Source organism: Diadema antillarum, unplaced genomic scaffold (assembly GCF_040938485.1).
Source record: "Diadema antillarum isolate AM-2024a unplaced genomic scaffold, OU_Dant_1.0 seq00000100_RagTag, whole genome shotgun sequence".
Taxonomy (NCBI): Eukaryota; Metazoa; Echinodermata; class Echinoidea; order Diadematoida; family Diadematidae; genus Diadema; species Diadema antillarum.
Genome location: NW_027271188.1, coordinates 168,241 through 312,419, shown reverse-complemented (window position 1 = coordinate 312,419; position 144,179 = coordinate 168,241). Strand labels below are relative to the sequence as shown.

At 37.4% G+C, this 144,179-nt stretch overlaps 4 protein-coding genes and 2 long non-coding RNA genes across 7 annotated transcripts in view; 2 read left to right on the top strand and 4 right to left on the bottom strand.

The window, feature by feature from the left end:
* Nucleotides 1–54,827: 54,827 nt before the first annotated feature.
* LOC139726837 (uncharacterized) lies at nucleotides 54,828–58,134 on the bottom strand. The gene is made up of 4 exons (XR_011710720.1): nucleotides 57,928–58,134; nucleotides 57,222–57,328; nucleotides 56,656–56,804; nucleotides 54,828–55,702 (listed from the first exon to the last, which is right to left on the bottom strand). It is a non-coding gene; the product is annotated as an uncharacterized lncRNA (long non-coding RNA).
* A 2,654-nt stretch (nucleotides 58,135–60,788) lies between these two features.
* LOC139726798 (neurotrypsin-like) lies at nucleotides 60,789–68,552 on the bottom strand. The gene is made up of 3 exons (XM_071637789.1): nucleotides 68,126–68,552; nucleotides 62,629–62,964; nucleotides 60,789–61,156 (listed from the first exon to the last, which is right to left on the bottom strand). Exons 1-3 carry the CDS (start codon nucleotides 68,550–68,552, stop codon nucleotides 60,789–60,791), a joined length of 1,131 nt encoding a protein of 376 aa, XP_071493890.1.
* Nucleotides 68,553–82,487: 13,935 nt separating this feature from the next.
* Nucleotides 82,488–111,955, top strand: LOC139726797 (epididymis-specific alpha-mannosidase-like). Its single transcript, XM_071637788.1, has 19 exons — nucleotides 82,488–82,670; nucleotides 83,982–84,122; nucleotides 93,567–93,678; nucleotides 94,837–95,009; nucleotides 95,679–95,797; nucleotides 96,967–97,144; nucleotides 98,096–98,294; nucleotides 98,748–98,941; nucleotides 99,860–100,046; nucleotides 100,846–100,988; nucleotides 101,741–102,024; nucleotides 102,450–102,644; nucleotides 103,369–103,512; nucleotides 104,455–104,554; nucleotides 106,035–106,151; nucleotides 107,357–107,567; nucleotides 109,779–109,925; nucleotides 110,491–110,594; nucleotides 111,833–111,955. The coding sequence occupies exons 1-19, from the start codon at nucleotides 82,488–82,490 to the stop codon at nucleotides 111,953–111,955; spliced, it is 3,054 nt and encodes a 1,017-aa protein (XP_071493889.1).
* Nucleotides 87,567–93,290, bottom strand: LOC139726836 (uncharacterized). The gene is made up of 5 exons (XR_011710719.1): nucleotides 92,632–93,290; nucleotides 90,707–90,850; nucleotides 89,997–90,103; nucleotides 89,431–89,579; nucleotides 87,567–88,485 (listed from the first exon to the last, which is right to left on the bottom strand). It is a non-coding gene; the product is annotated as an uncharacterized lncRNA (long non-coding RNA).
* Nucleotides 111,956–115,737: 3,782 nt separating the features above from the next.
* LOC139726815 (protein YIF1B-B-like) lies at nucleotides 115,738–128,809 on the bottom strand. 2 transcript variants are annotated; one of them, XM_071637808.1, is made up of 7 exons: nucleotides 128,693–128,809; nucleotides 124,088–124,344; nucleotides 123,033–123,137; nucleotides 120,213–120,349; nucleotides 118,021–118,176; nucleotides 116,677–116,770; nucleotides 115,738–116,017 (listed from the first exon to the last, which is right to left on the bottom strand). In XM_071637808.1, exons 1-7 carry the CDS (start codon nucleotides 128,718–128,720, stop codon nucleotides 115,850–115,852), a joined length of 945 nt encoding a protein of 314 aa, XP_071493909.1. In that variant the 5' UTR covers nucleotides 128,721–128,809; the 3' UTR covers nucleotides 115,738–115,849. The 2 variants fall into 2 exon arrangements, with proteins under 2 accessions (XP_071493909.1, XP_071493908.1); XM_071637807.1 differs by having other exon boundaries at nucleotides 128,687–128,801.
* Nucleotides 128,810–134,343: 5,534 nt separating this feature from the next.
* LOC139726813 (uncharacterized) overlaps nucleotides 134,344–144,179 on the top strand; it is a 15,706-nt gene continuing 5,870 nt past the window's right edge. Inside the window, exons 1-2 of the mRNA XM_071637806.1 lie at nucleotides 134,344–134,559; nucleotides 142,141–142,645. Coding sequence (XP_071493907.1) covers nucleotides 134,347–134,559; nucleotides 142,141–142,645 — 718 coding nt within the window. The 5' untranslated portion in view covers nucleotides 134,344–134,346. The remainder of the gene's footprint in view (nucleotides 134,560–142,140; nucleotides 142,646–144,179) is intronic.

Below are 144,179 nucleotides of genomic sequence, written 5' to 3'. Positions count from 1 at the left end.
CGGTGGTCATCTACGCCCCTCTCCAGGCTTTGCACATCTTTGTGCACACATCTTATTACTTCGGAATCGTACGCTTTTATTCGGAGCCTGTCGACCTTGCATGACTGCAACACACATAAACTTTGATCTTTTTGTGTCATTGTAGGTGGATGTTTTCTGAAGATTTGCTCCCTAAACGTCACCTTGAAGAACGACAACAAAGCATTTTATGAGTGAGCATTCAGTTTTCTTTTCTTTGTTTTCTTATTCTTCTTCTTTTTCCTCTGGTTCAGTCAGCCTCCTTCAATCTTGAAGATTCTAGCAAACTTAACTTTTTTTTTAAAACTTCAACTCTTATTTTTAGACGTTTACATGTAAACTTGTGAATAAAGATACGTAAACGTGTAAATCAATAATAAATTTCATCTTGATTTCAACACCTTGATTTACTTTTGATTTCAGGTTTTAATTTAGACACGATTTTACTACTTCTTGTTAATCAAGTATTCTATTTAAAAGAGGAAACTACTTATGTCTTCTCAGTAAAAATCTATTCAAAACTTATATTCGTATCTTTTAAATCTATTTCTTAAGTAAGTTTGTGTTCAATGTAGCAAAACAGTATAATTTTGTCAAGTCTTACTAAAACTTGGCCTACGATGTCATTAAGATAATTCCCGAGAAGAAGTGATCAGATTTCTTTTTCGCCTTAGTCATTGGTGCTGGATAAAGATTGGACCATGAAAAAAAAAAATAACTGTAATTATTTTGAAGATCTTACATACCTGAATAGGCAGGTATTTCATCAATGCAGGCTTCGAATGCATTTACTAGTTTAAAGCAAATGATTATTATCTGTGTTTTAAGAAAAAAGAAATGAAGTGATGACGGTTATTTCTGAAAATTTGATTCTTAATGCCATTATATAATGTGAAGTATCCGATCATTTATTTGAAGAGAATTACTGGTTTTATGTGATTTATGACACGGCCTATGTTACCTAGTTGCCATTGTACAAGGTTCTCGTATCAATAACAGCGTAATCCATACATATTTCCCCTAGGCCCTAATGTTACTATGACTACAACACGCCGTAAATATTATATTCATTTTTTTCCAAGAACATCACACGAATTATGCACCAGTCACCGGCACAGCCCACGTCATCACAATAGCGCCTGTTTGATAAGATTACACAATTTCTTAAAGAGTCAGTACCAGACTCAGTTGAAGAACTAGGACGCTTTGGAAATGTGGTCAACAACAATCAATTTGTTGACCAAAGTATAGGGCTTGCTGTCGTTCTTCTGCAAATACATGCATACATCTATACTATACATGTTACATGTACGCTCTTTTAAAGATTTCTTGGTATATTAGATTACATTACCGAAGCGTAAGTGCTTCAAGCCCGTAACCTTGCAGATTGTCGGTTACATTTTGTTTGACTTCTTACATTTACATTTACTTGGTTTGCTTTGAGAACAAAGACAGGATATAGAGCTTCGAGAGATATGGCATGTGTATTTGCATTTACTCTGATCAAAGAGGTTTCAAGCGAGAGACGGAAAGTTGACGTTAGTGATAGAATCTGTTCTTTTCAGGACACAGTGTTTGTCCCTACGATCTGAAACTTCAGGAAGCTCAGGGGTATAACAGCTTTTTTTTATATAAGGCTAAAAAACACAACAGGAGCTCTTACATTAATAAAAAAAAGTCGCTTCCTATCGGATTCACTTTGGGCATTTTTTTTTAAATGAATGCGTAACTTTTAAAACATTTCCTAGCAAATTGCGATGTGCAACTCAATCTCCATACCTGAAATGTTTCTTTGTGTTTGTTTGTGACGTACTTGTGCCAATAACGAACTGTTTGTAGCATGGACGAGACGAACAAAACAGGGAAACGGATAACTTGCCTTTAGAATATTATGTCATTTTGTTAACTGTCTACATTTTATAAAATTAATGTGGGTTTCTTGACGTATTGCCATTATGAAGTATTCCTAGAACATTCGAAAACTGCCTTATGAAATGGCGGGATGCTTTCCAAGATAATGGAACAGGCTTGGTTAAAAAACTAAATCCATTTCGATCATATGGCTAATCCGAAGGAATGCTAGAGGAAAGACAACCAAATACGTTATAGAAAAGGAAGTTGAACGCTCTGAAATAGGCCTCCATTGCTTGAAACGGATAGATTGCAATAGATCAATAGTGATGCATATAGAGCACTGTGTGTGTGTGTGTGTATGTGTGTGTGTATGTGTGTGTATGTGTGTGTGTGTGTGTGTGTGTGTATGTGTGTGTGTGGGTATGGGTGTATGTGTGTGCATGTGTTAACTGTGCCACACCTAATTAAGTTTGTTTATTCTTTAGGATAGCTGCCCGATGCAAACGTAAGAGCACAAGGCCGTTTTATCTTTAGCGGATTATATGTATTATGGAGCTGCACATAAACAAGAGTAGTTTGCATTCAATCACTCTTCGCAATATTATGAAATACTTTGTTTATGTTATTTCTCATTCACTTGACCTGATGCGCTGAATGTGCAAAGGAGCTTCATTTACTTTGCATTGTCAGGCTGGTGTTTTGAGTCACTTACGGCTTTCTCATGCCTGCAAAGGCATATCCACACTTGATGCAATGTTCTTCAGTAGACTGAGACACGCACCTTTACAGAGAAAGGCCAGAGAGTGTCATCAAAAACGCATTTATGGTAGTGTGTATGAGATCTTGGGCCGAATGCATAAAACAAGCAATTGCTTGTAAGCAATTGCTTCAAGCAAAAGCACAAGCTCGTCTAGCAAAAGGTCTAGCTCAAGCAATTGCTTAAATCCATATGCATAACCTTTTGTTTGTGCCCATACCTTTTGCTTGTCCCGCACAAGCAATTGCTTGCGTTTTCAACAAAAGGAACGTCACGCCTGTGCGAACACAAGAATAAAGGCGAGTGTGACAGCATGTATTTGAAAGGGCGTGTGTGTGCGAAACATTTCCTGACATACTAGGTGTTTCAAAAAACATTTCCCACTTTTGATTCTTAATAATTCATAAACTATATATCAGATAACACTGTCATTGATATGAGTAATAGCTGAATAGTGTACAATTTGGTTGAAGCTGGTTTGAATATGAAAACATAAATCAGTTTCATGAAATCTATGATTAATTTTACAGTTAGGTTCCAGATTTTGCTCTATTTTCAACCCTCTGTACAAAATTTCACTTTGCACTGGGGTCAATGGGTGTGTATGGGAGTGTGTGGTTAACACCCTGACAATGGTCCTGAACAATGGTTAGGGTTTGAATGCTTCATAATTTATTCATGAGAAATTCCACAATCACAACTAGTCTTTATTCAGCCTCTGGCAGTATCTGTGCAAAGTCAAACGCCTGCCGATACTGTCGTTGGGTCTCGACAGTGCTCTCCCTACTTCTGAAAAACGAAATTACAATGAATACCTTCTGTTCTATCGTAAACATGGTGACAGGAAGCAAAGAAAATCAATTAGAGTATACACTTGTGTAAATGGAGCCTTGAATAAATCTACTGTGAAACATATCGCCCCAATGATAAATGCTGCTGAACTCTTTACCAAAAATGATTTCTTTTTATCAAAAAGCAAAAAATTGTCAGACTATTTAATTAGTAGACAGTTGTATTAAAATGAGGAACTTTAGATCATTTATGCTTATTTATATCCCAAATTTAGTGATATGTGAAGCAAAAATTGAAAATGATTGCCAGCTGGAATGGAATGTGGTGTTTGCAAGCACATCGAAACGTGTGCTTCCTTTTTCCATGTGCATGCAGTTTACCCTTTACCGTGCATGAATCCAGACTACTGCCCAGGGCAATCCACATGAATTATTGATTAAGCATTCATGTGCCTGGGAGCACGAGACTGACGCCTAGTCAACAGGTGGTTCAGGCATGTCCATTGTTCAGGGCCATTGTCAGCACACACTCACATACACATCATTGGTTCCTGTGCAAGGTTCAATTTTTGTACAGAGGGTTAAAATTTGACCAAAATCTGAAACCTTACTCCAAAATCAATCTTAGATTTAATGAAACCGATCTACGCTTTCACATTTAAATTACCTTCAAACAAATTGTACACTATTCAGCTATTATTTATATCAATGACAGTTTTATCAGATGAATAGTTTTTGAGCTATTAATGATCAAAAGTGGGAAATGTTTTTTGAAACACCTAGTAGCAATAGAGCTATCAAATGGCACTCATAAATGCGCACACAGACGCACACACACATCAGACTATACACACACACGTACTGGCTGATTCCCATCACTGCTTATAGAGATAGCCCGGATCTGCCAGATCTCACGTGGAGAGAGGTCTCCTTGCTCTCCACCGAAGTCAGACATCTACCTGTTTTTCATCACATTTTGCGTGCTGACCACTGGACTTTCCCGTTGTTGAAATGAAAAAGTTTCTAACACTGCTAAAGAGTAATTTCTTGTAGATTTATACCACTCCTGCACAAATGTGATCTTTCTTGTATGAATGTGAAAATGATACTTAAAAGGGAACGTCCAAGTTAAGCAAAAGCTCAAGTTCATTTTCCATCCAAAGAGCTTGGAAAATCGTAAGCAATTGCTAGCAAGAACAAGCAAAATGTATGTTTTATGCATACGTTTTTAAGCAAACACTTGGTCTCTTAGCAATTGCTTGCGGGCAGCAAGCAATTGCTTGTGCTTGCTAGCAAAAGCTTCTGCTTGCAAGCAACTGCTTGTTTTTATGCACACGGATTCGAGTAAAAGGCTAGCACAAGCAATTGCTAGCGTTTATGCATCCGGCCCCTTATGTCATATTCCTCAATGTACCATAATTGTCTTAACATTGTGCATACAGAGAATATACAGGAGCTATCACTGTATCAGGAAAGGTTTTGGTCATATTCAAATTGCGGATTTGTTGTTCAATGCACACTCCATAAGGCAACGCCCCTCTTCAGTGTGAGGAGAATGTCAGTTGCTTTGGCGATATCTTTCTTTCTTTTTTTACATACATTTGATTATAGCTAGTCTCCAAGTCTCCAAGCATACAAAAACACGTTCCGTGTTTGCCCGTAGAGGAGAGTTTTGTTTTTATGACAAATATCAATGATGAAACGTTATACTGTATCTCTTTTCTGGTTTATTAATATTCTCTCACATCCATGGCAATCAAATATACCAGGCGTGGATGGCAAATATTATACACCTCGCGATGTAGATTACAAGGCAAGGTTCCTCCGCCATCGCCAATCACTGCGGTGAAGTATCGTGCTCTTCACAAAATGGAGATCCTTGCCACGGATGGACTTGAAAGAATATGACATCGACTATACGTTTACACCGAACAGCAAACAGACAGAAAATTGATTCATAACAATAAATTTTACTGGGTTTTTTTTTTTCTACGTCGAGAATAAGACTTCAACGAGTCACATATGATGGGCATCGAATACGCAAGAAAGAATCCTTAGCAAGCGAGGTACATTGAAGACTCTTCAAGTGCTTTTAATGATAGCTCTTCAAATACTACTTGCATTATACAATAAACTGCCAGGGACGCGTGCGTCACCGCATTATATTAAGTGCTGATGAAATACATGTAATATGAACATTTTTTTAACAATGATTTTGTACTTATATACAATGTTTCCAGGCACACTCATTGTTTGATTGTTTTTGTATTTTTTTTTCTTTTGAAAATATTCTTGTGTCTTGACACATCAGATTCAATTGTTTCCTTTGTAATATCGAAAGCGATCTTGCAGGTTCTCAAAATAATCAACATTTTGTTATTTTCTGTGATAAAGAGAATTGAGAGACTGGGGAAATCATTCAGATCCTCATCTTCACGCATCAAGTTTTGTTTTCAGGGTCTTAATGGTTGCTGTTTTCTATTTCAAGGACATTATTCCAAGGGATAATGATGCAACACAATATTCTCAACCCCCTTCTCCACAACATGAGGGATAAAGAGACTATACGAACTTCTGGTTTTCCGTTTCCAACTTGCAAAGATGTTAATCTGTACAATGATGATGATGATGATCCACAGCATTTGTATGACGCCAATGAGAATACTTAAGAGTTGTTACGTAATGCTTATCAAGAAAACGGCGATGAAATATCTCATCTATCATACAACGTTAAGAACTTATCCTCAGTGAAAGACTTACGAAACCTTACCCAAGATCCCATGCCCATTTGCGAATAACTTTCAGGAATACGGGTATAATGTCTGGGTCTTCATCATAATACCAAGATAGGGAACAGTTATTTAGACTGGTCGATACAGGAAAATTTCGTCTTTGAGCTCTCGAAAGTGATCTTTTGTAGATCAAAGACTACAGCAATCATTGTTTTGTTTCTGTTCTTATAGTTCTTAGAAGCGTGGAGGTATAATACTTAGAACATATTTCACACCCAGTTAGCTTTCATGACATCCTGACATCCCGATGTGTATATCGTATACCCAGACGTCATCATCTTGATAGGACTGGATAGTACTGCTCATCAACTTTCCTTATTTTTTAAGTTACACATAGTGATGATGAATCAAATGCAAAAACTTATGGAATCATACGCTGATTGTTACATGCAACATGCACTTTATTCTCGAAATGGCATAGATTATTTTTTTAACCACAGTAAACAGCACCATATTACGGGACATTTTAATGCGTTTAGAGTGCGTTGCCGGGCTGGGAACGGCCTTTGTATATTGTTTGGCAACAAGGGTTCCATGCCGAAGACAAGAATAAAGTTAAGTGTAACTTGAAAGATTCTGCGTATATAGTTAAGAGGCAACCTTTCTCTGACGGGAAAGAAATGGCCAAGCAGATCTTGACTGAGGATAAAATTACTTGACGACCATGACGATGTTATCTTATACAAACGATTAATTCCACATGTGTATATGTACATTATTATGTATAAAATTTACATGTTTTGATGTGTAGCTATAGAGACATATAGGAAAAACTATATACTAGTATACACGTTTATCTCCCTTTACATTGTTTTACTGACATAAAACCATAAGTCTGACACAATACATACGAGTCTACGGATGATTCCCAAATTCGATTTCTGCAGGCACTGTGTTATTTGACTCATCAAGATTGTTTCAAACTACATCGCTCTGAGTTAAGCCAGTAAGAGAGTACATAATAATGGGGAGACCCGAAATAGAGTATCGAACAATATAAATGACTAGATTCTTGACTTACTGTCAACTTGTACTTCGAATATTGTGATCTCCCATGATAATTGTTTTGATAACTATTTCGTACATCAAACTCTGATATCAAATACAGTACAGGCAAGGCAAAGGCATCTTCCTTTGTAGGGGGTAAATGAAGTTAATCACGCATTTAGGATTAAAATTCGAGACGTTTGCCCTCATCATAGAAGAGAATAGATTATCTAACTGATTACTTTGATAGGTTGACAAAAGCACAATACTGACTTTCCAAACTATGAGAGACCATTTATTACATAGTCATAGAGTTTATACTTTATATGTGCGAGAAAAAAAATGACATGAATATACATGTACTCAAATCAGAACTGAAACGTCATTGGATTCTACGCAGTCGCCTCGTGGATGTTAGTTTTTAAAGTAATGCTTGATGAGATGTCAATTTGCGCCAGAAGTGCGTCCAGTTGACCTCCTCCATGGTCACAGCAAGTACTTCCGGTAAGTTTCTGGATGTCATTCCGGTTAGATATGACGAAGAGAGCCTTGGACATTTCTCCGCATTTGTCCTAAAATATGCCACAACAAAAATGAAAGGTATGATGATTTTGATGAATGATCTCGAATGCATTGTATACCAGATTATTTGCACGATACATTGCACAAAGGTAAATTTGGAATATCGATAAACAAGGCGATAATACTTAGGAGTGCATACAGAAAATTGTAAATGGAAGATGACGTAATTAATTACATTAAAACGTGTATTGTAACATGTAAGAATTCAAAGCCATACTGCATTAGTCAAAACTAGTAACTAAGCTGTAAAAAGACTAAACACAATAAAAACACAATCACTATTTTTTTTATTATAGCTATGACTCAAAAACACTGAATGATATGTGTGCACGCCATAACATAGAGGAAGGGCACTTTGTCAATGAGTTGTAATAAGAACTTTAACAACGCAAGAATCAAACTGGAATTTTGGAAAAAATACGGTCACATGTTGCCAACTCAATTAAAGAAAGACTCATTCAATGAAGACACTATTTACTGTATAATGAGAAGTGAAACTAAACTCTGGAAAAAAAAAGTTTGGATACTACCACAGAAGTGAGGATATGAGTAGTTACAAATCTAAGTAAGATCAACAAAGTGCCCGTTTTTGTGTGTGAAATTATTGAAAATTCACAATAAAAAGAAATAATACTTCATAGTAACCACTGTAACGGCTCTTTTCTTCTACTTTGTCTGAGCATGAGTAACGAGCATGAAGTATAACATTATAAGAGAAGACTAATTCTTTAAAGGTTAATGGTTGTTTCATCGTCAATTAGAGCAGTGAAAGTTAACAGTGTACGTACTAAACATGTACTTAAGTACTATTCGGACTTTATCTTTTCAGTATATAAGGATGAGGATCGCTTTCGTTCCCCTTTTTCGTAAGGAGTGATCGACTCCTCGCTATATTACGATGAAATATGCCCATATCTTACGCAGTGGACAGTATCCCTAGTCTTTTCATTAATAGTGTCTGCTATGATCGGTGTCATACCTTCTCCACTACAATGTTTGCACTCGAAAGAGATAGTTCCTCTACGCCAAGACTCTTGAGGTAATACTGAGCCTTCCGCAGGTCACGTGTTATCAATGCTTCCTGGTGATCGTTCAGGCATCCACTATGGCGCTTGATGAATCTCCCAATGGGCTCGACATCGTGGCGGGAAAAGACCGTCTCCTGGAGAATGATGCGGTGTTCGCCCAGGCGTTCGTATTGTGGACTCAACTCCATGCTGGTAGATGTCTCGGTGATATTTGTCGGCTCTGAGAACACACATCATATTCATTCTTTTCGTAAGAAATTGGCAGCATGGATCAGATTAAGCAGATCAATCAAATTTATCATAACTTATGAACACAAGGAGAGCACTTCTAGCATCGGTATTTAATATCGGGTATAACTTGGTATTTACAATACATGTATTCTTCAAAGTGTCAGGGTCCACATGCAAGGGAACAAGGCATGCGATACGCGAATTTTCATGCAAGTGTTTATATCGGGGGAAACCGAAAATGCTGGCTCATTTGTACAATGTTCCGAATTGTCGTGCCGTCGGCGCCTGTTTACACACTCAATCGTCAAGAGAAAGCTTCGATGTGCTCAATGATTCGAACCCTGCGGCTGAATTAGGTTCAAAATTTCATTGGTCTGTCATTTAATTCACCCTGAATTCATTTCCGTTTAAATTAACTTTAAAAATCTTTTTAAAAAAACGCTGTGTAGGCGTAGTATAAAAGTATTACAGCAGTTGAATAATCCTGTTCAGCTTGTTCTGATACAACAGTTACCATGTCAGGATGGATATGTACCAAAGTCTTTTTAGCAGCAAAAGAGTTACGCACAAGAAAAGGACAGATGAAACAAGAAAGTACTAAACAACACTAAAAAAATAGCCTATTAGCCTATAGATTAGGGATGGTCTCCAGCAGCTTTAAAAAATTCGATAATAAACATCGTTTAGTGTTCAACGTTTTCCTATCTGTGGACCATGAAGGATTAGCCATGTTTGAGTATCATTTTTGTCTCACAAAATAAAGTCCTAGACAGATACGTTAGATATAGACAGCTAGCCTACCTTTGTTCTCGCTTTGTTTTCTGCGTTGCATGATGGTCGAGAGCGTGTAGAGGTACGGGTTCAGGGCCGAGTTAAGAGGCAGGATGAACACCGCTGTCCAGGCGTAGATATCAGCAGGGATCTCAACCACTTTGGAGCTGGCTAGGATACCCATGATGATGATAGGCATCCAACAGGCGAAGTCCGTGCCGACCACCAGGGCCATCTTTGTCGTCATCTGTACTTGCTCTTTAAGCATAGCTGTGCTGGCTGCCCTGTGATCGAACGCCAGAAAAGAAACCGAAGACATAATAGTATGACAATTCACCTCTGAAAAATGTTTTGCAGTCATTGTTTTTTACAGCAAGTAATTTATACTTTGTTTGGGGTTGAGGTTTGTTGCTGATATTCTTTTTGTATTTACTGCTTGGCCTGTTGTTGCCTTTGTTTGTAATTTTCTTACCGCCTAAGACGATTGCACATAATGAAATTGATGAGGAACATCGTAGGTTTACATGAGTTTGGTTATTCATCGGCCAAGATTGGCATCACACATTCCAAAATAAACATGTGCAATAGCTGGCGCTCGACTGCTAAATAACACCTACATCAACTACCTGTTCACTCATTATTGACCGCGGAACAAGGAATGGATGGCTGTACCCCCTTACAAGCACACACACCACACACTTTCGCCTTTAAACACAAACAAACAAACAAACAAACCCACTTGCACCAAGCACTGATTCCCCTCCATGGAAGGACACTTAGAGAACGTTCCGCAGCCCCTGCCTTTTAAGTACTATTATTTCAGGGATTTGATAACTTTTTTTCTTTGGAGGATTGTGAGGTTTCTTTCTCATGATTGAAAACAACGAGATTGGCAACAACTAAATCATCAAACACTCGCTCTCTCTCTAAAAAAAATTGGGGGGGGGGGGATTGCTCTTACCCTAGACTTACGATCCTTCTATGCGATTTCCTCACGTTGACAAAAATGGAAAAGTAGCAGACGAAAGTGATCATAAAGCACACGAAGTTTGTCGCAATAAAGACGATAAGGGAATATTCCCATCCTGGTCCTCGTTCATTGGTTAGGGGTAAGGCGAGACACACGCTGGACTTCCCGTAAAAGCCCTCAAAGTAAGGCACCGGTAGTGCTGGAATCAGACTTAAGAAGAGCGACATCAACCACACGGCACACACCAGAAGGCGTGCCGGCGTCGCTTTCAAGTGGAGTTCTGTCTTAAAGGGAAACACGACAGATAGGAACCTGTCAATGCTAATAAGCATGAGGAGAAAGACCGATGCTTCGCTGGAGAGTACCGAGGTAAATCCAGAAATCTTGCAAATGGCGCTGTTCGTCCAATCCTCGGCGTGCTGCGCGTATCTTCCTCGATAATGGACGTCGGCGATTGCTATGATTATCATGTAGAGTCCCATCAGGAGGTCGGCCAGGGCGAGGTTCGATATCATGAAGATCTGGATCGAATTCTGCCCCGCCTTCCTCCGCCGGTAGATGCGGGCGGAGAGAGCCAGAAAGTTCCCCACCAGAGCGCTGAGTCCCAGCAGCCACATGAAGGCACGGAGGGACACATCTTTCAGGAGGTCGTCACAGGACGAGAAAAAGTTGACGTAGCCGACACAAGCGGCCCCATCTGGTATCAGGCAGCAGAAACCCAAACTATCCGTGTAACTACATTATGCGAGGAAGAGTAATAAACATTTGGATTTCAATATGATAAAGAGACCTTTGTACCTACTGGTCATGACCTTTTAACTTTTTTTTCGCATCAGAGATTTCTTTCATTAAGATGTTATAACCAGGGAGAAACGATTAAAAAAAAACATAAATGTAGAAAGTCAGAATGTGTTCACACTTCAAGCTGATTTCGTTTAAACAATCTTAAGTTATTTGTGACAACGTTAGTCATGTTGCTCTATATGCTACGCATATGTGTTCTACTCCACAAAAATAACGATTCACATTGAATAACCTTTTGATCTTCCGTCACCTTGTGTCCGATTGTGTTTCCTGTGCTCTTTCTGTATACACGTGGATGTGCCTTCCTTTACATCTCAATAACAACGATAATCATTATCTCGATTTCAACTTTAAAAGAAGATATACGGTAGAAGCAGAAAATAAGAAAGAAGACAAACAAGGGAGATAATACCTTCGCAAATAGAAAGACAGCGAAATTATTCCAATTGTCTCTCTTGACGCAGAGACAATTGGATTTATACTTTTTCCGTGTCACTGATATAATTACCAAAAGATTAGATAGATTCACTAAGCACTTGTGCCTTTGTAAAATTGCTGAGCACTTACAGTGTCTGCAGATTTTGAAGTCCTCTTGAAAATGCGTGAGTGGTTTCAGCATCACTTGATTTTACTCCAGTCCTCGTTAGGTCTCTTGAAAAGAAGCAATGACAAAGAAACAATAATTGTCAGTAATTAGTTTTTACCTTCTTCTAGGCTTGAAGTGTCTGTTTGTCATACTCTACCATTACCCATGTCTGGTTCAACATCTTCACTTTTACTGCGTGTGTGGTTCTTTTTTATGTGGGTGGGGTGAACAGTGATGACTCCTTCATACATGAATACAAGACATATATTGCAAATGCATAATCATTATGTACAAAATGAATGAGAACAATTGAACAAATCACATGACATGACGTGGATACACAAAATTGAAAATCAAGAGCAAAACCCAACGTGCAGACTGATTATGTTCATCAGTGGAAAAATTCAGTGGCGCTAATATGAGATTGTGTCTCTCAGATTTATTTCTATTTTTTTTTATCAAACTCTCTTCTAAACCTATTCGTTTGACATTTGTTAGCGCCAATAGAAGTAGGCTAATCAATTCATAGGGTGATACTGACATCATACCCTTTTGACCCTGACATCATGCCAAGTTTCGTGGATTAAATTCCTCTTGTCTTGTTTTAACCTTATATCCTATGAGACAGAAATTACCATTGTGGCGGCCATGTATAGAAAGATAGACGAAGTATTGACTTTTACCCTGGATTCAACTTCATGAATCATTTAAAAACACATATTTTGTACCATTTATAAGGACATTGATCATCCAGGTTCAGATGCAGCATCCTCAAAATATGGTGAAAACAGTTAATTATCTTTTTTGTTGGGCGTAGGGGTCGTGGCGTGGGGTTACTGTACGGGAGTGTGGATGGTGGTGAGTTTTATCATTGAGTTGGAGGTTGTTGTTGTTGTTGTTGTTGTTGTTGTTGTTGTTCAGTTTATTGGCGTTTTTTCAGTCAGACTTGACTATTTACGCCACTCTGTACGGTGCGTTTGCAGCTGTGCTTGTACAGTGGCTAACTGACTGGGCCGAGGCTGGGGGTGTATGGGTTGGCTTGTCTGGTTTGTGTGTGTCACGTCGTCACTGCTGGTTGAAGTCGTTTGATGGCGCTCTTTATTCTATGTCCTTGCTGCGCAACAGCTCCCGGCAAATATTTTGTTTCTTGTATTAGCATAAATAACTTTATTTTTGTGGTTAATTAAAACAAATTGCTGTCAACCTGAAACAGATTTTGGTTTTGAGGTATACACACCGGGCACTTTTATCATTATGCATGCTATTCCATAAACAACTAATGTTAACATATCAATACAAACTATAATATCCAATATTTACCAGTGCATCTAACAAAACATATGATATATTTTTGTTGGGGATGATTCAATATATTACCTATGGTAAGATTACTTACTCCAAGATAACTTTGCAACTGATTTCTGTATTCTTTATAACCCGGACATTCTAGGAGGAAATGTTGCACCGTTTCTAATGTACCGCACTGAGAACATTTACCATCAATATGTTTTCCTAATTTAAACAATGTTTCATTCAGTAAACAGCTTCCTACTCTTAATCTGTGAAGAATGTTCTCATCACGTCTGCCATACAGATTGCTTTTACATGTTTGCGTTATGTTTGGTTGTATGTGAAATAAAAATCGACCTCTTTCCGAGTTTTCCCATTGTAATTGCCACTGTTTCATATAATGATTGAATATAATAATATTCGTCTCACTTATGCTGCTACAGACTTCCGTTTCCTGAGTGTTTTTCAGCGCGTTTTTTGCTAACGTGTCGACTTTGTCATTCCCTCTGATGTCACAGTGGGAGGGGATCCATTCAAAATTGACTTTGATTTGTTGTTTTGTTAATGCGTATAATTTCTGTGTAATCTCAATGGTAAAAGGGGATGTATTTGAATCTTTCAAGTCACACAAAACGCTCAAAGAATCACAAAAAATAACTGAGTCGGTTATTTTGTTCTCTTCAATCCAATCTAATGCTAATATTATAGCTAATTGTTCGGCTCGGAATATTGAAATTGGTGAAAGTTTATGAGCGATTTTTATTTCGTGCTTTGGTATGTATACTGCTGCGCTGGTGTTCTGGTGTTGGTCTTTTGATCCATCTGTATAGATGTGGGTGTATTTGTTCCATTTTTTCGTGAATAATGTTGAGCGTTAGGTTCGTTATGGCTGCGGTGGGGTGTGTTTCTTTTCTATTTCGTCGTGGAGTTCGGTGGATACGTTATGGGGGAGGCATGAGCCAGGGTGGTACATTTGCATGGGTTGACATGCGGCTTTCAGTTTCCCGAGTGAGATGATAAAAGAGTTGGAAGAGAGCGTCCAGTCGGTTTTGTTCGGAATTGTGGTATAGCGATGTGTGCTTGATGGGCGTGGCGTGAGTCGTGGTGGTGCATGCTGGGATTTCGCTAAGGTCTTACTGGTTATGTCGGGATCATGGTGATGGTTGTGGTGGCGGTGATGGTATGTGTGTGTGGTGTTCTTATGGGGGCGGTGGTGGTAGTGGTGTATGTGTGTGTGGTGTTCGTGTGATTGGTGTGTGTCTGCGGGGGCGAGTGGGGCTAGTGTTGCACGTCCACTCGCGGCGACCACGAGGGAGAATTCCGCCCAACATCCGGGGTGTGCCTCTGTTTTATTGACTCCTGGGTGTTCTGCATGAATGACTCACAAATGGCCCAGTCTCTTCGTGCCAGCCGCTTGATCTAAAAGCTAGATATGACAGTGTCCTTGAGCCTGATTATCCTAGTTTCTTTTGCCAGCCGCTTTCTTTAAAATCTAGAAATGACTGTCCAACAGAACAATGTATGTTGAAAAGGGAGAAAGACCTGCATGTGAAGACTAAACCCCTTATTGTTCTCGATGTCGCTACAATATCAAGAATTAACTCCCTCAAAGTCACAATCCCGGTGATTCTGTATACAACAGGAAATGAATGTAATTATAGGGATGACAGTTTCAATACACCTATTGGTAGACCGTACCCGTCTTTGAAAAGGAACTTTGAACCCTAAGTATTACTTAAGTATGGTCAAAGATTGAAGTTCAAAAGAACGGAGTGGACAATAGATAATGCAAGCCGGGTTTTTTATACGGATTGCGTAAGAATACCATGACTTAATAGTGTCGAGGCTTTCTGCCTGTACTTAATCGCGCTAAATTCAAGAATACAAGAGTCACGCCTTATCCATACACTAAACACAAACAAAGCAAGGCTTAAATCGCGCCTCTCTTAAGTTTCGTACCAAAAGTGTACTTCGAAGATTGAGATCTAAAAGCAGACCTCAAACTAACATCCTTGTTGACAAGATGAGCTCACATTTGCTCATTTACGAATACTGTTCATGCCTGAATATCCGATTTTAGACATGATTTCCCTTTCCTATAGCACTGACCATTCTACCATGACGTCGTTGACACATCGTTTTCAAAAGACACCTTAGCATTGATAAAGGATAGGCGAATACCATACACAAATAAACATGTACTACAATGACATTTTTTGTGGTTAATACTCGCTTTAAATAACAGTAGTTATGACAACTTACAGAATGTGCACATCTCCGAGATCTTCGAAGACTTGTGGATGAATCCAGAGAAAAGGGTTGCGGGAAATGTTTCTGAGGTTGAAATATGAAAAAGCAAAATCAACAACTTTTGGATGTCAGGTAACCTATTATACTCATTCCTTATTTTTGATGCTTCTATCCTCACTCAAACAAAGGAAAAAGAATAGTCCTACGCCCAAATTGAAATTTTCGTTTTATATTCTTTTTATCATATCATTTTCTCGCTGAGCTGAACGTGCTCCGTTTCTGTATTCAATCAACTCACAATAAATCCACTCACTTTGCAGGTTAGCTACCCCTCCCCCCCCCCCCCCCCCCGTTTTAGACATCAGGTATAGGCCTACTGTTTGCTTGAACCCTGTAAATATCTTACGCTTTTGTTTCTCATTTGCCATTTAAAGATGTCAGATTACTAACTGCATGATTATCATAGCATTTTGTGTACAGTAACTCTGGAGCCAGGATGTCAATCCTACAAGCTGACACAAGTAAACAGGCCCACTGACATTTGCTACATTTGCTTAATTTTGAATACAGCTCTCATACTCATAGGTATACAAGGCGTGTAACAACGAATGTATACGCCATGACGAGATCAGCTGAAACCGAGTTGGTCAAACATTGTAATGCCACCAATGCAATACTGCCCCCTTTGGTTATCTCGGGGGACAAGAAAATACTCGGCGAATGGTACCAACCAAGTTCAAAGTTTGTCAAATTTCTAGACTCTTATGATTTTAATCAAGTATTATCTTTATCTCTCCCTTTCATAGAACTTCTGCATACATATTTCAAACGTACTGTACATGGTCAAGGCGAAACCATTATTATAATGTATGTTATTGGGCAGGCTACAGGAAACGATAATTATGAGTCCACTTATAACTCATGGATCATTAAGAATAAAAGTAGTTTTTAACACGAAGTGAAAATTTAATGAATGCTACAGATCCTAAGTAGTCTAAGAAGGCTGGAATATGCATACTTGGAGAGAGAAATGATACGAAACTGCACTCACAGCTCTCGCAAATTTGCCATGTGTGAGAAAGCGCCCTCTGGGATGTACTGCACGTTTGTTCCAGACACGTCTCTGTAATGAGGAAATGTGACAATATGAAACAATTCCTCTGACCGTTAAATTTTACAGATGTTGAAATCAAATTCAAAGCGCCTTTACTTTTGTATAATATGTATACGGTATTTACGGTTCTGCTGCCTATTTCGTATTTATGACTTTTCCGTACGTTTTACTGCCTCTAACTGTTGTCTTTGTAAATTTATAATCTATTTAAATTTCTGGTAACTGTCCATTGTTACAGATGCTATAGTATCATCATAATGCTATGGTCATAAGTTACACGTAATACTCTTGTCCGTAATGTGCGCCTGGCGACTTCATATTTTGATGTATCATAAATGATACAGCGTTGTTATGCAGGTAACTTGTTAATATTGTTATATGGAATTATAAAAGAAACTTGTGATGTTAGTGCATAGATCTTAAACTATCTGCTGTAACCACTGATACCAAACCGCTTGATGCCGCAAAGGAAAGTGGCTATCTCCCATCAAACAAAGTGACATCTGGGGGCATTTCATGAAGCACTTTGTCCGACAAAGTTGTCGGACAAATTTGCTCTCAGCCAATCAGATGCAAGGATTTCAGTAGCTTGTAACAATTTGTCAGAAAAATATCCGACCAAAACGCTTCATGAAATGCCCCCCCCCCCCCCCCCGGTCCATTTAGAGCAGTGCTTCTCAACCATGCAGTGGGCCGTGATGTCTTCTCAAAATAAAAATGAAAACATTTGTATTCGATCTACACGTCTACACAGGCCTCAAAAAGCTCTGAAGGAGCCAAAGTGAGCTTCGGGTAGAAAAAAGTGTTGAGAAATGCAGATTTAGAGTACTTACAGACGCACCAATCGCTGGTATCCCGATGGCCAGAAGATGATCTCCTGGAAACCGTCCTCGGTCGTCGGATTCCCAGTCGCTGGCTCCAAGGCGGGGTCGCTGATTACGAGTTGTGCCCTGCTTGTGTCAAGCTTAATGATTCTGGATAGACACACATGAAATAAAGATTCAAGAATGAAGACTGAATGCATGAGGAATACTAGTATCTGATGCTGACGTGCCCTTCCAGAAATACCCTTTTTTTCGTAACATGACCATTTGTTTGTCACACAAGGAACTTCATAGATTTAGTGCACCATACTCACATTTGCTTTGTGTCGAAGGGAAAGTGGACAGGCCCATATGTCGTCTCGAAGTAACAGCTAACATAATGTCCCACACATGAACATTCGTGTGGGCATTCAACATCTGTTTGAAGAAGGAAATAAATCAAGTAGTTGATTTGATTCTATGTGAGTCATTATCAGATTTCAATGCCATCAATTCTATTATTTCCTCAAAGACGTAAGGTGCGACTGCTATCATAGGTTTTTTACACAAAATTATCTCCGTTGAAAATTTGAATATTTTTCAATTCTGCTCTTTCCAATAATCATGTGAAATGGCAGAAAAGAATACAACTAAGATTACCGCAGTTGAGAATCCGATGAAAAAGTGCGTGGGAAAAAGAAATGATAATTGGCATGTTATTGGCATGAAATACAAAGAGATAGCTATTACTGAAACAGTTTCTTGTGTATTGTATAAAACAGTTGAACATTTACCAGAGTTTCTTGAAACCACGTGACATCAGCGAAATCCAAGCATAGAGACACTTACCACAAAACAACTCGTCGTCGCCATTGGGACACTGTCGATACCCATCACAAACTTCGTGTGGGGCCAAGCACTGCGCACGCGCATCCTGACACTTGTAGGAGCTGAACGGACAGGACTCCGTGGGTTGAATATCTGCTGCGCAATAAGGAAAAAAAAAGGGGGAAACACATCCTTTCAGATGCAGTAGGTCTAAATTCTCTTTCTTCTTCATGTCATTTTAGTTTCTACAAATTGCATTCTTAACATGATTGCATTGCAGACCAGACAATAGTAACAAGTTTTGAAAATTTCATGTATACCGAATGAACTTCATACAAAATAACTATCTTTACAGGACTCACTTAATTCACTCTAGGGAGTAGATGTCATATCTGTACTTGGAATGAAACTATTGAATACGTGAGGGAACTTACGGAAAAGTTTGCAGGGTCGGTTGACGGCGAATATCAATATGTCATATCATATCAAAGGAAAACGAAAGCCTTCGTGCATTATGAAAAATTGTGTTAACAGAAATGAGCGGTGTTTATTTCATGTTCGATTGGCTTTTAAGAGATATTTATATTTACATAGTGTATTATAAAGGACCTAATTTGCTTTGCTCTATAATACTTAGCAACAAGAAAAACTATACACAAACGTAGACATTCACGTTAACGAGAACACTTAAAAACTATGTCCGCATTATGTTATTTCAGGAAAACATGTTCTGTCATTGAGACACCAAAGCAATAGTCTTTATAGTATATTTCTGCAGTTCTCCTCATGTTTAACTTACCAGTCCTAATTCCTGTTTTGTATGCTCGTAAATTGAAGAGGCATAGATATGAAAAAGTCGGAACATATATCAATATATCTTTAAAAAAAACTATTTGGATAATAAGTCGGACTATGTTGCCACTAAACATGGCAGGGGGATCATGGAGGTCAAACCTTCACAGAAGATCTCATCTTCCCCGTCCGGACAGTGCCAGCTACCGTCACACCTGAACCTCATCGGTATGCAGAATGAGCCAGGGCACTTGTAGTGGTACGCTGGGCAAGTCACATTGGCTGCGGCAGATAGTACCAACAACAACGACCACAACCGTCTTTGAATAGTCATAAAACGATTGCCATGTACAAAAGATGAAGTTTACACATACGCAGAGTTTACTTCTTTTTGATTTTGATTAAGAGGGATGTCGCATATCATTGACAAAGTGAAACAGTTTCTACGGATTTGATGCAGATTTTCAAAGAATCATGTCCTCTTCACTGCGTTCAATACAGCAGAACAAGGATTATCTGTTATATAGATCAGCCGTTGCGATCTTAAAATTTCATTTGTGGAGGGAGACAAATCGAAGAAAACTCACATCTCGTGTTCTTGTTTGTTTCATCGTTCTACTTTCATATATGACTCTTTTTTTTAATTGGGACTCTTATACATTCACGATTTCATTTACACGACTACGAAATCTACAAAAAGTATAATCTACATTTATGATAAAAGCCCTCCATCCTGGACATTGCATGGAGCGCGACAAACGTCTATAGCGTTGCATCGCCAAAAGCCAGTTTTAATTTGATTTGATTTGACTTGATTTATTCTTTGCAACAAGTAGGACCTACTAGTACATCAATTCTCTGCAACTTCATTAACATTGTACAAAAATGGCATTAAACAGTATATACGCGTTACATCTTCATTTCCAAACAGAACGATTGCCAAGAATAAGCACAAAGCTTGACTGTTTTGACAACCGGTATTAGAGATTATTAATAAAACAAACAAACAAACAAACAAAGGGGATCTAACATGATGTTTATGTAATGCCTTTATTATCTTCTTTGGAATTTGCATGTGACCTCGCCGGAAGTGATGTCTTACCACATGAGCTCTCCCTGAGATGGGACACGTCACGGCATCCCCGGATGTAACCAAGCCCATCCTCGTCGTAGATACACTGGAGTTGACGGTCGATGCAGTGCCCATTCAGACATCGAATCTGATCGACGTCGCAACTCATGAACTCTGAAAGATAGAATGTAAGAAAACGCTGATTTCAATTTGATCCTAAGTCTCTCCGTTTCATTTTTTTTTCTTTATTAAAAAAAATATATATCACTTTCATACCCAGGATGCCGATACTTCAGCATCACATGACAGCTTTAAGAAAATAAACACTGGCTCTGTTGTGTTAAAAACTTCTCATAATGATTTCTTCTTTTTTTCAATGGTGGCTGGTTTGTAGCCCCTCTTGATTGGAGTTGAAGTGCTGATGATCATGTTTTCTCGATGTTCTTTTGGATTTGTTGGTGCAGAGACACCATAACCAATGGACCTTGTCACTAGGTAATATCCATCCCTGAAAAATACAAATTAATCTGCTTTCCCATAATTATTACGGAGAATCAGGTTTAGATTTTCGCTACACAGCTGACAATTTCCAATGTTTTTCAGTGATACCTTTTATCAAAAATGAATTATTATCAAAACTTTCTACATAATTGTGTTAAACAATGAGTCTTTCTTTCCACATCTATTTCTCTTTTACCCGGAAGGACGATGTTCGAGCATAATTAGCCTTCAATATCTACCGCCGCTGCAATAACAAACACCTCAAAACACTGCTTATTTCAAATACTGCGTATAACAGCAACGTTGGGATGACGAATTGGTATATATGCATTACCACAGTCGTTTTCGTCTTCCATGCCGTTCCCGATGCAGTCGACCATACCATCGCACACGGCCGATGCCGGCAGCCATGTCCCACTGTAGCACTGGAAGTAGTAACCAGCGGCCAATTCTGACGGGGGGAATGAGGTAGACACCAATGCTATAAATCATTATCTTCCGCATCATCTGACATTACGTGTATTTTATTCATAACAAGTTTCCTTTGAGATTGGTCACATATTTAAGTTTGTTTGAGAATGATAGCATTAATAAAAACAAACTAAAACAAATCTAGTTGTCTAAAAAGTAACAAACAATAATTAAAAAGAGTTTTACTGTTGGTGTCAACATTTTCAAAGACAACGAATCTGCTGCGATATGATTTCGAATGGAGAAAATATACCGTCACTATCATCGAAAAGGTCGGAAAGGTAAGAAAAGTACTTCGACATGTCACTTTGCTTTATACATGCAATAAAACACAGGCACATAGCATTAAAAAAAAAAATTGGGCGGTTGGTATTACATCCGAAATTAATTTCAAACATGGGACGTTGGAATGCATAATGCACGTGATTCCAATGCCATACACTTCATATCACGTGATTTCAGGACAGCACATGCCTTCAAATCACGTGATTTCAGGCCAACACATACCTTCAAAGCAATCCTCCTCATCCTCACCGTCAGGTAGACAGTCTTTGATCAGATCGCATCGCTGATTCCGATGGATGCATTTGCGAGACTTGATGCAGAAGAAATGTGTCTCCGGACAGTCATCTAGAAACTCTTTAGATTAAACAAATGAACAAACAACCCTAATCAAGACTTAGTATAGAACTCAGCTCAGATGAACTTCAAAAAAAAAGTATCAGAATGCATGCAGACCTATACCACTAATCACAAACAATAGTAATTGACTGTTCTTTAGAATAATGCGTTTCTTTGAAAACAAACAAACAAAGGAAGAAATTAATGGGAGTAAACGACACTGTTCATCGGAGGTGTGTCATTTTAAAAACACGTTGAATATTCTGTGAAAACAACTGTTAATTCCTAACACTATAAAGCTGTAGTGTGCGATATACAACCACAGTCAAACCAGAACACGGACGGACATATTACTTTGTCGTTAAAGTGGAAAGGATCCGAAGAGTCCAGAATAGGGATGTGTATGGCGGTTCGAGGCAAGGCGCAAGGAGAAATACATTACAGATGTATTGTATAATTGATGAAAATTATGATAATTGTTGAAAGTATACTACGTGTACCTTTATTTTGTACTATGTTAATGAAGTTGCAGAAAGTTGATGTATTGGAAAAATTGCAAGCAGAGAATAACTCAAATGAAGGGAGGATGTTAACAGAAATGCGTGCACGGTCGTTGACACAATACTCAAATGAAATAGAGCAAAATGGAAGCATACAGATGGCGGGAAAGAAGAAAATAGATGGGGGAAAAAGCGATGGAGTGAAAAGAGAAAGACATATAGGAAAAGTGGAAAAAATAGAAAAGACTTTAGAAGAGGTATGAATACATCACAGATAAAGTCAGGAAGAAGAAAAGGGTGAGAGACGATGAAAAAGATGATGATGATGATGACAGAAATGGAGGAGAAGAAGAGGACGAATAGAAGGGAAAAGAAGAAGAAAGGACAAACCGCAGAAGAGTTCATCTGAGCCATCCTTGCAGTCTTGCGTCCAATCACAGTACAAGGATATCGACACGCACTGCGGCACTGTCAGGCACTTAAACTGGTTCTCTCTGCAGCCCGATTCTGCGCAAAAATAATTGTCTCGGTTTGTGAATGCTTACTTTGAAAGGAATCACGACTGTATTTTGATACAATTCAATTTTACTTTGTACTCTTCTCAAGGGATGGAACACTCTGACCAGTCAAATTAACACTTGTTTTCAGAGGGGTGTCACACTAACGAATTTGAGCAACTGCTAAAAGTCTGCTATGTGGAAGATATTGAACGCAACATTTGATGCCACCATTCTAAAAGAATTAACAAATCTGTGACATAATTTTGGTCCTCCTTATATCATTCTTATATTTTGATGGAATTAAATCATTACTGTAATTACTTTCATTGTTTATCATCATTAGCATAATTGTGATTACTGTTACTTTTATCACGATAATGGTTATTTTCGTTAGTTACATTCACTAATTAAATCAGAATGGTAACTGATCCAAGAAGGGTTCTCGTAAGTTTGACAATAAGTATGGGAAAATCCATGACCAATGCATTCCTCAAGCTAGCGTGGAAACACAAAACTATGCACCTCAATGTCATTTTTTTTTTAGCCAAAAAAAAAAACAATTAAACTAATCCCCTTCGTTTTCTATCTAATCATTACATACATGAACTTGATAAAGCTCTCCAAGGGGACAAAATAATGCACGGGTATATCATAATTCTTATGAGGAACGGCCAGTTTAAAGGAAAATATCAAAACATTGATTGGAGGTCTCAAAGAACAACAAGACTACTCCATACCAGGATAGAAACAGTTCGATTCGTCACTTCCATCAAAGCAATGCGTTTTCCCATCGCAAAAGTGGATGGCCTGAATGCATTCCCCAGAGCCACATCTCGCCGTATTGAAAAGACACTTCTCTTCGTACGACGGTTGGAAGAATATCAACTCCACACCCTCGACACTTCGTCGCTCTAGCCAAGCAAAGAAAACGTGAACGAATTCTTCACGATAGTTTTTCGCATCCGTGAGGAACATCCCATATAAAAGTCTAACTCAAAGTGCTTTTTAAGTATTTTCATGATTCAACGGAATCGAATAATATTGCAAAAGCTCAATTAAAATGTATTCTACATAAGTCACGCGATGTCATCAAAGACTGATCTACTTTTTCGGTTTATTTATGTCATCAGGTTCCATGACAATAAGCCAATTCGTAATTAACTAATTAATAGATCAAACGTAACTTACAATCAATCGCATCTTTCATGCAATAGAATCAATTGTAATTTCAAATTGATTGCAAATCAACTACAAAACATGCAATCGATTTAATGTATCATACTTTTTTTTGGCAATTCTCCTTCATTTTCTCTTCTTCTTTTTTGAAAATGACGTCATAGAGCATAGCTAAAATTACATCTCTCGACAAATGGCTTATGCTATTTAATTTAATGACAAAAATACTTCGTAATGACTTTCAAAGTTATGTGGTTTCACTAAATCTTTATATCGATGAGTATCTTCATTATCTGGCAGAATTTCGTATCCTTGCAAAAACGGCGGAAATACCTTTGACAGATGCAGTATAAACTTTCGTTTTCACTGCAACTGATTAATAGTTGCCTTTCATCGACGTAGATTATCTTCGTTTATTCAGCGTATTAGTATAGTAGTACACGTATCCATGAAAAACATTAATCGGTGCTTATTAACGTTAATGAAGGGCAATTTCTTAGTCAGTTGCAGCTACTCGACGCAAGAATTTATTAATATAGAGAAGCTATTTTCGAGACATGGACAAACGCTCTGTGTTAAAATATGACGCGATTTCATGTCATGTAAATGGCAATATGAAAAACGGCGAGTTTTTGAACTTTGAATGTAAAAAGCTCGAAACACCGGTGCATTACTCTTAATCAGTTATGAAAACAAAAATGAATGGAATTTGGAAATTGGAGATTGGAAACCAATCGACCTTGGCCTTACTTCTGGCAGAGGGCAGGGGATGAGGATAGTACAGCTCCATCTTGCATATGACGGCGTTGCCAATCAGCGACGCACAGGGAATGTCATGCCACAGGGCGCTTGTTCGCACTCTAGTGAGGTGTATCATGGCGCAATGCTCGATTGAACTCCCGTCTGGCTGTTTGTTATCTGTTTCGAAACTGCGTCCCAAAGAGGAAAAATATTTCATCAGCAATCTGACAAGCTAACTCTTTACCAATGTAGACGGGATCTTTGAGTTCGAAAAAAAAAAATATTTGAGGTGAAATGTTACAGCCAAAGGCTATCTAAAGGTATCATCATCAGAGCTAAAAAATCAGAGAATAACGTTTCTATTGAAATAAATTTACTTTTGTATTTTATGCATTTATCTTGCGATGTTAATACACAGTTATTGAACGAAATTCATCTCTCTGGCCTCTATAGCTGCATTCTAAAGTATCAGTGCCACTGTGCTCTAATCCTATGACCTGACGAATTAAAATTGTCCAAGATTTCTTCAAACTTTAATGGTCTAGACATATCTTCAATTTCATCTCCGTAGTTACATTCTTGGTATGAACCAGTCGGTATACGTCATGGGGGAGGCGTCTGTCCAGCGGAAGACACTCGCCGCATTCCGAAAGCCAAGCCCTGCAGACAAAGTTGGAGAAACACAAAGTGTGTGAATTACAAGTTATTCTATACACCACGTCAAACTTAACAACGATACCATAAAGATACTGCGCTGGTACAAATTACCCACAGTATAGTAACCCTGGAATAATTCGAAGCATGCGAGGCGAAGTCAAGTGTGATTTGAATCATTCAAAAATAACAGAGTGTGGATAACTTTAAAAAGTAACGTGCATTATTTGTTTTATAACATGGTTACAGCCATTTTCGCAAGATTCAAGAGCCGGCGTCATTGAATTTATAAACTTGATTGGAAATTTATGTTTCCAAATAGATACAAACCGATATAGATCTTTTGTCCCAGGCGAGCCCACTCCGAGACGAGCATGTAGTGCACAAATCGCGCCTCATCCTGGTTTTTTATGCTAACCATGAATGTTTCGTTAGCCATACTGCGACAATAATGTTCAGCTTCTATCCACGATTTGTCTTCTATCCCACTGAAGAAGTAACAATTGCCGGCAAACGGATACCAATCATCCGGGCACGTGCTCACTCTGGACATGCTGGACCTGGAGTTTGATTTATCGCTGTCTTCTGCATGAATGAAAATGGCTTTGAACGTGAAGCACAGTATCCATTAATTTGGAGTAAAACAGACAACGAATAATTATTAAATGAAATATGCTTGTATTATCAATTCATTTCCAGGTGGAACTATCAGTGTCAAGCGTCAGTCCAAGTCCAAGTCTTCTTATCATAATCAAGGTTTGGTGTCTTTCCATTACAATCTCTATGTCCTACATGTAACCAGGGAGGTGGAAGTACCTCCCTGATGTAACAAGCTAAACTCACCTTACACGAGATACTTTGTTATGACACGAATGCGAATACATAATAATACAATGTATGTACTATTTGTAACAGGGCCCACTTGAAAAGCAGGCCCTTGGGCCCTGAACGTGGCTACCCTGTTCTTCTTTAAATAAAACTGAATGAATAAATAAATGAATAAATAAATAAATATATATATATATATATATATATACATAAATATAAATGAATAAATAAATGAAGTGCATAGAGGAAACTATGCAGGCCTACGATATACTTTTCTGAAACGTGTTCCTATTTTCATAGTGCGGTATCACAAAGTGAGAACAGCAAGGGTGTAATCGAGGTTTTCACAAACCTTTCTCTGGGAAATGCTTTTCGAGGTCGACGAAGGCATATTCAGCCATGAACTTGACCTCGCTGGTCAAATCGACAGTGAGTGAAATACCCACGATATTGACCTCGCTGTGGACAAAGGTCCCGCCTTCCACGTTCACGTCCTGATCGCGGCAGAATTGGCCGATCACTTGCTGTCGCAACCCGGTCAGCTCAATGACCTCAACCTTTGCCTTTTCGCAGTCGCCCGACGCAGGAAGCTTCAGTTCGATGAACGTCACGTCAATGAATGCTGAGCGATTTGCGAACAGCGTCCATGTCTCGCGAACACCGCCAGGGGCGTAGTTTGGATAAAACTTTGACGTAATAATTCCCGGCGAGACAGTACATCCATGTCTGTCATTGCTGACTGCCGTGCCCACATCACAGCCTGCTTTTTCTGTAAGTTAAAACAGAAGTAGAATTCGGATCATTACCAGCCCCACGATCTCTACGAACAGTCTCCCAGATAATGATAAGCAATATGTTTCTTTGTCTTCATTCAAGAGAAAACATTAAGAATATATTGTAAAATCATATAAATGCAATGGTGCCCTCCTGCAATAGACCCAATATCATTGATGCTAGCATATATCTATAGTTTTTGTTATGTTCTGTTTTATATTGTTTTTTCTTGGCGTTATGATAACTGTCACCTTTTGCTAGGGGAGAGGCCTTGACAGGTCAATGGCCTTTGCTTCTTTTTCTATACTTTGTATTGCATTTGATTGCCACGATGTTTTTGAATTGTTCATTCTGTTATACTCGAGTTATGCAAATTGTGGAAATAAATTGAAATGAATGAATTTAATCATCAATGATGTTATGACGACGATGATTACTATTGTTGTCATGATCGTTGTTGTTGGTTTATAGTTTAGTTTCCCTGCCTCTCATCTTTTATCGTCATGGGAGTACTGGCATTATGTTGTTGTTGTTATTTTGTGAGTTCTAGACATTAAGCTATCCTTCCCTGTAAATTGGTCTCTCCATGAATGTTGTAGTGAATGAGGACTCCTCATTTACTTTTAGTTGGGAATGATTGTCAGCATTTACACTCAAACCTTCCATTCTAACGATTTTATCTTTCTGAGGAGTTTAAACACTACGGTTATATTTTATTGATGAGTATTTGGTCGTGCTTGACCAATGTCTGGAGGTACACTAATTATTTCTTCGATCTAATTACCAACATTTATAAAGTTAAGTTGGAGATGAAAAGATATCAACGACGTTCATATTTCAGGGGCCCAAATTTCTACAATCTTGTCTTTTACTTACTAATAGCACCATGATTTTGGAATGGATTGTTTCATGATAGATTATGTAATTACTCATTTTCTTTTTCTGCTTTCAAATGTAAGCGTATACATTTTGCATTTTGTTTGTAACTGTTGCATATTGAACAAATAACGTGATACTGGCAACAAAAATTGATTTTAATTGAAAAAAGAGCAATCTTCAGACTAACCGGAGGGAGTTACGCGGGCTCGCAGCCCGTGACAGTAACTGCGTGCGAGTCGAATACCATCAGGGGCGGTACTTTCGAAGGGTCACACTGGAACGAAACGGACTCGCGTGGAAGGACAAATGTGATACTGTCATGGCATCGTCCGTCTGTCTCCGGTTTAAACTTTGCAAAAGAATAATTTAAAAGCAAAAAAAAAAGAAAAAAAAACACGCATCATTTTATTATGAAGGAGAGGAAAAGATGATGGCATCTGAACATGTCACACGTATCATCATCGAGACCAAACAGATCACCACCATACCAGACTTTCTTAAAGTAACCACAACAAAACTTTATTCCTTACTTCGCTTGCCATAGGCCCAAGTGTCTCGAATGAGTCGAATCTTCCTCTGCCCCGCGTGGCTGAACAGGTTACACTTACTTTACTTCAATTTGCATATTCATGACAATTTCCTTTCATGTTGACAACAGACACTGACAGAAACATGAATTATGTCTATGAATGCACCATAACGAGAATACAGAACGTGTTCGGATATGAACTATCGTAACGTGAATTCAAATGATTAAACGGATAAAATACATTTGAATTTGTAAATATAAGGGGAAGAACAAATATTACAGCATGATAATACTGTTGATAGTTATGAAATCGGGGGATCGTGACTCGTGCAGGTATGATGTAACAGGAAACGAATTGAGGAGAACGAAAATTAGAACCTGATAAAAATCCATCGGAGAAGCAGACAACACAAACACACACACACACATACATTCAATGCACTTTTGGTAATTTCATAGATTTCACTAACACTGTACTGTATTGCTAATGACTTACCAAATATTCTTCCATCTCTAGCTGCACGAATTTGGTTGGAGCGACCCTCCACATTGGTCTCACATGAGCTGAAAGGTATGAACGATCCCGGGAAAGGGTCGGTGGTCAACCACTGCTCGTCCGAGTACGTCAGGCGTGTTTCGCCGCATCCAGTCTGGCATTCTAACACCGAGCAATCTATATTGGAGAGGTGAAAAGGTTCAGAACGATACTTCTGCTATGTGACTTCTGTGTCCGAGTTGCATGTGTTTTACTGTGTGCATAATATGACACCAAAATATTGCCAAATATCACCAAATATTGCACCCAAAAAAAGAATGAATGTAAGAAAGGTTCACAGTATACAAACATGCCTTTTAGTGGACTTCCCAGTTTTTTCTCTAAGCATAACTTTTTTATTTTACCGGTATGCCTGTATACCTTTATTGACTATCATTTATCCTTTGCATAGTTGAATATATGCCTATAATACAATTCCTGATTTATTCTGTTTCTTGCTTTGTTGGTAAACAATGACAATAAATAGATTGAATTGAATTGAATTGAATTGAATTGAACAAAGAAAAACGAAGACACTGTAAGGGGATCTCAATATGATTATATGCTATACAAAACCACCAATTTACAAAAGGTAAATGTATTTGGTTTATAACGTCTTTGAGAAAGTTTTTTCGTTCTGGAGGGGTGTAAAAGTGGGTGAGGTTTTTGCGAAATATATAAAATTACACGGCAACCTGTGTAATTCAAACAGCTACAAACAGGTTAAGATCAGACTTGAAGTACAGTTATCACATATAAACATAAGGGGTTAACGCTTATACGATTACCTATTACCTAGATAGATATTGATACATCTATGCAATTGAAAGACACATTATACATAACACAATATAATTTCGTGCCTAACCTATGGCTTCGTAAACCATGGAAAATCTTGTGAGCGAATAAACTTCCTCTATCACTGCGGTGACCCGGATGTGATTTGACATGTGGAATTTAATATTGTTGTATTGTCCACAGATGATTCGCCCCTGTGAAGCTGCCGATATGTCATTGACGAGCACGTAGTCGGTACAGTCGACATCGGCTGTGGACCCTTTGCGCAAGATGATGTCGTAGAAGGTCAACCTGATCATGAGGATGAAGTTACACATATATAACGATGAGACGATGAGATGTCGATGTTGACTATGGAATCAACAAAGACTCTTTCGCCAACAATCAATTTTCAGAATAGTTGCATATAAAGTCTTATTGCTTTTGAGCAGTTTGTAATAATTTGATTTGATTTAGATTTATTTATTCTCTGTATGGTATCATTTACTTTTTTTTAGCAATATAGTCAAGTGATTATAATGATGATGATAACAATGATAATAGTAATAATAAAGAATATAATGATAACAATAATAATAATAATAACAATAACAATAATAATATTTCACTGGTGACGTATATCTTGAGAATTAGGAACATGGTTTCATCTCTTTGTTTGTGGGGCCGCCATGCCAAAAATGTTGTCATAACGTTTGCATCAATGAGAGAATAAAAAACCTATTGAAATATTCTAATAATGCATCCTCACTCGAGAATACAGATAAAGGAAAATGTTAACGCAATTAAGAGAATGAATAATCAATAAGAGCTATCTGTTGGTGTTGCAAATGCCTTGCAAGTATACATTTCACAATGTCATCACTCACTGTTAATGATAATCGTAAAGTAAACGTACCTGATGTTTAGTCCGGCTTTCACCCTTATTTCAAATTGATGATGTGGTTAAAACGATTTATACCTGCGGCAAAGCCTATGTGTCCTATAGGCGCCTCTAAAACGGTATTTGAAGATGCCGTCGACTCTGCATCAAGCTGTATGAAGGCCAGTGCTGAGTGTTTGAATTATAACAAAAATAACTTTTTATAACATTACCAAAGCGCTTTTTCTCTCGTAAACGGGTGCTTATAAATCGAGTCGTACAGCATCTTATACGAATTCACATGACTGTTTCTACAGAACCGTTAATAGCAGGGCTGCCACACTGGAAACTAGTGAGAGTGAGACTCCCATAGGCCAATGCTATAATTTAGGAGTCAAAATGAGTGAGATCAATAGAAATGCACGCAAATGAAATAAAGTTTTAGAGTGAGAAAGGACCAAAATGAGTGAGTCTCACTCTCAATGAGTGAGAGTTTGGCAGCCCTGTAATAGGTGTTAGATGTACGCACAGAAAAGCTTTCCCCAACAACTATGACCACTTTTGTAATCTGATATCGGTAAGAAATTGTTGTTTTCTTCCTTTTCTTACTGACAGACGAACACCATTTAACCACATCAAAGAGCATCTTCATGATGGTTCACAAAACACATTTTATCATCTTTAAGCGCATATCAAGATTTCATAAAAAAAAAACTTGTAAGGTAATTCTGTTGGTTCCCTGTTATGGACTTAGTACAGTAAGGAGTTTGTTAGACACAATTTACAGCATGGCGTACAAAACGTCGAAAACGACACCTTTATTTTTCAAGTTTGAATAGGAAATCGCATTAAGCAATAAGTGTAATTTCCAGAATGAATGTGGTGATAGGACTTATAATTATGAAACTATGCAATTATGTGACTTGGAAATAGAATATGCTTCAAATGAAGCTCCCATACTTACATAAATCTAAAGCTATGAGAGCTCAAACATTCATCAAGACGATTAGTGACATTAGTCTGTTAATCTACCTGTGATGCACATGAAGTTGAGTTCCTCGTTACATACTGGAAGCGCGGGAATCTTGCTTCCAGGCGGCAAAGAGCAGTTATTCTCAGACGCCAGGGTGTTTCCCCACCAGCCATCGCCGTTGTGCTGTACTCAAAATGATTTGAAACACACACACACACACACACACACACACACACACACACACAAAGAGACTGCATTGAATATGGGAACACTATTACAGATTATAAGATTTGACATTTCTGCTCGTTTGTTTGTTTGTTGACATGTTTGTTTTCGGGGTTTATTATTATAATTTTGAATAGAGTGATATTTCATTCTAAGAAAATATTCTTTTGCGCTTGGGATTATGAATTGTCGAATAATGTAGACGATTCCATGTTAAGTTTTGTCGAGTGAATACCATGAATGAATCTTTAGATAATAACGTTTTTTTTATGATAAAGTAATGACGGCAGAGGAAAGCTGAGAAAACTCACCACATTTCCATAATTGATGATCTCTTCTTGAGTGGCGAGTCTTCCCCGTCTTTCAGTGACGCATGCGTGTTGAGCGAATTCCCATGATCCCTTTCCAGTGAACGTACATACCTCCTCCATTCCATTCGAACCCATAGTGGACTGGATCAACGTGCAAATGTCTGGAACGCGGTCATACAAACTAGAAGATCAGTCGATGTCAAGGTAATAGCAATAAGTTTCAAAGTGGCATGTGAAGTCTTAGAAAGAAGTGGTATCGGTGCTTTGGGTTTGTGTGTGTTGTTTGTTTGTTTGTTTGTTTGTGTGTTTGTTTGTTTTATAGGGGTTTTTTTCCATCATGGAGTTACTTCACATTTAACGATCGTAAGATTATTCGATATCGTCGTAATGTCATATGAGATTGATTATTGTTTTCCCAATGCATTGCCTTTTTCAGTCAGAGAAAGTGATGTGATCAGTTTTCACTTCTCCGCACGTCTTTGCACCAGTTAGAAGAGCTTTGATCTTGTATTAATCAAACTAAGGTATTGTGCATTGCCATTTAGTCATAACATGTCGAAAAATATCTTTTAAAAGCCACTGATAACTCAACAAAGAGTTCATAAAATCAATACTAAGGTTCCATGTTATCGTCTGTATCATTCCTTAAGCAAAATAATGTTTCTTTCCAATTTCGGTCTGTGTCAAATAACCAACGTACGCCTGGTCCTAACGATATGTCAAGCATTTATTAATGACTTATGGAATCTCGAAACGCATATGATGGGCACAACTTCCGTCTTTCTCGTGTAAACAGTCAAAAGATAAAACAAGAAAACTCATGTTTTCTATTGTGTTGCTCATAACTGAATTACATTCCGATTGAGACTGTAAGGTGAGCCATGATAATTGATCTTACACGAGTTATAAACGCGCTTGCAAAAATTCGTATCCGTTTTTTTCCACTGTTAAATAAAAATGGCAAAATCTGCAAAAACAATTAATTATTATCATATGGGCTTAGGAAAACCAATGACATTCTCACTCCGGCAGTTATTGTTCTCGTCAGGGATGTATTTATAGGGACATAAGCAGTAGAATGAGCCAGGGGTGTTGACACAGATGCCTGAGCAGTTGTTGGCGCTGGGATCAAGGCATTCATTGACGTCTGTACACAGAGACAAAGAGAAGGAAGTTTCAGAATCGGGTTAAGTGCCTAAAAGTTTTTCACTTAACGAAGCATTCTTCACACAAACTGATGCAGATTATCATTCATCAAGTCAAAGTGTAACCATTCATTTGACAACAAGAACGTGCTTGTGCTTGGCAGGGAGGCACGTTGGTTCGAACAAGGTGTCAAGAACGGGCGATCACATTTTTTTGTGAGATAATGAGAAACCTCTTATGAAATATGAAAGAGCATGTAATACTATGAGGAATTCAACGTTTAATTGATGAATATTGGCTTTGAAATGGCTAAGATATCCAAAAAAGAGCGATTCTAATAAAGCGTTGGACCCACACTTTATTGCGATCGCTTTGTTTTACTTTGTTTTTGGATGTTTCAGTCATTCCAAACCCAATTTTAATCAAATAAACTTTGAATTCCTCTTAAAATGGTATGCTCTGTACTATATCATAAGTGTTTTCTTGGTATCTCGCAAAAAGTGAAAAGCCCAATTCTCATCTCCACCAATACTGTACCATCCCTTTAAAGAAGGGCCATTCTTCCACTCGAAGGACGCCAGAAGAAGCTGATTGTTAATCGGAGAAACGTCGCATGTTTCAAATCCAATTTCTGATTTATAAGAACTTATGAGAGAGAGCACTCTTCAGTTCTTGAAGTGCAATTTCATTCTATTCACAAGTTGGCTTTGATATAATCACCAGTACACTTTAACAAACGGGTAGAGAGATTCATCAAAAAGCAAAGAGATAGTAAGAATGATATGGGCTTATAAGTGCTATCGAAACAGTGATAGTAGTATGAAAAGGTATACTAATCACATGATGTGATGATGTCATCACCTTGCGTGTCTGATACTGACCAGCGCACATTATTTTTTTCTAAATATCTTGTTTCGTTAATATGTTGTTGTAATCATACAATGGTGATCGTGCATGTGAAAAGATGTGGTTGCTAAATCACTCAGCAAGCAAAATTATTTCATGAGATCCTTTGGGACCTGTGTTTTTCTTTTTCCTAATATTTTCTGCGCTGCCACAAGGTAAAGGCTGGAACATAATACAAGTAGTGCTAAAAGCATTTCTCTTACTAACTCTCAGACGACCACTACTGCAAAGCTTGGACTATGGGATCAGTCAGTAGATCAATCAAGGGTTTGCTGTTATGGAGTGATCACAGAGATATAACTTCAAGGTAGACATCAGGAGAGAGCTAAGCTACTCAGTAACTCTCTGATGACCCTTTGTGACTGTTCAGAGTGACTCCACATAGCTTGTACTACAGTCGAGAGGGCGGTTGTTGTTGTAATTGACGCACAATTAACGAATCGTTACATGGTAAACCCCTGTGCAACAGGGTCGTATCCTGTACATCAAACCTTCTGGGGAAGTGAATGAAAGTCGAACTCGAGTAAAGTTTTGACTACGCATTTCAATAGTATACGTGCAAGACTAAGTGGTATTGCCGGGGCTCGTTCACTGGTGATTAAAGAGAGGCATCATGAAATGCTCGTGGCCCAAACCTGCTTCACACAAGATGTGATGTGGGACCCCCAGTTTACAGTTGGCCACTGCCCAGTCATAGCATATTGCTTGATGGAGGTAGACACAAGGTTCATCAATCTCGGATTCGTTGACGTGGTCATTGCGGAAGGCGGAAAATTCCATTGGAGAATCGTCCATCCATCTCCATCTATTGAAAGAAAAATACTAGAATTTAGAATTGGTTTGGATTTTTTTTGCAAGTTATATTTGGTCTAAGGGAAGGTGCATTCCAACATCTTTTGTCAATCATATTTTACCAACAATTGGTAGATGACGTCACTTGCAGAATCTTGGGTTGGAAGTTTGTTTGTTGTTGTTTTTGTGGGCGTATCCACGTTGATCTGAAGATAGTAGAATATCATTATGAAATGAATGGCACATATTAGATGTTCCTTTGCTCACATAAGTAATGATCAAGGTATTATGAATCAATACGAGTCAACACGCATTTGCATTGCACAGTTCCTTTAAACTTGTATGCAGGGGGATGTCGTCGAAGCGGGAGACAAAAGCTCGGCAGAAAATGTGAAGATAGTAAAGGAAACAGAGAGCTAGGGGTAGCGGGTTGTTGGCATCTGAAGAAGATGTCTGACCTTTAGATATCGAAGCAATCGCTGGACATTATTTACTGTTGATGTGATACGATCACTCTTAATCTTGTTTCCAAATTTGTCCTAAAACACTTAGGGATTATTAAACTTACGTTTCGTTTTGAAAGTGACCTCCAATCTTGATAAAATCCCGCTGAGGCACGGCATGAACGGCAAACTGTCTGAGCCTCTGCTGAAGGGATTCTGACTTTATATACGCCAGGTGAGTGGCGCCCTCCTGGAAATCTTGGCAGTTCTTCTTTCCATTTTCCACGGGAGAAATGGCATAGCACTGCCCCTCAAAATACAAAGCCGTCGGACTGCAAAAAACTTTTGATGCCACAATAATAATGTATATGATATTGCTGTATTACGTTAATGTGTAAGGTGTGCATCAAATAGCGCGCTGAAAGTCTTTCCTCTAGTTTTGGATGTTGATTATCTCTTAGTGCAATGATTTGGAAGCGCGCAATAATAAGGGAGACATTTTTTATGATATAAAAACATCACACTATATTATGGTGTGATGTTACGAAATTTGTATGTTAGGTGTTGCGCGTTTGTGTGTCATTTTCTTTTTTCACGAGTGTTCAATTTTTAGAATTTATTTTTTTGTTGAATGTTGAATAACATAGGACCTACATTGTACGATCTTTGATCTGAATTTTTACGCCATTATCAACCAGGAGCACTCTATAATGATTATACTAGCATTTACTCATCAATGGCCAGAAACACTGATCAATTTGATGTAGACCCATTTTCCCGACTGACAGCCAGTCACAGTGTTGTGTGGCCGAAAAAGCAGACTTCCGCTTCACCAGTAAATAGCATATAGGCCTATACTCTTTTAATGTATATGCTATCGATAACCGCATATATATATATATATATATATACATATATAATTTATTGCATTGAATACTTCATAAAAACCATTTTATAAACAAACAGAGAAAAATACACAAATACAAATACATTTATATGCATGTCGTCGAGTATACATAATTATGATTATGTAAATTGTTTGAAACTATACAAATTTGATTATTAAGTTTGTGATGACGAGAGTGTGATGTACCACGCAGGCTTGAAAAAGAAATCTCACCGAATGTTTCGTACCCCAGGATTTCAAAGGCAAACCGGGCACGTAGTGGCCGCCTCTCAAAGTAGGGCACGAGGCGTATAGCAGTCGTCAAAATACTGTCGTCAAATATCACAGAGGATATACTAAAAACCTGGGAGTCCTGAAAGATAAAGTTTTTATTTCGCTTGATGAAAACAGATATTGCAATGAAAAAAAGAACAAAAAGGTTAAATGTTCATTACAGTTTGTTCAAGTTATTATATTTGATGCTGCTTTCCCTGGAAATTTATTGGTCGAATCTATCGAGCCTACATTCTAAAATGGGAATTCAGCAGCAGTCGATTGTTTTATATTCATCACTGATCCTAGCTAATCTTCAACGTTGATATTCATCCAGGTACACGCATTCTTTCCCGATGGAATATTAGTGATCGTGTGCCAGGGATACATGCGTATACTTTATTCCTCATACCGCTTGTGCTGATCCAGTGGTTACATTTACCGACATTGTAGATCATGTAAATTCTCTCTATAGCACACTCTTTTCTAGAAGCGAAACATGTTGATATTAATATCTTTTCTGGTAAAATTTGACACTGCGTGATGCTTACCATAATGATGGGGTCTAAGAGCACTTCAAAATGCGATTCGCTCCGAGCGGCGATTGGTAGGTACTGAAGCATAAGCGTGTCCGCGTATTTGTCTGGATCAAAGTCGGCATTGAAAATTGAACTGAATGAGGGCGCCCCCTTTTGTACGATGATGCTAGTCATGATGACCCTCTGGCGGAAGCGCACTTGAAGCCAAATTTGCCCATCAGCGGCTGTGAGATGAGAATACTCAAAGATGAATTCGGGTTCAAGAAACCACGCTATTTTTATAAAATACACTCCTGAGCAATTATTTACCTGGACAGTGGACACAGTGTTGCAATGATACATAAAACTTGAAATTCCAGCAAAATCTTCTGTTTCTGGAATATTTTCATTGAACGCGTTTCAAAGAAGTAAGCTTTTGTTGTAAGCCTATTTTTACCTCCAGTTTCAGACAGAACAGTTACAAGCAAACACCTAACTTTAATGTACGCTTTAGTTCAATACTCTCTTGTATATATCTAAATGACGTGCACTTATGGCCAAATGTTTTTTCATGCTGGTGACTTATATAGATGGTATAAAAGCACTAGACATCGCATTAGCTACCATCGATATCTACCAAGTTCACTTTTTATTTACCAGACTGAGATAAAGGAAAGTAGCACCCAAGAGCCATGTCGTCTCCAAAGTGATTGAGGCGTGAAAGAGAGAGAGTCCGTTCGTCACATCCACTGCACGTAATGTACTCATCCGGTATCACTATTGACTCCATACCCAGACGTCCATTGTATGCTAAAACGAAAATGTAAAATTACAAACATATAGGCCTACTAATAAAATAATATATCATGTTTTGTGTATGGGTGAGTATATGTATAGAGGTTTAAATCCATCCATCCATCCATTCATCCATCCATCAATCAATCAATCAATCAAATCAAATCACTCAATTAGTCAATATCTGTAACCATAAGAAGAGTAACTTACATCAACTGAAGAGAACAGTCAACAGCACGAGACTTACCGTCTGTCACGTTGCAACTAAACGTCTCAAACTGTAAGCAACCTTCTTCCACTCTATCGCTGACAGAAAGAGACAGTCGTAGAGTACGGACATTCACGATTGGCGGATCAAGGAGTATTTGGGCCCAGGGGGTGCCGTGATATACCAGATGTAGCTAGATAAATACATAGATACATCAAATTCATTACCTGACTTGCTGAAAACACGAACATCACTGTTTTCCCTTTAAAGCTAGCACAAAGAATCACATTTTGATCCCATACATTCAGTAAGATATATCATAGTTTTACACAACCCTGTTTAGATTCTGGTCTTATTCTTTGAGTATTATTGCATCGATATTGACGTATAATGCTACATTACATGGCCCCAACACAAAAATCTCATGCACATACTTTACACGCACAGCTCTACCTTACTTCTTTCTCCCATTACTATTGCAATAACAACAACAAAATCTACCTTTTGTAAGAGGCAAACCTGAGCTACATTTCCCGTGATGCTGTCAGCCCTGTCAAGCTATACCTATGTCGACGGTCTCCTGCTTCCCTACTGAATCAAATGTATTGTCATTTTGATTTATGCAATTGTAAATGTTCAATAATTATTCCATAGAATTGAGATTGTACTTTTGCATTGCTCCTTTGTAATTATCTTAGTTACATTTTGTTTAAAGTGTCACCACAACTTATCTTTTCTTTCGTTTTGACTTGACATGCAAGCAGCATGTATATATATATATATATATATATACAGTATATATATACTAAGCAATCACCAAAACAATAATGATTTCGTTTGGAAGCACATTTTACCTTCCAACATCATAAAACACCTTTTAACTCGCACCATAGCAGCATTTTACCTTTGTACATAGTCGTTAGTTGACTTACGTTCTGCCTCCGATGACGATTATCCACCCCAGCTTCGGGGAAGCTAACGTTGTCTGTCCATGCCAGACTCAGGGAAGTAAACTCGCTGTATCCAAAGCACTTTCTAAGAACGACTCGGGAGACTGTTCTCGGAGTCGGGTATGTGACCTAGAACAAAGGAAAACGTGTCAGTGCGTCTAATGATGCTACGATAATTTATCATCAGTTCAGTTCGGTTAATTTCATTTAAGCACGGAACCTGCTTCAGCCAATGGCTGTTCTTCAGCTTCTGGTCCGTGCCAGATAAAAACGCATACATCATCATATATTATACAATAACAGAGATAGCAATACGAACAAAACCAAAAATACAATACATTGATTAAAATACAAAGATTTTCCCAAACGTTTAACCTCCCCCACCCTCCCCGTCCATTCATAAAAGAATACTGAATATTCACACGATACATACGTGTTTCTTTATTCATCAAATATATTTCATAAATTAACACCATGTCAGTCTAGCACCGAAGCACTCATATAAATCAAGCAAATGACTTATATATTTTGTAAGCCATCACAATTTTAACAATTAATTGCATGCATAGATGATATCTATCAAATATACAACTGAACATATGATAAGACCATTTACCACTTTACACAAACAAACAGATATGAAGATAGACAAATAGATGGATAGATAGATAGATAGATAGATTCTGAAAAGATAGTTTTTTACTTCCTTAGAATGATAGGCTTGAACATGGTTTTCCCAAGATCAAACACAAGTCTTTGATGTTGTCATGGCCGTCTCAGTTAAAATTTGATTTTATTCTTGTTTAATTTTATTTTCTTCCACATTATTTCATACAAAAATCGAATTTCGTTACAGTAGTATAATAGAAAAAAGTCAACATGGTCAACGTGCCATTTATATTATTCGAAGAATGTAAATAAATGTGTCTATGAATCACACTAACTAAATTAACTGGTACATTATATGACCAAATTAGCAAGTAGTTGACTAAGAAATTATGAAAAAAATGCATAGTCACATTGTATCAATTAAAGTAAAAATATTTTTTCTTTGGATGCATTGAGAAAGTTTGTCGGCATGTTATTGTTTGTTACAGGAGCTCGGTACGAAACGGGATATTCAGCCCCCATTTACTAAAGATTCTGAAACTATCAATGGATATAGTATTATCTCATTATCACAAGGGGGAAAACGTGCAGTTGAGACTTCGCAACTTTAAACACATTGTTGGAATCCGTTATCCTCATTTCACGACTTAACCTTTACCCACCGGTAAAGTCATACCTGATAGTAGGCGGATCCATTTTGGAAGACGTAAAGCTGTAACCCATGTTGAAGACGCTGCGAATGTCTGATCTGTGCCACCAATGAGTTCTCATCCCACAGTTTCTCAGTGAAATCACACGCTGTATTTGGCAGACATCAATCATGGAAGGCGTTCATTGTACAATACTTCATTTATTATGTTGTTCTGGTGTTTGATTTTAAGCGGTGAGCTCGCTAGCACTTTATGATTTTAATCACTTTTTTTAATTCAATCACTTTTAATGATTTAATGAACTCAGTGCAGGTCCAGCAAGGGATGTCATATTAAACGTTCTGTATTTTTTTCTCCTGTATTTCAGAGATAAAAGTCATACTTGATGAAGAAAAACGATTGACTGGTAGGAGACTGTCAACTCCAGCAAACAATATATCCGTTAAAAATTACGGGGGAAGAAACAGGGCAAACTGAAAAGCTGAAAAGTTTTGTCGAAATTCATATCCCGTCTTCACTTGGCAAGGATGCTGAAATAATACGCGAAGTCCCTGGAGTGGAATGCTATGATAAAATAACACCATGATCATGATCATTCAACATAATGTTTCTATTTTTCCATAACATTATGAAAGAACACTTGACTTCTCTCCTTCAGAAGGGAGGAGGGGGGTAATAATACCCATGAGATTTGTGGAAATAAGTCAAGAGAATATGTTCTATTGTGCAACAGTAATGTATTGTCTTATGTTTTAAAAATAATTTAAGCAATTAATTTATCAAACTTCGTTCCAGACTTTTCTTCCATTCTGATTTACAGCACAGTCTCGAGACGTACGTATGGAGCCACATTAAGGGAGAATGAACAAACTTACAACCATGCGAAGAATTATGATAGATTAGACTGCAAAAGACATGAATTCGTCAAGCCATCTTTGTCAATATTTTGATCATTATTGTGGTGTTTTACCGTCAAATCGGCAACCCAGGATCTCCATCCTCAGTGCGACGGATGTGTTCAGTGGGTGTAAGCGGAGTCCATCGGTTACGACACTGTCGGGTAGATACACATACCTAGCGCAGTAGTATTCACTGTTTCCGCCAAAGACCTTCACGTACTGTGGTCAATGAATAAAAGAGGTTCATCGTCATGCGGGTGTCGTCGTGTTTACATCTTTCAAGAGTCCAACACTTGATAAATTATTCAAATTCATGAAATTCTTCCGTCGAGATGTTTTCATTGCAACTGATTGACAAATTGCCCTACATCGACGTAAATAAGCACTGAATTGATCAGTGTTTTAGTAGTAGCCATGATAAAAAATCATGGGCGTACATACTCGAGCAGGATTCGAACCTACGACCTCCTGATCACCGGACAGGCGTCATCTCCACTAGACCACCGGGCTTTCGCCCGACAGCAAGTGTTGGTTCTAGTCCTTATAGCATGCAGTGGGTACTGCTTTGTTATTCAAATTCATGAAATTCTTCCGTCGAGATGTTTTCATTGCAACTGATTGACAAATTGCCCTACATCGACGTAAATAAGCACTGAATTGATCAGTGTTTTAGTAGTAGCCATGATAAAAAATCATGGGCGTACATACTCGAGCAGGATTCGAACCTACGACCTCCTGATCACCGGACAGGCGTCATCTCCACTAGACCACCGGGCTTTCGCCCGACAGCAAGTGTTGGTTCTAGTCCTTATAGCATGCAGCGGGTACTGCTTTGTTATTCAAATTCATGAAATTCTTCCGTCGAGATGTTTTCATTGCAACTGATTGACAAATTGCCCTACATCGACGTAAATAAGCACTGAATTGATCAGTGTTTTAGTAGTAGCCATGATAAAAAATCATGGGCGTACATACTCGAGCAGGATTCGAACCTACGACCTCCTGATCACCGGACAGGCGTCATCTCCACTAGACCACCGGGCTTTCGCCCGACAGCAAGTGTTGGTTCTAGTCCTTATAGCATGCAGCGGGTACTGCTTTGTTATTCAAATTCATGAAATTCTTCCGTCGAGATGTTTTCATTGCAACTGATTGACAAATTGCCCTACATCGACGTAAATAAGCACTGAATTGATCAGTGTTTTAGTAGTAGCCATGATAAAAAATCATGGGCGTACATACTCGAGCAGGATTCGAACCTACGACCTCCTGATCACCGGACAGGCGTCATCTCCACTAGACCACCGGGCTTTCGCCCGACCAAGGAGGTTTGAGAAATGGAGTAACAACAGTCTCATTCCCTTTGATCCCATGTTTCATGCCGCCACTCAGAAATATTTGAAGTATGTGCTAAACTGGAGCTGCCTCACAGATAGGAAGACAATAGATTCATGTGGCATTGCATCATGACTCGTCACTCTCAAAGGAAAATAAGTGTATGTCTTTATGATGGTAATTGCTTTTCGCCGTTTCTTCTTAGAAAATAAGCGGCTTATTAATAGTACAGGCATGGGGATGTGCGAATAAAGATCGTACAAAAATTGATGAAATGAAAATCAAAATTACTCGTTTTACATGACTTTACACTAATCTAACATATAAATGAATAAAGAACTATACTCGAAAATCATACCATATCAGTTTCATTTGTCGGAAGCGATCGGAAAGATGATAAAATCGGCTTTGTAGTGATAGTACAATTTCAAACATTTTCACGACGTACAGCTCAGGTTTACATTTTTGCACATAATCTTGGACGGGATTTACTTTTGTTTCATATGCTTTATCATTAAGAGAACATTCATTCTATTTGACAAGAAACAAGCAGAATATAGACGATATATAATGTTAGAGTTTGAAATGAATCTTCAGATTGCTCAAAAAGACGGCGGCGTGGAACCCTGATCATCAAAGGCACAAGTGCACCTGTGGAATTCTGTTATGCATCAATAGAAAAATGGCAGCTGTTTGTATAATTACAGCCAGTTGGAACTCCAACTCTTAAACCTCCTTGGCCCGACAGCAAGTGTTGGTTCTAGTCCTTATAGCATGCAGCGGGTACTGCTTTGTTATTCAAATTCATGAAATTCGTGAAATTCTTCATTTACGTCGATGTAGGGCAATTTGTCAATCAGTTGCAATGAAAACATCTCGACGGAAGAATTTCATGAATTTGAATAACAAAGCAGTACCCGCTGCATGCTATAAGGACTAGAACCAACACTTGCTGTCGGGCGAAAGCCCGGTGGTCTAGTGGAGATGACGCCTGTCCGGTGATCAGGAGGTCGTAGGTTCGAATCCTGCTCGAGTATGTACGCCCATGATTTTTTATCATGGCTACTACTAAAACACTGATCAATTCAGTGCTTATTTACGTCGATGTAGGGCAATTTGTCAATCAGTTGCAATGAAAACATCTCGACGGAAGAATTTCATGAATTTGAATAACAAAGCAGTACCCGCTGCATGCTATAAGGACTAGAACCAACACTTGCTGTCGGGCGAAAGCCCGGTGGTCTAGTGGAGATGACGCCTGTCCGGTGATCAGGAGGTCGTAGGTTCGAATCCTGCTCGAGTATGTACGCCCATGATTTTTTATCATGGCTACTACTAAAACACTGATCAATTCAGTGCTTATTTACGTCGATGTAGGGCAATTTGTCAATCAGTTGCAATGAAAACATCTCGACGGAAGAATTTCATGAATTTGAATAACAAAGCAGTACCCGCTGCATGCTATAAGGACTAGAACCAACACTTGCTGTCGGGCGAAAGCCCGGTGGTCTAGTGGAGATGACGCCTGTCCGGTGATCAGGAGGTCGTAGGTTCGAATCCTGCTCGAGTATGTACGCCCATGATTTTTTATCATGGCTACTACTAAAACACTGATCAATTCAGTGCTTATTTACGTCGATGTAGGGCAATTTGTCAATCAGTTGCAACTTGATAAATTATCTAACGAAAAAGGTGAAAGACGTCAGACGCTGTAAGCCAACGAGTACACAAACACACACACGCACACACGCACACACGCACACACACACACAAACACGCACACAAACAAACATAAGATGTTCTTACATTTCAAATTGTTGTTGCTGTTGTTGCGCTTGGTGCGTCTGCGAGCTGTGAGACGATTAAAGGGACATTCCAGACGATTTTCATAATTTCACATCATGTAGTACATGCGTTGATAGCTCCATGTACAGATTTGTGGAATTCATTGTGGTTCTTGAGCAGAGAAACAATACTTTGAAAAACCTTAAACAAATTACACTGAACAAGGATCATGACATAGGAGGTTCACATATTTCAGAAATGTACCAGTGTAATTCCATTACAATACCGCCTGCTTGCAAGTTCACCTGTGTATAATCCATGCATGCCTTCTTCTTTTGTTCTGCTTCCTTGAGCCCCTACTCATGCATTTTTACGGTGACTCTGCCATGTCATCATCCTTGTTCATAGCAATTTGTTTTAAATTTTAAAAATAGTCTTTTTCTTCATCCCAAACATCACAAATTCGGAAACTCTGTCCTCAGTATAACTAATTCATAGTTGTTCAACTGTAAAAATCTGAAAATCATCCAGAGGTCTCCTTTAATTATCGTAATATCATACAAACCCACAGAGGGCGCTTCACGTTAACGCTTTACATCTCACCTCGGGACTCGTCGGTGGCTGATGGATGTCGATTACGTCGACGAAGGCATCTCCTATACGATATTCCATAGTAAATGACGTCACCCAGTGTCTATTGGCCGTGCCGCCACCTTGAACAATCAGTCCGTAAACCTCGTAACTTTCGGAAAACAAAATCTGCACGGGAAAAAATGAAAGAGATTGGATAACAAAAGCTTGGGAAATTATCGGAGTAGTCAGAGATTTGCACATGCTTTTCATTTGACTCTAAAGTTTCTCAGCGCTGACCTTATAACAATGGATGAAAGTGCATCAAATTGAATTGAAACAATAATGTACGATAACTGATATCCAACTTGACAAATTGGTGAAATTTGATTATTTGAATGCGTGATGAAATATCATGTCAATCAAAAAGTAGGAAGAATGACTAATTGTTGACTTCAGGATGTACAACTGCATAGATGTAGGAATAGTACTGACTGCCGGGACTGACTACTTAATTGCCTTAAGGAGATCCGACAGATGTTGCCAAAAGTACTAAAAGAATGTTCTGTGTATATGCATTAAGTTTGTTGCAAAAGTATTGTTATCACTCTCCACCATGCTGTAAGCTTAGAATGTAGACATGGCAGAAGAAAAGTACGCTGTGGTTGGTGTTGCGAAGCGTATGCCTTGATAACTGATGACATTATACGTGCAAACATTTTGTCACTGTAACATTCTTAAAAACAAAATGAAAGACATAACATATTTTTATACAGATAAAAATAAAACGAAATAGAAAGTAGTATTCTTCTAGTAGATTGCTCAATTACGGGTAAAGGACTTCTTTTTTTGGGGGCAGGGGCTGTGGGTAGATACAGGATAAGTGGCAACTTGCTCTCAAATAAGCAATGTAAATATTAGAAAAGAAAAAACTGTAATTGAAAATTGGTAGGCCTGTAGACACAGGCACTTACCTGAATAAAAGGGTTGGAGTCATCTGGATGAGGCATCCACGAAGACGGGCCAAAGAGGCGGGCATGGTGGGGCTTGTGATCCGAGTCCTTCTCGCTGCTCGCCGTGATCTGCTTGTCTGAGATCCAGCGTGCTTCCATGCCCATTGGAAAGTCACATCCTAATTTTTCTGGGTAATGAATGAGCGTAGAATACCATCTTGGCACATTAATTGTGCGTGGTTAGGTGCGGTCTCACTAAATGGATGGATAATCATTCAAATATCACTGAAACGAAAGTTACATGCCTTGTCATTGTCATTACAGGTTTAATTTCTTCAATCGCATGTTTGTATACTAGTAGTATGATCACAATATATGGTGTTAGTAAACTATTCAAATCATTTGATCACTTTTAGTCATGACGTCACTCTTCAAAATTCAAAGTTCAAAGTTCAAATTTATCTTCATCTCCATCAAATAAACAGAAAAGTTCATACAATGTATAAGCAGAACATATTTGTAATAATCGCAAAAAAACACGTTAATTAATAAAATACATGTAATAATGAGTACTCGTACCTGGAAGGGGGGGGGGGGGGGAGAAAGGAATGTTTGGCGTCGCTCCTCGATCCTACACAAGAGCAAGTAAAACGGAACAATCTCCCCTGCCCTTATCGGTTATGACACACACACACCACCACCACCACCACCACCACCACCGCACATTGGTATACATTAAAAATATCAAAGTGCTGACTATCCAACTTACCGATAGTTACACTGTATTCTTCGGTGCATTCTGTAGATAGAATAAGTAATGTGGCAAACGCTTTTGTCATCAATGTTGTATATATTCATGAATTTGTGCAAGCAATTATATAGGATTAAGTACATTCACACCGTCAGTGATTTTCAGCTTTTTGTGTACGTATATCTTTCTCAGTGAGTCTTTACAGGGAAGGAGACATGTGTCTATGTTTAGATGTCATATTCCTGTTGCTGTCGCTTGATTCCACTGTTTCTTGACTGAAGTTAGATCCATCCATTCATCAGTGTAATGGAAAGATCAGAAATTTTGCCTCAAGAAAATGTTGGTCCAGAAATATATTTGCCACACTCTATTTTGCTTTCTCATTAAGCATTCTGTCCCATTTGGGGATCAGGAAGCTAATGAAAGATCATTCAAATTTGAGAACTATGAATGCCTATAGATTGGTTTGTTGTAAGTGGATGCTATAATACCCACACCCGTTGATCGGAATATTATATTGTTGTGTTGCACAATGATGATATACAGTGTAGGCCTACTTATTCCATGCACTTTTTGCTGTCTCCACTTTCTTTCCTCTAGTTTGAATATGTCGTGCTAAATTCACGTTTGATTGCCTAGCAGTGTTCTATTTATCCACACAAATAAAGTGGGCATCAGATCCATAAGGGTCTGACACTAAAATACATAGTGTATTTTTGTATCAAATAGGCAGCACTTATTAACTGCACTAAATGCTCACTATCGCTATGACTTTATAGGACTTTTTTTCTCTCTCATCAACATACTCAGAGATCAAAGATCAGATGAAGCGTGCTTATTCTTTCCATTGTATTCACTGTGACAGGCTCTGTATATTCATGCAAACTACTACGCAAACCTACCTGCCATATACTCAATTTTCAATCTCCATCCCGTATCGTTGACGCCGGTGTAATGAGTTTCAATCCATGCGGTGAAGTCGTCTAGCCACACCGGTTTGGGTGGAACGGAAGTCGACTGACTACTGTCGTACACCTCCATGGACGAGTCCTCGGAAAATCCTTTGCGTATCACCACATATCCCAGTGCCGTGTCAAATCCGTGAAAGAGCAAGGCAAGCTCGCGAGCTTTCGGCAGGGAAAGCCTGAACATGCACCAGTCTGATGGTACGGTAAGGTTACCGGAGAGTCCGTAGATTTCGAAATCAGGGTGTGTGGAAGTCGACAGGTATGCATCCCGTGCTACAAATAATCATTATACAGACAATATGATATTATGGATGTGGTAAAGACAACGATGAATACGGCATTGACACAATGATAAGATAAAGCTCCCTATTAACAACGGGAAAAAAAGATGAAAATGGTCATCTTATATAAGTACGCAGTGAGAGAGATAATCATAACGATACCAAACAATAATGCTCACATTGTAATCAACACTGATTACTAATCACCAATACGCAAAGGGATTAATGCTCAAAGTTGTAATTTTAAGATCAAACCAGAAGATTGTGTGTGAAATGTTCCTGTCATGCCTGTTAACAGAATTTTTATTTACCACCGTTCCGACTACTCAGTCTTCAACTTTAATAATCTCATAAGCATTCTCTAAAACACTTCTCATCAAAACTTTCGTTTATCTCATCAAACTCATTGACGGCAGTTATCTGAAAGATATGGTACATATGTACGAAAGATAGCCAAGTTAGACCTACTCTATCCATTTGTGCAAAATTTTATCGTACTTTGATTATCAACTTTAAAGGACAAGTCCACATTTACATACATTGGGTTGAGTGAATGGAACAACATTAGTAGAACACATCAGTGCAAGTTTGAGGAAAATCCGACAATCCGTTCAAGAGTTATGAATTTAAAAAGTATCTGCGCAATCACTGCTGGATGAGAAGCCTAGTACAGGGTATGACGTCACATGCGTACACTGCAAAAAGTCCGGTGTTAAATAGTGAACACCGAGCTGGTGTTAAATTTTCGGTGCTCATTTATGGTGTTAAATTAACACCTCCGGGTGTCATTTCCAAATTTTAAACTGTTTTTTGAAGAGTTTCTTAGTAACTGCACTTCTTGTTGATTTTTAATTTAAACAAGACGATCAAGAATTTTACATTAAAATACTAGATTTTTGAAAAAATGTGAAAATAAATTTACACCAAAGTAACACCAGCTGGTGTGGTCTCTTATTGAAGCTGGACGGGTGTTAAACCATCGTGATATTAACACCAACAAATATCAAATCAACACCATGTGGTGTCATTTTTGAATTAACACCAGTACAGTGTCAAAATAACACCAGGTACAGTGTCAAATTAACACCACGAAGTGTCAGGTGAACACTTTTCAACACCATCACAGTGCATTTTTAACACCTGTGGGTGTGGTCCTTTATTGAAGTTTGATCGGTGTTAGATTCAACACCCGTGGTGTTAAATCTATTACCGATGTTTTTACAGTGTAGAACGATATAAGGAAAATAAAAAGAGAATTTCACAAAACTTTGCTTTTTTAATAAAGTGCACATTTCTTGGACTTGTTACTGACGTATGTTAAGGGTAATATTATTCCCCTAACCTTCTGAAAGAGAAAAGTCGAGTATTCTTTTGTTATGCGAGAAAAGGGAAAACATGTTGAAATTTCTTTATGCTTTCTTTATACGTTGTCCACATGTGACATCACAAGCAATATTAGTCTTTTCATCCAGCCGTGACTGAGCAGAAACTTCACAAATTCATAACTTTTGAACGGATTGTCTGATTTTCCTCAAACTCTCACTGATGTGTTCTACTTGTATTGCTGCATTTACTCAATCCACATGTCTATGAAGGTGGACTTGTCCTTTATTAACTAAAGCAATGTCGCTGCGGTTAAAACAGGATTAGATTAACACAAGAATTCATTTGATAATTTAGAATAGGGTTGCTTTATTCTGGTCAAACACGCCCTGTGGATAATCATGATAATAGCCCCAGTGCTTGTTGGATGTCTTGCTTGAGACAAGGTAACGGAGGTGTAAGATCACAACACACCCATCTTTTTGTGCTTTACTTGACACAGTTTTTAACAGCAATACACGTTGTAAACGCACCCGAAGCACAATCATCTCCCAACGTAGGCACGATGTCTTGCGGGAGGCAATGTACCGGGGGAATGGTGACACAAGGGCCCATTCTGCCGTTGTAACACTTTGACTCTCCGGAGACGCCTGTGATAACGAGCACGCTATCGCCCGGGCACGTCATTTGCTCGCTCTCATCTGCTCGTAGAAACACAAAATATCAAATGACAGATGTGAGATTTCGACCCATTAACCCATACAAAAGAATGGTGTGTTAAAAACTTAGCAACATGTAAGTAAAACTCACAAGGTTTGTCCATTTTTGTAATAATTGCCGGTATTTCTGTTACATCAAAAGTTGCGTAATTTGTCTTTGAACGACAGATACACGGGATCCTATGTTTGCATGAATATATTCATAAAATAATGCATGTTTGTTTTCATTTTGCATTGTGTTAGAAAAAATGTTGGATATTTGAATAAATAATTTATCTGTTCTAACCGTCAGATTCAAATTACATTGTACTCAATTAGTTCGTTCAATTGACTTTGTATTTCATTCATGTATGAAAAAGAAATTCAGAAATAAAATCAATCAATCAAATCTTTCAATCAAGACCAAATGTGGAAACATGAATCTTTCTGTCATTACCAAGACCATCGTTTGCGTTCGAACTGCCATCTTACCTTCTGGATGACAGCGAACGCCATAGGTATAACCATCCTTGTGGCACACTTCCTCACCACTCCTTGTCGGAGGCAGCCTCGCATAGGTGCACTCGGAGAGCATCGTCGCGGAGTCATTGCAGGAGAACACAAGGGAGAGCAAGTCGTGATCGAGATCGTAGTCGAAGTAGGCAAAGCTACCGCCAAGGTAATAGGATCCCAGTGACCTACATATGTAGTTGGCCAACATGTCGTCGAAATCGATGCAGAGAGTCCTCCAAGAGCTGTTGTAGAAGACTTCCACCACTCCTTCGTTCGACGTCTGCCCGCCGACGAGTCTTACATCTGGCGATTTTAGAATACGGCAGTATAAATGAAATGGGAGCAAATTTTAGTGTGAAGCTGTGTTTTTTGTTTGTTTGTTAGTTTGTTTGTTTGTTTTTTCATTTCCATCTGAGAAGATGGCTGGATATTCCATATTCAGCTACACTAAGCTGGTCTTCAATAGGGTCCAGTTGGATGTGAGGCGGGACCACTTCACCGGGTTAAACACTCTGCGCTTTGCGATGAATGAATGAAGCGGGATCTTTTACGTGCATGAGTTGTGACTCTCTCATACACGGGACCTCCATTTTATGTCCTATCCGAGGGACAGAGTGTTATGCCTCTTGCTAGAGAGGGGACGGTATGATTACACACAACATTGTTCAGTCCAGACTCGGGTTCGAACCCAGGTCCTTTAGGATCGTGAGGCAGACGCGCTACCAACTGAGCCAACTCACCGCCCAATGTGTGAACAGTGTGTTACTGCGTTGACAATAGCGAATTATCAACGATTTTTTAGCCTATGGGAAAGGAATGAAAAAGAAACCGTGTATCCCCCAAAGAAAGAACTGAAAATGAAATTGTGTATCCCCCAAAGAAAGAACTGAAAATGAAATTGTGTATCCCCCAAAGAAAGAACTGAAAATGAAATTGTGTATTCCCTGAAGTGATGGGACAATTTGACAATGAATTCACTTTCCAAAAAAAAAAAACCAAAAAACACGCACACACATGTTCCTATTTTTTTCTTTACTGTTTAATTTCTGCACTTTCAAAATACCAACAAAATGTTACATAACGCGATATCTAAAGAAGAGGACAAATATTGGCTTCATTAGTAAATACAAGCCCATTCATTACGCGTGCAATATAATCGAACTAAACAATAAGTCAGTATAAGTATGCCTTACAAATATAATAGCCGCGGTCACACTGGCAAAATATCGCGCAGTTTAAGCTCGCGATGTTGAAGATCTCGAAGTTTTTTCCAAATTTTACAAAAACTTCTCCCGAAAATTCTCGCGAAACATTCAACTCAACTAAGAAAATTACCCCACCGCCAAATGTACTCGAAGTTTGTGCAGTCTGTACGCCGAAACCTTGCGAAGTTTGTCACGTGACCAGTCTACCACCTGTTTGCGGGTGGTGCCTCCGAAGCGAACGCTCATTGGGATTTGCCATCGATATAGGGTGTTTGCAATTTTACATCACAATAATTACCAGACGGTCAGACACGTTTTTCTTTGTTGCGCATGCGCATCAATGGCCCTAACTTATAGTAGGCCAGCCAAGACGATTTTTTTTACTTTGGACGGCAAAATTTGTTAATGCTAAGTTTTCCAGCTGAAAGTCTTGCAAAAATACTCAAGTTTAGCGTACGGCCGGATGTCAAGCGCGTTTTTGCCGAAAAATGTCTTTTTTAGCACAAAATTTGAAAGAATGTAAAAAATCACGATTTTTATTTTTTTACCGAAATAAGTAATGGTTGATAAGTACCTTTCAAACTAGAAATGTGTTATCTTCCATTTCAAGTTTAGAACCTGACTAATATGCATTTGAATGTAGAATTTTTACACGCACATATATGGCGCAATGAAACATAAAAACTTGATTTACTCAAAATTGTACTTTGTAAAATCTACCAATATTTCAAAGTTTTTTTAAACTACCTAAATCAATCTATTCAAAAGTTTTTATTATTCCGAAATATAATATATATTCTGATATCTTATGCAGCAAAGAAATTACAAGATAAGGCGAAAGATAACTCGTTTTATTTTATCCTAAATGGGACGATGTATTTTTACCGGACGCGCATTTTGAATGAAAAATCGAATGTATAGCGTAAGCCCATATATATTGTACATGGTATAGTGCGTGTAGGTATTTATCTTACATAACAGTATTGGCGAAGTCAATGGACAGGTTGGATAGCTGACTGCAAAACCCTTTGTGGCACCTTGATATGACTGAAATGTGCTTCTTCTCCACCCCCCCCCCCCCCACCCCCCCCCAAAAAAAAAAAATAAAATCAGTAGTGTTGTTACCATGGCAACTGATCATCATTAGGTCACTCCCTGAAAATTTCAAATATTCATAATTGTAAAACGTACGAAAGTGTTGAAACATTTTGTGTGTGTGAAAAATGTGTCAATCTAACTAATCTATGTTTAACAATGAAACCTAAGAGTTATATAAAATTGTTTACTATGTTCGGAAATGGTTGTCATGGAAACCGTGATAACAAATCACATGTTACTGGGAAAAATTACGATACCAAATCTCCCATCCTGCATACTCACCCCTTCCCCCGAGAATGCTTTGGAATTCGTAATGCTATATAGTTTGCATTCTCAGGCCCTGAAACGGAGCCCTGCAAGGGATAGGCACGAAATCACTTTTACTTTTGTAATGTTCTAAGGCGAGGTGTTTGCATTTTATTTTGATTTATTCTCCCGCAGAAGACTTATACTAAATGTTTCTTTTATGATGGTTGATTGTTGACATGAACGTTGTTTGGAACGCACACTTAGTCGGCGACATAAAAATGTTATTATGTATCCCGGATTTGTGTGAAAAAGTAAGGCAAATATCACCCTCAAAAGAGAAAATAAGAAGCGAAAAGGAAGTAGAAGTGAAATGCGTACAATGCAATAACAGCTTTATTTCCCCTTCCCATCATTAAGTCGGTTATATCATCGAGTCTATATTGCAGATTATATTAATCCTTGGCCAAGTTCTATGTCCTTGGAGCAGACATGTAACAACTTGTTTGTTTGCAATTCGATTTTTTTTCTATATTATCACAAATTTGTGAAAAAAAAATCATTTCAGTTATCACCAACACTCTAAATTCCCACATCAACCAACAAAACGTACTACACAATGTGCACACGCCCGCAACCACCGTCTCAAACAGCGTTCACGAATGAAATACAGTAAACAGTAAACGAGGCAATTTCTCTTTTTTAAAGCAATGATTTGCCATTAGCGTACATTTACTAGAATAGCAGCACTTGACATCTATGTTGCTGGTTACCAAAATGCTGATTAGAATACCATACACAGTAAGAACATGCTTGAATCCTGCAATATATATATAATTATTTCTCTTCAACAGTATTTCGTTTTGAAAGGTAAAGAACCTCAGTCTCCATTTGTGGACATCTAAAAACAAACAAAAAAATCCATCTGAAAGCAATCTTCTTAAATGATTAAAAGCTTTAGAAAAGAATGAGTCCTCAGTGAAAATGTCTTTCATGAACAAATCTCTGTGATATACATCAAAAGAGTTTGAAAAATACAAATTGCGCTGACTACATTAACTGCATTGACAGCCTCAATTTTTTTTTAATGTGACATATACTATAATGTGTCCAGCATCACAAACGTTACACCAGTTAGAAAAACAAAATGTTCTCTTTAAGCAATATTTCAATATCTCTATCTTTTTAAAAATTTGTGGTTACGTATCCTAGCTAATTATGACTGTACGCTGTTGCATTGAACTTTCGTCAATGTACAACTAAATTAGAATGGTGACTGCCAAATTTTTAAAAATCTACTTTTAGTCTGATATTATTTTTGTGTTCTGCAGACCAGTGTGATAAGGTATCTGTACTGAATACTCGTCTCTCAATGAAGAAAAAAATATCACCTCTCCAAAATGCATGGTACCGGTATTTCCCTCTAATACTTTCCCTCATTCCAAGTACCAGAATACATTGCTGGGGCCCTGAATAGCTAACATATATTACAGTATTACCAACATCATGACAATTATGGCACATGTGAAAGAAAACCTGGCAAAACATACATCTTGACCAGTACATTTTCTTTTCACTACTTCTTGTACTTGGCGTTTGGATTGAAACATTTTACTTATGTTCGTTCCTTTAAGCTACATACTATTCTTTTATATCTTAAACTAGAAAAGAAAAAACATGCTCTATGCTATTTCCCTTCAGATTCACCAACTGTTACTTTGTGAAATTTTCTCTTTTTAAGCACTTCAACGTGCAGTTTTTTTTTTCTGACTAACATGTCACATATTTTCCTCCATCTGATGAAGAAAGGCAAAGTTCACTTCCCTTTTGTTGCCCCCCCCCCCCCATAAAAACAAAAACAAAAGACATTCCAATCTGACAGGATTAAAATGTTGGCGTTTGGGCTTCAAAGGAAATAACAGGATCAATTTCCATGAACTACTAGTATGCGGCTTGTAACTGTGAGTCTCAAAGGCATGGTATAGTTTTGGTTGAGATGGAGATTCAGACTTTAACTTTTTGCAAGCAAATAAAAACAACTTATGAAATATGAAAGAGCATCAAATTCTTAGAGTAATTTTGTAAGTTTGTTTGATTAAAGTTCTTGGTTTTGAAACGGCCGAGAAATTTTTTTAAAAAGTGACACAGAATGATAATAATTAGAAGTGGGTGCCACCTTTATTAGGACCTCTTTGTTTTTGTACATCTCAGCCTTTTCAAAACCAATTTTTAACAAATAAATTTGGAATTCCTCTTGGTATTGTTTACTCTTTAATATTTCGTAACAGGGTTCTCATTATTTTACAAAATCTCCATATCAGCCTCCATCTCAACCAAAAGTAGGCCATCCCTCATCCCTTTAATGCTGCCATCAAAATTGGAAGTAGATCTACATCAAATCATATTGTAAATGCTCTTTGCCAAGTAGTGTTGTGCACATTTTGATATCAGGTCTTGTTTCACTTCATCACTAAGGGAAAAAAAAGAAAAAAAAAGATTAGAAAAGAAGCATTTAATCTGGATTAGTAGAAATGCCTAATATATACACATGTCTTTTATATATTCAACTTCTATAATAGTTCTGAAAGCACATTGTGATTATATTTGAGAAGTTTAGATGGATGCATTCCACATGTAAGTTCAGGTTCTGATGACATCCTTCATACGGAATCTGGATGCGGACCGGATAGCCTGGCAGGGTTGTTTCTGGAGAGAGACAGAGAGAGAGAGAGAGAGAGAGAGAGAAAGAATGGTGTATCTGTCTTTACTTGATGAGGAAAGTGACATGGGCATTTTAATCTTTGGTGAAGACACAGTGACATATAGGCTAATAAAGACATACGGTTACTTGATTTCCTCTATATGTAGTGTTTCCTTGAAACCGTAAAGTATATTATTTTATACAGTAGATCCTAATTGTAGCAATTTAACCGTGAGTACACGATGAAATATAAAATGTAGGAAACTTTCATGATCCAAATATCCAATTCTTTCCATTAAGCTTTTTATTCCATTCAGAAGAATTTCAAGGTAGTGCTTGCCAGATACTGCAACTGGATACATTCAACACTTTCGTGCATATAATGTCCCTGTGACCTTTCACATCAATACCCTCATAACTAATCAAAGTCAAATTGCTTAGAGGTTATGGTAACTTTGCCATCCGAAGGTAAATATAATGTCATGGTAGCAATGCTCTACAGTCAATAAAAATCAGGGTTTCCCTGTAATTTGCAATCAGCAGCAAAATCACAACAATAACTAAAATGCTACTTGTACAAGGCTCAGCAGGTAATCATCTCTTCTGTATAAAACCAAAGTTGAAGATGATCTGCTGAGTAAATGTTAAGTTATTGCAAGATGAGAATAGGACAGATGTGCGTGTGAATGATGACTGCAACAACATAAAAACTCCTGCAACCATCTTTGACAGAGGCTAAAAAAAAAATAATAATCAGCGTTAATTCATGTAAATCTTCGTTGTTGGAGTGATTGACTACATGCATATGCAGTACTGCATTCATTTAGCAAAACATGCGTTAATTTTCTGCCCAATGAACGATCGACAGTCAAAAATTTGGTCAAGATGTCAAAGGCTTGACAAAATATTCCAACATATTTGGGGTTTACATTTTACATGTACATGTATTATTGCTTACCTCCCACATTTCCTTTCGAAATAGAGTGCAGGATGCACAGATTAGAGGTTGGTAGTCAGGACATCTCTCTCTTTCTTTTTTTTCTCTCTCTCTCTTGTCCGTAGTTGGCTGTGGTTTGCAGGGTCCATTTTGTCCACTTTGTGCTAATTCTGGTCGAAAATACAATTAACAAAAACTTAAATAAGTTATCATTTTTATGAGTGAAACAGGATAATCATACTGCAACATAAACAAACACATTCATCATGAATTAGAATTAATCATCACGATCTCATGAATCCCTTAGTATGAGATTTTGGATCTTCAGGTCACTGTCAACATTAATTTGTCTTACATGTAATACATTAATCATGTCATTGTTATTATCATCTTTGATGCTCTAAAGCCATATCTTACTGAAAATGAATTATGTAGGATGGAAGTCATCTTGACACCTGTAATTCCTGTACACAAATATTTGATTGTATCATGCTCTCATTTGTATGTGGATTAGGATATGATTTCCTTGCATAAATCGATTTGTATTCATGAGATGATATTCCTAATTTCAAATCGATGACACTTACTTCTGAGCTGGAAAGGGCATTCACATCGCAGTCAAGACATCTTTCTATCTCCCCCTCACTCTAGTGGATGTGATCTCAAACTCAGCATGTCCATTTGTTGGTGACACCTTGATAAAAATAAAGAACAATACATCACAGCATATCACCCTTACGTCATACTTAACGCAACATAATAACAATGGAAAGTTAATTGATCTGTGACTACAGACGTATTTTCATTTGTGCACACATTAAACACTTGTGCCAATTGACATGGTTGAGAAATATTTCATTACATATAATATCTTACTTGATTACATTTATGTTTGATTTTTATATGATCTCATCTTCAGTAGAATACCGTTCTTTCATATGATCCTCTACAATAGAACATGCAATGAATTTACAAGAAAACAAGAATACACATCCGATCATAGATTTGCTCCCCTTATTATATAAATGGAGATACACGTGTATAAGATTATTCTCCTCTCTTTGTTTGCAAAGTATTTGTACACTGCATTGTAATGCAACTGTCAAAGCGAAAACATGCTTGTTACAATTTATTCAAATGGAATAGGAATATTTGATACTCAATGTATTTAGATTTGGCATTATTTTCAACTGGGCACTGAAGTGATACATTTGATAATCAAACACTTAGTAAGTTAGTATTTAAAAGATATTTCAAATTAGACCGCTATTTAAGACATTTACCGTTTCTTACCTTCTGGTTGTTCTGCAATTTGTTGCAGGTAGAAAGAGCTCAGTCTTTACAATTAGATTTTGGCAAGTCAGAATAGGCATATGTCTCTCTCTTTGGTGAAGTTTGAAGACAAGACTCAGTCTGTCCGCTTGTTGGTACATCTAGCTTAAAACAGAAATCAACATGACTCAAATAATTTTTTTTTTCATCTTTAAAGCAGAGCATTATAAGCTAATAGTGAACAAAAAATAAAATCAATTTGAAATTTAATCGTTTTGAAAAGGCATCTTGACATTGACATAATTTTCTTTGTTTCCCATGCAAATCAATTATAACTAAAAATATATCTCTTTCATTAAGATGATATATATTTTTTTTTTAGCTTTTTAAAAAGTTAAAAAAGAAGAAGATATTTAGGTTTCAGTGAGTCGGTATAAATGATCCATTAAAAATGTAATATTTACATTTTTTTCAAATGAACCTTTATTCTTTGAGACATTAACATAAGAACTTGGTACTTATGAGTAAAGACATTTCTAAATAGTTTCTCTTTGACTAGATCTATTTGTAAACTAGAAGAGTACATGTAAATGATTCACAGATTAGGAGAGGTTGGCAGTCAGGACTGAACACTTTCTCTCTCTCTCTCTCTCTCTTTCAGGCATATTCGAATGGCAAGATCACTTGGTTGTAGACTCGCTTTTATATAAAACACCTAGGCCTAAATCCTAGACTCTTTTTCTGAACCCACAGGTCTACAAATACCAGAAAGAGTGGAATCAACCTTAGACCTCTGCTCTAGAGACTAATATTAGCCTAGATAATTCACGTTAGAGCTAATGTTAGGATCTTCTAATGTTAGATCTAACATGAACTTTTTGATCAAAGTTAGCCTACATATATAGTATAATTATTATGCATAGATTTTAGAACCTCTAGATGCCTAAACTTAGGTCTAGCTAGGCCTAGTAAGCTGGGTCTTTACAACAAAACTGCCTAGATATGAGTAGTAGATTACTAGAAACCTCTAACGTTAGGTAGAATCAGTGGCCCAGATCTTGACTAAGGTTAGACCTAGATCCTAATTCCAGACGCCAGCTATTTATGCTTCAGACCCCGGCCCTAGATTTTATATTGTAGGTCTAGTATATTACTATTAGACTCTAAACGTTGGTAGATCTACATCTACATCTTCTGTATAGTCTACAGCCCCTTGCCCTGGACCTGGCTCTAGCCCTACAAATAGAAATACATCTAACCAGCGCAGTAACGTTAGTAGTAGTGGACCTGTACTGTCCACGTTATACAACTGCTAATGTGCTAACGTTAGGTGTTAAGTTCATTGTGATTATACTACTAGTGTCATAGGGCCTAGCCCGATTGAATTGTTTTGGCATAATAACAGGCGTAGCCGTACATTCTAGCACTAACACTAACATTCGTCGTTAGAGTAACACTACCCCTACTAGCTAGAATGTCTAACACTAACGTTAGTATTAACAGTTAGAGAGAGTGTATTACCGTTAGATAGATTAGACCTAACAGTAGACGAGGATTCAGTCCAACTGCATGTGATGAGGCCATAAATTACAAACCTAGATCGAACTAACAAGACACCTAAATCTAGACGTAGACCTAATGTTTGTTAGGCCTCTTTTCGCACCGTGTCAAGACGTGCTTTACGGAATAATCGCTGTTCCACTAACAAACACCGCCGGCACGGTCGGGTGGCGGCCCGGGGGTTGGTAGGCATGCCCGCGCCCACGGGATCGGTGCGAAATACAGTAATTAAAGACATCGGCCTAACGTAGTACTAGCGCTTGAACCTTGATATTAACCAAGTCTCAGATCAAAGTTGTATATCTAACTAATAGATCAAAACAGATTTTTAAGTTCCGTTATGCAGTGCAATAAGGAACTATGTATTTATTTACTAAGTTACTTACATTCGAAGGAAATAGTCCCTTTTCCAGTCACCACGTTTCCAACTCAACGACCGAAACATGCAGCTCTGTCTCGCGCGAGAGATTTTACCTGTATGTAGCTAGATCGTAGGGGTAGTGCGTGGTAGACGTACGCACACGTATTAAGTATTCGCGCGCACACAAGCTGCGCGGGGCTACTGGAAAATGCTCGGAAAATGCATTTTCTGAGTTCCTGCAAGTTCAGAGTTTTGATTAAAAGTAAAGATTTCTTCAAGAAAACTAGAAATAGTATTGACACATTCAATTAAAGAAGCACTTGTAGTTTTATAAAACATTAAAGTACTTTTGGAAGATCATCTAATTAGCTTGGAAAAGCAAACTTTGCAGAACGTTAAGTAATCTGTGAATATTATTTCGAGAAAACAACACCCAAACATTTGAGAGCCCCATATATGGCTGTACAAAATGACTTTTTAAAATGCTAAGGAAACACATTTAAATTGCAATTTCATTAAAAGGGACAATTGAAACTCATGATCTTTCAAATATCAATTGAATGCAAGCAAAAAATAAAAATCGTGATTTTTTACATGCTTCTGAATTTTGTGCTAAAAATGACATTTTTCGGCAAAAACGCGCGTGACATCCGGCCGTACGCTATTCCTTAGTATTTTTGCAAGACTTTCAGTATGAGAACGGAGCATTAACAAAAAATGCCGTCGAATCCTTATCTAGAGCCTTTTTTGAGGTTTGGCTGGTCTACTATTATGGAACAGAAACTTCGAGAAGTTTGGCTGCCAGTGCAATCGGACGAACAAACTTCGAGAAGAGTTTAGTTTGTGTTTGTGTTTGTGTTGTTGTTGTTGTTGTTGTTGTTGTTGTTGTTGTTGTTGTTGTTGTTTTTCTAAGCAAGATACTTCCGTAGCCGGACATATAGTATAACTTGTATTGAGGAATTCATGGTTTACTTAGGATATTACCTGGTTTGCACGACACACCCGCTAGTTCGTCCTGTGAGCAGTCATGTTGGTACAGGGGAGGATGTTGACACGCCCTGATGTCATCCTCAAGCCCTGTGCAGTTAACATCGTCCAGGATCACTTGAGACGCTACAGACGATTGTCCAAATTTGGACCGGATCGGTGCCGAAATAGCACCCTCGTAGCCAAGCATTCGACAGACGACATGTGCATCTTGCAAATCCCAGTCATCGTCACACACGACGGCCCAGGTACCGTTGTCGCGAAGTTCAACCACGCCCTCCGAGGCCCGAGACTGTGAGGTTCCGCCAAGTCTTACGTCATCAGCAGGTTGACTGAAAGAGCCTTCAAGTTTTGACATAGCCATTTACGGTGAGGGGCAGATATCATTTTCATGATCATACGGGGAAATAAGCAGGCACATGTATACTAGGCAGATTCAGTTTATGAACATCTTTAAGATTTCCTCGTCATGTACCAATGAAAAACCTATGTGACAGAGCGAGGGATTTTAATGGCAATTCAAAACCTTTCAATGTTTTTTCTTTTTCTATTCCCCTCATATTTTGTGTGTTTTAACTAGAATTTCATTGACTATGTTTGTTAATCAAAATGGTGTTACTTTATTTACTGGATCACTATGAACAAGGCTCTATTGTGTGCTTTTTGTGAGTCCTCCACTATCATTTGTATATTCGGTATTTCTTTTTTTTTGTATGACCAATGTTGTTGTTGTTTTAATGACTGGTGTGGAAAATAAACTCAATTCAATTCAATTCAATTCAAAACTTATCGATGTATGTAAACATTCTCGCCATATCATCCTTGTAAACAAAAATTAAAGGGTCAGAAGATGGCGAGTGGCTGACTTCATTTCACACCACGGCTCAAACACTGACTTCCCTCATCACTCATTCATTTATTTTTCCATTCATAAAAGAAGCATATAATAATATTATAAATGAAGAGCTTGCTTCGAAAAGGCCCTAAATCCATTGGAAAAATGGTGGATTTAGCGCCTTTTGGAAGCAAGCTCTGCATATATAAATTATATATATATATATATGTATATATATATATTGTAGTTGTTCCGCGTATTGGCAGTACTAGAAATAGCAATAATAAAGTCACAACAGAGGACTGCAGGGAATGCATTAATAGCCAATCTCGATTTAATGAATAATCCGAATTTTCGAGGATCCTTCCTCTTCTTAAGGGATGACAGTGCGAATATTCACAATGATTGTGAATATTCGCACTGTCATCCCTGAAGAAGAGGAAGGATCCTCGAAAATTCGGATTATTCATTAAATCGAGATTGGCTATTAATGCATTCCCTGCAGTCCTCTGTTGTGACTTTATTATTGCTGTATATATATATATATATATATATATATATATATATATATATATCGTCGGTCTTATGCCAAAAAGGCCTAAAACATTCTTCCACCCACTGTTATGCCAAAAGGCCCTTGACACTATAGACTTTGTACACTATTAGTGCCCTTTTGGCATGACAAGGGAAGTTCTTTCAGGCCCTTTTGGCATAAGGCAGACGATATATCAATACAGAAGTTAAAAGCGTAAATTTCATTCCAAAATACAATAGAGTAAATCTATATGTTTACAAATATCAAGCGTCTACGGAAATGCTGGAAAATGCTGATATTATAGTATTACAATAGACAAACACGTTCATCAGTGTGCGTAATTATGGTAATAATATTTGTGGACGGATGTGTTCTGTGTATGTGTGTGTGTTGTTTTTTGAAGGGAGGGAGAGAGGGAGAGATAAAGTCAGAAGAGATATTTACCTGGAAGGCACACTACGCTTGCCGCCTCGTACGTATAGCAATCGTGCACAAGCAGGGGCTCGTGGTCGCAGTCCCATACGATGTCGTCCTCTTCTCCAGTGCAGTCTACTTCGTCGAGACCGATGCCGGCTGTGCCCTCACCAAAGAAGGCCTGGCCATGGGCGTCAGTTGCACCTTGGTAGCCCAGCATCCTGCAAGCGACATCGGCCTCTTCGATACCCCAACCATCGTCGCAGACTGTGTACCACTTGTTGTAGTGCGACAGCTCAACACGACCCTGCCAGAAGTTCGATCCTCCTACAAGACGTATGTTGTCACTCAGTGGGTCGGGAGGTTCTGTAGAATCTGAAGATTATTATTTTTTTATATTAACACATTGTCATCGAACATTGTCTTATATTTCGAAATCAATCATATTTATTCTGGACGATTGAAACGATTCAGCCATCGCAAAGTATGCAGTCATAAGCTAAATCAGATGCCTTTGTTAATCTCATGTATAGAGATGCTCATGAAGAGATGCACAAGTATTCACAAATACACACAAGTATCAGCAAGACACGACAGTGAAGTTTAAGAAAAATAAACCAATGATTTTAAGAATTAGGACTTTATGGTAAAAAAAAAACTGCTGGAATAGAAGGTTACAACAATTTGTGATGACTTAACAGAGGAATGGTATGCAAAAATAAAAAGAAAGAATAATTCGCTGTATTTTGAGTCTTCAGACATAACGAGGATCATTCATTAAATACCTCCTTCAGAAAGTAATGTATTATTACCCTTGTATAAGTAACAAGTCGAAGGAATGTGTACTTTTCATTTGACGAAATAGTATGCATTTCAGGTACATTTTAACGAAATTGTAATCTCATCTTTGAGTAATGGTAATACAATTCAATTCCATACATGCGTAGTAGTTTGTTTCCTAATTTTGGCGCCAAGAGAGAGTGCCACGAATATTTCATTTCATTTTTCATTTCATTTTTATTTCATTTCCGGCCAAAGCATATAATATGACAATTTCATATAAACAAATATATACAAGAACAATGTAACTATTACATTTCCAAATGAAATTTAGATACACGTCATTTGTTTACATGAATCAATAAACATGTGTAGTTGAAAAAATACATGGGCAAAATGTGACTGAATCATAAGAAAGAAAAGGTCGGAAATGGAGGGGACTGCTAAAAAGCCAAGCTTGTAGAATGCAGTCCCCTCGTGAGTCGTGAAAATTACAGTAATAATGCAACAAGACAATTTGACATAGTCCTCGGGAAACAGAAAATAAAACGAGTACGCACACAAAACGCACACACAGACAGGCTGACAGACAAAAACAAAGCTGCTCTCTTACATACGCGTGGAAAGAATAAATAGGAGGTCAAAGGCCAGAGGGGGACAGGAAGACAGAGGAAGAGAGATAAAAGGGCAAAGCAGGAAGAGTTCAAGGGTCAATGCCAGGGCACATGAGACTTTGGTCTTACCAAGAAGTGGACTATCTATAAGTAATATATATAACAGTTATGAAATAGATTAAACACAGTAAAGACATTAACAGCAAAGAAATCAGTTAGCAACTTTCGAAATGCAAATCCCCAGTGATATAAGAATTGATAAACATTTTCTTTAATTTCAAAGTAAAAGTGTTAAAACTTAGAGATTCTTTTATGCTGCTGTCAAGGGAGTTCCAAAATTTAGGTCCAGCGAAGGAGAATATAGACTTTGCAAAAATCGTCCTAGAGAGTGGTAAATGGAATTCATTGGTTTGTCTCGTGGGGTATGAATGTACAGTTTTATTTTGAATAAACATGGAGTCAAACGCAAAAGGAAGGGAATTATTTATCAATTTGTACATAAACTGACCTAAATTCAAACAAAACAAATCCTTAATTTTTAAAATATTATTTTGATAAAACAAGTCGTTTGTGACATCTCCACGATTCTCTACAAATAATACGAAGAGCTTTTTTCTGCAATAAAAATATTCTTTCTAGATATGAGGAGTAAGTGTTGCCCCAGGCGAGAATACTATAGTTCAGATAGGGTAAAATTCAAAATGAATATAACATTAATAAAACATTTTGAGGGAAATAAAATTTAACTTTATTGATTACGCCGACATTTCTAGAAATTGTACGGCAAATTGAATCAATATGCAAATTCCAGGTGAACTTATTATCAAGGATCAAACCTAAAAATCGAATTGAAGAAACTTCTTCTACAACTACATTATCCAAATAAATGTTCTGAGATAACTTTTCCAAAGAATTACTAAAAAGCATACATTTAGTTTTTTGAAAATTAATTGATAATTTGTTGGCTCTAGTCCAGTAAAGTAACTTTTTTATCTCGATATTCATAGTATCGATCAATAACACAGGATCAGAACTAGAAAAGAACACATTTGTATCATCAGCAAATAATAGAAAGGAAGGAATACTTGATGAATTTTCAATATCATTGATGTAAAGAACAAATAAAAGTGGACCAAATAAACTTCCTTGCGGTACACCACAAGTGATATCATGCATAACAGATTTATGACCATTCAACAAATTGTTTGCGATTAGTAAGGTAGCTCCTGAACCACTCGAAGGCCATGCCTCGAATAACATAATGGGATAATTTGTAAAGGAGTATTTTGTGGTCAATGGTATCGAAGGCCTTGGAGAAGTCCAGGAACACACCTATAGTATGATGAAATTTATCAATGGCTTTGGAGACTTTATCTAAGAAAGTAAGGACTACATGAGATGTGTTGTGTTCTTGCCGGAAACCAAACTGATTATTAGAAATAATGTTATGCTTATTAAGAAAATCCAAAAGTCTAAAATGTACAACTTTTTCCAGTAATTTAGAGATAGTGGATAACAAAGATATTGGTCTATAATTACTGATGTCTTCCCTATCCCCTTTCTTAAAAATTGGAATAACCTTAGATACTTTCATAGCCTCGGGGACAACGCCATTACTTAAAGACAAATTAAACACATGAACCAAAGGGTCAACAATAAACTCTATGATATTTTTTACAAGAACATTATCAATATTATCATAACCAGCACTTTTTTTACTCTTTAAATTCCGAACTATATCAATTAGTTCGTTCCGGTGAGTGGGACCAAAAAAAAACAGGAGCTGAGATTAGGCGTTTGTAGAAAATCAACAAATAACTTTTGAGATTTAGAAATCTTTTTAGCAAAATTATTTCCTATTTGTGAAAAATATTGATTAAAAACATCAGCTATAAACCTTGAATCAGCAATTGTAAGATCATTATGTTTGATTGTAGTAATACGGGATGTTTCTTTGTTTCTATTAATGGCCGAATCAATAACTTTCCAAGTATTTTGGATATCATGTTTAAAATAATGTATCTGATCACTGAAATATTTTCGCTTTGCACAACGCAAAATTAGAGTAAGGACATTCTTGTATGAAATATATTTATGACGAGATTCCTCAGTACGCTTGATTTTATCAGCGTAATACAAATTATTTTTTCGGTTAATTGACAGCAACAAGGACTTGGATATCCACGGGAGTCTAGGGAATCTTTTATAATTACTATTATTTTTCTTAACTAAAGGAACATACTTATCTAAAAGTGCATTCAATTTTCTCATAAATAAATCATAAGCATAATTTGGGTCCTCAGCATCATATACCTCAGACCAATCTACTGCATTAAAACCATCTTGCAACCTAGCTATATTATTTGGTGTAACTTTTCGAAAATACACTACGGAAGAATTCAAATTACGTTTACGATTAACTGAAATATGAGTAAATATGGGGTAATGGTCGGACAAATCTGATAAAACAATGCCAGAAAAGGATAATGGGTTAATATTGCAGAATATATTATCAATAAGTGTTGCTGAATAATTAGTTACTCTAGTTGGCTTTGTTATAAGGGGTAAAAAAGATGAGGACATTATGATATCTAATAAATTCTGAGTAGAATTTAATGTCTGAAACTTAGATAAATCTACGTTAAAATCTCCCATAATATAACAATCTTTATTGTTACAAATTGGATTTTGCAATAACGATTGCAGATAAGTAAAGAAATCTTGAACATCAGAATTCGGAGGTCGGTACATGACTAATACAAGTATATTCCTAGAACCAGGCACGTTAATTTCAATAAAGAGTGATTCTACAGCTTCACTCATGCAGTTCAATCCACTATGAATAATATAGTCAAGGTTTTGCTTTATATGCAGGGCAACTCCTCCGCCTTTCTTGTGCTGACGACTGCTTTCTATAAAATCATACCCGGGAAGAGAGAACGTAGGCATAGAAGTCGGACTGATCCATGTTTCACTCAGACCAATTACAGAGAAAGATGATTTATCAATGTCATTCATGAAACAGCAAAAATTATCGAAATTACGATTCAAACTCCTTATATTGAGTTGCATCAACGAAAAACTTTGAGTTATTTCAGTTAAAGCTTTGAATTGATTGATTGTAAAATATTCAGAACTACGATATTGTTCATTATTATCTTCACCAAAATTTACACTTTTAGTATGAGAATTAAAATCATAGTTTGCACAGAAACATTTACTGTAGGATTCATTTGTTTCATGAGTTACCGAACCATGATTAAACATATCAATAAAATCATCATTGTTTAGAGAATGATAAGGAAAATTCACAACCTGAGTCGTACTATCCATCATAGATAGATGGCATTACCATATTCGTTGATGGTAAGAACAAGAGTGCATTCAAGTGTATGAGGCAAAGACCCAGAGAGAAGTGCAGGAGGAACAGGGGCAGAAATGTAAGTAGTATACGGTATGCAGGAGAGCGGCGCATCGACATTTTAAACTCGCAAGACAATATGACTAGACAAACACACGAAAAAAATAAACGAAACAAGGAATACATTTTACACTTTGGTAGGAGTAGAAGCAATGAATATAAGCTACACACTCGACATTTAAGGAACTGCCGCCACTCGTTAAAATTGATGAGTGTCTGGAGGGTACAAATGCAGTGGAATACACTGGAATGTAATGAAAGCACTGTGATACAATACTCAAATCTGCGACTTACGAGTAAGATATCCCGCATTTCCAACACGGTGTCTCAATGTTATAGTTTGTATAAAAAGAAATATCTTTTCCAAATTATATCTGTTATCAAACATGTCAAATAAACTTCATTATTAATTAAACAACCTTTCCGTTTAGTTTGTATGAAGATAATACTGTGCTAATCCAGCCGACCTTTTACGTGTGTGGTTCCTCGTCGTTGCAACTACTGTTTACCAAGATTGTAAAAACAGAAAGTGAATGATAATACCATTATTACTAGGAGAGACCGGCAAATACAGACGCAGAGAGAGAGAGGGAGAGAGAGAAAGAAAGAAAGAAATAGAATAGAGAGTGTGTATATGCGTGTGTGTGTCCATATTAAGTGTGTGTGTTTGTTCATCAGCCTGTGTGTGTTGCGTGCAATGATACGTGATTACCTTCAGTGCATGTCACACCGGCATCTTCGTTATGTGAACAGTCGTGATGGAACACGGGCTCGTGGCTGCAGTCAAACAGGCTCATTTCATCCCCGGTGCAATCGACTTCGTCTAGGATGATTCCGTTTGCCCCCTCTCCGAAATGGGCATAATCCTGAACGGAGATGAGCCCGGGGTAGCCCAGCATGCGGCAGGCGACTCGGCCATCAAACTCGTCCCACCCGTCGTCACATACCGTATACCAGGAGCCTTTCAATCGAAGCTCCAGGCGACCCTCCCAAAGTGCACGCCCGCCCTGGAGGCGGATGTCGGGCGAGGTAGGGGTGGGTACGCCGAGTTCGCCAGTTGGAAAGAGCGCGTAAACCGCGGTACCTGTTCCGTAGTAATCATGTAATGCCGATATGGCCACTGATGACCCTGATGCCATTATTCTGTTTTGTCAGAGTGTCAAGTCAACGAGTGGGGTTTACCACCGTCATGGTCATTTTCTTATGAACATGACGAATGAAAGTTGTTTATCAGTAATCTTACACTAGGTTGTCTCAAATCAACCTCTTCGGACTCTTGACTAAGGCGATTCTACATTCCTGTACCGTATGTCCCCCCAAAAAAGAATTACAACGGGACCCTCCGCAATAATAACTTTAATAATAGTGAATCAATCCAAATACAATTTCAGGGTACCAAACTGTAACTCATTGCCCACATCTTACAGAAAATCCCATTCGATTTGCTTCAGTGGTCAAAGAGAAATAAGGAATTTTGTAGAGCATGTCAGGAATCTCTTCCCTCCAAGTTCTGTATATTGTGTTCACACAAGAGCATCCAAGTGCTAAACTTGGAAGAATCAGACTCATGACATGCTTTACAACAATCCACATTTCTCTGTGACCGCTTAACCAAATTGAACGGGGTCTTCTGCAAAATTGCCCACATTTTTTTTTTTTTTTGGGGGGGGGGGGGGGGGGGGGGAATACGGTACAGTGTATGAGAACCATCTTGATGTAGTCTACAAAACACGTGCTGAAATGGCGCTGCTGGGTAGCGCGCTGGATTGCCGCCTGGTAGTAAATGTACGTGTTTGAAGCGTAATTGATCTCTAGGAAAAGTTTTTAATAGAAATCTGTGGTTTGAAGTCAGAAACCATAGATAATCATGGGAAACAGAGGCCTAGTGACAGCTGCTACCCGCTCATTTTTTATAGAGGGATAATGAAAATTTTGCATCGATTGTTTGTGGAATTTAAGTGACTGTTCAGCATGCTTTTTAAACTTATTTGATTGGTGAAACATGAATTATATCTTGCTCATGAGATCACTGTTTTCATTTTCCTTTTGTTTAAAACATTTCTAGTCGCCATGTGAATCAGTCGACATAAGCTCATAAAGCCCACTTCATTGTAACACGTTAGGAACGTAATCGAATCTCTATATAGCTGGACAATCATGCTTTCAAATGTAGACTTCTTGATCACCCATGTCTTTGCCCATTTTAAAATCTCTAAGACCGACATATTTGGCAAAATGCGGAATTCTATTTAGGGGTATGTGCCATTTTGCCTGAATAGGCGTACGAATTATTATGGACCGAAAGAGTCGCCAATTTGTATTGTTCTGACACGTAGACGCGGTCAAGAAAATATTCTAGAATTCAATAATAATTCACACGTATCGGCAAATGGTTGGCTAATAATCTTCACTAGTTATGCAGCTTATTGGAAACCATCAAAAGAAAATAATGTTTTCATCATAGGCTAGGTATTAAAGAAAACCAGTCCGTAAAACTACAGCGACCAATCAGCCATCGGTCACCTCTCGGTCGTTTGCCACCCAAACGTTATCGATGCAGCATCAGAAAGAAAAAAAAAATCCATAACGGCGATCAGTGCAATCGCCGAACGATGATAACCAATTGCCGACTTAAACTATTGTTCAACCTCTGATAACCTACTGCTCATCAGTGACTAAAGAGGTTTTACACAAGGGTCGGAGAACTATCTTCACTTTTGTGTAATCAGGAATTTACTATAACATCTACAGATGAACAAATGAGATCGGAACGATTGTGCTGTTAAAATAAAACATGAACTTGAAAACATCCTCTTGAGCCACAAAAGTGGTTTTGTTTTAAGAATGCTTCATTGCAGGATGAGAACGTATGAATTCTAAAAAAAAAAATCTCAGTGCGCAATCAAAAAATAGATATAGTCAATGCTATATCATGACTCTATGAATCCATTAAGTATTTGGGGATTATGGTGAAAGAATTATCAACTTTTGATTAGTAAATTGTCACCTCTGAATTTCACTGCATTTCCTACTTTGGAGAATGTGAAAACTGGTTGAAATCATTGCGTAGTTCCTATCTCTTCATTCTACCAAGAATTTGACATTAAAGGCTGTTCTAGCTCAGTGAATAAGACTTCCAATCAAGATTTCTTTTATATCGTGTATACAATTATGTAGGCAAAACACTTTATAGCATCATTGCCTTGCGTCGTTCGTCGGGACGTTATGCCGTTGGTCCCGTGCAGAAGTTAAGGCTTGATTATTTACAGCATGCAGTGCTTCTTAAGAGGTCTCGTAAAGACATATCAAATCGTTTTAATATCTCTATGCAAATTCAATATATTGTACTCCAGAATTTCCGCCCTCAAAAACGTGCTTCACACAACTTTTAAGTCAGAAGAGGTGAATTCTTATATGTATATGTATATACACTGTAAAAAATGCGACATGCGACATGTTTATGAACTAAACACAGCGTTAAAAATCTAAACACTTTGTTTAACATCTAAACACCCGGTGTGTATAGCACGTGTAAAGTATTGAGAGTTAAAGTGTTTAGCTTGGAGTGTTTAGTTGGAGTGTTTATTCTGGTCACGCTATGTTAATCTCAATATGTCCATATATATTATGGAGAAGTGTTGGAAATGGCGTGTGAATTGCAATTTCGTAGTTTCCTTTTATCACGAGAAAGTGGAAACTGTTACGACATCAAGATGCACTATGAAATAATTCATGTTTTAGGCCTTTCATGGAAATGCCTAATCAATAAGGAAAAAGGATAACCTAAAAATATGTAATACAACTGTAATAAATTTAAATTTTTGTTTCGCATGTACAGTCCTATATTTTAACTGCTAGAAAAAAAATGGTAGTCGCCTTTGTTAATGATTTCGTTCATGGTTTAGGGCATTACCCAAATGTTTGTTGGTTAGGCCTAAACACTTCTACTGTCAGGGTAAACAGACGCGTTTACATTTAGAACGCCTCGTAAACACGTTCTAAACACCGCACATGTTTAACATAAACACTGTGATACTCGTACTCTACAAGTCAGCAGCGCATGTGACATGACGGCCGCGGCCGGCCACAACGCACGCAGTGGTGCCCTGTGCGTGCGCTTCTAGCGCACACTCGTGCTATGCATAAATCATGACCATAATCAATGTACAATTGGCGGGAAAGGAGATGTGCGCGTACGTACCTGTACGGATAGATCTGTCTGATTGGCTGGCTGGTGCTGCCCTAGCAGCGTGATGTGCGTAAGCCTACAGTACGTGCGCATTTGTTCTAGGCTTGGTATCGTCCACTACACTGTACAATACGACTCGATCGACAGCACTGACTGTTAACGTTGTACTGCATAAAGGAGCGGATCTAGCTAAGATGGCGTCGAAGCGATAAAGTTCCAGCCTGGCCGGTCTGCATGAAAGCGGTAAGTCTGCTAAGTCTGCTAAGTCGGTGAATAACAAGATTTATTGCAAAATTGCCCTCGTGTAATGTAGAACTGTAGTAGGCGTAGAAATAGGCTACGCCCTTAAAGATTTTGCTCGTTTGTTTTAGTTTTCTATTTCTAAATCTAACGTTAGAACGGGGAACGCTCTAACTGTAACGTGTTAGTGTTGTTAACGTTACAATCAATACAATAGGCCTACACTCTACAGATTACCGGTACCGTAGTTATGGGTAAACTCGGCCAAGCGGGCAAACTCACTGTATCTTTAATTTTACGAAGTTATGAAGTATCTTTCATGTGAATGACGATGAGTCAGTGACTAGACTCTATATTTTGAGTGAAATGGCGTCGAAGCGATAAAGTTCCAGCCTGGCCGGTCTGCATGAAAGCGGTAAGTCTGCTAAGTCTGCTAAGTCGGTGAATAACAAGATTTATTGCAAAATTGCCCTCGTGTAATGTAGAACTGTAGTAGGCGTAGAAATAGGCTACGCCCTTAAAGATTTTGCTCGTTTGTTTTAGTTTTCTATTTCTAAATCTAACGTTAGAACGGGGAACGCTCTAACTGTAACGTGTTAGTGTTGTTAACGTTACAATCAATACAATAGGCCTACACTCTACAGATTACCGGTACCGTAGTTATGGGTAAACTCGGCCAAGCGGGCAAACTCACTGTATCTTTAATTTTACGAAGTTATGAAGTATCTTTCATGTGAATGACGATGAGTTAGTGACTAGACTCTATATTTTGAGTGAAATTCAGTTTTATTCCCTGTAAATTCTTCATAACTCAACAGGTGGTGAAAATTGAATGTAAAGCCCATTAGGATGTCTTGGAAAGGGATGCCGATGGCACCAAAGTGGGTGACGATGATGTCCTGACGACTGTATAAATTCTGCAAGACATTACCTCTGCTGGCAGAGAACGAGGCATGGTGCAGTCAGCAGAGTAAATCAACTGGGGATAGTACATCACTGTATACTACCAATGTGGAAAGTGGAAATCAAGTAAGTAGTCTACTCAAAATTGCAGAGCCAAATCAATGAATATTATGTACTTAAAGGGCATGTAAATGAGTTTCTATGAAATGCAGATTTTAGATGCTTTAAGTTCTTCTATTTGTTTGTTTGGGTTTTTTTTTTTTTTTTTTTTTTGGGGGGGGGGGAATTACCTACTCCTGACTCCTGAATCCAATCCATTAGCTAAAATAAATATGGAAAATTTATTTATTGCAAATTGCAAATACTGTTGAAAGTGTAAATTACAGATGTGAAAATCTTCACCCAAGAGACAAAGGATACAGTAATGGTCGTAACTCTGCTTGATAATGATGATGAATAAGAAAGAATCAACAGTAACAACAAAAAGACTTGAATTATTTCCAGAAAATTCAGCAAAGTAAGTAAAACTGACGCAAGACACTAAGTGCTAATGTGATGAAGGGATTCTGTCATTCCTTTTCATTTGAACTTGCTTATGGATTCAGTCAACTTCTTTGCTATCCATTCATTTTCAGAATCTATGGGAGCAGTTAAGTCCATTGTATTGCAAAGCCACCTGATTTGTTTTCCTTGTGTAATCATTTCTTTTTACCAGCACCAGTACGTCATGGAAGAATTGATCAGGGATCACGCCAAACCTGTCTGGATTAGACTGAAAGATGCATGCGCTTACTTCTATACAACCCGTCTAAAAGTGCAAACATCTGAGGATTACAAGGACATCGCAAGATATACTGATATACAGTATATCTATAGGCCTACATGCCATATGAAGGAAATGAACCATGGATACCGGTAATAATTTTGAATGTTAATAATCTTTTTCCCGCTAGCCATGTGATGTCTCACATCGTCATGATGCACTACAGACCTATTAGGAGGCATCCCACCTGTTAGAGCAACCTTTCTATTGTTTTTTTTTTCTTCACTGACAGTGTGCATCTAAACCTGTATACTAGAATAAAGTAAATCATATGGAGGATGATAGGGTTTTGTATGCGATGGGGCTTCAGTTCTCCTTGTGTGTGTAAATGCGTGTGTGTATTACATAATGACGAACCTCTAAAGAAATATGAAGGTAGGGGGCCTATATAATTCGAAGATGAATTCAATGCTTTTTTGATGAAAATTGGTTTTGAAATGGCAGGGATATCCAAAACAAAGCGATTCTATTGTCCTCTGTGCTTACGATAATGGTCACCTGCATTCTTATTGCTCATAGATATGTGTAATTGTCTTTTTTTTTAACAGCTGGTACGTAAAATTGTAATTTTATCTAATATGTAAAGACACTCTCTCGAAATCGTTTTGCACTATTAAGAAAAACAGTTTTATTCACTTCATTTTATTCATTAACCAATGTCCTTGTAATTCACTGTTACGATATTACTCAAGAACTTTGTTCGATTGGCTTTCTGTTATATTCTTGTGCAAAAAGGAATATAAAAATCAAAACAAATCAAATCAAAATATCAGCCATTTCATTTTTTTCCCCCTAAGGTGCTTCCAATACAATCAGCAGATATTGGACGCAAATAAGAGGCCAGTAGTTGCATTTGTTTGGAATTCTTTGCAATTTTCTTGTAGACCTGATAGGAAATACAGTATCCGGTAGTTAATATTTTCTTTCTGAGATATTCTTGAAATCGGTGACATGGAGAGAAGTATTAGAAATGTAGTACAACATGTATGAAGAATAGGGAGGAGTCTTGCAACTGACTGACAAATTGACAAGGGAGGAGTCTTGCTGATCACATCGCGTGTTCATGACAGCCTTGCATACCCTCCCGCCTCCAGTTGCAATGCTTTATTTTTTCTTTGTTCATATCCTCTTGTCTTTACCAAAAATTCTGCTGTGTCGAGATTGAAAGTAGCCCTCCATACCATGATTATGTGGAGTATGATGAGACTGATTAGACTCTAATAGACTATTCATGTATACCCATTGAGTTTGACTTCTTTCTCCAAGGTTCTAGCAACGTAGAAGTTTTTTCTCACTCACCCCTTGATATCCACTAACATTCTAATATTTCTCTCAAAATAGCAAAAGTGAAAAATCCATACAGTACTGTTAGCCTACATGTACTTTCAGTGATCGTCGCAGTGAAAAGAACAATATCATGTATGTATTTAAGTTCCATTATTGGTACTGATCAGGGAGTGCAGATGTTCACCACAGGCTAAATACAGTGAAAACCTTTTTTTTTTTTTTTTTTTTGGTCTCTTTATGACGGAGTGCATCATCTACACTCCCTGATCAGTACCAATACGACCATAGTGTTGTGCATGGTATAATTTGCCGTGAGCCTAATCTGGTTCGGGTACACCCCAAAGCACTTTGCCAATAATTGATGCAATCTTTAAGGTCGGCATGTATTTGTTCACAGACTGCAGTTATGTTCCTGGAGGTGTTACATACATGTCAAGCTTCCGAAGCGTCGAGTTGCAATTCACAATCAACAAGTTTATTAGTTTGTTTTACAATACTGTGAATAAGTTCTGAATACAGTAGAAAGACGGCAATTCTTGAAAGTAGGCCAAGAATTACATTACATTTTTTTCTCCAAAATGAGTTGTGTGCCATTTCCTTCATATACAAATTTTACTATGTGTATAGGAGAGAATTTCATTTACGTCTTCGTGTACAGGCCAGTGACTCCCAGGTATCTTGCATTAACTCAGTATGGTGTCGTATAGCAAAACATGGCAATATTTAAAGGGGAAATCCAGTCCAAATACATGTTAGTCTGATAAGAAAGAGTGAAATACATGTATCAAGAGTTCATTGGTAAAATTTTGATCGAAATCGGATGTAAAATAAGGAAGTTATGACATTTTGAAGTTTCGCTAATTTTTGAGGAAACAGTTCTTGAATGGTTGATATGAATATGCAAATGGCAACGTGGGCATGTCATTCCCTCACAACTTACTTAATTTCAAGTTTTTCATTCAAACGCAATTATTCCCAAGGCTCAAGTCCTGATATACCTAACTGATCACTTTTCTGAAGTTATTCAACCAGCAATACCATAATGTTTCACATTTCATTGACATAAACATTGAATTTCATCATTTTTTTTTTTTGTATACGATCAATGAAAAATTGTGAGGTTATGGCATGGTCAACTCACTTATTTGCATATTCATATCCACTTTTAACTACTTTGCAGAAATTAGCAAAACTTCAAAATTTTATAACTTCCTTATTTTTCATCCGATTTCATTCAAATTTTTACTGTTAAACGTTACTCTTCTTTATCAGACTATCTTATTTATTGGACTCGATTTCCCCTTTAAAGGATTTTAACTTACTAATATTGTTCATTAGATATTGCCCAAGTTTGACTGATGTTTTGATAACTTGCATTCAGAGAATTGCTTTTGCCTCTTGTAGCCAAAATGTTTGTGAAAGCTAACCCAGGTCTTCCCTGGTATTATGCGATGTAAGTGTGCTGATGATTTGGTACATACTGGGTAAATTCTATATAATGTTATGCGTTTATCCCATTCCATGCACACACAAAAAAAAAAAAAATGTGGAAACAATCCACTGTACACTAATAAATACATGGGAATTAACATGCATGATGATGTCTCATTTAAACACGTATAAATTAGCATGTATGAATGTATGATGTGTAAACATGTCTCGTATAAACACGTGGAAATTACCATGTATGATGTGTAAACATGTCTCATATAAACACTCAGCATGTATAAGGTGTAAACATGTATCATATAAACACTGAGAAATTGCGATGTTTAATATGTAAACATGTCACATGTTTAGTGTATGCAATTTTGTGATCGATCTAAAAATCAGACATGTGTTCTGAGAATAAACACTAAAATGGCAAATAAACATGTCGCAGTGTTTTTAATCTGTCACAGCGAATAAACATGTCGCAGTGTTTACATAGTAAACAGTGCGTCATGTTTATTTTTTGGTTCAGTGTTTAGATCTTAAACATTGTGGGTGATTATGTGACTGTGCGGTGTTTAGTATTTAAACACTGTGAGTGATTATGGTGTAAACGTTTGGTGTTTAGGCTATAAACAGAGCAGGTGTTTAGTTTTTAAACATCAGAACCGTTTAAAACATAAACATGTGTGTGTGATAAACACCTAGGGTGTGCTGAAAATAAACACAGCATGTGTTTAGTTTCTAAACATGTTTAATATATAAACGCGTCGCAGTGTTTTTAAACTGTCACAGAAAAGTGTTTAGTTAGGTGTTTAGAAACTAAACAAATTTTTTACAGTGTATATATATATATATATATTTCATTTTTAAGTGAAGAACATAGGGATTATCACAATTTGTACACCACAATCAAACGAACTTTCTGAGTTGTCGAAAGGGAAAGTGGAAATGATGACTTTAATGGCGATACTGGATGACTAAACTAATTTTCATTACAATTTACAATTGTACATAAAGCAGTTAATAAAGCCGACGAGTAAATGATGGGTTGAAATCCGATTAAAATGTGATTGCTATAAGTAATGTCATAAGTGCTTTTTAGGTTTTAAATATAATCATCAAACAGTCAATTTGAGTGTCATGATGCTTGGGATGATACCTCTTAACAACTCTTCCATCGAAATGAGCATGAGTATAATATAGACGGTATTTGAACTGAGATTTTTGCAATAGATAGGGAGCGTAAATATCAAAAATATCATCGCAGTATTATAATCGATAAAACTCTAAAAACAACTTTATGTGATTTTTCTTCCTTTCCACTTCCAAGCAGGAAAACTAGTGAAGATTTACTAACTCATCCAAACAGGATTCATGAAAGGATGGCATCATCGCCCTAATCAATTTCCAATTTATACGGATGTGACTTTAACACTGTTTCACGAAATATGTCACTCTAAATTCACATAACATTCAAATTGTTTGATAATGTCCAATTTTAAACGTGTATGACTGTCCTTAACTGTATTTTCATTTTATTTCATTTCGTTCTATTTTCATATTTCTGAAAAAAAAATACATGAGATAAAACAAAGTAGAATGATGCATGACATCACTTTGGTCAATAATCATATAGAGCATAATTAATCATTAAGATGCTAATTATTGTTATCGTACGAGTATTATATTATCAATAGCTGCTTCTTTTATATAAATTTATTTCATTTCATTAATTTTCATTTTCAATGAAGAATATGAGTGTACAATATACAATGTAGGCTATATCATGAAAAAAGCAGTATACATATTCAAACTATATCAAAATATGATATAAACACACAACAAATTGTACAGCCAAGACGCATATTTACTAATTAACTTTATCGAGATTTGAGGGAAACTTACCATGTATGATGAGCAGTATGTGCAACAGAGGCCGCCAGCAATTCTTTGATTTTACCACCATGCCTGTAGCAGAGAAGTCCGATATGAAAATCTCACATACCATCACCAAAAAGGATATTGCCCCTTTTTTCAAAGAAAAACTCCAGGTATCACTGACAATTTTCCATCTCCCCCAAAAAAATGCCGAGCCGGAGGAAGAGCACACGCCCTCCAAAGCCTGATGGTTGGTACTAACTTCGATTTTGCGGCACTGTTCTGACACCTCTGAATCCAATGAAAACCAGTCCGTAAAACTACAGCGACCAATCAGCCATCGGTCACCTCTCGGTCGTTTGCCACCCAAACGTTATCGATGCAGCATCAGAAAGAAAAAAAAAATCCATAACGGCGATCAGTGCAATCGCCGAACGATGATAACCAATTGCCGACTTAAACTATTGTTCAACCTCTGATAACCTACTGCTCATCAGTAGCTAAAGAGGTTTTACACAAGGGTCGGAGAACTATCTTCACTTTTGTGTAATCAGGAATTTACTATAACATCTACAGATGAACAAATGAGATCGGAACGATTGTGCTGTTAAAATAAAACATGAACTTGAAAACATCCTCTTGAGCCACAAAAGTGGTTTTGTTTTAAGAATGCTTCATTGCAGGATGAGAACGTATGAATTCTAAAAAAAAAAAATCTCAGTGCGCAATCAAAAAATAGATATAGTCAATGCTATATCATGACTCTATGAATCCATTAAGTATTTGGGGATTATGGTGAAAGAATTATCAACTTTTGATTAGTAAATTGTCACCTCTGAATTTCACTGCATTTCCTACTTTGGAGAATGTGAAAACTGGTTGAAATCATTGCGTAGTTCCTATCTCTTCATTCTACCAAGAATTTGACATTAAAGGCTGTTCTAGCTCAGTGGATAAGACTTCCAATCAAGATTTCTTTTATATCGTGTATACAATTATGTAGGCAAAACACATTAGCCTCATTGCCTTGTGTAGTTCGTCGGGACGTTATGCCGTTGGTCCCGTGCAGAAGTCGCTTGACTATTTATAGCATTCAGTGGTTCTTAAGAGGTCTCGTAAAGACATATCAAATCGTTTTAATATCTTTATTCAAATTCAATATATATTGTACTCCAAAATTTCCGCTCGCAAGAACGTGCTTCACACAACTTTTAAGTCAGAAGAGGTGAATTCTTATATGTATTTATATATATATATATCTTTTTTTTTAAAGTGAAGAACATAGGGATTATCACAATTTGTACAACACAATCAAACGACCTTTCTGAGTTGTCGAAAGGGAAAGTGGAAATGATGACTTTAATGGCGATAGTGGATGACTAAACTAATTTTCATTACAATTTACAATTGTACGTAAAGCATTTAATAAAGCCGACGAGTAAATGATGGGTTAGAATCCGATTAAAATGTGATTGCTAAGTAATGTCATACGTCTTTTTTAGATTTTACATATAATCATCAAACAGTCAATCTGATTGTCATGATGCTTCCCCAATTAGATGATATGAGATGTTTCCTCCTAACAACTCTTCCATCGAATTGAGCATGAGTATAATATAGACGGTATTTGAACTGAGATTTTTGCAATAGATAGGGAGCGTAAATATCAAAAATATCATCGCAGTATTCAATAATTAATAAAAACTCTAAAAACAACTTTATGTGATTTTTCTTCCTTTCCACTTCCAAGCAGGAAAACTAGTGAAGATTTACTAACTCATCCAAACAGGATTCATGAAAGGATGGCATCATTGCCCCAATCAATTTCCAATTTATACGGATGTGAATTTAACACTGTTTCACGAAATATGTCATTCTAAATTCACATAACATTCAAATTGTTTGATAATGTCCGATTTTAAACGTGTATGACTGTCCTTAACTGTATTTTCATTTTATTTCATTTCGTTCTATTTTCATATTTCTTAAAAAAATACATGAGATAAAACAAAGTAGAATGATGCATGACATCACTTTGGTCAATGATCATAGAGCATAATTAATTATTAAGATGCTAATTATTGTTATCGTACGAGTATTATATTATAAACAGCTGCTTCTTTTATATAAATTTATTTCATTTCATTCATTTTCATTTTCAACGAAGATTATGAGTGTACAATACACAATGTATATCATGAACAAAAGCAGCATACATATTCAAACTGTATCAAAATATGATATAAACACACAACAATTTGTAAAGCCAAGACGCATATTTACTGATTAACTATATCGAGATTTGAGGGAAACTTACCATGTATGATGAGAAGTATGTGCAACAGAGGCCGCCAGCAATTCTTTGATTTTACCACCATGCCTGTAGCAGAGAAGTCCGATATGAAAATCTCACATACCCTCACCGAGAAGGATATTGGCATAAGTATTTAAAGTTTTTGCCCTTTTTCAAAGAAAAACTCCAGGTATCACTGACAATTTTCCATCTCCCCCAAAAAAATGCCGAGCCGGAGGAAGAGCACACGCCCTCCAAAGTCTGATGGTTGGTACTAACTTCGATTTTGCGGCACTGTTCCGACACCTCTTAATCCAGTGAAAAAGACATCTCATCCGAATAGACTTACTAACCCTACCTTGTGAGTGTCCATCCATATCAATTTGCCTAATGACATGATTGTGATTGTTCACTCACGTGCTAAATAAAGGTCATATGAGAAAGGGATAACGCTATTCATGGGGGTGAAAGAAGGAGAGGTTCAGAGAGATGAACGAAATCACTTCCCCTACGATATAAGTAATTGAGAAGTTAGGGTTTTTGTGTTGTTGGTTTTTTTTTGGGGGGGGGGAATTTTAGATTTTAAAAAATCACGTTTATGTTCATAATGATAATCACGACGATAAACAGGATCACGATAATAATCATAACAGTAATGACATTAATGATAGCACAGAAGCACTGCTACAACTAATATTACTGATGATAATGATAATAATCATTATCACCAGTATCATCTTCATCTTAATCATCATAATAACTGTTGTTATCAAAATGGTAACATAGCTCGAAGATGAGCACCAAGATGAAATCTGGAAGACATGGAACGACATGCCGAATATCTACTAATTCATACCGAATATCCCTCCGCGGAAGCCAAACAGTCATTGACTTTGGTATTGGCAAATACATCTTTATCACAATTATTATACAAATATGAAACAGTGTTGATAGCCAACCAAAACAAAGTACTAATTTGAATTCTAATATACGAACGTTACACCCGCAATCTCATTTTAAACCTGTCTATCAAGATTTGAAACTTCTTAATTTTATAGTGAGCTTCTGCAGTACAGTATCATTATATGTATCAGTATCTACCAATGTGTCAGCTCATAATATATCATAATATCTCATAATTCAGAACACTTCTGCATCATTGCATATTCATCTACTTAAGGGCACAGTTTCCACAAGTTCTTTACTTTTGGAGAAGTGCCCCTAAAATGTTCAAAATTGTCCCATTATATACCTTATGTGTATTGTTGCTGTAAATAAATGTCATTGATGCACGTCACGCGACTGACACCCACAAGTCATACAGCCCGTGAGACACTGGGCGAACGAGGCCCACGAGTCCAACACCAGGCGAAACAAAAAGGGCCCACAGGACCGACAGTACTTCACTGGGCTCAATGTACGCAGCGTCGGTCTCGTGAGCCTTTTCTTTTGTCTAGTGTCGGACTCGTAGAGCTTATTTTCCTAATGTCATGCTCATGGGCCCCATGTGCCTACATAGTGTCGAGCTGGTGGGCCTTGTTTTGTATAGTGTCGAGCTCCTGGGTTGTATGACTCGTGGCCTGTATGGCTCAGGGACCCTTTTTGCAACGTCGAACTCATGGGCCGTATGACTCATTTGCTGTCGGGCTAGTGGGATGACCCCTCACTTTCCAGAGAAATATTGCTTCTCAACGCTCAAATGGAAGACAACCAACAAAAACAACACTAAAGTTATAAAGCAGTAAGTAATCTCAAAAGGTGTGAGTGTTCAAACAACTATGACGTCGCAGTACACTTTGATTGATACCTGTGACGCTTATCAGATAATTGGCAAAATGTTTTTGTCTCAGACTTTGATCTTTAATCCTCCAGACCCATTGTCTATAGCTGTCTACATAGTAAATGTTAATTGTGCCGTGAAACACTGATTTGATATACCATTCACAATTAAAGTATTGTTCAGAACAATTCCTGTAACTTGTATTTGGAGAACATTTTCATCGGACGCTATTGTTGCTCAATGAAACATGACGGCTTCTGGTCCGAAGAGGATAGCATTTGTCGTATTGTGGAGTGTGTGCCTTGGTTCTTCAGTTGTCATTGCAAGAACGGTTGAATCTCCCAATGCCGAGGCTGCTACTACCAGCAATCTTGAAGTCTTCGTGGTTCCACATAGTCATATGGATGTGGGATGGGTTTACACAGTAGCGGTAGGCACACAATGTCATATCCTCGGTTGTTAATTCGAATGCATAAAATGTACATCAGAATAGTGGTTCAGTTCAAGGATAGATAGTTTGTTCGAGTAATCTCTCCATTGATTGATTGATTGATTGATGATACTGATTAACTGACCACCTCATACACTGACTGCCGTCACCTTGTAGGCTTTTTAACATTTGTGACAGCGACACGCAGCTACAGGTTAGTAGCGGAAGGACACACTGAGAACCAGTAGACCTATTCGTAATTCGAAAATAAAAGAAGTCAATCTTGTAGAGTGTACTTGGCATGCATTATGTAAATTTGAATGAATTAAAAAAAAATGGATGAAAAACTCTAAAGCATAGGAATTTGAAGACAGAATCCTACCAATGAAGGTCATGGTAGTTTTTCCTTTGTAAACTCTGCAATTACAGCTAACCAGTTTTTCACAATATCTAATGCGTTGTGAGCATTGAGGAGACAGTTTCTTTATATATGGGTATTAATCACGCCTGCAGGGAGGGGCCACAGAATGGGGGGTAAGATATGTACACTCTTTTTTTTTTTAATTCTTTATTCGAATTTCGTTCAATTTCATATCACAAAATTCACGTTCACAGAAACAAATACAAAGCATTACTGATTATACAAAGACAAAATGCATTATACACACACACCGACAACACACACACACACAGACACACACACACACACACACACACACACAAACCCACACACACACACTCTTTCGGCTCAAAAAAAAATTTTTTTTTGAGGGGGGAGTGAAGAAAAAAAAAGCTGACTTCCCAGCTAGACATTCTTCACATCAAACAAGGGAGAGGGAGGAGGGGGGGGGGGGGAGAGGGAGGAGGGGGAGGAGAGGGGAAAAGGTAGAATTTGCCATTGAATTAACCAACATAATCGAGCACAATCTCCCTCCCCCCCCCCCCCCCCCCGGTTGCAGCAACGCCGTCATTGACGTGTATTGGGAGTGAACGTGACCGTGACTTCCAGATTCAACGGGACAGTCTGGGTAATGATCTAAACACCCTGTTAACATAGTTACCCTGTTAACGTAGCACTCAGTGGGAACGAATTTAACCTTAACGTAGATTATGTTTGACTGGATATGAGATTCGAAAACAATATATTTGTATTATATATATATTTGTCTGTATATTTACGTTATCGTCAGCTCTTTTTCATACCTTCTTAATTTTCTCTTCTGTTCAAAAATTGCGTGTGTATATATATATATATAGTAATTTGCAAATTATAATTTTTCTTCCATTAAATGTTCGATGAATTATCCCCAGGAGAGCATGCATGCCTATGCGGCTAATGTGTACACGACGGTGATCCAAGAACTCACCCGAAGTACGAACCGACGCTTCATCGCTGTCGAGCAGGAATTCTTTCGCCTGTGGTGGAACGACGTGGCTACAGACAAACAAAAGGTGCTAAGTAACGTAATTATTTCTTTCATGTTAATCCTTCGTGTTAATCACATTAAGCTAAAAAATGATGTTACCCGAATGATAATATGTAAACATGTATTCATTCGTTCATTTCATTTCATTTCATTTCATTTCCGACAAATGTATGATATATAAATATTATATATATATATTAATATATATATATACATATATATATATATATATTAATATATATATATATATATATATATATATTAATATATATATATATATATATATATATATATAATATAAGAATTTTCCACGTGTTGGACTTCGAATGTTATAATTATAAGAAGAATGAGTCTCAAATACGCCATCTGCAGATCCAACAAGAAGTTAGATCTACAGATGGCGTATTTGAGACTCATTCTTCTTATAATTATAATATATATATATATGTATATATATATATATATATGTATATATATATATATATATATATATATATATATACATATTATATGATTCATGGAAATAGTACAATCACAGTTATGCCGGAAAGTGAAAGAAGTTGTGACATGGCCTTCCAATCATCACCATGTACCTCTGTAACTTTGAAAACTACTTTACCTACTCTGATTCGAGGGAGACACTGAGACTTACGCCTACGTGTGTCTTTCTCATGCTATCTCTCTCTATATATGTATCTATCTATTAGTAGGCCAGCCAAGACGATTTTTTTTACTTTGGACGGCAAAATTTGTTAATGCTAAGTTTTCCAGCTGAAAGTCTTGCAAAAATAGTCAAGTTTAGCGTACGGCCGGATGTCAAGCGCGTTTTTGCCGAAAAATGTCTTTTTTAGCACAAAATTTGAAAGAATGTAAAAAATCACGATTTTTATTTTTTTACCGAAATAAGTAATGGTTGATAAGTACCTTTCAAACTAGAAATGTGTTATCTTCCATTTCAAGTTTAGAACCTGACTAATATGCATTTGAATGTAGAATTTTTACACGCACATATATGGCGCAATGAAACATAAAAACTTGATTTACTCAAAATTGTACTTTGTAAAATCTACCAATATTTCAAAGTTTTTTTAAACTACCTAAATCAATCTATTCAAAAGTTTTTATTATTCCGAAATATAATATATATTCTGATATCTTTTGCAGCAAAGAAATTACAAGATAAGGCGAAAGATAACTCGTTTTATGTTATCCTAAATGGGACGATGTATTTTTACCGGACGCGCATTTTGAATGAAAAATCGAATGTATAGCGTAAGCCCATATATATTGTACATGGTATAGTGCGTGTAGGTATTTATCTTACATAATTGGCGAAGTCAATGGACAGGTTGGATAGCTGACTGCAAAACCCTTTGTGGCACCTTGATATGACTGAAATGTGCTTCTTCCCCACCCCCCCCCCAAAAAAAAAATAAAAAAAATAAAATCAGTAGTGTTGTTACCATGGCAACTGATCATTAGGTCACTCCCTGAAAATTTCAAATATTCATAATTGTAAAACGTACGAAAGTGTTGAAACATTTTGTGTGTGTGTGAAAAATGTGTCAATCTAACTAATCTATGTTTAACAATGAAACCTAAGAGTTATATAAAATTGTTTACTATGTTCGGAAATGGTTGTCATGGAAACCGTGATAACAAATCACATGTTACTGGGAAAAATTACGATACCAAATCTCCCATCCTGCATACTCACCCCTTCCCCCGAGAATGCTTTGGAATTCGTAATGCTATATAGTTTGCATTCTCAGGGAAACGGAGCCCTGCAAGGGATAGGCACGAAATCACTTTTAGTTTTGTTATGTTCTAAGGCGAGGTGTTTGCATTTTATTTTGATTTATTCTCCCGCAGAAGACTTATACTAAATGTTTCTTTTATGATGGTTGATTGTTGACATGAACGTTGTTTGGAACGCACACTTAGTCGGCGACATAAAAATGTTATTATGTATCCAGGATTTGTGTGAAAAAGTAAGGCAAATATCACCCTCAAAAGAGAAAATAAGAAGCGAAAAGGAACTGTGAGTAGAAGTGAAATGCGTACAATGCAATAACAGCTTTATTTCCCCTTCCCATCATTAAGTCGGTTATATCATCGAGTCTATATTGCAGATTATATTAATCCTTGGCCAAGTTCTATGTCCTTGGAGCAGACATGTAACAACTTGTTTGTTTGCAATTCGATTTTTTTCTATATTATCACAAATTTGTGAAAAAAAAAATCATTTCAGTTATCACCAACACTCTAAATTCCCAGTCAACCAACAAAACGTACTACACAATGTGCACACGCCCGCAACCACCGTCTCAAACAGCGTTCACGAATGAAATACAGTAAACAGTAAACGAGGCAATTTCTCTTTTTTAAAGCAATGATTTGCCATTAGCGTACATTTACTAGAATAGCAGCACTTGACATCTATGTTGCTGGTTACCAAAATGCTGATTAGAATACCATACACAGTAAGAACATGCTTGAATCCTGCAAAATATATATAATTATTTCTCTTCAACAGTATTTCGTTTTGAAAGGTAAAGAACCTCAGTCTCCATTTGTGGACATCTAAAAACAAACAAAAAAAATCCATCTGAAAGCAATTTTCTTAAATGATTAAAAGCTTTAGAAAAGAATGAGTCCTCAGTGAAAATGTCTTTCATGAACAAATCTCTGTGATATACATCAAAAGAGTTTGAAAAACAATACAAATTGCACTGACTACATTAACTGCATTGACAGCCTCAATTTTTTTTTAATGTGACATATACTATAATGTGTCCAGCATCACAAACGTTACACCAGTTAGAAAAACAAAATGTTCTCTTTAAGCAATATTTCAATATCTCTATCTTTTTAAAAATTTGTGGTTACATATCCTAGCTAATTATGACTGTACGCTGTTGCATTGAACTTTCGTCAATGTACAACTAAATTAGAATGGTGACTGCCAAAATTTTTAAAAATCTACTTTTAGTCTGATATTATTTTTGTGTTCTGCAGACCAGTGTGATAAGGTATCTGTACTGAATACTCGTCTCTCAATGAAGAAAAAAAAATCACCTCTCCAAAATGCATGGTACCGGTATTTCCCTCTAATACTTTCCCTCATTCCAAGTACCAGAATACATTGCTGGGGCCCTGAATAGCTAACATATATTACAGTATTACCAACATCATGACAATTATGGCACATGTGAAAGAAAACCTGGCAAAACATACATCTTGACCAGTACATTTTCTTTTCACTACTTCTTGTACTTGGCGTTTGGATTGAAACATTTTACTTATGTTCGTTCCTTTAAGCTACATACTATTCTTTTATATCTTAAACTAGAAAAGAAAAAAACATGCTCTATGCTATTTCCCTTCAGATTCACCAACTGTTACTTTGTGAAATTTTCTCTTTTTAAGCACTTCAACGTGCAGTTTTTTTTTCTGACTAACATGTCACATATTTTCCTCCATCTGATGAAGAAAGGCAAAGTTCACTTCCCTTTTGTTGCCCCCCCCCCCATAAAAACAAAAACAAAAGACATTCCAATCTGACAGGATTAAAATGTTGGCGTTTGGGCTTCAAAGGAAATAACAGGATCAATTTCCATGAACTACTAGTATGCGGCTTGTAACTGTGAGTCTCAAAGGCATGGTATAGTTTTGGTTGAGATGGAGATTCAGACTTTAACTTTTTGTAAGCAAATAAAAACAACTTATGAAATATGAAAGAGCATCAAATTCTTAGAGTAATTTGAAGTTTGTTTGATTAAAGTTCTTGGTTTTGAAACGGCCGAGAAATTTTTTTTAAAAGTGACACAGAATGATAATAATTAGAAGTGGGTGCCACCTTTATTAGGACCTCTTTGTTTTTGTACATCTCAGCCTTTTCAAAACCAATTTTTAACAAATAAATTTGGAATTCCTCTTGGTATTGTTTACTCTTTAATATTTCGTAACAGGGTTCTCATTATTTTACAAAATCTCCATATCAGCCCCCATCTCAACCAAAAGTAGGCCATCCCTCATCCCTTTATGCTGCCATCAAAATTGGAAGTAGATCTACATCAAATCATATTGTAAATGCTCTTTGCCAAGTAGTGTTGTGCACATTTTGATATCAGGTCTTGTTTTACTTCATCACTAAGGGAAAAAAAAGAAAAAAAAAGATTAGAAAAGAAGCATTTAATCTGGATTAGTAGAAATGTCTAATATATACACATGTCTTTTTTATATTCAACTTCTATAATAGTTCTGAAAGCACATTGTGATTATATTTGAGAAGTTTAGATGGATGCATTCCACATGTAAGTTCAGGTTCTGATGACATCCTTCATACGGAATCTGGATGCGGACCGGATAGCCTGGCAGGGTTGTTTCTGGAGAGAGACAGAGAGAGAGAGAGAGAGAAAGAATGGTGTATCTGTCTTTACTTGATGAGGAAAGTGACATGGGAATTTTAATCTTTGGTGAAGACACAGTGACATATAGGCTAATAAAGACATACGGTTACTTGATTTCCTCTATATGTAGTGTTTCCTTGAAACTGTAAAGTATATTATTTTATACAGTAGATCCTAATTGTAGCAATTTAACCGTGAGTACACGATGAAATATAAAATGTAGGAAACTTTCATGATCCAAATATCCAATTCTTTCCATTAAGCTTTTTATTCCATTCAGAAGAATTTCAAGGTAGTGCTTGCCTGATACTGCAACTGGATACATTCAACACTTTCGTGCATATAATGTCCCTGTGACCTTTCACATCAATACCCTCATAACTAATCAAAGTCAAATTGCTTAGAGGTTATGGTAACTTTGCCATCCGAAGGTAAATATAATGTCATGGTAGCAATGCTCTACAGTCAATAAAAATCAGGGTTTCCCTGTAATTTACAATCAGCAGCAAAATCACAACAATAACTAAAATGCTACTTGTACAAGGCTCAGCAGGTAATCATCTCTTCTGTATAAAACCAAAGTTGAAGATGATCTGCTGAGTAAATGTTAAGTTATTGCAAGATGAGAATAGGACAGATGTGCGTGTGAATGATGACTGCAACAACATAAAAACTCCTGCAACCATCTTTGACAGAGGCTAAAAAAAAAATAATAATCAGCGTTAATTCATGTAAATCTTCGTTGTTGGAGTGATTGACTACATGCATATGCAGTACTGCATTCATTTAGCACAACATGCGTTAATTTTCTGCCCAATGAACGATCGACAGTCAAAAATTTGGTCAAGATGTCAAAGGCTTGACAAAATATTCCAACATATTTGGGGTTTACATTTTACATGTACATGTATTATTGCTTACCTCCCACATTTCCTTTCGAAATAGAGTGCAGGATGCACAGATTAGAGGTTGGTAGTCAGGACATCTCTCTCTTTCTTTTTTTTCTCTCTCTCTCTTGTCCGTAGTTGGCTGTGGTTTGCAGGGTCCATTTTGTCCACTTTGTGCTAATTCTGGTCGAAAATACAATTAACAAAAACTTAAATAAGTTATCATTTTTATGAGTGAAACAGGATAATCATACTGCAACATAAACAAACACATTCATCATGAATTAGAATTAATCATCACGATCTCATGAATCCCTTAGTATGAGATTTTGGATCTTCAGGTCACTGTCAACATTAATTTGTCTTACATGTAATACATTAATCATGTCATTGTTATTATCATCTTTGATGCTCTAAAGCCATATCTTACTGAAAATGAATTATGTAGGATGGAAGTCATCTTGACACCTGTAATTCCTGTACACAAATATTTGATTGTATCATGCTCTCATTTGTATGTGGATTAGGATATGATTTCCTTGCATAAATCGATTTGTATTCATGAGATGATATTCCTAATTTCAAATCGATGACACTTACTTCTGAGCTGGAAAGGGCATTCACATCGCAGTCAAGACATCTTTCTATCTCCCCCTCACTCTAGTGGATGTGATCTCAAACTCAGCATGTCCATTTGTTGGTGACACCTTGATAAAAATAAAGAACAATACATCACAGCATATCACCCTTACGTCATACTTAACGCAACATAATAACAATGGAAAGTTAATTGATCTGTGACTACAGACGTATTTTCATTTGTGCACACATTAAACACTTGTGCCAATTGACATGGTTGAGAAATATTTCATTACATATAATATCTTACTTGATTACATTTATGTTTGATTTTTATATGATCTCATCTTCAGTAGATAGAATACCGTTCTTTCATATGATCCTCTACAATAGAACATGCAATGAATTTACAAGAAAACAAGAATACACATCCGATCATAGATTTGCTCCCCTTATTATATAAATGGAGATACACGTGTATAAGATTATTCTCCTCTCTTTGTTTGCAAAGTATTTGTACACTGCATTGTAATGCAACTGTCAAAGCGAAAACATGCTTGTTACAATTTATTCAAATGGAATAGGAATATTTGATACTCAATGTATTTAGATTTGGCATTATTTTCAACTGGGCACTGAAGTGATACATTTGATAATCAAACACTTAGTAAGTTAGTATTTAAAAGATATTTCAAATTAGACCGCTATTTAAGACATTTACCGTTTCTTACCTTCTGGTTGTTCTGCAATTTGTTGCAGGTAGAAAGAGCTCAGTCTTTACAATTAGATTTTGGCAAGTCAGAATAGGCATATGTCTCTCTCTTTGGTGAAGTTTGAAGACAAGACTCAGTCTGTCCACTTGTTGGTACATCTAGCTGAAAACAGAAATCAACATGACTCAAATGATTTTTTTTTTTCATCTTTAAAGCAGAGCATTATAAGCTAATAGTGAACAAAAAATAAAATCAATTTGAAATTTAATTGTTTTGAAAAGGCATCTTGACATTGACATAATTTTCTTTGTTTCCCATGCAAATCAATTATAACTAAAAATATATCTCTTTCATTAAGATGATTTTTTTTTTTTAGCTTTTCAAAAAGTTAAAAAAGAAGAAGATATTTAGGTTTCAGTGAGTCGGTATAAATGATCCATTAAAAATGTAATATTTACATTTTTTCAAATGAACCTTTATTCTTTGAGACATTAACATAAGAACTTGGTACTTATGAGTAAAGACATTTCTAAATAGTTTCTCTTTGACTAGATCTATTTGTAAACTAGAAGAGTACATGTAAATGATTCACAGATTAGGAGAGGTTGGCAGTCAGGACTGAACACTTTCTCTCTCTCTCTCTCTCTCTCTCTTTCAGGCATATTCGAATGGCAAGATCACTTGGTTGTAGACTCGCTTTTATATAAAACACCTAGGCCTAAATCCTAGACTCTTTTTCTGAACCCACAGGTCTACAAATACCAGAAAGAGTGGAATCAACCTTAGACCTCTGCTCTAGAGACTAATATTAGCCTAGATAATTCACGTTAGAGCTAATGTTAGGATCTTCTAATGTTAGATCTAACATGAACTTTTTGATCAAAGTTAGCCTACATATATAGTATAATTATTATGCATAGATTTTAGAACCTCTAGATGCCTAAACTTAGGTCTAGCTAGGCCTAGTAAGCTGGGTCTTTACAACAAAACTGCCTAGATATGAGTAGTAGATTACTAGAAACCTCTAACGTTAGGTAGAATCAGTGGCCCAGATCTTGACTAAGGTTAGACCTAGATCCTAATTCCAGACGCCAGCTATTTATGTTTCAGACCCCGGCCCTAGATTTTATATTGTAGGTCTAGTATATTACTATTAGACTCTAAACGTTGGTAGATCTACATCTACATCTTCTGTATAGTCTGCAGCCCCTTGCCCTGGACCTGGCTCTAGCCCTACAAATAGAAATACATCTAACCAGCGCAGTAACGTTAGTAGTAGTGGACCTGTACTGTCCACGTTATACAACTGCTAATGTGCTAACGTTAGGTGTTAAGTTCATTGTGATTATACTACTAGTGTCATAGGGCCTAGCCCGATTGAATTGTTTTGGCATAATAACAGGCGTAGCCGTACATTCTAGCACTAACACTAACATTCGTCGTTAGAGTAACACTACCCCTACTAGCTAGAATGTCTAACACTAACGTTAGTATTAACAGTTAGAGAAAGTGTATTACCGTTAGATAGATTAGACCTAACAGTAGACGAGGATTCAGTCCAACTGCATGTGATGAGGCCATAAATTACAAACCTAGATCGAACTAACAAGACACCTAAATCTAGACGTAGACCTAATGTTTGTTAGGCCTCTTTTCGCACCGTGTCAAGACGTGCTTTACGGAATAATCGCTGTTCCACTAACAAACACCGCCGGCACGGTCGGGTGGCGGCCCGGGGGTTGGTAGGCATGCCCGCGCCCACGGGATCGGTGCGAAATACAGTAATTAAAGACATCGGCCTAACGTAGTACTAGCGCTTGAACCTTGATATTAACCAAGTCTCAGATCAAAGTTGTATATCTAACTAATAGATCAAAACAGATTTTTAAGTTCCGTTATGCAGTGCAATAAGGAACTATGTATTTATTTACTAAGTTACTTACATTCGAAGGAAATAGTCCCTTTTCCAGTCACCACGTTTCCAACTCAACGACCGAAACATGCAGCTCTCGCGCGCGAGAGATTTTACCTGTATGTAGCTAGATCGTAGGGGTAGTGCGTGGTAGACGTACGCACACGTATTAAGTATTCGCGCGCACACAAGCTGCGCGGGGCTACTGGAAAATGCTCGGAAAATGCATTTTCTGAGTTCCTGCAAGTTCAGAGTTTTGATTAAAAGTAAAGATTTCTTCAAGAAAACTAGAAATAATATTGACACATTCAATTAAAGAAGCACTTGTAGTTTTATAAAACATTAAAGTACTTTTGGAAGATCATCTAATTAGCTTGGAAAAGCAAACTTTGCAGAACGTTAAGTAATCTGTGAATATTATTTCGAGAAAACAACACCCAAACATTTGAGAGCCCCATATATGGCTGTACAAAATGACTTTTTAAAATGCTAAGGAAACACATTTAAATTGCAATTTCATTAAAAGGGACAATTGAAACTCATGATCTTTCAAATATCAATTGAATGCAAGCAAAAAATAAAAATCGTGATTTTTGACATGCTTCTGAATTTTGTGCTAAAAATGACATTTTTCGGCAAAAACGCGCGTGACATCCGGCCGTACGCTATTCCTTAGTATTTTTGCAAGACTTTCAGTATGAGAACGGAGCATTAACAAAAAATGCCGTAGAATTCTTATCTAGAGCCTTTTTTTAGGTTTGGCTGGTCTACTATATGTATCTCTCCCTCACTCTCTCTATATCTCTATCTATCTCTATCTCTATCTATCTATCTATTTATTTGTCTCTATATATACATCCATACATCTATGCATCTATAATCTATTATCTGTATATCTATCTATCTACCTGTTTGTCTGTATATCTCACTATATATATCTCTCTCTCCTTCTGAGATTACTCACAGAATCAAACTAAGCAGCTGGTTAGTAATGGTCAGCTGGAGTTTGTCATTGGTGGTCAAGTGATGCATGACGAGGCGGTGACTGAGCTCAGCGCCATCATTCAACAAATGACAGGTACTTGGGAGTGCGCCATTGGGCTTCTGGGCTCTGTTTTATGAAGAGTTATAATTGATTACATAGTTGATTTCTATCATAAGTCTATGGCAGCCTGTGTGACAAGGGTATATATAATCGATTATATCGTTTGATAACAAGGGGCCCTGGACTGTTCTCAGTACATCGTACCAAGAACTGATTTCTTTTCAGAATCGAGATAGGAGATAATAATACTAACAATATCTGATGTTTGACCGACAGTCCAAAGCTGAAAAGATACATGATTACATTTGATCATGCAATGTTGAAAAATACATAGCACAAATTGATTTATTGGCAATACGTTGTAATGGTATTGGTTTTACGCATGCATAAGAACAAACAAGAAAAACAGAACAATGAGAATGCAAAAGCACCGTTCATCGAGGAGACCGCGGACGTGGTGCCAGTAAAAATTTATCAGGATATTAAAGATATATTAAAAGTGTCTCCAATATGATAAATGCTTTGAATATAATGTTGATTCTCTTTGTTTTGCATTTGTGGTGTGTGAATATTGATACATTTATCTATGTAACGCATACATCTTACTTTCTCGGTAAGAATAATTAACGTGTATTCTTAAATCTGTGCATAATTTTACAAATTTGCCTTTGGCACAGGCCCTGAAAAAGGACAAGCTGAACAGACACAGATGAGACATGAATGTCATGTTTACACATTAATCAGTATCAAGTCTGTTGCTGTATAGGATTCATAATATCCACTTAGGCATACCTGTTGCTTGAAACGGATAAAGGAACACAAGTAGTCGCACGAGTGTTAACAAATGCTGTAAAAATGGAAGTACAGAGTGCATAGTACATTAGCCCAGAGAAGTGCATTCAGTGCAGACATTGTTTTAAGGGCAACATGCGATTATCATTACCTTAACATTATTATCATAATTTATCATAATACACCTCGATTATAAGCATGTTACATAGGGTAAAACGCCATGGATCACAGGTGAAAGAAGGAACCGAAGTTATCTCATCGTTATGTCTACAGTTGTATTCACTATCACTTCGTTCTAAACGGCGTGATTTTAGACAATAGCTATTTTAAGAAATGTTATATCTAACATTTACATTTGAGCGCCGCAACATCAGTTTTCCCTCTCACCTCTCCAATCAGAGGGACACGCATTTATCTACGAGACATTTGGTGTTCGTCCAAGGTTCGGCTGGCACGTAGACCCGTTTGGCGCCTCAGCGGCCACGCCCTCTCTCTTCGCCCTGATGGGATTCAACGCCCACCTCACGTCTCGCATCGACTACGACAAGAAGGCCGAGATGATGAAAAACAAGGTAACACCACAGGGGGTATGAGAAATAGATTTCACCAAGAGAAAATATGGTTCCGTGTACCAGTAATCTAGCACATAGAGAATGGACACCACTCCCTCTCTTTCTCACTGTCTCTCTCTCTCTCCTCGTATAGGAATGCACACACACACACACACACACACACACTCACGCATACCAATACCATGTGCATCAATACATCTATCTATGCATTCCTGTATATACACACATGCACACACACACACACACACACACACACATGTCATATATGTAAATGTATATGTATATACAATGTAAATATAGGCCTATGGTTATGTATGTGATTTTATATACATAAATAAATATAATGATATGGAGGCACAATAATCGAAAGACAGATACATCGAATGCAATAATATTTATACCATTGTCGTGATCTCTTCTATGGCTCATCTCCATGATTTATTTTTTTACCGTAAATAGCTCATGATTTCTTTTCCCCTGAAGATGACCTTGTTTGTATCGCACTATTCCTGCCAATATAAAACGTGAGGTCATAATCACACATATTATAATCTACATAATTTATAGTATATATAATTATACAATTATATATATAATCATATGCAATTTTTTTGTTAACACTGATGCAAGCAAGAAATTTTGTCCAAAAAAAAAAATTGTATTTGACAGGGTCTTCAGTTCGTTTGGCGAGCGTCCCCCTCCCTGGGCAGGGCAGACGATATGTTTACCCACGTCATGGATAACTACAGCTACTGCGTCCCGGGCGAGATTCCACCATTTTCAGACAAGTACGATTTTCAGGACTTCTCATATCTGTTATCTTCTTTATTCTTACACATGCTTATAGAGAGTTGTGAGATTATCACAGTGAAACAGAAAAAATTCGATTGAGGACTAAACTGTGCATTGAGTTAAAGTTCTTTACTCTTCCTTTCCAAATCCTTAGCAGTCATATACGTTTACATTTCGAATTATTATGACCTTCCTCTCAGTACGCCATTAACTGCTTGACCATGGTCCAGACATATCCAGCAAGGAAATCTAATTAATTTAAAGCGATCAACCGCATCTGCGTTGCGTGATATGCCAGTTAAATCCTATTGTTGTTATTTGTATTAATTATCAGAACTCTGAGATAGTTATGACACGAGCTGATAAAAATATGTTTCACTTTCTTTTTCTTTCTCGTTGGGTCAGCTAAGAGTTATGGGTTTAAATAGAAAATACACACTTTTGACGAGGCATAGATAAGACCGTCTTGTTATCATATTACACCTATCATTATAATTATCGTCATCATCACTGTTATTACTATGATTAATAAAAAGAAATATTAATATGATTTTATTATTATTATTATCATCATTATTGTTACATTAATATTATTATTATTTTCATTAATGTTAATAGTGATGTTATTATGATTATCACTATAATTATTATGAAAAAACAGGAAACATGTAAAAGCTGCTGCACAGTAATGAAATCTGCAAGGCAATATACATTTTCAAAGTTTCTCCTTTTCTTCTATGTAATTATTTCTATTTTCTTATTATTGTTCTTTCTTGTGAAATGATTGTATATTGTCACTCTTTGTTGAAAATGAAATAAACGAAACGATAGTGAAATGAATTATTTCCGTAATGTGGCCTTAATGGCTCTACCTTATCATTTGAGACCTTTGCAGGCTTGACATTTCTTTTTACCATAAAGCTAGATAATTTGGTAGATGAAATTGTTTTTCAACACAACTTTTCTATTTTTTGTTGAACACCTACGACTTTACCGTGTTATATCTATAAAAGAGAGGCATAATAAGACACTTCTCCAACCGCATGATTTACAGTGAATTCTCCAGCTATGATTTTCCTGCTGCTGCTGCTGCTGCTGTTTAGCTTTTTATGAAGAAGAAATGAAAGAAAAATTAATGTTTCCGCATTTCTTTGTTTCCTCCAAGACCTGGATACATGTGGAACGGCGTGGCCAAATTCCCCAACCCTCCATCGGACGGTATCTATCCCAATATGAGTGATCCGGTGAACAAAACCAACGTGGAACAATATTCAGACTTTATGGTGGCAAACATACGGCAACGTGCAGCATGGTTCAAGTCACCGTTTCTTCTATGGCCATGGGTAAACCCCTACATAAAAATCAATAGAAAAAAGAGCGACAACCGTCATAATTATTATATTTTTTAAAAAGTCATCAGAGTCTTTGCACAGATGAAAACAAAACAAAACAAACCAAAAACAAATTGAAAAACTAAACTTTCAAAGTGCTGTTCAAAATGCAGCCATGACAAGGTAATTTTCCTCCAGCATATCCTCCGTATCCTTTCTCCTTTTATTCAATTCCTCTTTCCACCGAAAAGTCATTCCGAATGTGATTTGTCAAATGGGTGTATCCACTTCAGTTGAGTAGTAGCCCTTCAGTTTGTTTGATGATTCTTTTTCGGTATTTTTTTGTTCGTTAATTCTTTACAGGAAATATTATTAAATTGCCCTTATCTATATTTCCATTCAGCCACGATGATGATACAAAAACCAATTAATCAAAGTAAAAGACAAGAAATAATGAAAGAGAGGATCTACCACGAATCACAATGAATAGCATTGGCGTCCCTCGTGTTAATCCCATTTGCCTAGATGGACTCACAGAAAGTGATATGGGGCGTTATGGTATCTACGTATATTGTGTTCAGTATCGTCATATCTCGTCCATCGTATCATCCGAAATGAGAATAAAATTATACACGCAGATGTAGCGATACCAATTTCATTCAATTCAATTCAAGTTAATTTATTTCATTTTCTTCTTCCACAGAACGTATCGCGATATATGAAAATCACTTTGAGTGCACAATAGTTGACTGTAGGATGAAAAATAGGAGTAATTTACCAATTAAAACCATTTATACATTGGTTTAAACCAATCGTGTTATATGTCACATTATCAATGCTATGAGGAAAAAAGAAGTCTACGCTAACAAGGAATTCACGCTTACAAGGAATGCGTGTTATTATCATTTATATCATATTGCTCACAACTTTTTATTTTCTGTCATATTCTTTTTATCACCAAAGGGTTGCGATAAGCAGTTCTTCAACGCTTCCGTCCAGTTCAGCAACATGGAAAAACTACTGTCGCACATCAACCAGCAGAGAGAGAAATACCGCATTAAGATTCGCTATGCCACCCTGAGTGAGTTCTTCACCACACTGTACAACAATGGCTCCACGTGGGACGTGAAAGATTCGGGAGACTTCCTCCCGTATTCAACGGGTGAGAGTTATAATATCACATCATCCTATTTGATTTTAACTTTGATTTGATTTGATTTGATTTGATTTGATTTGATCAGAATTGATGCGATTTATCAAGCACTTTCAAGAGAAAATAAAGATACTAGATTTATTTTAATGTGGTTTGATCTCATTTGTTCTGAGTTGAGTTGAGCTGAGTTGAGTGAGTTGAGTTGAGTGCGTTGAGTTGAGTTGAGCTAGCTGAATTGAGTTGAGTTGAGTTGATTTTAGCATGATATTCATTCACATAATACACTTATTTACTTAATAATAAATCATTTATGATTTGATATTTCGTGTTTATGTATATTTTTTTTTTTGCCTGACAAAGAGTTCTCCCCAATTCCTCAGGCTTTAACCTCTTCTGTTTAAGGTTGTTACATATTGTAGATTAGGATTACCGATAACATGGTCCGTTCTGAATCTGTTCTAGCTCGGCAGGAAGCTTGGACCGGTTTCTACACCTCTCGCAGCGAATTGAAAGGGCTGGCCCGGCGGAGTCAGGCAATGCTGAGAGCCGGCGAGACGCTCTTCTCCGTCTACACGCATCTCTATAATGTGACGCGAAGCTTAAACACGACCGCCATGTTGGAAAATTTGAAGCAGTTGAGATGGGCAACAGCGGAAGTGAGAAGCCCTGGCACCAGAAATGTTCCCTTAAAGTATCGTTGTTTGAACGTTGACACAACATTTGCTCCTGCGACAATTCCTCTGGTCTTACTTTCTCCAAGGACGTAGGGGTAGGGTTAGAAGGATTTTAGGTTTAGTTTGACGTGAGGATTAGGATTAGTTTAGGATTAGTAGGGTTTTAGGTTTGGTTTGATGTGAGGATTAGGATTAGGGTTATGTTTGTGGGTAGAATTTATGCCTGGCTAAGCGGGTGCAATTGTCGCAGAAGCAAATGCCATGGAACATGTTTGATTGATTGAATGGTTTATTGATCAACAAACTTCGCAGCCGAATGGCTGAATTTACAGGGATAAAAGAACAGTGAGACATAATAAACTACATATACAAAACATGAACAAAATACAATGATTACAACAACACAGACTAAAATCTTGTTAAAAGTTGGGCTGTGTAAAACTATTTTAAGTGGGTTATCAGCGAAAACAATAGCAATAATGAATTTTGCTGTGCCCCGCGTAATTTTATTTACGCCAGTCCTCTCCTCTGATTTGTCTTCTTCAAATTTCCATTTGAGTTTATCATTATCTTGTTGTTATAGTAAGTTGTGGCATTTCTTCTTCTATTGCCTGCTGTTTTATCATTCAACACTTTCCCATTTTTTTTTCATTCTGTCATCCTCTGTGGTCATCAGTGGTTGAACCAACGCGTTGGGTATTTCCGAGTAAGTCGTTCTTACAGCCTTATCAAACCTCTCTGAGCTAAAACCCGCCTTTTCTGCAGAAGAACGCCTCGGTATGTATGAAGGAAGACCTAGAGGATTTATTGTTTGTTTATTTATTTGTTTGTTTGTTTGTGTGTGTGTGTGTCCTTGTCGTTTTGTTTCCGGTCGTTTACATTTCCTGAGTTTGTTCCCAGGTGCAGCATCATGACGGTATCACTGGCACAGAGGCTCCGGCGGTTAGAGACATGTATACCACTCACCTAGATGATGGAAGCAACGCCACTTCCGGCGTCATCACGGATATTCTGTCTGAGCTCATGCAGTTGGGAGCAGAACGGGAAGAAGGGCTTCGGACCCAGCCACACCCAACAGGTACAGACAGTATATACACTATTAGTCACTGCAATTTCTACAGTTTATACTCATAAAGATTAACAACAAAAAAGGATGTTTTTTGTACCTCGCCGAAAACTGCCTTGCCCTCCCCCTCCCTTCCCCTCTCCCTCTCTCTCTCTCTCTCTCCCTCTCTCTCTCTTTCTCTCCCTCCTCCATCTCTTTTAAGGCGGCCGTCCAAGTATTCTTTATTATTTATTTATCTATTATTTAAATGTACTGGATTTTCGTATTCCCGGAAAATACTACTGTTCATCTCTTTGTAAAGTTAATGGCATCTTAGCTCTTCCAAGCAGACACAGATAACATTTTCAGACAAAATTGTATAGATTTCTTTCTAATTACGTGCATACTATACAGACCAGGTTTGACATAAGATTCAATCGTAGAAGGGCCAGGATATTTTTTTACTAAAGATAGGTTCACCCCGTTCCCACGAAAGGTATAGTGTACGCGTGAATTTTGAAAAACAAAAGGTTAAGGGTGAGAGAAAGGTTAAGTCCTAGATACCCATCATCCTGTGAATTTTGTCAAGTGTCATTTCTGTGATCTTGCTCTGATGTCTTCAAATTTTCTATAAAAAAAGAAGAAAACAACAGCCACAAATTTAATATACAGACATCTCCGATATATTGCGTAGAAAGGAAATTTGTGTGGTATTATGATTCTGTGCTGAGTTAGTGATATGACGCATTGTGCTCTCACCAACCGAGATTGGATCAATAATTACAGTTGTTACGGCAAACTTACATCTATTCAAAGACACGAGGTGTCCTTTTCTTACCAGGCGAGCAAAGAGTGCGGAAGAAAGCGGTTCCCATCACGGTGTACAATTCACTGGGATGGAGGGTTCGGCGAGCCCTCCGCATACAGGTGGACGCCCCGAATGTGACAGTGATGAACAGTAAAGGGGAAACAGTGAAGAGCCAGGTATATATTATCCAGAGATCCCTCCCTGTCATATAGTAAAGCTGAGTGCGATCTGTAGTACAAGATTTAAAAAGCAACAATAACCTACAGATGAATCTATGTATATATATATATATATATACGTATATATATTTTCATATGTATTTATATACATGATTATGTATCATATTACATGATATTCTATTATGAAGAGTTTGAATGCAAAAACAGATAACCGCCATTTTCAAAGTATTGAAATAATCGAGGAAAATCCAATCTTTTCAGTGTTACTGCACTTGTTACATAACAAGATATATCTTTGAAGATATCAAAATTATCACATTTAATAAATTCTAATTATTTCTTTGTTTTTCAGTAGTTTTATTCTCAAATATCTCAAATGGATAAAATGGATATATGTTTTAAGTGTTTAAACTCTCTATCTCTCTCTATGAAAATATATGCATTTCATTTATATATATAAGTATATGTTTATGTATAGATGAATAAATAGATAGATAGACAGACAGACATAGATAGACAGATAGATATGTATATGATATAAAGATATACTTTGGCGTGTGTGGTCTCACCTATGGTACTACTTCTCAACTACTAGATCTGACGAAGATGTGAAGGAATAGATATAGAGTTTTAGCGGATCATGGAACTCTCAACAAAATATACTTCAAATTTATCTTATTAGCGAAACTGAAAACAAAATTACGAAAATACAATTGAATCGTGATATTTGCCTCAAATCACTCCATCAGTTAGATCCACCTGTCAATCCGTCCGACCCGTATCATCTCTTCTTCTTCGCTGATCTCCCTCCCGTCGGGTACGAAACCTACGTCCTTCTCTATTTCGACGCCGTCTTGCCCAGTGCCACACAGCCGACTATAAGGAAGTATGAAATGGGAGCAGCGAAGACCTCTAGGGGAACGAGCAGCCCAGAAAGCAACAATGAAGGAAGTGGCAGCATTTCTATTGAAAACGGATGTTATCAAATCACGTATGACGAGACTTCGGGTTTACTCTCATCAATCAGAGACAAGTAAGGGTGATATATGCTATTCATCTTCTGTCAAAAAGTGATATAACTGTTACTAATCAAACAACGTACTGGAAATTCAAAATTGAAAAGTTGTATTTCAATATGACAGTTTCACTAGTTTCTTGCAGCCGAATACTCTGCATTACTCTTTGTACAAGCTTTGGACCATCTTCACCTTCAAAACACCTTTCAAATGTTTGAAGACATTCATCATGCTAAATAATGATGTTCATTACCGCTGATAGTGGGATGTACATGGTGAGTAAATCCTTCACACCACTACATCCAAAACGACTGACTTTTTACTTTTGCGACATAATGAGATCAGAAAACAGAAAAATGAAGTAATGAAAAGAAATGCATTTAACATTTCTTTCCTGGTTAGTCATGTTGCTGGTGGATTGTTTTTATTTGCTTCGGTCTAGACGATCTGGCGTGGAGACTTCAATATCGGCCAGGTTTATGGAATACAGTGTCTACCACAATGTATTGTATGGTCAGCCGTCCAACAACTACATTTTCCGACCTTATGGTTCGGCTCAGGACATCCATAGCTACCGCACCAATCTAACTGTAGTCACGGGCGATGTAGTGAACGAAACCCGACAAGAATTCTATGGGTAAGACATATTATCATGCAGATTTAACTTCATTAGAAATGTGGATCATACAGAATGTTTGAAATGACAAACAAAGATTAGTGAACTTCTTGTGTCCAATTCTTCAAACATGGTTTGCTCTAAAAACGTCTCATTTCCTGTGTGCATGTATATCTGTTTTTATCTTCGTTTTCATCCTTTGGATGATTTACTGAACAAGACCTTTATCTGGTTATGCATGCTAACCTTAAAATGGTGTCATGCACATCATTGTGACAAGCAGTGGAATATGTACTTCCAAATACTGGCATGTACTTTTAGACAAACACACATCGTTAGTGTTTGTTTGGGGCTTTTTCCTATTCGGATAGGGAATGCTCCTCTTAATAAAAATCGAAAACACGCTTGCATAATTCATATTAACTTAAATACCCAATAAAGTAAAAGTAAAATTCTTCCAAAGTTGACTTGATGTCATGAAACTGTAACGATAGTCAAGTGCAATTCCATATCATGCCTATCTGAATGGTTTCGCTGAAGAGAGTAAATCACAAGAACAGAATGGGAACAGTTTCATTAAAGTGATAAAGTTGCGGAAATTATGGAATTTTACATGCGACCAGAAAACATTGACATTAACTGAAAACTATATAATTGGCAGTTGGAGATGGTAAAAATGCAATATCATTGTCTAGATAACACGCACATTTCTCCAAAATTGTACACCATCTTGTCTCTGCGCCAGTCTTTTTGATGAGAAATCTAGGTACTCGGTGAGAACCAGACTGGTCAGCGATCCAGCGGGAGGTGGGGATAACATTTCCTGTGGCCACATCGAAATGGACTTTGACGTCGGACCTCTGTCGATGAACAAGGAGGCAATTTTCAGGTAAAGTTCATCAACTATCAACAGATGGTTTGCACCAGCCAATTGGTATAGTTTCCACCAATCAACAACTTGAAACTTCCACCATTGATGGAAAGTGATGAAACAGGTTAATTTCCAGACGTTTCCCTCCAGTTTAGACTTTTCACCAATCGAACTTCAAATTTCGATGTATGGTCAACATTGTGGGAACTTTGTTCCCACTAGCATCAGAAGTAATATCTATGATAAATTCCTATTTATATTAGCATGATTGAAAAACGATGAATAACAAATTAAGTGTGTTACAATGAGCTCCATTATATATATATATATATATATATATATATATACATGTATTTATATCATAATCACAAAAATACTGCAGAGCAAGTATTTTGGATTCAGCGTGCTCTTCATCACAGAGTTGTAGATTTTAAGTGAGCTGTTAATTGAACTTTGAGTGTCATGGCTACTGGGCATCGGTTAGGTGCGTACACAATGTATAATGGTAAACGATTTCAAGAAGGCAGAGCAAATCATTTACGTATCATTAACTAAATCAAAATGAATTTACATGACATTACATTTGAATTAACTGCTGTAATGTATCCTGATCCGATCGCAAAAGAAGGACGTGTAATAGTTATGTCAGCAGGTCTCATAAAGATAAACACATCAGGCAATCAATACCAGCCAACAGGTCATTTCCACCATTCGACAAGTAGTTTCCATCTATCAACAGATTTTTTGTGAATTGATACGTCGCGCGACCAGTTTAGGTAGAATCATAATATAAAAAATAATTCAAAAGTTACAACGCTGGCTTTAATTCGTGATGCATGTTTCCACCGACAAGATTCCATATCAACAGGCCAGCACAATTTCCAGCAGACTTTTGTCTCATCTAGATAGCATGTAATTCAATGATCTCATGCGCTTTAATTGTTTCCTGTCGCGCTCTAGGTTTTCAACCTCTATGGCTTCCAGGGGTAACCTTTACGCTGATGTCAACGCATATCAGACCATGAACAGAACGAGGATTCCTGGAACGACGACAGCTCAGGTGTGATATATCTGTGTAGTCGTCCTGGGAACATTTATCATGTGCATTAATTTGCTCTTTAACGTTTTGTCCTTCAAATTTTATTTCTTTATTTTTTCCAAATCAAATTTGATGGCGTTCCGTTGGAGGTGTATATAACAATCAGCTTCAAAGTCGTGTCTGATCGACGGACGTGTTCTCAACTGATCGCATTTTTTTTTTTTTTTTTTTTTGGAGGGGGGAGGAAGGGGGTTGCTTTTTGTGGAAATCAAGTTTAGATGAGCATTGGATTGTTGTTCCAGTTTACTTTTTGTACGTGATAGCTCAATGCACTGACGAAACTCGCTGATAGCTCCCTCCAACGAAATTGTTGTTTGTGTATGTCGACCATTACTGTATTGCGTGAACTTTCAAAAGTTATAGTCTTCTCGGACGTTGTCCTGACAACAACCTAAGAACTAGAATTTGTTCAGAACTTTCCCCATGAAAAGTGATCTGCGATTTACTCATTATTCTTTAAAGATTTACAATTGTTATAGATACACCGAGACATATAAGATAAATAAAAATATAGGTAAATATATGGATAGATAGTTAGGCCTACGTTCATAACAAAATGCATACATATACATGCTTGCACATACATACACATATACACACACATACATATGTACATGCATGCATATTAGTACATAGGTGGTTGTTAGTAACAAAGATGGATGGTATATACGATACATCTATATGCAAGGTCAAACGACTGTGCCAGGATATATGGAGGGCCAAACGAGACTATGCAGGTAATAATTCCGTCGACTGAACATTTAATCTTTTTTTAAAATAAAGTATTGTTTTAATCATTATTTGTTCACCGGTTTTAAGTTTCCGGTTTTGGATATCCCCCTTCCTCATACACACATACACTCAAACACAATTTTTTTTTTTTTTTTTTTTTTTGTCGTTAATTAGTATGTTGGTTAGGTATTTAGTTGTATTAAGTCAAGTTCTCCGAGTATATCTTTATCTTCTTTTCGGTCCGGTTATTTCTATCAATGCAATTATTTTAATTTATTATTTTGTTTATAATTTTTTTCTTCTGTTACTGAAATTAGTTTAGTGTATCATATCAATTTGTCGACTGTAAGTCACTTTTTTTTTACAACGATTTCATACCCATGGTGTAGAAGTTTTTAATGTGAACTCGTCGTTGTTGTTTTATGTGATTTGTGATATGTATGTCTAGTGGACCCCTTTGAAAATCAGCCGTGCTGAAAGGGCTATCCATCCTATTGCTGGAAATAAATGAACAAATCAATAAATATTTTCATCAGTCAGAATACACAGAGTACAACCGAACACGTATTCAACAATCCTAATTAAACAGATAAGAATACAATCATGCATATATGAACGAACACCTGAAGAGTTTTATCCAACCAGGATACAATAAAAAAAACCCCAAAACTAATCAAACGCTTATCTATTTCTTTTTATCCCTTTGCAGAACGCTTTCCCCATGGTGAGCACGGCGTACATCGAAGACACTGAGAAAGACCTAAGACTTATGCTACTTGCTGATAGGAGCCATGGGGTCAGCAGTCACAGAGATGGTGACTTGGAAGTATGTCTCTCTGAATACCACCAATATAATATCTTTATACCATAAAAATATTACGTTAAGTCCCAGACCTGCACGTAGATCTCTGTAGACGCGTGCGTTTTATCTTTAACTCTTTCCGTACTTTGGAAAGTGCGTTTAATGCTATCGGGTTTTCTTTGTCAATGGGCACAGAAAGAACACATATTATGGTAAGCAGTCAAGTAAATCAGTCACTAAAATGTGGTAAAAATGAGTAGAGCAAATAATGAGAATAATAACTGCCTCTAGTTTTTTTTTAACATATAAATATGAATATACAATCTCTACCAAGGATAGAGTCTTTTCTTTCTTCATTCATTTGCGCATTCTTGCTACAATTAGTGTAAGACATTAATTAATGTTTATAAATAATTTGCTTAAGTTATGCCGTTGCATTACACATTCTCTTGAGGCTGTGCCAAACTGTTGAACGTATACAGGGATTTTATTTCGGTTAGAGCTCAAGGAAAGAAAACATGCAAAGAGAAATATATGCTGGTACATTGTACTTAGAAGGGCAGACACACAAGTTAGTAGGAAATACCTCTGACTTTATACCTTCATCTTGTTGTCTGAAAGAAGCTTTTTTTTCTCTCAATATCATATTAATTAAGTTTTACAACATCCGAGATCTATGCTTGTTATAAGTTCAAAGGCAGAGACACGTCCCGTCTCGTGAGACTTATATCGCTTACAAAAAGTAATGATAATGATGATAATGATGATGATGATAATAATAATAATAATAATAATAATCATCATCATCATCATCATCATCATAGCGGTACTAATGCTCAGACGAAGAATGGCTCTCTCTTATTTTAGCATACCCATTTTCTCACTTTCGTAACACACTCCGCTGTACACAAGAGACGTTTTGGTTTAGACTTTGATTTATAAATATGGCAAGCGTTGGGTCGTGATATTGGAGGGAATAGGCACTGTACACAATTAATCATAATACGAAGCCATCCACTATAGCTTGTATGGATTGGTCATCTACACGCCACTTCATACTAGTCAAGGACATCATTCTATTGTTGTTGAGCGAAAAGATTGCTGTTGGTGCTGTTGTTGCGGGATGATCATCATACCTGTATTGATGCAAGCCTTACTTACGTAATTACCGAAATTAGATAAGGAAAAAGAAACACAATAGTTTTATCATATATTATTTTATCTTCAAGGTCATGCTGCATCGTCGCCTTGTTAACAATGAGTTCGAAGATCACAACTACAACCTGACGCTGACAGAGCCGAGCGTCACCAAGCCCAGCTTTTGGCTGTTACTAGGCAACCGGTCCATCACATCCCAGCTTCGTCATCGCAGTTGGCTTCAGCTTGAGAACAGCCCGGTCATCAGTCGCATGGGCCCGGGCTGGGATTCCAAGGAGGAAAGTGAGGGGACAAGTTAGGATGGTTCACTCTTACCGATAACAACTTCAAAGAACGTTAACTGAAAGGAGAGCCAACCATGTTGCTGTCTTTTGTTTCTTGCTTTTCATGACATTCTTGTGAACCTGTCTTACCTTTCCTGAATGTACAAAGGTTCCATTATTCCTTTTCTATTTAAAATGAATACAAAACGTGCAGGTTAACGGAACAGTAGTGACGTTTTGTCACATAAAATGTGTCTATTTGCGTCTAGCAGCCACGAATGCGGGAGGTATATTTCCATCTCCCCGCTTCTTTGCTCGCCTTTGTGAACCGAACTCCCGAAAGCAATACCTTTATTTCACACTTCACGACGAAGTGTTATCACGTTTAATTAGGACTGAGGGCTTCCCTCCTCAGCCGGTCTTGCATCTACCCATTCATCTGTCTATTTATCTCTTTGTGTTTGCGTGTTTATTCACTCATCATTTTATCTCTTTTCATCTTGCTCTGTCATCCTGCACACTTATATTATCCCCAGCGTGCAGTCTATTCTATTCTCATCAGTATAGACACCCTTCCCTTATTAATAGAAGGCCGACGTAATTCTAAACGAAGGGCAGGTATTGTCAAGATTGTTGTGTACTGATTGTAATGATTCATCAACCAATCAGAGCCTGAGTGCACAAAATCAAAAAGATCTCCTCGCGCCTTCATAACTCAGTCATAAAAGTCAAGAGAGCGTATTCAGTTAACTCTTCTACATCATCCGCGTCACTTTAATCAAGTGTAATCAGCACTTCACGCGAGCCACTGTTATTATCCGGTCCGGAGGCTACGCGACCTGTAGTTGACAGTTAATTTAGTAAATTGCAATTTCATTGAAACGTCTATTGTAACTTGCAGGTATATAAAACTTTACTTAGCTGCTACTTTAGTTGTTAAAACACTTAAAGACATGTTCTAGGAGGTGATACACATAATATGTGTATCATCAGGCCCATAACTTCAGGGGTTCACGGGGTGCGAACGAACCCACCCACCATTTGCGAGCAGGGTCCACTTGAACAAAATTTATATTTTGTTTTCTTTAAATCACGCAACAATAATAATCTAGTCTGTTTTTGCTATTTACGACTTAAATGAATGGGCAACGTATTGTCTATCCTTTTTTATTTCAAATTTTCCGAATAGTCCATAGAAAGTGTGCACAAATCACTGGATTTCGATTCCAAAAACATCTAACAGCATTGTCATGGAGAAGGACGATTCCGCCTCCTGAACCCTCATCCCTCTTGGTCGCTGCGCTTGAATAGTATATTTTCAAAAGCAGTAATATGAGAAAGTCATGTAATAATCAAAGACTTGTTTAGTTTTTGGCCCTTTTTTTATTTTGATGAAGAGCTAAGATGTCATTTTTTTTTCATATTTTTGACTGAAATTTTTGTTATCATCCCATCCATTGTGCTCCCGGGATAGTTGAATTTTACTTCTAAAAATACAAAAGCTACCTCATGGTGCACCCTTACCACTCCAGTGTCTGTTCTGATTTCGAAATATGTACTATGATATTTGTAAATGAAAGCCGAATGAATAATAATAATAATGATAATAATAATTATAATAATAACAATAATAATAATAATAATAATAATGGAAGATGGGTACTGCGTCCCCCTTTTCAAACTTGCCCCTGGTCGGTCGATGCTATTAACGCTCCCTAGCTTGCGCGTTTCCCACAAAGATTGAACGCAATGGTATTTTGCCCCCCCCCCCCCCCCCCGAGTCCCCGCGTCCCTGAGTCCCTGCGTACGACCATGTCTGTCCATGGACCTAGCTAGGTCCATGGTCTGTCCAAGAACTCTTCCCCTCTCGGTTGCTCCACTCCCCATTTTCTTTTTTTTTCCAGAAAACATGGTATATGGTATACTCTTGGTGTGGGAATATGATTTTACTTGTGTTAGCTAAAAACGATTTTTTTTTTTCCTAATTTCATATAGAACATACATGAAAAAATTGTGAGGGCGAGACATCATCAACTCGCTCATTTTGAATATTCATAAGGACTGGTCAAGAAGTGTTTGACATGTCATATCTTCCTTATTTTTTGATGCGATTTTTGCCATTTTTGTATCGTTCATTTTTGGGGTAGATTTCTTCTTTAAGCATTTGGTCAACCAAACAACCCGACAGTTTCAGCTTCTCGCACGGCTCTCTTCTCTTTCTTCTTCGCAGTCGACTGGGCTTCTCTCGGCAGATCTCCCCGGCAGAGAGTGACCGCCGCTTTTTCTGCAGAACTCCCTCCAAACGTGCACCTTCTGACGTTCAAAACACCAGGCTGGCATTTCAATGACTCTGAAGATTACGAGCCATTAGACACGGGTAATTTTTAGGAATATGTCCCATCGAAAGTAGTATAGGATGTTGTATATACATTTAACTTATTATACAATGTATGTATAAAGGCAATTCTATCACGAACTTCTTTAAATTGAGAGCAGTGATATGCTTATTCGTCTTATTGATAAATCTAGTAATGGTAGCAGTAATGAGGATGATTATTAAGAATTTAGACGTAAGAATAAGATGATAATGATGATGATGGTGGTGGTGGTTGTGGTAATGGTAGTGATGATGATGATGATGATAAAGAAGATGGGGAAGATATTATAATCCTGGGACCTAGCCTTTTCAAATTAAACACTGTTATCCCACCTAGAAGGTGTGTAATTTTTGTTGATAGGGCACTACCTAAAATTAATATACATAGATCAAGTGGGCATGCACATCATTGCAAAATCAGTTAAATTGGCAATTATTGGAGATGTACATCATAAGTATACGATCATCCATCTTTATAAACGCATAGCAAGATGATGACATAGTGATATTCTAGCAAGGGAACTCATCATTTTCAATGTAATTCATCTGCCTTGCCGAACTACAGGTGACATGGAGCCGAACCTTGATCGCATCCTGTTGCGACTCCAGCATCTCTATGAGGTTGGCGAACATCCCATCCTCTCCCAGCCAGTCATGGTCGACATCCAGGTAGGGCGCATTGTTAACGCCCTTGCTCGACCAACCGCCAAGCCAACTCCTAAGCAAATCATCACTATCTATATAGGATCGCTGCTGAAAATTTCTCATTTTCCTCTTGTACGACAAGGTTGCACACGGCTTTCTCAGATTTAACATAGTCGGCATTAATTTATTGCTTGAAGCTTCAGTGAAATACACGTGCATGGTATAGCTTCAAACGATGCCCACGACATGTAATGTAATGTTAGGTAGCCTATATATAGCCAATATCAATTTAGCGTTATTGTACAACCTTGTAGTAATCAATGCTCTCGACATATTACTCAGTATGCCATTATCGAGAGGTGCAAGGGCATAAGACAACGCGTATGACTCCGAGTGGAAGTTATATAGAAGTGACCTATGACGCTGCGATCCACTCCAATCTCCTAAATTTTGCATGCTGTACCCAAAGAGGAAAACCATAGATTCAGTATAGATGATAATCAAAATCAAAATTATATGATCAAAATTGTATAACAACGTGCCTCAATTGCTGAACATTTCTCATCTCAGTAGTACAGTACATGATAATTATACATAAGATGTAGGCCTATATATCGGCGGTTGCGAGTGGGGATGTGGGCGAAATGTCCATGAAAGGGCCTTGAGACAGTTTCCAATTTTTCAAGCAGATCCCGTCTCACAAGGTCAATGTATAATTTTCATATGTAAAGAAATAATAGAAAATAAGGGTCGTTTTCTTTTAACCTCCCTCCGACCTCGCTTTCTTCATCGCCCTCCTCCCCCATCCCCATATCCGTCTCTATCTATCGATCTATCTATCATCTGTCTATCTATCCATCTATCATCTGTCTAGTATTTATCTATCATCTATCTATCATGTTTCTATCCATCTATCATCTATGTCTATCTATCTTTTATCTATCATCTATTTATAGTCATCTATCTATTTATCCATCTACCATCTATCATTTACCTATCTATCTATCGTCTATCATTTTTCTATCCATCTATCATCTATCTATCATTTATCTATCATCTATCTATCTTCCTATCATCTATCATCTGTCTATCTATCCTTTATCTATCATCTATATTATATTTATCTATCTATCCATCTATCTATCTATCTATCTATATATCTATCTATCTAGCTATCTATCTATCTATCTATCTATATTTTTATCTCGTCCTCTGCATCACAATCATTCTTTATATGCTTGAATCTCTCTGTGTCTGTCAAGGCTATTCTCGCCCCACTTGGCGAGGTGATCCGAGTGAATGAACGAAGCCTGACTACAGTGTGGAACATCGCTCGGCTGCAGCGATGGCGCTGGAAGACGAACTCGGGTAAAAATCGTGACTAACTAATAAATCACTTTTTTGAAAGATTCTACACGACGGCTCACCATCACAGATTATTAGGATTGAGGCAGTGATTTCCTAACAATATACATGTACAGTGCTTACCCTCAGGACAACTGAACTAATTTCTGTATATAGAATACCTATCATACGTAAATCCATTGCCATGGTTCACAGTAGATTCAATGAATTTATTCACTGAAAAACAATGTGACATGCTTTATTGTAATATTTCTATGTTCACTCTGTTTCCTGTCCAAGTGTCATGCTACTGCATTTCCATTCAAATGAACAGGTCTATTTTTTAGTTGTGCTCTTCCTGACATAATGCATGTACACTAAAAGAAAGTAGGATAATATTTGTAGAATGTATGCTTTGTGTTATGGATTATCTTTTTGTTGATAAAGTTTTATTGATATATATTTTGTATGTTTTGCATTTGTAAAATGTATGCTTTGTATTATGTGTATTGTACATGTATTACCTTTTTGTTGGATGGGAATAAAGTATAAAGTACAATCTATAATTCAATATTACATATAATATATACATGTATATGGATTGATAAATATTATACAGATGAAGAGACATATCATTATTGTGCTCCACAAAATACTTATTTTATTTACATTTTGTAAAATGTAAACTATGTAATGATAACATGCAAATTTTCCTCTCACACTGTTTACTTTCCAGCCAATCTCAACTACCCAACCGAACAGTCATCAGCTAACCTAACAGCAGGACTCCAACCACAGGCAACCTCTGACCAAGTTTTCAATGTCTTGATACACGCTCAAAACATCAAGACATTCTTTGTTTACCTGAAGAAACCATCCACATAGATGGTCATCTCATTGGGAAAAAAAAAAACGATTCAGACAGTGATCTCCACTCTGATATCATTCAATTAAAAGACATAAGGGATGCATATAAAAGCTTAGAAGATGAACAAACAAACAGACAAACAAATAGATGTTTCATCCAAGATTTATTTCATGGACCTATAGTGATTATTGTGTGACAACCAGATAGCTATACACAGAATAGGTTTCCTTATGTCATAAACTGTTGCCATGCCCAGAATGCCTGCACTGCTTTAGTATACACATACTGCTTAATCCATGGGACACCATCATGTTATTTAGCTGCCCCTCAGTTCTATTATTCCTGCCAAGCTGTCTTTTTGAAAATTTAGCCAGTTTATTATGCTGCATGCTCCCTATAGACTTTGGCCACTATTCAATGGGTTCCTTGAGGCAATGGATTAATCTTACACATCTTACAGCATCTATGAGTTCCACTTACCCCAAATCTGGCATCATTCATTCCCTCCTTATGAGTAAGAGCATGTAGCTCATTATAAAAGTACATGTACAGCATATACTATTTATAATTGTTTGACCATTTCAATAACATTTAGACTTTGGTTTAGCCATGCCACCATCAAGAAGTACAAGTTAACATATCACCATACGAGGGAGGGGCTCAGACACATAATGTTGTAGGCCAACCAAGGTATGTCTACTAGTCATCATTGAGGCTCTGCAATGAGCTGGACAACCATAAAGGGCCAGTAACAGATCACAGTAAGGAGAAATGCATGTATTGTTGTACTACAGAGGAACCCGGTATGTATTTCATTCGCTTTTCTTGGGGGTATATTGACCATTATCTGAATGAAAAAGAATTGAAAAAAAAAAATGAAATCATAGCACACTTTTTATTTTACTGCAGTCAACTATACACAGTAGAGTACGTTCCCTCCTGGCATATGTGCTTGCTTCATGCTGCATGTAGCAGAGTATTCTGATTGTCTACAGAAGCAGAGATTTAGGAAAAGCAATTCTTGGCTCAGGGCAACCAAACCAGCCATCTGTTTACCTTAAATCATAGTAGGAAATAAAATGCTGTTTTTGTTTTACTCTCCCCTCACCGCACTAAAAGGCATTGCTATTGTTTGCATGCATTCATCTCTTTTGACATCAAGTTATTGATCACCACCAGCGGGCAAGATGGCTTGCATGCAGAGACAATATGGTGTGCGCCACATTGTGTTCGGCTGCAATAGTCTGCAATACAGTTTGTAAGATGAATAAATAATAGGTGTACATATGGTTTCATTTGATGCTGGGAAACAATATACAAGATATTTAAAAGTCACTATTTTGTACAACAAAATGTGTTACAATGGGAAGGAAAAAAAAGTAACTGATGTTGCAGAAGATTACTGATCATGTAGTTTTGTGTGTAAATATCGACCACCATAAAATTGCTTTCTTGCATGATGAAAAAAAAAAAAGACAGGAAAGATTAACTTGATAATAGTGGCATGATGCCTACATCACTGATCATGTATTTCAATGTCTGTAAATATTTTCTTATACAGTCTTTTTCATTTGACCCTCTGGTTTCATAAGGAATCACTTTAAGCATTACGGAAAGCACAAGCATATCCCTTACAACTCGTGTGATTAAAATTGCATTCACGCACTGCACTGGCAGCTTTGTAATTGTTTACACATATAAACCTCAGACTTGCCAATTTTCTGTTCAGACCAATACTTGGAACACTTCAATTAGCTTTGTAAAATTTACTGCTTCTTACATAATTTTGTGTCAGCCATATTTGATTGAAAATTTAATTAACTTCTGTTGGCAAAGCAACTAGAGTACATAAATAGTATGCAGTCAACCTCCTATGCCTTTGTTAGGAAAATAATGGTCGAGTGTATGATCAATTCTTCATGAACACCTAATTTTCACTCTGACTCTATGTCAGCTTGAAGTCATTCACTATGGGTAGAAAAGTGAAGTGAAAGCATTTCGAGAGAAATCTAATTTCTGGTACTCATGGCACATAGGTATAAAAGCAAAAGCGATTAAAAAGAAACACAAGCTTCATCACTTCATGATTTGGGGTTGTTAATGCAAGTACTCAATTTAAGTCAAAACAAGTCATGCAAAGTCACATAGCCTGCATATGAACATAGTAGCATATGAGTCAGACACATGTCAATTTGTGCTTTCATCAACTTACTGTTTAATAAAGACAATGTCACTCAAGTACAGTGCACCAGCTGTTTCTATTTCTTTCTTGTTGTTGTTGTTGTTGATGCCACAGACATGAAGGGAGCACTAATCAGTCAACATCATTGTTATTCCCTACAATAGCCTGAATGGGTGATGAACCACGGAAGGCCTCAAAAAATGTGAATCTCAAACTTTATGAACAACAGATGGGCATTAAACCCCACTCCACCACACTGTAGCACAATAATAATGCCTGGTTGTTTCTTCTTTTCTCAATTCAGCTGATGCTATATAAGACAACAAAGGGCATGCACGTTACAACAACGGCAATGACAACAAGCACACACACACACACACACACACACACACACATTACATTAGGGAAAACAATTTAATCACAAAAACTACTATATGACTGAACAAAAGAAAAAAGAAACAGAATTTGAAGAATGTTATGAAGGATATAACATGTACACAAACTGAGAGTAAAATTCTACTGGGAGCAGGCAACAAAAGTCCTTGCAAAAATTAAAGCTGTGAAATCCTCAGCAAAGCCTCACTATATTACTCTCATTTGCTCCCCCATGGAGCTTTCATAACAAATCACTATGTAAACAGAAACACTGAAACCTTGTCTTACCACAGATCGTCTACATACAGGGTTTGTTTGTTTTGTTTTCTGGTTTTGTGGGTTGTTGTTGTTGTTGTTGTTGTTGTTGGTGGTTTTTTTTTTTTTTTGGGGGGGGGGCATCAGTACAGTGGAATATTTCCTTTTAAAAAAAAGGAAATCTTTTTTGTTACAAATAAGCTATGCTGGATATTTCAAAGTGCCAGCTGGGGTTCCCATGTGTGAAGTGCAAGCCTACATGTCCTTGACAGCGTTATGTCTCGTCAAATGGTAGGTCAGCCAGTAGATGAAGACTGGTTGCATCACGGCGATGAAGAGGAGGATGTACATCCGTCGCTTGTTGCCGTAAGCCATTCCTTCGTGCTGCGACTCGGGAAGGATGATCAGCTTCAGATTCCGAACCTAGTGATAAGTTTGAGGAGAATGAGAAAACAAATAAAACTAAAAATTGTCAGAAAGGAGTCCATTCAATATGTTATTCACTGTGCTTTGCAAGAAATAGGCATATTTTGAAAGCCCAGCTCAAAACCAACAAAAAGTCTCAGATTACGATTCTCTGTAATGGACCAGAATATAAATTTGTGTACATGTGTGTATAATGAATGTATTTTTCACTATGCATACCCGATATCTGGAGAAAAAAAAATTCTAGCAGAAGGACAACCATAAAGTTGAATATTGGACACTCAAAGACAAAATCCCTTACTTCAAATATATCACAATTTAAATGCAATTGTTAATAAGTATGAACTTTGCCTCCCTAGATATTTAGCTAACATTCATCAAGAAATCCTTATGGTTTTTAATATCAAATTATCAATGGAACAACCATGCAAGAACAATAATTTTTGTTATATCGTTACCAACCCACACAAGTACTACAATCCTCTAGTTCCTGTTTTTCACATGTTTTGCTCTCCATCACGGTGGTATAGAATTACCGGTAGGATTTTGCGCATCATTATGTAACTTTATTTGCTCTGTAAATTTTCAGCTGTAATGCAATGCTACCACACCATCAAAACATTGTAGAGCCCCCATGGCCATTCCTTGACACTTACCAAGAAAAACACTATTGAGACACTGGTATACAAGAATGTGATGTAATAAAAGAAGGATCCAAAAACCACACTGGCAAGGAGACACAGGATCATACTGGAGAGAAAACAAGTTAGGAGGGGGGAAAAAGAGATAAAAATTAATGTCTTAGTCAGTGACTGATTAATCAAATAAAGGGAAACCCTGATATAATGAGCTTGCTTACAAGACAGGTATCAGTTACGAGGTGAAATCAGCGGTCCCAGTGGCCTTGTTATAACAGAGTTTCCCTTTATTACATTCCACATTATGCATACCCTCTTACTCTCTTGGTTAAAATTTTATGAGACTGATAAACATTCTGATGCCTTATTCTTGCAATTGCCCTAAAAACTTCTACCTTTTCATTCCATGGAATAGTCTATTTGATATTCACTCCAACAACAACAACAACAAAATTATCGCATCTGACTGACAGAAGTCAATTAATGCCATATTCTGACTAGTTATTTCAGAAAGAATTTTTAGGCACTGTTTTATAGTGCATGCAGCATGGTCACAAATGGCACCAGAGTCTCTGATATAGCGTTAATGTGCAGCTATGACAAAATAATACTGCAAACAAACACCAAAGCTTGACAAAAAAAAAAAAAAAAAAGAAAATTTATGGGAGATGAGGGCCACATTTCATAAAAGATGTTAGCATAGCAACTCTTGCTTGAATGGCAACTTCCCACAGCACCAACCAATCAGAAGCTGGATTCTTATCATTACCACAACAATTGCCATTCCAGTGAGAGCTGCTATCATATCAACTTTTCATGAAATGGGGCACAGATTTACTATACCAAGGACTCAATATCTTCCATAAACAAAAGTGTAAGAATGCACCACTCAGTGAACGATACTCTAGTATGGGGATACTCGTTCAAAGATCCCTTTGAAGTGACAGCATTACAGTGCACTCCTGTTATAACGAACAAGGTAATACTGAAATTCTTGTTACAACAAATTAAAAATCAATCATCTATATATCTTTGCATACTTTACTGTTCAGCTATAACAAAATGTTGATATAATGAAAGAAAACCACCTGTCAACATGACAACTTTGTTATAAAAAGAGTGCACTGTATTCTCAACCATTTTGTCAGCTTGAGTGTTTCTTCATGTAATAAACATCACCATAAAAGGCTGGTGAACAAAGTCTGACAATTTCAGAAAACTGAGCCACAACAATGTTTATAATCAGGGCAAGTTCAAATTACAGCTTGGTGGATGTAGTCCACTGGATGAAAAGCACTATTATTTGATAATTTTTCATATAGAGTATTATGGCTAGCACAACTTAATTCTCTCAGTACCCACCTGCAATATTTGTAGCCACAGAATGCCACCAGGTCCAGTTTTCTTAGTGCTGTGTGGATGTTGGTGATGTACATGGTGATGATAACAGCGATGATTTCAATGATGAACCAGACTAAAGCGGAGCTGCCCTGCCTACCAAGCATTTCAGGAGAAAACCTTTGGGAACAAAGCATGAGGATGATCTCAGTATCTCAACTGTTCTTCAAAGGGTCAGTTCAATAGATAGAACAGTGGTGTTGTGAGTTAGAGGGAGCTCTACATGCAAATATCATATCTCACTTCATAAGCTAAATCAAACTTCAATTGAATCATACACTTGTACATAAGGCAGTGTTAAGATGTATGCATATCCCTTTTGACATGGTATCCATGTTTGATAGAAATCAGTGGAGAAACTCCTTAATGCTGCAAAGAAAATATAATATATTATATACAGACATACAGTTAGAAGGGGCACATCATTTCAATTGCCCTGGAATCAACCACTGGATATATGGGAATCCATAGGGATTTGCGATGAATAATAATTAGCAATCAAGTGGGAACTAAATACCATTCCAGCATTATGAATATCTAAAATATTTGTCAGTACATAACTCATCTCTAGGACCCCGTTTACAGTGCGGGGCTGGGCCGCGGACAGTGTAAACGCGCAAAAGGCCAAATGCGGGGCCAAAATTGGCCGCGCATTTGGCCATGCTCTGGATCTCGAGCCACGGCTGAGCCCGGCCTTTTCTCAGTGTAAACGCAAACTGGGCCAAATGCGCGGCCAATTTTAGTCTGGCTTCCAGACCCTCTGCCCGTACCATTTCGCTATTCAGGATATTAACCCCCTCAACGTCGAAAACTAGTATAGTTTAAGGTGGTTTTGTCCTGTAAAGGATTTTTCCTTCGGCAAAGGCCTTTACCCGAACTTCGTTGCCACGGAATCCAGTTGGCAAAGGGTCTGAAAACCAGACTATACCAAATTGCATTTGTTTACGAGCAGAGCGCCACTACGAAATATTGAAAGGTTTGAATTAAAAGACCGGGCTGAGCCCGGCAGTGTAAACGGACAAAATTGCGGGGCTCGGTCCCGCAATTGAGGCCGGGCTCGGCCGCGGCTCGGCCCAGCCCCGCACAGTAAACGGGGTCAAAAACTACTGCACACTGGAGACATGAGCTCCTCAACAGCATTTTCAATCTTTAACATTTTTCTGCAACAGCTACTGCTACATGTTCTGTTTATCACAGAGAAATACCGAGTCCACCACTAAGGCCACGTAACACTTTGATAAGTGTTTACTGATTACTGTAAACATGATCATCACTGTCAGAGTGAAATAATTGGTGACTTCTGCCACTTCTCTTCCCTGACCAGCTTGTCAATTATCCCTACTCTTGTATACTCTTGTATACCCAATCCCCTTCCCCATTAATACGTGATATGAATCTACTCAACCTAATTTAAAACATGTCATGCATCAGTATTACATGAGAAGCATGATATATCATTATACATACCGTTCTTCGTAAGAACATGAATAACTAGACAAGTGACCTTCCTGCAGAAGCGTAATCTTAGCAGCTTCAATACATATGCATTTAACAATCAATGTGCACAATGACTGCAAGGAACATTACAGGATACAAACAACACCCAAGTCCAGAGACTCCAACTCTTGAACATTGAGGCCATTTCCACAAAATCTGTCAGTCTCCCACTTGAGTTTGAATTTTTCCTGCCCTTAAAATGCCCAATTGCAGTTCTGTCATAATGTTCAATGATATATTGTTAAAGTGGATATTTCTGCGTGAGTAATCTTTCCACACTTGGCTGAGCAAGATGAAATTCACATGTTTTTAATGCCGCGGAATCAAGTCACTACATAGAGTGGTACATACAGCAAGCAAAAATATCACATGCTTTTATCTTCTCGCTTATTTCCGAGTGCGAGAAATGCATGAAAATTTCCACTATTACAGTAAGGCTAACATACAGCACCAGAAAGTATCTTTATCTCTAGAGCTTCCCGGGCCCTTATGCAGGTCCTGGACACAAGCCACAATGGATGTCGTGCTCATGGCGCACATAGTATTGCATAATGTTCGCACAATCAGTGTCTCTAGTTTGCTGGGGGATTCAGGCAGGAGAATCTCCAGTTTAAGAGATGCTTGGGGGTTGGAGTCTCTGTAACTTATTGTGAACAAACCTTTGTTGCTGTCCGAGAGCCACCCCTGCAAGGAGAAGGTATGTGACAAACGCCATGGACGGGATGTACAGGTCTGGTGCATTGATCTCATAGCGAGGGGCAACAGGCTCGTCCTGGTTGTACTGTATGGTCCAGTTCTGAAACCAAGTACAGGTGTAAGATGTACATACCAGAATACCAATCACATTTGATCGATTGATTCATTGAAAGAGATTATTAATGCTGTTTGCATTTACAATAAAAAAATTAAAGATAAATAATATATATGTATAACTGTTCATATGATTCTCACATAGAAATCTTGTAGGTTGAGAGAAGCAAGTGGAATGAACTTATAATCTTTCCTAAAAAATCTTAATGAACTGATAAACAAAAGGAAGTCCCATTACAGACCAGGTGGGGGTACAACCGAATTGAAGGGGGTGGAATCCGCCCCTCCCCCTCCACCCTCGCCCCCAAGTGGGGAATGGTGCCCATGTGTACAAATACACGTACATACATTGTATTCTATCATTCTACCATTTCTAGCGATAATACCTGCCAAGTTTGGCGACAAATTTGGCCATACATTTTCAAGAAGATGAATGTGAAAATTGGGTCCTAATAATTTGGTCCCCCCCCCCCCCCCCACCAGAGGGCCTAACCCCAAGATGAACAAATATGAACCTGTATCACTGCTCTACTTACTACAGGGATGATATTGAGGTTTGTTGAAACATTGGAAATCGAAATTTTCAGGTGATTTTGATACATGGAAAAAGCAAAATGTGTATAGACTTGAGAAAAAAAAAACTTGAAATCAGATTTAAATCTACAGAATATCATGCCTGTTACTAATAGTACTATTTTATCTTAGCATTGCTGATTCCACAGAAGATTTGCCAGGATTCTGTAATCCCCCATCTACCCTTGCCCCCCTCCCCCCCGAGACTCCAACTCTCCCGTTTTCGACGGGAGATCTCCCGCCGAAAGCCCATTTTTGCAAAATCTCCCATTCTCCCGCTTGAGATTTGATTTCTCCCGGCCTGGCTCTGTGTCTCCCGGTGGAAAGGATTTCTTACTTATTGCCATCGTATGTTGAAAAAAATAAGCCTTAGATAGCACCAGAGAACATCTAGAACCCTAGGAACTTTGCGCTTCGCACACATCAACTTGGAGTCTCCCGTTTGCTAGGGGTTTTGGGCAGGAGAATCTCCAGATCAGAAGGTGATTGGGGTTGGAGTCTCTGCCCTGCCCCCCCCCCCCCCCCCCCCCCCCCCCCCCCCCCCCCCCCAAGTGGAGAACAGTGCCAATATGTACAAATTATGTACATATTCTGTCATTCTGGCGATTGTTTAGTTTGGTGACAAATTTCTAACCCCAAGGTGAACAAATATGAATGTGCATCACTAATCTACTTACTTATAGCTCCAACTTATCTTATCACAGCTGATTCTAGAAAATATTCGTCAAGATTCCTAAATTTCATGCACTAACTTGGCTGATCACTGTTGGTTCTAAGAAGAAGCTAAACAAAACTAGAAATGTCGCTACGGCGACTGGTGTATGCCTCCGCAATAATGCATGGTTCTCCTAATAGGTCTATAGTACAAGGTCTTGACAATGTGTGATGACAGTTTCACACAATTGGCAAAATATTAAAATGACAGGTTTGCCACAAATGTGCTGAATGTTCACTTTCCTAGAACTAGGTTCAATTGGATGAATGATTAAAACGTCAGAGTGCAGGTATTTGGGGGAACTGATGATTTTTACTTGACTTTTGACCCTTTTATAAGTTTATGCATTGAGTAATTTTCAAGGTATTGAGAAAAAGTATAATTTCAGTATCAAATGGTAAAATAGTATTATCTAAACCTGGCCTTTGACCTTTGACCTCACAGTTCCAAAGAGAATCACTGTTAGGTAGAACAAGCATAAATATGTAAGTTTCATGATAATACCTTGAGTTACTCTTGAGATATGGAGGAAGAAGTGCAATTTAGCACTTTCCCTTGACTTTTGACCTTTGACCTTTTGGCAAGAAACTTCCCACAGAATATATTTTGGGTTATACATGCATACATCACGTTAAAAAAAATCCTTCAGGCATTGCATAAATATAAGGAAAGCAGTGATATTTTGAGGAGTTGACCTTGACCTTTGACCCCCTGACCTTTGACCCATGACCCCCAACTTCCCTAGATAATCACTGCCCATCGGTACATGCATATATACTAAGTTCCATGAAGATACCTTGAACCATTTGCGAGATATGGAGAAAAACATGAAATTTCAACCTTTTTTCACAAAATAACCTGTGACCTGTGACCTTTGACCTTTGACCCCGTGACCCTAAAATCTAAATAAAGTATTAACCCCCCAGGTTATACCCTCATACCAAGTTTGATGTAAAACCACCACACTGTTCTTGAGATATCGACAAAAACAAAACGGGACGGACGGACGGACGACCCGAAAACATAATGCCTCCGGCCACTTCGTTGGCGGAGGCATAAAAAGTCAAATTACCTGGTACACTTAACCCGTTGAGGACGAGTCTTGAGTATACTCGGGCAAGTGTTTGTGGGAAATGCGTGTTGTACCAAAATCAGCCTGTCCTCAACGGGTTAATAGCTGACCAGGAAGGTCTTAGGAAGGGAAAAATTAATAGATGACCAAGAAGGTCTCAGGGAGAGAAAAATGGTAAACTTCACATCACAAACACTGTATAATCATTGCACTTACTCTAAAATGGATGTGTGTCAGAAACCATGAATTCAAGGAGAGGTTTATGATGGACGGTTATTTCTTGATAGAAAGATGTGATTGTAAACTTACCGTGTGTGAGAATGGGAAAAGGAGAATGAGAAGTTTCTTTGCCACGTACGTTGTGTCCACTGCAAAGTAATATTTGAGCTTGCTGACGGACATAAATCTGTCAATCTGGATAGGCATTAAAAAAAAAACCCAAAGGAGTTGGTGATGACAATTTTCACATGATTGGAGAAAAGACAATGTTAACAGACTATTATGGTATATCTACAGGTATGTGTGTGAGAATTTGCTTTAACGGTTAAGATTTAATTTTGCATGAACCCTTACCTGTGTACACATGATGAGAACACTAGAATGTGCATTCGCTGCAGTCTTTTCAAAAGTAGCAATAACAGACACTCTGGGACCATCTAAATGTTACCACAAGTCATTTATGCAAGCACTAAGATGACACAGACCTGTTCAGCTTACAAAGGCTCTGAGGCTTATTTGAGTTAATGAGGACATGTGTATGCTACATCTTGACCACAGGAAGTAAAATGAAACTAAAGTACTGTGTCATTCTTACTAGCAAGGCACACATTACGGTAGGTATACTGATGTATGTGAAAACCACTGTAATTTAGTGTAAATCTCTTTCACAATACAAAGTACCCACTTATTTAGGACCTAAATGTTTGCTGTGCTGGGTGTCATATTCACCGGTGAGATACATAAGGCCCCAGCAGCAACTGAGGACAAAAAAACAACAACATACAAGTTGTCACTTGATTGTGGAACGTAGCACTGTCTGTAAGCTTGATTAATTCATTGGATGCTATAGACTAGCTCATTGTAATAAGTGCATAGTATTAGTAGTTAGTCCCTTTCACGATTATATGTGTATTAGTTTAGCACGTAATTCACTGGGATGACGAGACCATGATTTTGGTTGTGGTGTCATATATAGGCTGCACCCTGCATTCACTGCTTTATTTCTTTTACGAAGATAGAGCAGGAATACGATAATCACTTTCCCCACAATACATGGTCATTCTCCCTCTCCCTTACCTTCACCTCACCTCCCCCCCCCCCCCCAAAAAAAAAAAAAAAAAAAAAAATCTAAATTTGAACCTCACCTGTTTCTCCACCACATCCTTTCCCTGGTCAGCCAAGGATGCCCCATACTGCATGGCCATGCTGGCCATTGGATCGTTGATCAGTTGCTGGCCTGGAAAGCCAGGCTGCGTGGGGTTGGCTGGACCCATGTACTGGTTTGGGGGAATTCCCCCTGCCTGAGCTGGGGGTGGTCCAGTGCTGGTGTCATCAAACAGTGGCGTGGGGCCATCACGACTCTTTGACTTACTTTTCCTCTGATGGCCTGTTCTCTGCTGGGCTGCATATTTACATTAGGAGAAAAAAGAATACATTTGTTGACATTTATAGCAGACAAAGAATGATAATATGTACTGGAGCACATAGTTTTAGGCAATGATGTTGCCCTAGAAGATTAGTGAGCTTTAGATCTGCAACACAAACGCTAAGACGACACAGCCTCCCTGGTCGGACTATGAAACACCTGTCTCGCACACGTGCAGAACACCATTTTTCGCACAATTAACATCATCTTAGCATTCACGTTGCAGATCTGAAGTTGGCTATTCTCCATTATGTACACCAGGTGATGTTGAGAAAATCATTGATAGGAAATGGACAATGACGTGATAAGACAGACTACTAAACCTTCATAGCAAATTTTCTATGTAAAGCTAGTGGAATTGGACATTTAGCCCAAGGCAGTCATTTTCTTGAAAATGTTCTTTTTGAATATACTGCAATTAAATCATTCAGGTTCAACTGAAAATAAATTTCTTTGAAATGATAAGAAGTAAATTATGATTCACATGCATACAAGTATAGTTAATGGTTAAAGGGACTGAACAGTTCTGGTTGAGGTGAGGATTTAACTTTTAACGTTTTGCGAAATATTAAAAAACAACTCTATGAGATGTTAAAGAGCATGCAATTCTAAGGGGTATCAAACGTTTATTTGATGAAAATCGATTTTGAAATGGCTGAGATATCCAAAAACAAGGTGAAACAGAGATCCTGATAAAAGGCGTGGCCTGTCGCCTTTTATTATTATCACTTTTTTTTTTAATATCTCAGCCATACGAAAACCAATTTTCATCAAGTAAATGTTAAATCCTTCTTAAAATTACATGCTCTTTCATATTTCATAAGAGGTTTCTCATTATCTCACTCAGGAATTATAAACCTGAATCCCCCACCTCAACCAGTACTGTACAGTCCCTTCAAGTAGAAATACAGAAACCTTCACACCAAGATGCTTAATATCACATATATCACAGGACATTAAATGATACTATTGGGAAAACAGATTTGTATTACTGCAATGATGCAAATGAGACTAATTCTTTGTTTCATAAATTTGTAGCATATATCCCATTTTCTGTGACCCTAGTGCCTACCGGTATTTATTCCTAATCGTTAAAAGATGTTACAACTGTATGTATCTACTCATTTTAAGTAGATCTGTGAAACTAAAAGCAGTTACAATATTCACTAGTTATTCACAGGCCTAATGACATACAATCAATAAAACAATTCTGTGATGGCACTGACAAACAAATAAACTGTGAATTGTATTCACAAAAGTTTGAAAATCTATAAATACACTGCAGTGGACAAGTTCAAGCGAAAGCAAGGCGATGTTTGACAAACTCTTACAGCGAAGTTCAGCACAATTTGACATGGACACAGCATGAATGCAAGGAAAGTAATGCGAATAAGTGAAATGATCAGAACAAATAAAGGATCAGAAATCATACACAATTTGCTCTACATATCAATTATCCAGAGTTCACTTAAGTTGGCATGCATTATGACTTTGTACTGTCTACAATGACATACGATTACAAGATGATACATGCTCAGGTGTCCATTCAGGGTAAATACAGACAAAATCTGAAGCAAATGATAATCACAATCATAATCATTGTAAAAAATAATAACAATATAGTGAAAATAATAACAATGTTCACTAATAATGATAATAATTGATATGCACACACTGTATGTGCATTAGGCACTGTTAATCTCAGGCCCGTATAGCGAAAAGATTACACCATTCACAAAGTGGGGTTTTATCATTTCTGCCCAATATTCCTGTTGAAAGTACTTACTGTCTCTTTTAGTTCAAATGAGTAATGTGATACTAACAAGTAATTGAAAAAGCTAACACAAATAAGACAAAAATGCACTCATTGCTACCAGCCCTTTTTTTCTTTTGAAAAGAAAAATTACATTGTAAAGGAGTAATTTAGATGAGTACAGATCAAATGAGAATCAAAACAAAATGTAAATGAGAAGTTAATGTTTCTTTTTATTTAATTTTCATTCTACAATGTCAATATGAACATTTTATGCAACTATGCAATGCTAACAGAAAAGCAGAAAATTCAGTGGAATATACAAGAAAATAACTTCCAATTCATTTTTAGCTCCAACTGGCTTGGAATACAGGAATACCATTGTCAATCACTTAGTGAAAGAATTGTAAATGTGACAATTGTACACAAATCAAACATGCCCTCATTAACGACGTGAAAAAAGTAAACAAACAAACAAAAAAAGACAGGGTTTGTGTGCCCTCAGGAAAGAAGTAACACTGACACTGAGCAAAACAGTGACACCTTCTTTTCTCAAAATTAAATATCATCTATTTTCCAGCAAAACGATATCAAATCAGATTCAGAATTGCTACTGGATCCCAAACAACACCTCTCATCTAACAAGTGTCTAAAGTCTTAGGGTATGTATCTGTACAGTGTAAATGTAAATTCTTGACACACCGCACTAGCTACTAATGTTGCGACTTCTGTACAGCGACAGGCCAGGGCTGTGTAAATATAGCATAGAACTCTACTTAAATAGAGGTCTACTATTCTTTGTTCATATTATGTACGCCTACTCTGTTCTCCATTTGAAAGATGAAAATGACCTTGAAAATTTCTTACATTAACTTTGAAATTCAAGTTCTACAAGTGTATCTACAATGTTCTTGCTACCTGTGAATATTCAGCATGGTCAATGGTAATCATGTAGAAATGCACACCTAACGTTCACTTCGCCGTTTGTCAATCAAATTTTGTGCAGCTCTTGGAGATGCTAAATTGAACCATATCAGAGAGTTTTCATAGAATTAGAAAGCCGAAAAGGGAAGAAAAATGAGAAATCGGAGTTGAAAAGTACGTCGGTCGCGATCATAGTTCCGACGTAGTAAGTATTGCATCGATTTCACAGAGAACGATGTCAACGATTATAATCGATTCTGGTAGTCTCTAATTAGCCGCTTACTAACAATATTACCATGACGTGCAATACGACTGTGTGGGCCCTACAGTCCTCTGTAGATCTACTTTCATTTTCATATTTTTTCTCAATCTTTTCATTGCCACTATCATGATTTTCACTATTCAAATTATTGATATAGATTATTCATAGATATCTACCACCAGGATTTAGACGTCCTTTCTTTAGAAATTGGGGCAAGTATTGATTTTATCATGACAAAAGTTGATAATTTGATAGTGTTGAAGGGAAAAGAATGAGGTTGGAGGAAAAATGGAAGAAAAGGGTATAAAGGCTGTAAAGAAGGAGGGAGAGAGAGAAAGAGAGAGAGAGAAAAGAAGATGAGAAGGAAGTTGAATTCGAAGGGGATTTGTTCTTTCTGGTGAGGGTAAATGGTATTAAATCTATGTTTTTAATTGATAAGTTCAGTTTATAGTATAAATTATTGTTTTTATGGTAGTATTCATTTTTCCATTTCATTTTATTATGTATACAAGAAAAACCCCAATATTTGGTTTTGTTTTGTAGTAAGGTCCATTTTATTGTGCAGTATTTTCTTTTCATATATCTTTTATTTTGTACACTTATTATCCTCCCATCATTTAGTCAGCAAAATATGTTGACAGATATACAGTCAAACGCAGCACGCAGGAGAAAATTAACTTTACAAAAAAAAAACGCATCAAGATCACTTTCTTTCTTCAACATTTTACTGTCAAGCCGACGTAATTATTGTGGTTAAACACCAAACAAGCGGCTGTATCACAGATTACAACGATCGATCATCATCATTATATCGCTTTTGTAGGTGTGCATGGTGTGCATTTCTACATGATTACCTCGTCGATAATACAATAACACAATAATACAATAATAGGTAAAAATTGAGAGCTTTGAAGTTCAGGCCTCATCATTGGCCATGGGCCATCATGCACTGCACTGTATGTGTAATTGCAAACATGAAAATGAGCTACACAAAGAATTATTAAGTAACGTACAAATGTACAATAATAAAGAACATTCAAGCCGTCACAACTGGACGAATGCGAGGAAAGAACTTTCCAGTGAAACATGCAGTGCGTGAAATTAAAAATTGCCACGAATCCAAACGGGTGACGTGACACCAAGCCACATCGGGCGCGGCGCGGGAGGGGTATCGCTGGCAGTTCCCTTGCGTTGACAACAGACAACGACATGCATGTACTGAGTATGCTGAGCACAGGGTACAACGTAAAAATTAAAAGCACTTGGTCAGCAGTCGGGAGCACGCTTGTATGGTGGCTACAGCTCTCATCCTTTGGGTTTGTTTGTTCTTTACCAGCACCACATCAAACACCTATGAAAGAAAGAAGAGGTTAACATACACTTACGATGCCTCAACCCTGGTGGAACATCCATAGTTACTTTCGATAGTAATTGACTGGGTTTTTACAGTAGATTCTTCTTATCGCTTCCGTCTGGTATGCATGCAGCAACTCGAGCAGCGACCATGGCAGAATCAGTTGGCTTCACAATCATCTGTACAGTTTGACCGAAAGATCGGTCTGTATCTGTCCGTCGGGGAATGTTCCGCGGAGACTGCGTCTGGCTTCACGGATCCCCTCCGTATACAGACCGAAGTCAATGATTGCGGCTCCTGTGTGGAGCAGTAGCGCACAGATCAAACGTTACGATAAACCAAATTTCAGACAGCTTTTTTACGTTCAAATAAGTTTGACATGACATGACACATTATGCAGCAATATTTGGGATAAATTTCTCACATTGTGCAATCGAAATACTCACATAAACTCGGTTATAACGCAGAAATTTTATCGATATCGCAATATCGCCGTTCGCGAGCAGTAAGTCGCCATTTTGAATCTGTAAGCCAATCACATGCGAGGTACGTGTTTTAGTAAAACAAATACGTAGAAACTACCTCGCATGTGATTGGCTAATAGATTCATAGTGTATGTTTCTGCAGTTTGAATGTGACGACGCGACAGACTGTGTTTTACGTTGGAAATTCTACTAAAATGTTGGATTATTCATTAATCTGGTGAGTTTTATGTATTCTTAAAAAGCTAATTTCACCATACAAGCTTAAATTTGCCGACCTAGGGCCGTGAATTAGACGCAATCGAGAAGGGTGAGGTACCTCACCCAATTTTCCATAGAGACAGTGGTTAAGAACATCCACACAGCAATGTGTACTGCAACCTTCCGTCTGTCTACGGAGGACAGCGTCAATGGCAAAATGTAAAAGAGTCCTCCGGACAGACGGATCTTTCTGTCTACTGTACAGTATGCCACGGCTTACAATACCGCCTAGCTTGGTGGAAATAAAAAAAGGCAATTAAAAAAAAAAAAGCTTTCTTACTGAGCACGTATGTATGGAACGCTAAATAGACCACGAAGGGAGTGTTGTCCTCGGCAGGTAAACAATACATAGCATGTATAGTATAGGTAGTATTTATAAGTGAGGCTGTTGCATGCAATGCACTCCTGCTTTAATTACAAAATTAAGATATCGTCATGGGGAATTTTCTGCTGGTTCCTGTTTCATAATCAGTGGAGCATTGAGATGGCCTACTAGTGAAATAACATCATAGAATGGACCTCCAGCTGAAACTTTATCGAAGTATTTTAGAGGGAGAAACCACCACAAGCAACGATCATGTTTGATATTTTGCTTTTGATATAATCACTTTGCTCGTATCATAGTCTTGGAATATGTGCGATGCAGATGCGCATCAAAGTTTCCTATTGTATACATGCCACAAACATATTTCTAAAAGATAAGCTATAATCAAAAACAGATGACAAAATTAGAAGAAGATTCAAACTTTGATGGACGCAGTACTTCTAGCCGAATTTCGAGCATCAGGACTACCAAGAAGATCCAGTTGTCCAAAACAAAGAGGAAAAAAAAATAAATAAAAGTGAGAGCGCCATGGAGTACGAGTGAGGGATATGGATAGGGGGATACGTGAAAATATACATATGTCTATATACTGCCATATTATAACGATTCATGTTGACGAACTGGCAGTGTAGGTCACCCTGACGTCTATAAGTATGCATAGTAACAATTTTCAACATTATTGTTGATGGGTATAAAGAAGGCATTCTTTTCACTGAATGTTTTCACAATAGTTCTTGTGTTAATGACTTGACGTGCAATGATTAACTCATATGTTTTTGGGTATTGACCCAATGAAAGTCTGTGCTATCATTAAAGTAATCATATAGACAAGCTCCGGTTTTACAGAAAGAGAATTATATACAAAGTATAAGAAGAGAAGGAAACAATTCTACCTACTCTCCATGGAAAGGGATTCTTATGTATAGATATAGATATAGATATAGATATAGATAAACTTCAACGGTTGCAACATTCTGCTGCCCGATTGTTAACTTTTACTAATAAGTTTGATTCCATAATATCACCAGTTCTCCGTTCCTTTCATTGGTTACCTGTAGAAAAAAGGATTATTTTCAAGATTCTGTTATTAGTACATCATTCAGTTCATTCTTTTTCCCCTGTATACGTAAGTAATTCTTTTCAAAAATACAATCCGATACGAAGGCTACGTTCATCATCAGATACATTCTTACTCCAAACACCCAGAGTAAAACATGGGTATGGTGATCGTGCTTTTTCCGATATGGGACCAAAATTATGGAATCAGTTACCTATTCAGTTAAGGGAACTGTCATCTACAGAGTCATTCAAATCCAAACTTAAAACTTATCTGTTCCTTTCATACTGAGGACTGTCATTGCTGTTTGTCATTAATGTTGGATCGATATTGTATTGATTTTTAGTGATTTAAAAGATGTTCAAAATATCATATTTTGACGCATTATGTGTAGATCTGTTGTATCACAACCATATAGAATTTTTAATATAAAGCCTAAAATGTAAGGAGATATCAGTATTTTCTCAATAAACCATAATTGTGTAAACAGTTTAGTCTGGAAAATTTTTTTATTATAGCTATTGTTCACATTTGTGTATTTAACAAAACTTAATATCGATTATTAGGATTCAAATTTTTACAGTCATTGTTTTTATCCCTAACTCACATTTTAGAACTATTCTAAAGCACTAATGTTGGGTTTTTGTTTCATCCGCAAATGGTAAACTATGCCTTTAATCATATCTTTTAGGAGAGGATCATTCAATGACTGAACCCAAATGTATGTATTTTTACATACAGAAAGATATGCAGATTAAAAAGAGACTTATAGCTTCAAGGATTTGGCAAAACAGTAATCATGATTTGCCAGGAGAGATAACTTGTTATCCTGATTGTTTCTTGAATTTCTTCTACAATTCTGAAAACGTGACTGTTTCAAAGTGGAACAATATTATAGCTGCATTAGCTTGTTCGGTTATGCACTGTTCTCTTCTACACTACGATTATATTATTGCATATGGGATTTTGTTTTCGTGACAGTAGTTTTGAGTTGTCCCAGTCATATTACTTTTATTGACCCTTTGACGCAAAGGTAATTCCTACGTAAATACAATCTTTTCCTCCAGTCTGTTTTCGAACCGAAATTGATTTACGACAGTGAATCCTATTCATTCTTCTCTCTAAAAAACGGGACTCGAGTGAAATGTTCACTCTTGAAGGAGTGAATAACGAAAAGACTGAATTTAGAGTGAAATTGGAGTGAATTTAGAGTGACCTAAGAGATCACTCGGTGATTTTTGAGTGATCCCTGAGGTCATTCCAAAAGTAGTGAAAATGAACATTTTCACTCAAAATTCACTCCAATTTCACTCTAAATTCACTCTTTTCTGTTATTCACTTCTTCAAAAGTGAACATTTGCACTCGATTTTTTTAAAGAGATATGTTAAACCTTTCCTTGGAGACACTATCGGAAATAACCATATTGTCCTTTATAATTATCCATAATGAGAAAAGATTCCACACGGTATTATTCCTCTCATAATTATTATCCCTGCATGGATCATTGTTATGTTCGATGAGGTTTTAGAGGTTAGTGTAAGAATTTGTGCTGAGCGCATCATCGGCTATGATAGCAAATCCTACTTTCTGATATAATAATATACAAAGCTAAGTGAATGAGATGATCAATAAATTTAACAACTAACATCAATATAAACACAATATGTATAGACCTATAACTATCTGTTTTTGCTTCTCTCATGTCAAATGCAGCTTCGTTTATCATGATTATATACATTCGCATATTATAATAAAAAAGGGCCAAATTTCTCTGTTTTGCAGACATTAAACGCTTGAAAACTTCTGGGTTTTGTTGAGTTGATAACTTATTTTTAAGACGAATTTCGAATCTTCAATTTGAATATTCTAAAAGAATACTATATCACATCAATCCACTTCGTTCTACGTGAACAACAGACGATAATTGGAACTGGTTTATATTTGCTTGTTGGTATAGCATGTAGTTAAAGTAGTAGCTCAGCTATTTCTAAATGCTCTGTGGTAAACGAAATGTCGTTTGATGGAAGGCGAGAATAAGCTTATCAAGTCCGAGCAAGTAATCGAAATTGCAGAGCTTGTAATATTCAATAGATTTTCCCAAGTCTGTGACAAACACTGATCATCGACATCGCCTTTATTCATACTTTTAATAGGAGACGTGAACAATAGCCCCTACTTACGTTGTATCAGTAAAACATAACTGCAAATATATATGACTGAGCTTTTTTGTTGTTTTTAGAGGGGGGAGGCCTCCCAGCCACCCCCCCCCCCCCCCCGATTACTGCGAAAATTGATATACACGTTGCCTGCGACATAAAGAAATCATTGAAAAGGAAATCATTTACGCTATGTATGCTTGGGAACAGACTTTTTGATATGTATCATTAAAGAAAGTTCCAAAAGGCAAATATTTGGCATGAATAATCCTTCATTTGTTCTTAGTAAATGTATAAGTGAAAACATTGTGCCGTAAAAGTAACTTCTTAAGTATAATATTGTTCTTATTTCTAATGTATTCTTTGTTTTTCATTCTTTTTAATTGTTTTTGGATGTTTGCTGGCGACACTGTTCCGAGAATGGAAATATGTTATTAATTGATTCTTATTTGATAAAAGCAAAGATTATCCCGCTTTTATGAAATTTGACGAAAGCACAATTCGCACTCAAATATTGTGTATTGTGTATGAATTCACGTTTTGGAGTAATTTTTGGTCCGGCAAACATGTACATAATACTAGTATTGTTGGGGGTGGGAGCTCATGATCCAGCCAAAACTAAATTAGCGGCATGTATCTATTTTGGGGGTATGTTTTATTATTTCATTGTAAAAAGAAAGAAAGAAAGAAAGGCATACAAGATAACATAGCTGCTTATCAATTATACGATCATCCACTTGTACCTTTAAAATACTATGGCCCTGGACAAACACGTGATTAAACATCTACAATTTCAAAAACTATCATCTAAAAAACATTTTGATGATAGCCTTGTTGTTTATATGTCACAGCGATTTCATTTGCACCAGTGGAGATGAAACAAACTGAAACTGGAAAAAATGGGGAATGTTTAACATAAATAGTCGGCAAAAGCATGAAATGATTGTTGTCTACCGCTTTGGTATGCACGCCGGTGTGACTAATCACTCGTGCTTCCTACCAGAAGCACAGGACCACACCCCTTGCAGTATAAACTATAGTCTTAAATCTAGTCCTTAAAGACTGATGTATTATCATGCCGTAATGAAACGTATGAATACAGAGTCATAATAGCGTTTATAGATACCCTCGTGTGACTCGAGAATATTTCGTTTCGAATCATGATGGATGGTGATATACTTCTTCTGGGAAAAACAATGAAGAACCACTTCATGCTATGTTATATCTTTTGTAAGGACTGAATTATGTAAACTATTAAAAGGTAGCCGACCGGTAAATGTCGGGCGCGAAGGGTGTCAAACTTTGGCTCAGGAAAGACGAGGTTGCAGGTGTACACGCTGTACATGCAGTGGTATTTATCTGCTACTGACAATCGGTGCTTTCGCACAGTAAACAATCTCGCCATGGCGTCTGTGAACGGCTCTCTGGATGGATCGACACGATCCAAGCAAAAATATCGAGGATGGCTGACTATTCGACGTTCAAAGCCGAGCAAGAAAAAGTATAATGTCCAGGATGCTATCCCCCACAACAGCCCGATTCCAGACGAGGTACCGTTCGGGAAAGTGACGGAAAATGACGACGAAGATGTGCCAACTTTGATTCAGAGATTGAAGGTATGTGGGTTTGTTTTTTACCAGGGAGGTGGACCTCCGGCCTCCCTGGTCTAACTCCGTGGTAGAGCTTAGGGGAGTGATAGGCGCCGGGTGTGTGCACCACGCCAGTCAACCCCCGATAGATGCACTGTTGGAACAGGTTGCTCTTACTTTACTTGTGCAAGGTCTGCTTGTGAGTCGACAGTCATTTTTTTTCTTTCTAGTTCTCTCTCAACTGTCCAAAGACTTGCCAAAGGCAAAAGGGCTACTTTCAATAATTTGTTAATGCATCAAAACGTTTAGATCATAAGTTGACCGAAAGATCGGTCTGTATCTGTCCGTCGGGGAATGTTCCGCGGAGACTGCGTCTGGCTTCACGGATCCCCTCCGCTCCGTGTCTACGGAGGACAGCGTTAATGGCAAAATATAAAAGAGTCCTCCGGACAGACGGATCTTTCTGTCTAGATCATAAGGTACCCTTGGTATTATTATTTCATTGATTGTTAACTATACACAGCCCATTCGCTGTGTTACTTCGCACAGCGTCTGGTCGGGCTAATTGCTTGTATACTCTATATTTCTCACATCTTTCCTAACAGTATATTGTATCGTTATGATCATGAGGTAGGCAGTAAATAGAGCTACAGGGAAGTTATAGATCTGGCTGCTCTTAAATGAATAAAGAATATATACATGTGTACTCCAAAGGAGTTTTGGGATTATTAAAGTAGAAAATTGTCAGACTGTAAAAAGGCATCCGTAAACTAGGCTAGTATTAAGAGAAAGATGAATGAGAGCCAGAGGGATATGAAAACTACATACAAATGTGCTTTTTTTAGTGCTAACCCTGTAAAGTGTGCATTCTGTGTGTCAATCAGCTGATGATATTCATTTCAATGTCAGATTAAACTTGCGGTATAAGCACCTGTAAAGAGTAAAGTTCCTCACAGGTACATACTTCATATAAGTGCCTTTGTCATAAGGCCTGTGCTTTGCTTTCGTAGAACCCATCACTGGTACAAATTGTATATTTTCATTCCTTCATCTTAGGGAGCAGACACGCCAGAGTAGAAATCACTTTGGAAGTTTGGCATTTTCATGTAAAAAACAATAACAGAAATGAAAAAGGAAAGAGTTCCTCTATTGTACCCCCATTTGAAACCTAGAACTCCAGAGTCCACATACTTTAGGTAGAGCTTGACACTAACACATTTTTTCTACTGGTCCGACCTGTTTGTAGGACCAGTAGGTTCCCAGCTTTTCGATTTTTTATTGGTTCATTCCTGAAAAAAAAAAGTAGTTACTGGTCCGACAATGATTTTTACTTGTCAGGGACCATCGGACCAGTGCCAGTGTACAGTATTGCAGTTAGTCTAGGACACCGAGATCAACATTACCCTAACCTTACCCTAATCGTAAAGCCACCTACGTTACTTGTATAGCATTTTTCCCCAATTTTAGCGAGTGGTACGTATGGAACTCGTAGTCGTACTATTGCCGAAAAAGAAAAAGTTATTGTGCAATGTAAAATAGACCCTCAAATTTGTGTGCATACAGTAGGAAACATGAGAATTTACTGTACCTAATTCACATTTGATTATGAGTATGTACCTACAATGTATCTATGCAAGAGTCTGATTTTGGAATATAGTCAAACCTGGGTGGTTTTTTTTTTTGGAAAAAGAGTAATTATGCTGTCAAAATGCTTTATAGCAACACCATTCTTTTGTACTGGCACATTATAACTTGGTCAATACACACATACTTTATATCTTATGACAGTGATAAGATGTATATTTCTAGGGGATATCTTTAAAAGATAAACTGTTGGGGATAATAGAAAATTAATGAATGAAATTTCAGTTTGAATTGTTCATTCTGAAGGCAGCACAGATAAGCATGATGACTCATGTACATTTTTCCAATCACGTGATAGGGATTAAGATAGTGTGAAGTAGATTGATACTTAGGGCCTACCTGATAGCAAAGCAAGAAAAAAATGGAACTTGAAATATGTAATCTCAAACTGAGGGGAAGTTAAATGGCTCTTCAAAGATACACTTGAAGGCATGCAAGGTTAAAGGTTGGATTTATGATATGGCACTCCGCCTCAGAGATTGACAAACATTGCTTCACACAATAGCAACCAAGGGTCCAAAGGCAAAACTTATATGTTGACATCATGGTATGGAGTCTTAGTGTTTTAGAAATTTAACAATATAGGTTTCAAAATGCATGTGGAGTGCATACAGTATGTGATAATTCAGTTCACTTGAGGGTGATGTGATCATGCTTTATTGCCATCTTATACATGTAATTCTGTAACCCTTTACATGGCAATATTTGGCATCACCATTCCCACATGTACTACTGCAAGTTTCTGCTGATGTTGGTTGTGATATAAGATGGTGGTTTGGTTGATTTCAAAGTAGGATAAACTATGGTAGGTTTGTGGTGAACTGAATGCATTGAACATCAATTCACGCATTGCAGTGGCAGCTTGGGGCCTACATCAATTGTTGTCTTGCCAATGCACCAAGCTCACATCAAGAGCACAGTGTATCTCTTGTATTCATGTCTGTTACATTGTAAACAAAACTGAAGACAACTGACCCGAGATTATATACTTCTCTCCAGCTGTATCATGTACCAGGCTTTATCTATTAATCTCATGTCAAAAAAAAAGAATCCTTATATTATTGTAAAGAAATGTAAGTGTCTTGCATTGTTTGTTTGTTTGTTTTAATACAAATTTGTAAGATCCTTTTTAGATGTACACATGGCCTTTGAACTTAGAAGCTGACATCAAATACACATGTCTGGAGACATATGGGATAACTATAGCCTAGTAACAGTGCTCATGTGTCCGACAACAACAATTTGTAATAAAGTTACAAAATAGCATTTCAGAATTTCACATACAGAAATGTACATATTTTCATTAAACAATGATATCAGTGGTACGTTGTAGGTGCTAATATAGTGCAAAATTTATGAGATGATATTATCGCTGAACTACTCCCACCATAATTTCACTTTTTTTTCTCAATTTCAGTGAAGCTTTCTAATTTGCATTTAAGATGTTACTGTGAACATGAAGCAGAGCTCCTAAAATTTATAAGCACTGAAAAATATATTAAAATGAAGGTTTTTTTTGGTCATTCTTTCTTATCTGATGGTAACATTGAACAGGACATGAAGCATATTTCAGTCCTACATCACAGCACATCAAATAAGTCCCAATACTTTGATCAATTATTTAATCGTGATCAGAGGAATCATGGTTGTTTCGTCGTTGGCAGTTTTGTGCTCCTTTTTCACCAGACATGATTATTTTGTTTAATAGCCAACTATACCATTTAACAGCCAGCTCCAATGTTCTATTCTCAATAAGTGAAAATGAAACTATACCAAAGTATAAATGATCATGGAACATAAATTTCATGGAGTAAGACTTGAGCATTCAAGTATGTTTGTTATGCATTATTAACAATCAAAAACCTCAAACAGGAATTGGTAGATTCCGAGATATTTAAAGTAAAAACACATCAGATGTCAGACAGCATTTGAAATGACTTTTTATTATCACTTATTCATTTTGTTTATTCACAGTAGGCCTACTAACATCAGTCTACTTTCAGACCCCTTTGTGAGTGTTCGACTTACAATTGGATCTCACTAGGACTGTTATAGGATTGTACTTTAATGAAGGAAATGCTTCCAGCATTCCTTTAGGGCCCCCGCACTAAAATGTACAATGATTACTTCAATCAATGAATGTATACTTTAATGGAGTATTTGTTATAATTTTCACTGATTGTGGAGGTCATGGGCATCAGTGCATTGAGCCCTGCAGTAGCTCCAGATTTTCCATTATCTGAGTGAATAACAGGTGACGTAGCTTTCAGATTCAGTACAGCCAGGGAGGTGGGACATCCAACTCCCTGGTACAGCACATCATGAAAAGCCTTCCATTGACCTGCATTCGATATGCGGCGCAGTTGTTCACTGCTTACCGTTCTCACGCTGGGCCAATTCCAACAGCTTTTGTGTGCTTTGAGTATCTATAGGCTGTATTCCAGGCTGTGATCTGTGACCTGCTATTATTTCATCAGTGTCTGATCCTGATTTATAATATTATCTACTAATTTAGTAGATAATGTTTATCAGTACCGTAGGTCTGGTTTAAAAGACTACAATTGGCAGTGTCTATTGTCTACCCTTATGTCCAGAATGATAGGCAATAGCAGGGCTGGTCTTCTGAAGAAAGCAAGGTAAAACAAAATGAACCAAAGGACACATACAAGATGTTTTCGATATGCATACTTACTTGCACCTAATGTTTCAAAGTTAAGCTGAATGTCTATAAATGGTGCAAATATACATTGTATGGTGTGTACATATAAAGATTGTCCTTCACTAAAATGGGATGTCAAGTTTTCTTCTCAAGTGCAGAATTCTACTGCAGAGAGTTGACTTTACCACTGTGAGCAAAATCAAACCTACAGAATGGCAGAATTTCTGTGAGAAATGGTTGTGATAATCTAAAATTCCCAGAGCAGTGATAACATTTACAATACATTGTATGCAAATTAGATTAGGGATGATGTCATCACATCACACATCTCCTATAGTCCAAATCTCCAGGTATTCCTGTGTGTAATAAAATCAAGCCTGTATTCCTTAGCAAGAACTTTATAAGAACGTAGCAATGGCAACTTTAAGTGGGGGAGATTTCAGTCATGAACTTTATCAACCAATATCATATCATTATGTTTATATATTTGTTATGTGTTCAACTAAACAAATGAAAAAGTGAGATTTGCAGATCAGTGACATTATATCTCATTCTCCTTTCGTCTAATTCACAAGTGATTGTATCCAATATCACTTTCTTTTTTTCATGGAGGCATGTATAAATTTACAATCCCATAATTTTCTTCCTATGTCTGATTTTGATGCAGGCCTACTTCTGTCGTTCTAAAGGATTTTACTTCATATAGTGCCTGGAATTAAATATCTTCTTGGACACAACTTGTTAGTGGAATTTTGCCATGACTTCAAACCTCTTTTTTTTTTTGCAATACACATTTTCTAGTGTTTGTCTTGAAAGACTAAGTGATGATTAATTAAGAGCAAACCTTCCAGTCTGAATGCAAGACTGTCGATGTGAACAGTGACAAGACATGGATTTCAGGGAGACACACAGTGCGTAACCTTGAGGTCAAGCCAATTGATATTTTATATTGTGTTTGTCAACCCTAACCTTGGAGATGAATAGCATCCATACCGTGTATATTGATCTCATCAAATTCCTTTCATCCACTGACCCGAAAATGGTGTGGATTCACTGATGTAGGCTTCATGCTGCTGTGACCGTGAGCTTTTCCTATGTAAACGTAGTTGGTCTGCTAAGTAAAACTGAATTTTGCTTTGCGTTCATGCTAGCGTGTCATCATTCTTCTGATACTTTGTATTATTTGCTTACAAATACTTTCATGGTTAGAAAAGAATTGATACTTTGGCAAAGTGCATGATGCCAGTTAGTTAGTCAATCTGATGGATGGTATGTTTATCTGCTGTCTTTCCTCTGGTTTGACTGAAAATGAAATGAAATTAAATAAAACGGAAATTAAATTAAATTAAATGAATGAAGGGAAAATTCAGCTTCATCCTAATGTGACATTACCATGGAAATTGTATTTTTACTTATTTTTAGTCATTTTTTTTTCATATTTTTACTGTGGTAATGGGCAGAAGAATTCTGTTTTTTGTTTGTTTATTTGTTTGTGTGTTGTTGTTGGGTTTTTATTTGCTTATGTTGTAAAAACAACCTCTTCAGTATAATGAGATATTACATCAGTTAGGTACATGTATGCAGGTTAGATCATAAAGGAAAACAACTGCACACTTGGCAAATTTAAATAGAACATTCTCTGTAATTCAGTCTTAAAAAAAAAATTAATTAGCTCTATTAGTTTGATATGTGAAGATATACCTACAGATTTAAACATGTGTACAAATAAGAAATGCACAATCATGAGTGAAAAGCATTGTACCATGATAGTGAACTCATTAGGTTTTATGACAATATGTATCCAAATGAATGGTGTCTCATCAATAAATTGTTTGTTTGAAATAAATTCCTTGCGATCGTTATCTTTGCATCTCATGCAGTTTTGCAACAAGATAATTCCTTACTTCAATAGGCACTGATTAAACATCAAAGGGTAGAATTTGTCCATGTTTCAAAACAAACTGGTGCATATTGGTTGTTATGAAAGGGCATTGCATTGAGTTATGCACATTTCTTGACAAAGCAATATTTCAGAATGCAGTATCACAAATCTTCATTAGGTGTACATGTAGATGGTACAATTAATAGTGTGATCTTATCAGCAACAATTGGATAAAGCTGACATGTTGAGCATTCCAATGAATCAATTGTATATTGCACATTTAATACTACAGTTCTTTTTTTTTCCACAATGCATGACAATAACACACAAAAAGAAATTAAGCCTTTACAGAAGTTACCTTTTATTCATAAACTCCCAATTAAAAGCTTTTAGGTGTGGTGTATCGGCATTGTTTGATTCTTTTAGCTACAATGCTGGCAAGATGAGCATTCCAATGAATCTATTGTATGGTGCACATTATTAATAGATCAGGGAGGTGTTAGAAAAGGAGAGACAACTCTTCGTAATTCATGCAAACACATGTTTTGGTTCAAAGCGTTACAGTGGGATGTCTAGCATTCCACTATACGCTTTGAAGTCATGCGCTGCACCGCTCTAGTTGCAAGGCGAAGTTCGGAGACGAAGAACGCATTTCACCTTTCGTTGAATTACAAGCTTTATTTCCCCGTAAGATTTTAAATGAAATACTCGAATTGATTAAGAGTAGTTTTGGAAAGAATTCAATATTATAAACATGTATTTCTAGTTTCTTCGTAATGCACAAATTGGAATGAAATGAAAATTAGGCCATCTTAAAAACTTAATATTTTTCTATAATGCACACATTTCCGCATGTTAGTTTTCTATCCTTTAATCTGGGATGTTTTGATCTTTCAAATAAAGTACTCCGCTAAAGCGAGCACCAGCGCGCTTTTAAACTATTTGCTGTTAAAATTGTCAATTTTATACTGCATTTTGATTCGCTGCTCCAATTCAAGGTACACAAATTCATTGTTGCCATCACATTGAAAGAGAGAGAGCGAAATGCAGTAGGGGCAAGTATTTCTAGATGTGAGAGCGCTAGTCCCAATTATTGATGCTCTCTTTTGTCAAAGCACCTGATTTCCACCTGTAGTTAAGCGCATAACTTCTCGGCGGTCCCGCGCATGACTTCAAAGGAGAGCAGGAGTTGTCTCTCCTTTTCTAACACCTCCCTGTTTAGATTATTCTTTAATAATCCCTGATGCAATACAATAACAGGAAAGAAGAAAAGCATTGAATTAAAGTAAGCCTTACGAAATTGTTTTTTAAATTCCCCCCCCCCACACGCACCCACACACATCCTCCCACATGAGTTGTTTTGCAATTTTCAAGTGTCTATCTAGGTGGTCATGAGAACTTAAATGATGATTTACCACCACAGGTCATCGAGACAGTGGAAGAGCACCAGGATCCAAAGGTCCTCATCTCTACACAGAGGCATCTCATTGAGGTGCTCCAGAAGGAGAATGCCGCCTTCCGCATCCTCAAGACCCAGGTGGAGAAGCTGCGTAAGGAAAACGGTGAACTCAGGGCCGAAGTAAAGCTCCTCCGCGCCACTACCGGGAGCAGAGATCCCAGTGACCCGGCCGAGGGGGATCAACAGAAGGGAAAAGGTGGGAAAGTCTTCAAATCCAGCCAAAATGGACACATCCGACGAGTGAGCAGCGAGAACGGGCTCCTCGACTGCAACGGGGCAATGACCAACGGACATGGGGAACTGACCAATGGTCTGACAAATGGACACTTGACCCATAGCGTCAATGGCTTGACCAATGGTGTGGACGATCCTAACGGGCTGGAGGATGTCACAAGGAATGGAAGACATCCAAATCAGAGATTGGTGAGGGAGAATGGTGCAGGCACCAGTGGTACCAGTCTTGTAACAGGTGAGTGCCCGGAACAGGAAATGCCACTTTGTGTTCAATTTCACATTGACATGTACATATCCACTGACACAAACAGAACCATAGATGTGTCAAATACAGTCTGACATAAAACAATGAAACCTGTTTAGCAAATGAACACATTTTTTCTTCTTGTTTTTGTTTTCCCCAAATACCTGTTTTTTGCAGTTCAGCAACATAAGGAGGATTGTTTTCACTCCATTATTGGCTGTACTCATGGTCTTGCTTCTTTTGTTTAACTATCTGATTTACTCATTGAATAGTTGATGCAGGGTGTTGCAAGCCCACTGAGACCTATACTTACTTTGCAAAGCAAAATGCAAGTGGTTTCAGTGGGCATATTTACCTGATCCTACCTATTAAAGCTGTGTAGCATTGCATGTAATCAGACCATTACTAGTATATTAGGCTGTGTTCACATAGAAGTATACGGTATTCGCTATGCACCGTCAAGTCGACCCAGTACACCATCACCCGCACCATCAACTCCCTTCTTCTTCCTCCTACACAATCATCCCAGCAATAACAATTTCTAAACTGCACCAGAATGTCAGTCTACATGCCTATTTTTGCTAAAGGACAAATCCAGACCAAAATTTTCATGATTTCATAAACGAAAGGTGGTATACGCTGCTCGAAAATTGAACAAGCGCGATTCCCACTATGCTATACTATTTGTAGCTATTCGATATTTTCGAATAGTGCCCTCTTATGTGAACCAGTGTTAGGAAATCCTATCGTTCGATTCAAGATATTCGCGTGCCCTCGAAAACGAGCACCAAATACCTGAATAGTATACTTCTATGTGAATGCATCCTTATAATATATAGACACATTTCATTGGAGCTTGACATCCGCAGTGGCATATTTCTGAACAGTCGTCTACATTGTATAGAATGAATTTGCTATGAAAGAACTTGCTGCTGGTATGTTTACATACTGTCGTTGGGAAGGAATGCTATGGAATTCATCGCATTATGACTGCATGAGAACAATTTCAGCATATTTGATTCCTATGAATAACCAACAATGGAAAAGAATTCTTTAAAAGTGTGGACTTGTTCAATAATTGTCTGTGTTGTACTCTGATCAGTTGTTTGTGTGAAAGGGGATGTTTTTTTATGTCTGACTTCAGTGGGTGGGGATAGAATGTACAGAGATGGCAGAGAAAAATGTAGCAAACATTTTTTTAGTGAACACATAACTTCTCTGAAAACGCTATTGATGATTTTCAACACCTCTCTGCGTATACTGTGTGTCAGCAGCGCCAAAGGAAGCTCTTTTATTTTCAATTTAATGAAACAGGAACTTAAAGGGGATGGCTAGTAACTGATCAGTGAGAATCAGTGGGAATGATGGAGGATGATTGTTCCAATCCTTGTGGGATTCATTTAAGAGTACATTATATATCTATTGTTGTGTGAAAATTATTTGCTTCAGAATGGTTTCATATTCAAGTAATGTGCGGTTTAATGTTTCCAGGTTAGAGTGCCTGGTCAGTGACGGGGCATTAATT

Excerpts from the sequence above, each read along its gene's own strand:
- LOC139726815 (XM_071637807.1), bottom strand. The coding sequence starts at position 128,720 with ATGGATGTTCCACCAGGGTTGAGGCATCGTAAGT. Across the intron at positions 116,771-118,020 it reads TGTGGCTACAAATATTGCAG|TATGATCCTGTGTCTCCTTG; the intron begins GTGGGTACTGAG and ends TTTTCTCTCCAG. Across the intron at positions 116,018-116,676 it reads TCTCAATAGTGTTTTTCTTG|GTTCGGAATCTGAAGCTGAT; the intron begins GTAAGTGTCAAG and ends ACTTATCACTAG.
- LOC139726797 (XM_071637788.1), top strand. The coding sequence starts at position 82,488 with ATGACGGCTTCTGGTCCGAAGAGGATAGCATTTGTCGTATTGTGGAGT. Across the intron at positions 97,145-98,095 it reads CGTTTCTTCTATGGCCATGG|GGTTGCGATAAGCAGTTCTT; the intron begins GTAAACCCCTAC and ends TTATCACCAAAG. Across the intron at positions 109,926-110,490 it reads TTACGAGCCATTAGACACGG|GTGACATGGAGCCGAACCTT; the intron begins GTAATTTTTAGG and ends GCCGAACTACAG.
- LOC139726798 (XM_071637789.1), bottom strand. The coding sequence starts at position 68,552 with ATGGCATCAGGGTCATCAGTGGCCATATCGGCATTACATGATTACTAC. Across the intron at positions 62,965-68,125 it reads CGGTGTGACATGCACTGAAG|AACCTCCCGACCCACTGAGT; the intron begins GTAATCACGTAT and ends CAGATTCTACAG. Across the intron at positions 61,157-62,628 it reads AAGCGTAGTGTGCCTTCCAG|GCTCTTTCAGTCAACCTGCT; the intron begins GTAAATATCTCT and ends CAAAACTTGAAG.